The sequence below is a fragment of the Canis lupus genome, chromosome 27 (assembly GCF_003254725.2).
Source record: "Canis lupus dingo isolate Sandy chromosome 27, ASM325472v2, whole genome shotgun sequence".
Classification (NCBI taxonomy): Eukaryota; Metazoa; Chordata; class Mammalia; order Carnivora; family Canidae; genus Canis; species Canis lupus.
Window position 1 is genome coordinate 11,669,202 of NC_064269.1, and position 107,035 is coordinate 11,776,236.

Here is a 107,035-nt window from a genome sequence, read left to right on the forward strand (position 1 = left end):
TAAACAAAATAGATTCAGCCAGTGGGAAGAAGGCGAAAACTTGTTCACAAAGCTTTTTCAGTACTTTCTATGAAATACGAATTTATCCAGGCAAATGAGTGGCAAAAAGTAATAGCTACTAAAGTAGGTAGAAAAGGGGAACTGACCGAAGAAAATATATAAATGTTTTGCAAAGAAGTGCTAGGAGTCCAACTGAGTTTGGAGAGTAGGAATTTGCTGGATGTGTGGCTAAATGATTTCTTCAGTATTGCTCAGCAGCCTACGTCTAGAAGTAGAAAAAGCAGATTAGTAGGGTCAATGCAAAGATGAGGTAGAAGCAAGCTGCATCCTGGAAATAGAATAGCAAATTGAAATAATGCACCAGAGTGTCTTGGCTGGAAGGAAAGGAATGAGTCCAAGCTGAGGAGACAGAGGGAATTTAATGAACTGGTGGCTAGAAGTACATAGGAAGAAACAATAGGCAGTTATTTTCAGAAACCAAAATAAAATATTTCAGAGGTGAAACAGTTGGATTATGAAGACACTTCAGCCTCTCCCTCCACTTTAAATCCCTAGAAATAGCAGAACAGATATGGAAATTGTAATCATATAATTTAACAAACCCAACCTAAGGTTTGTAATTGATGAACTAACTTTTTATGGTTGACTACTGTCCCTCTAAACTTATTAAGTGAGGGAAGCGGTTCTGCTACCCCCTTGAGACCTCCCCCAGGCCCCCATGACTCTTTCGGTGTCTCTTATGTCTCTTAGGAAATAGATACTCTTATGTTCCCTTTAAGTCACAAAACACAGTCTGAATATGGAAATTAGTGTGACCAATTTCTTGTAAGAATCCTAATCCTAAAACTGCTTTAGAATGAAATCCTCTCCTCTCCTCCAGTTAGGGACAGCTTCAGGCAGGATTCCTGACACCTGGAAGAGATGGTATTAGTTTCCTTTCTCTCTCTGTTTCTCTTCCCTCAGTGGGCTCCTCACAGCTTGCAGCCCCTGGCAGGTTGGAGCACAAGGGCAGAAGAAAGAAAAAGGGACACAGAAAGTTCTCATTTGACTGATAACTGTTTTAAGTGATGCCACATGCTTTTTAGGCCTTGGAGGTGTTGAAAGCTGACTCTCTTAAGGGGGGGGTTTCGGTTCTTTGGTTGTGTTTATCCAATTGCACGTGCTGTGGTGAATTCATTTTCCTCAGTGGCCCCTGCAGCTTCCCTTCTAGAGTCTCAGTCCACTCACACAGCTTTCTTCCTTTTGCAGAAGCTCTGGAACACTTTTTAAATGACCCTTGGCCAATTTTCCTCCCCAAAGCTCTACACCTCATCGTTGATGGTCACACACCTTTGGCTTGTGTCAGAGGGGAATGCAGTCACTGCTCAAAGCAAAGCATCACTCAGTATCTCTGCCCTTGACTTCCTGGGCCAGTTGCCAGAGGTTCCCATCCTTTGATGCGTGAGGCTTCAGTCAGATGTCAGAACAATGTGCTTCCCAAGCTCCAGGGAACATAGATCAAGTCCTCCAGTGGTCTCCTGAAGTCTGCTTTGGCTGGGCTTGAGAGGGAGGGAGGAGGAGGAAGGTTGTAGGACAGGAGTGGAATAATTATTACTGCAGTATCTCTCTCTCTCTCCACAAATTTTCTTCCTCCTCCACTTTCTTAACCTTTTTATATCCTCATCATATGTAAGTTTTCTAACTGATTCTCAAACATTTGCTTTGGAAACCTGTATGTGGGTCTATCATATTACTCTGGGATTTGATTGTTGTCTACTGTCTTATGGTCAGAACTTCTAATCTTAGGACAAGTTACACTATAAATAAATTCATAGCATCATTGAAAATAAATAAAGATGCTGTTTGTGGGTCAGAAATTATGAGATATTCCTGAAGGTAAAAAAGTAGATGATCTCAGTTTGAGGGAGAACCCAAACCCAAAAGTGAAGAAGGGGACTATTAAAAATATGGGTGTTGCCTTAGAGGTGTTGAAGGGAGTTGTTTTAGGGGTCCTTCAGAAGGATTGTACAAGGAGAGTGAGAAAAAGCCCAGTGGAACTGTCAGGATTATTGGTTGGAGCATATGTAGCCAGAGTTTAGTTCTCTCCACTTTTTCTGGCTTATGCCAAGCAGTGGATAGCAGTAGCACATACTTCTCTGAAATGATCTAGCCATTCCACTTCTAGATATTTGCCCAAGAGAACTGAAAACATATGTCTATACAAAGACCTTAGGTGAACATTCATAGCAACATTACTCACAAAAACAAATAGAAACAATCTAAATGTCCATCAACTCATTAATAAATGGATTAGCAAAAAATGGCATATCCATGCAATGAATATTACCCAGCAATAAACAGGAATGAATAACTGATACAGGCAACAACATGGATAAACCTCAAATTATTATGCTAAGTGGGCAGCCCTGGTGGCGCAGCGGTTTAGCGCCACCTGCAGCCCAGGGCACGATCCAGGAGACCCTGGATCGAGTCCCACGTCAGGCTCTCTGTATGATGCCTGCTTCTCCCTCTGCCTGTGTCTCTGCCTCTCTCTGTCTCTATGAATAAATAAATAAAATCTTTAAAAAAAATTATTATGCTAAGTGAAAGAAGCCACACATAAGTCTGCATATTTTATGATTGCATTTACTGACATTTTCAGAAAAGGCAAAACTATCAATGTGTGCCTGAAGCTGAGCAGGGGAGGGGATGGACTATAAATGACATCATGAAATTTTAGAGGATGATGAGAGAGTTCTAAAACTGAATTATAGTGATGGTTGCATAACAGTACAAATTTGCTAAATATGATTGAAAAATCCACTTTCAATGGGTTCATTGTATGACATAAATTTTATCCCAACCAAACTGTAAAATAAACGTTACTGGCTATTACTAAAATAGAAATAGAAGGGGATCCGTGGGTGGCTCAGCGGTTTAGCGCCTGCCTTTGGCCCAGGGTGCGATCCTGGAGTCCTGGGATTGAATCCCACGTCAGGCTCCCAGCATGGAGCCTGCTTCTCCCTCTGCCTGTGTCTCCGCCTCTCTCTATCATGAATGAATAATGAATAAATAAATAAAATCTTTAAAAAAAAAGATTAAAAAAATAGAAATAGAATACACAACCCCTAAGCAGTTAAAATAAAATGAAATAAAACTTGATTACCCTAACAAAAAGCAAAATGGGGATAAAATGAAGCAACAGGAAAACATGGTACAGAATAACTACAAAATAAGATAATATTTGTCCAAACTTATAGCCATGAACATTGTAAATGGATGAATTTGCTAATTAAGAGACAGAAGCTGTCTTTTAAAAAAATTACATACACACTGATATCTTTATAAAAAAAAAAAAAAACAACACAGAAGGACGCCTGATTGACTCAGTTGGTTGGGCATCTGCCTTCATTTCAGGCTGTGATCTCGAGGTCCTGGGATTGAGCTCCGTGCAGGGCTTTCTGCTCAGCAGAAAATCTGCTTCTCCTTTTCCCACTGCCCTTCCCCCTGCTAATGCACACTCTCTTTCTCTGTCTCTCAAATAAATAAATAAAATCTTTTAAAAAACACAGAGAGGAGCTCAAAAAGATAACATGTTACAGAATGAGGCTTTGGGTATGGGCTGCTGGAGTGGTTAAGAAAGTCAAGAAACTTCATGATTATGACGTTGCATATCAATATTGAGATTGTTTAGGATGTTTATAGAGTTCTTTACAGACACTAAGATTGAGGGGAATTTCTTTCAGGACATCAGATAATGATAACAGAACTGAACGATGAAATCAATGGTGTAAACCTTAAAGAAGTTTAAGAGTGGAAAAGTAATGGTTAAAATAGATTTTTTTAAAAAGGAGGAGCATGATGACACCTGCTCTCAGGCCTGTGCTTCTTTTGGCATGAGAGAGTGAATAATCTGGGGTTATAGTCAAAGTAGTGAGGTAAGAAGGCAGCTACTGAAGGCATAGGTCAGGGGAGGCCTATTCAAAGGGAGAAACTGAAGTATAGACTTTGAAAGAGTTAGGTTACATTTGATAATATGTAGCAGGATCTCAACCTAGGTTAACTAAATAAGGAATTTACTGATCTTATGAAATTAAAAGTCTAAGAATAAGCATTTCAAGGTTGGTATTGTGGCTTCATGAGACCATCAGGGAAAGATCTTGCTTGCTTCCTGCGACACCTTGCTTAGCATGTGGCTTTTGACCTCATGGTACCAAGATGGCTTCTGTAACACAAGCCATCATGTTCTAGTAATAGACCAGAAGAAGAGAAGGAGGAGGGCAAAGTGTGTGCCAACTTGAGTTTCCCCTCTTAATAGCAAAACAATAGCTATTCTCGAAACTGTGAAGTAGACTTCCATTTACATCTCACTAGCAAACACCATGTCTACAGCTGACCATACCTGGCTTTAAAGGAGCCTAAAAAATCAAAATTGGGATCCCTGGGTGGCGCAGCGGTTTGGCGCCTGCCTTTGGCCCAGGGCACGATCCTGGAGACTCGGGATCGAATCCCACGTCGGGCACCCGGTGCATGGAGCCTGCTTCTCCCTCTGCCTGTGTCTCTGCCTCTCTCTCTCTCTCTCTCTCTGTGTGACTATCATAAATAAATAAAAAAAAAAATTAAAAAAAAAATCAAAATTGTCTGACCTGGGGCATACTGATGTTCCAACTAAAACTGATATTCTGTTAGTAAAGGAGAGGGAATAGATTTTGGATAGGTAATTAGTGAACACTAGAGTACTATTTATTATAACCTCATGAGAGTATTAATTATACTCTCATACTATTCTAAAGGGTACTTAATGAGGGGGTGCCTGGGTGGATCAGCCAGTTAAGTGTCCAGCTCTTGATCTCAGCTCAGGTCTTGATCTCAGAGTTGTGAGTTCAAGTCCTACATGGGGCTCTGCACTAGGTACAGAGCCTACTTAAAAATAAAAAGATAAATAAGTAAATAAAGGGTACTAGGGATCCCTGGGTGGCGCAGCGGTTTGGCGCCTGCCTTTGGCCCAGGGCGCGATCCTGGAGACCCGGGATCGAATCCCACGTCAGGCTCCCGGTGCATGGAGCCTGCTTCTCCCTCTGCCTGTGTCTCTGCCTCTCTCTCTCTCTCTCTCTCTCTCTCTCTCTCTCTGTGACTATCATAAATAAATAAAATTTAAAAAAAATAAAATAAAATAAAGGGTACTTAAGGAGGTTTTACAAAGATGTTAACAACATGAAAAAGTTTTAAAAAGTATTAGAGATAAAGCAAAAAAGAAACAAGAACAAGATGATAAAATGAACTTCACTTCCATTTCCATGGAGTTCATTCACACAATTTGCCTAAGCTTTCTAGCAGCCAATTCAGAGAGGAAAGGATAATCAATGTCCTTGACAAAAGGGTTTGTTTGGTTGGTTGCTGGGGAAGGTACTCCAAAGGCACAATAAAAAGGGTTAAGGTGGACAGGAAACCACCAGTGGGAAAGTGATTTATTGGGGAGAAAGTACAAAGCAGTAACACGACAGCAATACTTTAAAATAGGGTAGAGTATAAATGTTGGTGAAGGAAGGATATTGTGGTTTGCAGTTGTGAGGTGACTGAGGATGATGGAGATAAATACTTTAGGATTAATTGGCTTAAGGTTCAAAATGGCTCCAGGCTAAGACTTCTACTGGAGTCAGGCCAGATAAGGCTACAGTCATCTGTCAATAGTCTTTAGCCTTTGCTTGTATTCTAAATAAAACAGTGCATGATGTATGTCGTGAGCTCCTGAAAATAGATCTGGCTAGATGAGTGACATGGTTTCTAAAGTGTTCTTTTACTGAGTGACTGAGAGGGAAGGAGACAGAAAGAGGTAGAAGTGTCAATTTTAAGGATCTCATCTCTCTATTAGTTTAGGGCCCAAGGTGACTTGAAGGCTGGTTTCCAATTAAGGAAATTTGAAACTCTTCAGTGTGCAAATACTACCCATATCCTTAAAGCAATCTCTGTACAAATAAAATTTTTTGGAAAGTTTACACCACTTCAATATGTGGTAATAATATAAGTACTATTCCATCTAAAACGTAATTATTTTTCTCAAATTACTCAGCTGTGCTTTTTTTTGAAATATCTGTAGCAAATTCTAAATGAATAGGGTCTTGATTTTAAAATTCTTAGCATATAACACAATGAATGTCACATACTAGTGGCTTAATAAATAAATAACTGAATTCTTTGTAGTGTTTGTATTTGCTTCCCATAGAGTTTTAAAAACAGTGTTATGATAACTTCTAGATACAGCCATAAAATGGCTTATTAAAGGGATTATTAGATTTTAAAAACCCTGGTGCAAAGCTGTTTCCAGAGCTAAGGATTATGAAATGTCAGATTTTCCTTTTGCATAGAAATCAAATAAAAAATTAAATCCATATTCTGAATTTATCTCCAATATTAGAATTTGAGGAAGCTGTTAATGATACCATGAACATGATGTACTGCAGTTTTAGCACTAATATAAGTACAAGGAAATATTAGAAATTATTTGTTGAAATATATTTTCTCTCACTGGGTTCTTCCTGACTCTCCCTACTAGCCACACTACTGTCTATTAATATCTATAATCCAATTTGTTTCCTAAATATTTCCCATAAATTTGGCAATAACACATAAAAAGGATATTAAATAAGTAAAACATTCTTTTAAGATTTCAGCTTAATAGTACAGTGGTTCCTCAGAAAAAAAATTAAACATAAAATACAATCCAGCAATTCAATTTCTGAGATATACCCAAAATAATTGAAAAGAGGGACTTCGACAGGTATTTGTACATCCATAGTCATAGCCACATTAATCGCATTGGCCAAAAGGTAGGGGCAATCCATCAATGTGTCCATCAGTGGATGAATGGATAAAAAAATATGGTATATACACACAATGGAATATTATTCAATCTTAAAAGGAAGGAAATTCTGACATATGCCACAATATGGATGAACCTTGAAGACATTATGGTAAGTGAAATAAACCAGTAACAAAAGGTCAAATAATGGGCAGCCCTGGTGGCCCAGCGGTTTAGTGCAGCCTTTAGCCCAGGGCGTGATCCTGGAGACCCGGGATCAAGTCCCATGTCAGGCTCCCTGCGTGTGTCTCTGCCTCTCTCTCTCTCTCTCTCTCTCTGTGCCTCTCATGAATAAATAAATAAAATCTTTTTTAAAAAGTCAAATAATTTATGACTCCACTTGTAGAATGAACCTAGAGTAGTCAAATTCATAGAAAAAGTGGAGTATAGTTGCTAAAGGCTAGGGGACAAAGGGAATGAGGAGTCATTAAATAATAATTTAATTAATAGCTTCCATTTGGGAAGATGAAAAAAGTTCTAGAGATGGATGGTGGTAATGACTATACAACAATGTGAATGTAATTAATGCTACTAAACTATACACTTAAAATGATTAAAATGGTAAATTTTATGTATATTTTACCACAATCAATCAATAAACAAAGATTTTAGCTCATGTAAAGATCTAAATAGTTCCAAAATCAAAGAAAAATCATCAGCCTTTTAATAATAATAATAATATATTTAAATAATAAATAAAAATGACCATAGCTTTGCATTACTAAAATTTCATAGTGGAAAATAATCTACTATAACACAAAATCACCTGGAAACAATTCAATTGATACATGAAGAACTTCATTTTAAATACCTGTATTAGGTTAGCCAAGATAAAACAATACCATGTTATATTTAGTAGAAGACAATATCATGTTAAATGTAGTAGAAGTGAAGGATTTGTTGCAAAAGTTTAGGATCAGATAGTTGCATCCAAAAATAATCACAAATGCTAAGATGTCAATTCTCACCAAGTTGGTCTATAAATTCACCCCAATTCCAATAAATCCCAACAGAATTTCTTATAGATATCAGAGCACCTGGGTGGCTCAGTCAGTTAAGCGTCCGACTTTTGACTTTGGCTCAGGTCATGACCTCAGGATTGTGAGATCAAACCTCATGTGTGGTCCCTCATTGGGCCTGGAACTTACTTAAGATTTTCTCTCCTGTTCCCTCTGAACAACCTCCCTCCCCCATATATGCATGTGCTCTCTCTCTAAAAAAAAATAATTTCTTTCTTGTAGATACTAACAAACTGTTTCTAGAATTTACATGTAAAGACAGAGGGAGGGGCTACGAAAGCCAAAACAAGAAACAGAAGTTGGAAGACTCACTATCTGATTTCAAGACTTACTATAAATGTACAATAATCATGACAGTGTGGTTTTGGCAAAAGGATAGACACATAGATCAACAGAACATAATACAGTCTAGAATTAAACCCTCAAAAATACAGCCCATTGATTTTGACAATGATGCAAAGGCAATACAATGGAGAACGACTAGTCTTTTCAAAAAATTGTCTTGGAACAACTGGATTTATATAAAACATAAACTTGATTTATACCAAGCACTTTATATAAAAATTTGCTCAAAATGGATCACAGACCTTTATATAAGTATTTCTACTTAAAATATTTAAATTTCTTCTAAGAAGCATTTCTTCTAAATATTTCTTAAAAATATCAGAAGAATGCATGGAAGGAAATCTTTATGACACTGGGTTAGGAAATGAGTTCTTAGATACACATCAAAATCATGGTCCTTAAAAGGGATAATTTCCTTCTCCCTCTGCCTATGTCTCCGCCTCCCTCCCTCAATCTGTGTCTCTCATGAATAAATAAATAAATCTAAAAAAAAAAAAAAAAAAAAAGGGAAGCCTGGGTGGCTCAGCAGTTGGGCGCCTGCCTTCGGCTCAGGTCATGATCCCAGGATCCAGGATCAAGTCCTGTGTCAGGCTCCCTCTGCCTATGTCTCTGCCTTTCTGTCTCAGTCTGGGTCTCTCATGAATAAACTAATAAATCTTTAAAAAAAAAAAAAAGGAAAAATTCATACATTGGACTTCATCAAAATTAATTTTTTTCCTCTTTGAAAAACTTAAAAGAAAATGAAAAGAGAAACAAATCAGGAGAAGATATTTGTAAAGTATATAACCAATAAAAGACTTATAAACAGAACACAAATAGAACTCAGTAATTAGATATGATGGAATATTATTCAGCCATAAAGAGGAAAGAAATTTTGATATATGGTACAACATGAATGGACTTTCAAACATAACAAATTTTGTTTATAATTATTTATAAACAAATAAATTATGCTTAGGGAAATAAGCCAGATATGAGATTCCAGTTATATGAGGCACCCAGAATAGAAAAATTGATATAGAAAGTAGAGAAGTTGGGCAGCCCCGGTGGCTCAGTGGTTTAGCGCCACCTTCAGCCCAGGCCTGATTCTGGAGACCAAGGATCAAGTCCCATGTCAGGTTCCCTGCATGGAGCCTGCTTCTCCCTCTGCCTGTGTCTCGACCTCTCTCTCTCTCTTTTTCTCTCTCTCTCTAGGTGTCTCTCATGAATAAATAAATAAAATCTTAAAAAAAAAAGTAGAGAAGTTACTAGGAAATAGGGGATGAAGGAGGAAGAGAGTGTTAGTGTCCAATAGGTACAGAGTTTTGTTGGGAGTGATGAAGTTTTGGGTATAGATAGTAATGATAGTTACATAACATTGTGCATGCATTTAATATCAACAAAGTATATATTTACAAATGGTTGAAAAGTTAAATATGTATGTTTACTATAATTTTAAATATCTTAGCAATAAGAAAATACCAAGTTTATTTTTAAAGATTTATTTACTTGAGAGGGAGAGAGAGAGTGCATGTGAGTGGGAGGAGGGCCAGAGGGAGTGGAAGAATTTTTTTTTTAAGATTTTATTTATTTATTCATGAGAGACACAGAGAGAGAGGCAGAGACACAGGCAGAGGGAGAAGCAGGCTCCTCGCAAGGAGCCCAATATGGGACTCCATCCCAGGACTCCAGGATCACACCCTGAGCCGAAGGCAGATGCTCAACTGCCAAGCCACCCCAGTGTCCAAGGAAGAAAGAATCCTTAAGCAGACTCCCTGCTGAGTGCAGAGCCCAGTGTGGGCCTCCATCCCAGGACCCTGAGATCATGACCTAAGCTGAAATTAAAGGCTGGCCGCTTAAAAGTTTTGAGCAGACTTCACTAAAGAAGATACATGGTCAAGGGATACCTGGATGGCTCAGCAGTTAAACATCTGCCTTCGGCCCAGGGTGTGATCCCGGGATCCAGGATCCCACATCAGGCTCCCTGCATGGAGCCTGTTTCTCCCTCTGTGTCTCTCATGAATAAATAAATAAAATCTTTAAAAAAAAAAAAAAAAAAAAAGAAGGGATCCCTGGGTGGCTCAGCAGTTTAGCACTTACCTTTGGCCCAGGGCTTGATCCTGGAGACCCGGGATCAAATCCCACATCAGACTCCCTGAGTGGAGCCTGCTTCTCCCTCTGCCTGTGTCTCTGCCTCTCTCTCATGAATAAATAAATAAAATCTTAAAAAAATAAAAAATATATATAAAAAAAGAAGATATACGGTCAAAAGGTACAAACTTCCAGTTATAAAATAAGTCATGGGGATATAATGTACAGCATGGTGACAACTGTCAATAATACAGTATTGCATATGTGAAAGTTGTAAGCAAGTAAATCTTATAAATTCTCATCACAAAAGAAAATGTGTAATTTTGTATGAAATGGATGGTAACTAGACTTATTGTGGTGATCATTTTGCAGTGTATATCAAATCATTATGCTGTAAATCTAAAACCAATATAATGTTATATATTAGACTGCAATTTAAAAATGCATTTTCGAAATTAAAAAAAAAGAAGACATACAAATGGGTAATAAACTCATGAAAAAATTGTTTGTCATAAAGGAAACACAAATTGAAACCACAAAGAGGTGCTGCTATATACCCACACGAATGGCTGTGATTAAAAAAAAAAAAAAAGACTGACAATACCAAGTGTGGATGAGTGTTTGGAGCACCTAAAACTCTCATACACAGCTGGTGAAAATGCAAAATGGCACAGCGTCTTTGGAAAGAAGTTTCCAAAGCAATTTCTGACAAATTTAAAGATAAAATACCATTGACCCATCAATCCCAGTCCTAAGTACTTACCCAAGATAAGTTAACACTTATATTCACACAAAACTCTGAATGCAAATGTTGACAGCAGCTTCATCCATAATCATCAAAATTTGGAGACAACTCTTAAGTTCTTATACTGCGGAATGGACAATCAAATTGGGATATGATACATATACGTATGGAATTCTACTCAGCAATAAAAAGAACCAAACTATTTTTTTAAAGATTTTATTTATTTGACAGAGAGACAGAGAGAACACAAGCAGGCAGAGTGGCAGAGGGAGAGGGAGAAGCAGACACTCTGCTGAGCAAAGAGCCCAATGTGGAGCTTGATCCCAGGACCCTGGGATCATGACCTGAGTTGAAGACAGATGCTTAACCAACTGAGCCACCCAGGCACCCAGAAACAAACTATCAACACAAGCAATAGCATTGATGAATCTTGAACACATTATTCTAAGTGAAAGAAGCCAGACCCAAAAGGCTACATACATTGACCTGTATGACACTATATGACATTTTGGAAAAGGTAACTCTATAGGTGGAGAACAGATCAGTAGTTGCCAGAGGTTAGAGATCGGAGGGTTGACTGCAAAGGGGCTGCCAGAGGGAAGTGTTTGGGTTATGGAACTGTTCCACATATTGACCATTGGGGTGATTATGTGGCTCTACGCATTAGTCGAAACCCACAGAACAGTGAATTTTACTGTATTAAATTGAAACATAAAATTAAAAAAATAAGTACATATATTATCATGAAAAGCCTAGCTAATAATAATCCTGGAGTTCTATTGCAGTTGATTAGTAAAACAATGAATATATGATCAAGAAGCACATTAAAAAAAAAAAAAACAAGATGGGTGCTGCAGAGTATGTGGAGAGATGTACTAATGTAGTAAACATTATGCCAGACATGATACTGTAGTTTTGCACTAATTTGCACCAAAACTTGTCCTTCAAATATGTTTTAGCAAATGGATCACTATATTACTGCAAAGATAAACCGAAGCCATATTTTAAAGGATACTATAGAATTAACCACTACATGATATACCAAGGGCCATAATAATGAACAAAATTTTCCAACAGATTAGTTATTCTATCATCCGATAAAAATAAAAAAGCAGTAGGGAAAAAATGCCTTGCTATTAAAAATATCTTAGAAATTTATCTGGAGGCAGAGGGGAATAAAAAAGTATGTGCCTCTGGCAGAGGAGCTGAAAGTAAATATGGAAACTCTAAACCATCAAAGTAAAGCTGCTTATCCTCCTAGCAACTGGCATGACTTCATATACATGAAATCTTACTTGGACATCTTATCATGTAGAAACGCTTTGATGTCAGTTGGAATCAGGGACTTCTATATGCTTGCTAAATAATCAGAGGTTTCCATCTCTAGGACTTGTTATAAAGTTCTTCTATTCAAATAGGGTTAAGACCAGATTGCTTTTATACATGATCACATCTTGCATTTGTAAAATGTACTGTGTGAAGAACTTTTACAAATATATATTTCCTCATTTAAACTTAAAATTTATGCTTGGATTTGTAAGGATTTTAGAACCTTTCAAAAACCTGTATACAGCTCTGTTTTTTCAAAGTAGTTCAGGAGTTATATAGCAGTTTAATCGGAGATATACATATTATCATTATTATTATTTTATATACATATTATTATAAACATTCCAATTTATTTTGGTTATTTTCCTCCATAATAACAAGAAGTTAAAGGATTTATAGAGACCCATAGTTTAAGCAGCTGCTACCAACAGTGAGTGGTATTTCAGCTATGGACTTGATTCAAATAGCAACTAAGATCCTGTCTCTCAGACCACACCACACCCAAATGCCATCCATAATGCCATCTATCTTATGGATAGAATGCTAGAGTTTCAGAATTTTACACCCAGAAGAGACTGGAGAGACTTCTGAATAACAATCCTTTGATTTTACAAGTGAGAAGATTGAGGATCAGAGAAGCTAAGTGAAACTTTGACAAATATTTAGACACAAAAAATACTTAGGTAAAAAACAGTTCCAGAGTAGGAGAACCAGAGCCAACTCCAATACATTACCACCTTCAGCTGATTCTATATCTCTGTCCTTGTTGTTTTCATCTAAAATATAAATAATTAACTGTAAACTTCCAGTTGCCTGGAAAGGCATGGAGAACCTTGACAGGAGGAATCCAGGAGGAGTTACCTAAAAATGGGCTACCTAAAAATTCCACTAAATTCTTAAGGACTTTCAAGCTTCACTGGCATTCAGGGTAAGCAAGGGCTGCTAGTAGAAGCATACATTTGTACAGAACTTACTGTGTATAAGCCACAGTACTTTATGTATATCAACCCACAATAATTCTATGAGGCAAGTGTTATTCTCATTTTAGGAAAATGAAAAATGAAAAGGTTAAATATTGTTACGGAGGTGACAGGCTATAAAGCTGGTATTGGAAACTATGAGTCTGGCTCTAGTCATTCCATTGAGCAACCTCAGAAAAACGGCAAGGTCATTAATATTACTTGTAAGTGCTAAGCATTGTTTCTAAGGGCTCTTCATATATTATTTGACCCTCATAATAATGCCGTAAGTACATAGATTATTATTAGCCTCATTTCATAGATGTGAAAGCTGAGGCATAGGTTAAATAGTTTGTCTAAGATAACACAGCAAGTTTCAGAGCCAGAATTTGAATCCAGGCATTCTGGCTATGGATAATGCACGTAACCACTGGCAAGCAAATAATTTTATCTTGCTTATTGCCAAAATGTATTCGTATTAAAAATTTAAAATATACTTAATCTGAGAAATGTCAAGTAATATATAATATGTAAAATATGTTACTCAAGTGTTACTTAAGTATATCACTAAAATAAGATTATTTGCTTATAGAATATACTAATGAAATGTATTATTTATATAGTAATGTGTTTGCTGCAAGAAATCCCTGTAGGAATTCCTGGAGATATATTTAAATTACTGCAAGAAATGATGCTTGTTCAATCAGTTTTTTATGAAGCTATATATGATAACAGATTGGAATTTCTCCTTAAACATCTGTCTCCAAGATTGTATCTCAGGAAAACAGTATTTTCACCGCTGAGTAATTTGACATTGCAGCTGTGTTTATGCTGTTGGCAGAAAGACTTTGGGTACTTAAAACTTTTTCAGATATGTTATAGATTTTTCTGGGTCAAACATATTAGTATAAAAATGTTTAAAATATACTTGATTTTATTAGGTGTTCTAAGTGTAGCTACAGTATTTATATTTTGTGCTGGAAGCTTGTAAAATTACTTAACATATGATTGAGGATGAAATCTTTACAACTGTGGAGTTTATTAACATGTTCCTCTTTATAATAAATATAACACCATTTACTTACGTGGCTATAGGATATAAACATGGAGTTGCTTTCCCCACACTCTCCTCATATTTATACATACAGATTTGTAAGCGTACTCAAAAGAGCTAGTGATGCAAAATGACTCTAAAGAACACAAATCTCTTCATTTTGGGAACCTCTGATTTCCAGCTGTATCAATCATATAATTTTGACCTTCTTAAATGACTAATCCAACCATACTATATAAATATTCTTATATACTGTGCAAGTTTTTCCATTGGAATCCACTAAACTCTATAAAGATAAATGTAAAAATCTTGTCCCGGGGTATGTGCTAAAAACTTAAAATGGCACCAATAAGAACTAGTAGAAATAAAATAGAATTTAAAGGAAATGGGGAGATAAAAGTGGATATGAGAATGAAGTATACAAAATCTAAGGAGAGGGACGCCTGGGTGGCTTAGAGGTTGAGCGTCTGCTTTTGGCTCAGGGCGTGATCCTGGAGTTCTGGGATGAAGTCCCATATTGGGCTCCCTGCATGGAGCTGCTTCTCCCTCTGCCTATGTCTCTGCCTCTCTCTCTCTCTCTGTGTCTCTCGTTAATAAATAAATAAAATCCTTTAAAAAATCATTAAAAAGAAAAAAAGAAAATCTAAGGAGAAGTGTATCAAATAGAAAACTAAAAGAGGAAAAATTGGAAACGATCTATTCAAAGGGCAGTATCTGTAGAAAACAAAAGAAGAAACATGTAAGAAAAGCACAATAGGAAAGTGATGGAAAAATAAACATAAACAATGAAAACAATAAAAACTAAAATAGAATATTGAGGAAGACCAACAGATCAAAAAACACATTTTTAACAAGATTTTCTAACAAGAAAATGAAATTACCTGTAAGAATATTTAATACTCAATAGCTATTCACTCTATTATATAGTAAATGGATATCCCTTGCACATAAGGGAAATCACAGTGCAGACTCCTAGGGCTTTGGAGCAAACCCATCCCCTCTTCTACAGATAATGATTCTCCTTTTGAGAAATAGTTCCTGCCTTGGTATTTAGCTCTGGATAGAGACTGAATGCCTAACCATGAGACATCAAGTGACAATATTAACTGAGCATCTCTTTATGAAATGAGTGCAATGCGGACCACTAAGTAAGTCATAAGGTTCGGTGTGCATGGCAGCAAGCAACATCAATTGGAAATGGCATATAATATGTTAGATTTGAGCAGAATTGAAAAACACAAGAAAATGAATGCAGATTCCTTTACTTTTTTTTTTTAATTTATTTTTATTTTATGATAGTCACAGAGAGAGAGAGAGAGGCAGAGACACAGGCAGAGGGAGAAGCAGGCTCCATGCACCGGGAGCCCGATGTGGGGATTTGATCCCGGGTCTCCAGGATCGCGCCCTGGGCCAAAGGCAGGCGCCAAACCGCTGCGCCACCCAGGGATCCCACAGATTCCTTTAATAGTGACTCTTCCTCTCTCTTTCAATCCACATCTATGGCCTTATAAGAAGTTTCTTACAATTGTTTGATGGAGGAGGAAAAACTAGGACTGGTTTACGAATAGCTCTACATGATATATTGGCAACGACAAGAAGTGGATGGTTGCATCATTATAGTCCCATTGAGAGGTGGCCCTGAAGGGGCATTAGTATAATTTATATATAATTTAGAGCAACACACATGTTTACCTTGTCTGGACTAAAATATGATCAGAAGTATGGATCTACAGTGGTTGAATGGTCAGGGACTTGGAGAGGACAAGATTGGAAGACTGATACAAGGTCTGGGGAAAGAGGTATGTGGATGGACCTCTCAGAATGGGCCACAGTGTGAAGATGCAAACACCCACTAAAAGGCATCATCTGATGGACAAAACGATGCTCTCTTGATGTCCATCAACTAACTACCCTAGTGCTTTCTTAATGGACCCATGTACAAAATGGCCATGTTGTCTGGAATAGAGGCTTTACATGAGTTCAGTACTATCATCTTTGTAGCCTGCTACACTGTTACTGCTGAGCACCTAACTAGCTGAGAGCACAGACCAACACTGGGTCTCCTATTTGGCACCCTTCCTTGAAGGAACAAGCTAGCCACCTGGTGGTAGGTTGGTCATATTGGACCACTTCCCTCATGGAAATAAAAAAGAGATGTTTTCATTGGGATAGACACATACTTTGCATATGGATTTGCCTTCCCTGTCTATAATGCTTCTTCTTGCACCGTCATCTGTGGGTTCATAAAGTGTCTTATCTATTTTCATTATATTCTGTACAACATTGCTTCTGTTAAGGAACTTCCTTCACAGCAAAAGAAGTACAGCAATGGACTCATGCCCATGAAATTCACTGGTCACATCACATTCTCTGTCTCCCAGAAGTATCTGACCTAACAGAACAGTGGAATGGCTTACTCAAGATTCAGTCGGTTTAGAGATCATATTCTGAAAAAAATGTGGTTCTTATAAGATATAGTATATACTTTGAATCAGAAGACAGTATGTTTTGCTATATTTTCCATAGCCAGAATAAATCTAGGAATCAAGAAATGGAATTAGAAGTGGCTTTTCTCACTATAATGCCTAAAAACATGCCTGCAGAATTTTTTCTTTCCATCTCTGTAACATCAAACTCTGCTGGTCTGGAGCTCTTGACTCCCAGGGTAGGAATGCCTCCATGAAGGTCACAGTAATAGTTCTTCTATTGAGTTAGAAGATAAAGCTGACAGGTGGATGTTTAATGTTCCTCATGCCACTGAACCATCAAATAAATAGGGGAGTTACTTTATCGGATGGGGATACTGATCCTGGTTACAAAGAGAAAACTAAGTTGATTAACTGATTAACTGCTGAGACACAGTACTCAACCCACGATACTCATGAGAGCATCTCTTAGTACTTCAATGTCCAGTAGCAAAAGTTAATGGAAATTTCAGCAACCAAACCAAGGCAGGACCACTGAGCACTCAGGAATGAAGGTTTGGGTCACCCCATCAGGTACAATGTATAGACTGGCTAAATGCCTGACTTAGGAAAAAGGAAACATAAATTACAGAACGGTTAGTGGAAAAAAGTTGTAAATATCAAGTATGCTCCATGACCAGTTACAGAAATGAGGATTGCAGCAACTATATATTTTTCTTTTTCTTTTTATATATTTTTCTTTATTGCTTGTTTCATGTGAGCTTGTAGTATGTATATTTGTCAATATGAACTATTTTCTTCTTTCTCTTTCTCCTTATATTATTTGGTTACAAGTTTTGTTGGAGGCTAACTTTAAAATTTAGTCTTTAATAACAGAAAATCAGATAAGACTGTGACTGAATTTAAGGAGTAACTAAAAAGGCATGGAGATAGATGATGTCATTGACTCCCAGATAATGGCACCATGACTGTTGGGGTACTGTGTCTCTGCCTTTTTAGGGAAGGATGAGAATGTATTTGTACACAGGATGGCTGCATCTAGGGCAAAAGAGAGAAGTCTTGTTATTGTATGGATGTTTAAACATATGTAGAAGCATTTGTGTGGATGCTGAGTCATCAGAGGGTCACTGGCAGTTATTCAGTCATTGTCTGTCACCCCCAAAACCACACTCTATACTTGCTTTGTGTTTTTTTTTTTTTTAAACCCTGGCACCAGATCCTTTAGGAATTGTTTTTTTTTTCTTTCAAAGATTTTATTTATTTATTCATGAGAGACACACACACACACACACAGAGAGGCAGAGACACAGGCAGAGGGAGAAGCAGGCTCCATGTAGGGAGCCCGATGTGGGACTCGATCCCGGGTCTCCAGGATAATGCCTGGGCTGAAGGCGGCGCTAAACCGCTGAGCCACCGGGGCTGCCCTATACTTGCTTTGTGATCCTGGAGCTGGCACTGTGCTGGTGGGACCACCTTTCAGCTTCGTTAGAGGGCCATGCCAGTAGGGGGTGCCAGCAGGAGACTAAAAGGCAGAAGGAAAAAGGGACTTGTGGGACACCTGTGTGGCACAGTGGTTGAGCATCTGCCTTTGGCTCAGGGCATGATCTTGAGGTCCTGTGATAGAGTCCCACATCGAGCTCCCCACAGGAAGTCTGCTTGTCCCTCTGTCTATGTCTCTGCCTCTCTTTCTGTATCTCTCATGAATAAATAAGTAAAATCTTTAAAGAAGAAAAAGGTACTTGTTTCTCACCTTCTTGTTGCCTTTTTGTTGTTTTCCAGTCTGCTCCCTGCCTCTCTGAGGGCTGCTCCCAGCCGAAGCAATTCCTTTCTGTAGTAGAAGCTGAATCCAATTGCCAGTTTTACCAACATCTGCAGAACCGGCTTCACATGACTCCATCAAAGACACTAGCATTAGAGGGTGAGTGGACCTACTTTAGAGCGAATTAAAGCCTGGAAACAACTTCAATTGCATTTCAGTGCAGGATGACTCTTTGTCTACAATCAGCTCCTGGCATTCTGAATCCTCACCATATCTCTCCCTCCTTAGATCCTAAGCCTGTTGTTGTTGTTGTTGTTGTTGTTTGTTTTTTTGATCCTAAGCCTTTTGAATGGTTCCCTATTTAATCCCAAGGTCTGGCCTTAAAAATAGCCCCACCAATCATGACTCTACTCTTCCTGTATTTGTTCTTTACTCCAAACCAGCCCAGCACTGCTTTCAACATAGCCTCTTATTTCTACATGTTGGTTCTCATCTGTCTTCCTCAAATCAAATAGTATGATAGAACACAGAATTCATTAATAGTGGATAACGTTCAACAGGAAATTGTATATGTTGGAAAATGATTGCCAAAATAAGTCTAGTTAACATCTGTCACCATAAAGAATCAAAGAATTCTTTTTTTCTTATGAGAAATTTTAAGATCCTAATCTTCGCAGCTTTCAAAAGTTCAATACAGTGTTATTAACTATAGTCACAATGCTACACATCTCCAGGACTTATTTATTTTATAACTGGAAGTTTAACCTTTTGGTTCCTTTCAACTGTTTGGCTTACCCACCAAACCCCTGCATCTGACAAGAATCACTCTGTTTTCTGTATCTATGAGCTTGGTGTTTGTTTTTATTTTGTAAGACTCCACATATAAGTGAGATCATATAGTATTTTTCTCTCTCTGACTTGTTTCACTTAGCATAATACCCTGAAAGTCCATCCACATTGTTATATATGACAAGATTTCATTCTTCATTACAGCTGAATAATATTCCATTATGGTGTGGTGTATGTGTGTGCATGTGTACGTATAAAATATTGCTGTGTGTGTGTATGTAATTGCATGTGTATGTGTGTGTATATATATCTCACATTTTATTTTTCCATTCACATGTCAATAGATATTTAGGTTGTTTCCCTATCCTGGCTATTGCAAATAATGCTGCAATGAACATAGGAGTACAGTTATCTTTACAAGTTAGTATTTTCATTTTCGTCAGATAAATACCCCGAAGTGGAATTGCTGGATCATGTGGTAGTTCTATTTTTAACTTTTTGAGGAACCTCTATATTGTTTCCCATAGTGGCTACATCAATTTACATTCTTACTGTCAGTTCACAAGGGTTCCGTTTTCTACATATTCTCACCAACACTTACATCATGTCTTTTTGATAATAGCCATTCTAACAGGTGTGGGGTGATCAGAACTGTGGTTCTGATTTGCATTTCCATGATGATTAGTGATGTTAAACATCCTTTTACAAATCTGTTAGCTATCTGCATATCTACTTTGAAAAAAATGTCTATTCATATCCTCAACAGTTTCTTTTTTTTCTTTAAAGATTTTATTTATTCATTCATGAGAGACACACAGAGAGGGAGAGACATAAGCAGAGGGAGAAGTGGGCTCCCCATGGGGAGCCCAATGTGGGACTCAATCCCAGGACCCCAGGATCACAACTTGAGCTGAAGGCATATGCTCAACCACTGAGCCACCCAGGTGCCCTCACATCCTCAACATAGTTTCTAATGACTGCTTAAAATCCAATCCTTTGGTTAGATCATAATTTACTTAACTAGTCCTTTTATTATGGGCATTTAGGCTATTTTCAATGTTTATTAAAATAACTGCAATGGCTGTCTTCGTGTAAAAACTTTTTATGCATTTCAAGTTGTATCTTTAGGATATACTCCCCAAAGTGGAATTGTTGTGTCAAAGAGTGTGAATGTTTTCTGAAAACTATAAAATGCTTAATGAAAGAAATAAGGACAACAAAAAGAAATGGAAAAGCATTCCATATTCATGAGTTGGAAGAATAAATGCTGTTAAAATGTCTATAATACTACCCAAAGCAATCTATAGATTTAATGCAATCTCTATCAAAATGCTAACAGCATTTTCCATAGAATTAGAACAAACAATATTAAAATTTGTATGGAACCACAAGAGACCTCAAATAGTCAAAGCAATCTTGAAGAAGAAAAACAAAACCAGAGGTATCACAATTCCAGATTTAAAGTTACTTTACAAAGTGGCAGTAATTAAAATGGTATGGCACTGGCATAAAAATAGACACATAAATCACTAGAATAGAAGATCCAGAAATAAACCCACCATTATATGGTCAATTAATCTTTGATGAAGTAGGAGTCAGTATACAATGGGAAAAAGACTCTCTTCAACAAATAGTATTGGGAAAACTGGACAGCTACATGAAGAAGAATGAAACTAGACTACTCTCTTTTGCCACACACAAAATTAAACTCAAAATAGATTAAGAACCTCAATGTGAAACCTGAAACCATAAAAACCCCTGAAGATCAAAAAGTTACATATAGAACTACCCTACAATCCAGCAACTGCACTATTAGGTATTTACCCAAGGATACAAAAATACAAATTAGAAGGGGTACATGCACCCCAATGTTTATAGCAGCATCATCAACAGCCAAATTATGGAGAGAGCCCAAATGTCTATCGACTGATGAATGAAGAAGATGTGGCATATATATATATACACACACACACACACACACAACAGAATATTACTCAGCCATCATAAAGAATGAGATCTTGCATTTGCAATGAAGTACATGGAGCTAGAGTGTATTATGCTAAGTGAAATAAGTTAGGGAAAGAAAAGTACCATATGATCTCACTCATGCGTGGAATTTAAGAACTGAAATAGATCAACAGGGGTTCCTGGGTGGCTCAGTCAGTTAAGTATCTGCCTTCAACTCAGGTCATGATCCCAGGGTCCTAGGATTGAGCCCTGCATCAGGCTCCCTGCTCAGTGAGAGAAGTCTGCTTCTACTTCTCCCTCTCTCTCTCTCCTGCTTGTGCTTGTCCACACACACACTCTCTCTCAAATAAATAAAATATTACAAAAAAACCAACAGATGAACAAATGGGAACAAATGGGGGAAGAAAAAAAGGGGATGAGGAAACAAGCCATTAAAGACTCTTTTTTTTTTTAAGATTTTATTTATTTATTCATGAGAGAGAGACACACACACACACACACATACAGAGAAAGAGAGAGAGAGAGAGAGGCAGAGGGAGACGCAGGCTCCATGCAGGAAGCCCGATGTGGGACTTGATCCTTGGTCTCCAGGATCACTCCCTGAGCTGAAAGCGGCGCTAAACCGCTGAGCCACCGAGGCTGCCCCATTAGAGACTTAATGATAGAGAACTGACAGTTGATGGAGGGACATGGGTGGGTGATGGGTTTTAAAGAGGGCACTTGTTATGATGAACACTGGGTGTTGTATGTAAGTGATGAATCACTGAATTCTCCAGAAACCAATATTGCACTGTATGCTAATTACCTAAAATTTAAGTTAAAATAATTATATAAAAATAATCCTTAGAGCACAGGCAGTAATCTGTCTGACATCAACCATAGTAACATTTTTCTAGATAGGATCCCTGAGGCAAGGGAAATAAAAGCAAAAATAAACTATTGGGACTACATCAAAATAAAAACCTTCTGCTCGATGAAGGAAGCAACCAACAAAATTAAAGGCAACGTACCGAATAGGAAATGTTTGCAAATGACATATCTGATAAAGGGTTAGTATCCAAAATATATAAAGAACTGATACAACTTAACACCAAAAACTAATAATCTGATTTAAAAATGAGCATGGGGATCCCTGGGTGGCGCAGCGGTTTGGCGCCTGCCTTTGGCCCAGGGCGCGATCCTGGAGACCCGGGATCGAATCCCACATCGGGCTCCCGGTGCATGGAGCCTGCTTCTCCCTCTGCCTGTGTCTCTGCCTCTCTCTCTCTCTCTCTCTCTGTGACTATCATAAATAAATTAAAAAAAAATGAGCATGAACATTTTCCCAAAGAAGATACACAAATGGTTGACACCTGAAAAGATGCCAATATCCCCAATCATCAGGGAAATGCAAATCAAAACTACAATGAAACATCACCTCACACCTGTCAGAATGGCTAAACTAAAAACACAGGAAACAACAGGTATGGGTGAGGATGTGGAGAAAAAGGGACCTTGTACATGGTTGGTAGGAATCCAAACTGGTGCAGCCACCATGGAAAAGAGAATGGAGGTTCCTCAAAAAGTAAAAAAAGAACTATCCTATAATCCATGAATCACACTACTGGGTATTTACCCCCCAAATTCAAAAACACTGATTTATAGGGATGCATGCACCCCTAGTTTGTTGCAGCATTATTAACCATAGCCAAACTATGGAAGCAGCCCAAGCGTTCATTGATAGATGAATAAAGAAGATGTGGTATAAATACACAATGGAGTATCATTCAGCCATAAAAAAGGAAATCTTGCCATTTGCAATAACATGAATGGAACTACAGTATATTATGCTAAGTAAAATAAGTCAGTCAGAGAAAGACAAGTATCATATAATCTCACTCATACGTGGAACTTAGTAAACAAAACAAATGAACAAAGACAAAAAAAAGAGAGAGACTGAGATAAACCAAGACTCTTAAATACAGAGAACAGATGGATTGTTACACAAGGGGAGGTAAGTGAGGGGAGATGGGGTAGTAGGGGATGGGGATTAAAGAGTATACTTACCAAAAAGGAAAAAAAAAAGCGTGAATGTTTGTTTTTAATCTTAATCTTTTCAATCTTATTTTGTCCTCATGTTCTTTCAAATGCACAGTCCTTTTTCTATAATCCTGTAATCCACAAATCACTGAAAACTGAAAGCATTTTCATATTTTACCTGGTTTGTAATAATTCAGTAGTAAAACCTGAGTAGCACTGAGGTGAGGTGATTTATGGATTTTCCCACATGGGGTGAATATTAAATATTTTACAGAAATATTAATGCATTTGATTATGGGGCACTATTTGAGAACCCACTTGGAGGGTTATGTAATTATGTAGTATTTGTACCATAATGCCTTTTGAAAATCCCAAAATGTCTTACTAATGAAATCTATCCAGCCTGAAGGCTTCAGACGAGGACTGTGAACCGTACTAGTAATGTTATAAGAATACACTGGAAACGTTAATTTAAAAAATCTTTGCTGACCTCTTTATGCTGGTGTTACAAGCTTAATTATGCCAGTCCTCCCTGCAGATTCTTTTTTTTTTTTTTAATGATTTTATTTATTCATGAGACACACTCACAGAGGCAGAGACACAGGCAGAGGAAAAAGTAGGCTCCACGCAGGGAGCCCAACGCGGGACTCGATCCTGGGTTTCCAGGATCACGCCCTGGGCCGAAGGTGGTGCTAAACGGCTGAGCCACCCGGGCTGCCCTCCCTGCAGCTTCATGTTGAAGTTCTAATTCCCCAGTACATCAGAACGTGACTATATTTGGGGATAGGACATTCAAAGAGGTAATTAAGATAAAATGAGGTCATTAGGGGATGCCCTAACCTAATATGACTGGTGTCCTTCTAAGAAGAGATTAGGACACAGACATACACAGAAGACTATGTGGAGACAGAGCGAAAGTGGCTATCTAGAAGTCAGTGAGAGAGGCCTCAGAAGAAACCAACCCTGCCGACACCCTGATTTCACACTATAGCTTCTAGAATTGTGAGAAAATAAATTTCTTTTGTTAAAACCACTCTACCTCTCTGCTTTATTTTGGTACCTAGAAACTAATGGAGTGGTAACATATAAGTTTTATAATGAACAAAATCAGGAAAGGTACCTCTGCTTTACAAAAATAAAACCAACCAACTAAACAAAACCACCAAAAATCAATCTTTTAAAATGTGATTGGTTTTACAATTGCAGTTAATTATTGTTCTCCTTCATTCCAAGTTCCCTCAGGGAAGACTTGTAGCTCATTTTTCCCTCAGTTATACCATTTTCTTCACATTGCAGTTTTACTTCAGGTATTAGCTCCTCTTGCCAAATAACTACATAGAAAAGTTTAACACATAGCTCTTATTTCTGTGTTTGCCTCCTTGCTAGAAACTCACGGCTAATTGGAAGCTCCTGGGGTCTCTGGGATCCCACCATCAGTCTCTTGATCTAAGAGGCTCTCACTCTCTTCATCCATCTCAAGAGGGTAGATTACTGTTCACCTGTATACAGGATCCCATGCAGTTTCAGTAACTTTCTCCGTCTCTGCCATTTTAGGAAGCATATTAGAATGGAAACAAGTATTATTATATCAATGATCTAGGGATTATTTTAATTTGTATAAGACAAATCATTAGAAAATTTCAAGACTTTATTTTTTTAAAGGTTTTATTTATTTATTCATGAGAGATACACAGAGAGAGAGAGAGAGGCAGACACAGGCAGAGAGACAAGCAGGCTCCATGCAGGGAGCCTGATGTGGGACTCGATCCCAGGACTCCAGGATCATGCCCTGGGCTAAAGGCAGGCACCAAACCGCTGAGCCACCCAGGGATCCCCAAGACTTTATTCTTAAAACTATTATTAAAGTGCTTGTGTCGTTTTACAAGAGCCCCTAGTGAATTGCATGTCTAAAGTATTGAATTGTTAGTGTACTGAAGAGAGACACCTGAACAGGAGTAGCTCCCGTATTATTCTCTCTATGGAAACCTGCTACAGGAAGGTTTTTTTTTTTTTTTTAAAGATTTTATTTATTTATTCATAGAGACAGAGAGGCAGAGACACAGGCAGAGGGAGAAGCAGGCTCCATGCAGAGAGCCCGACGCGGGACTTGATCCAGGGTTTCCAGGATCACACCCTGGGCTGCAGGCAGCGCTAAACCGCTGAGCTACGGGGACTGCCCTGAAGGGGTTTTTCTTTTCTTTTTTTTCTTTTTCTTTTTTTCCTGAAGGGGTTTTTCTAAAAGAAGCATCAATAAATGGGAGGCAGCTGGTTTAGTGCAAGGGCATGTACTTTTGTATTCCACAGAAACTGGGTTCCTAGTTCTTCTAAAAGGGTTAGCATACTTTGCAGAATTGTAAAAAGTTCAGTTGGAAGGGATGTTACAAATTTCAGCTTTGATTGACCATCCTCTGCATACAATATGCTCAGGCTGTAAATCCTGTTAGGAAAACCTATCTCATTCAAGAATTGCCACATATTGGGATGCCTGTATGGCTCAGCAGTTGAGCGTCCGCCTTTGGCTCAGGGCGTGGTCCTGGGGACCCAGGATTGAGTCCCACATCCGGCTCCCTGCATAGAGCCTGCTTCTCCCTCTGCCTGTGTCTCTGCCCCTCTCTTTCTGTCTATAATGAATAAATAAATAAAATCTTAAATAATTTATTAAAAAAAAGAATTGGGACATAAATGTAAATGAATGTATTCATTCTCAGAATATTTACTGACTACCAACTAGGTGTCAGACTATTCTAGGATTCTAGGGGCTGGACATGCAGTGATGAAGATGAAAAATAAAAGTTAAAATAACAATAAAAATAAAACCAAGCCCTTTCTGATTAAATAATTCAGAAGTGGAGTTTACTTCCCAGTGGTGGAGATTGCATTCTAGTGAAATGGTGACGTGCAGCATGGGACAGTTTTAGCTCTGATTTGGTTTTCTTTAGACTTAAAAATACATTGTTGCCAATGTATAAGTAGACCAGTTCCTGCCAGTCTCCTTGATGATCCATCTAGTTGAGGAATTTTAAAACATCATAATGCCTTACACTTGGAAGGGACTTTAGTTAAGGTAATAGTTTTAATTCCTAAAAAAACTTAAAAAAATAGTTTTAATTCCCTTATATTACAGAAGAGACTTACCTAAGTTTGCTCATTGTATCACTAAGAGATTGAGGACTAGGTCTTAGATCTCCTCTAGCTTACTCTTCTCAATCATATTCCTCATGGTTTCCAATTTGAGGTCAGAGTCTGGATAACTGACACTTTCAAAAAGTACACATGGTGCAGTGAGTTCAGGGACTGCTGTAAACTGGGTTGATTTGGTTAATCAGAAACCATGGTTTGGTAAAAGATAAAGAAGCTATCTGAGCTCTAATCTCGCCCTTTTCATTAAAAAAAACACCTTTTGATCCTTGTCTTTCAAATGAAGGGATAGGCTACCTGATGAGGATATTTGCATAATACTTTGAGTCCTTTTTTTTTTTTTAATGCATCTGTGTGAAGAGATCTGCAAAGTGCCTGGCATGCAATGCTAAAAAAAAAAAAACAAAAAAAACTGTCAGCTATTTTATTAATTACACAACCTCGTAATAAATACAGGTAACATTTTGCAGATGAAGAGGTTGAGAATCACAGAAATGAAGCCCAATTTCCAAGGTCCATCAGCGGAGGAACCGGGAAAGTCGGCTGAAAACCCGGGACTCCTGACTTCACTAGTCCCTTTATAGTACATTCAGATTCTTTCAGTTATTAGGGTTACTATTGCACAGAATTCGGACTCGCTGTGAACCGAGAGAGATGGGTAGAGACAGTACAAACGGAGAGAAGAGGGAAATATGCAGAAGGAAGCCACACACCTAGGCGAAGGAAGAGTTTTGGGGACTCAATACAAGAGTTTCATCCGCTGTCTTCGCCAGGAGGCAGCTTTTCTGATGGGGGGTGGGTGGGAGGAGGGAGTCGGATAGGGAGAGGGAGGTAGGGAGAAAGTGGAAATTCTTGAATGCCAGGCTCTGGAGTCTGAGAGCCTTTAGCGAACTGCTAGATCGGATGGTGGCCTAACGTCGTCTGCATTTTATTTTCAATCTGGTTGCAGATTACCTAATAGATTGAGGAAGTAGGGCTGGAGCTTCGCGGGGCCAGGTCGACGCATCCGGTATGTGGAGGCAACGAGGCTCGGGAGAGACGTGTTCCTTTCTCAGTCAGCAGCCTCCAGGGAATATGTAAACTCGTTATTTAAAAAAAAAAAAAAAAAGAGAGAGAGAGAGGGAGAGAGAAAGAAAAAGGGTTTATGAGTTTTTTTTTTAAAGCCATTGTAAATAGTGGTGGGGGGGGGGGCAAAAGGATGCATTTGGAATTAAAACCAAGGTTAAAGTCCTGCCTTTGTCATCTTCTCATTATATAATAATACGGGGGAGGTCACCTCACCTCTCTCGGGCCTCGGTTTCGTTTCCTCTAATTTAAGGGCGACGATACCTTCTGGGCAGAGATTCGCGTGCAGAGAAATTGGGATCTCAAGTCCCCGCCCTCCCCCCCCTTAAGGCCCGCGCTCGGGCTGGTTCCCGCCTTCCCCCAGGTGAGCCCCCGGGCGGGGCCGGGCGCGCGGCCCTACCTGAGGAGGCGGCCGGGCTGTCCTCCCGAGCGGGGCGGCCGTCGTCCCGCGGGCTGGCGGGGCGGCGGCGGCAGCACAGCAGCACAGCAGCAGCAGCAGCGGCGGCGGCTCCACCTCCTCCTCCTCTTCCTCTTCCTCCGGGAGCCGCCGCCAGCTCGGGCCGTGAGGGGTCACGCGGCGGCCCCGGCGGGGAGGCTGCGGCGGCGGCCGCCCCCGCCGACCGGCCGCGGGCGCTGGGCCGCGCTGGCCGCGTTTGAAGTCTCCGGCGCCGCCGCTGATTGGCCGGCGCGGGTCACGTGCGCCCAGGCAGGAGTTTCCCCGACAGCTGGAGGCTGCGTGGGCTCCGGCGGCGGCGGCGGCGGCGGCGGCGGCGGCGGCTCCCGAGCTCGGCGCTGCGGCCTTCCCCGCCCCCTCCTCCCTCCCTCCTCCTCCTCCTCCTCCTCCTCCTCCTCCTCCTCCCCCGCCCGCTTCCGCCCCGGCTTATTATCCTCCTTATTGACAAACAGAGCGGCGGCGGCGGCGGCGGCGAGCTCGGCGTGCGTCGGTAGCCAAGCCATGGGAGACAAGAAGAGCCCCACCAGGTAACGGGGCCCGGGCGGTGCGCAGGCGGCGGGGCCCGAGCGCCGGGCTTCCCCGGCTCGCTCGCCGCCCGGGCTGCGGGGCCACACCGGGGGCGGCGCCGCTGCCGCTGCCGCTGCCGCTGCCGCTGCCGCGTGTGAGGGGCCGGCGCCGGCCGCCCCACAATGGAGCCGCGATGGCGGCGGCCGCGGGTGTCAGAGCGGCGGCGACTGCGGCCGCGCCCTCCCCCTCGCTGGCTTCCCTCGGGCTCGGGGAGGCGCGGGGCGCGGGGGGGCGCGGGGGCCGCGGGGGGCCGCGGGGTCGCGGGCCTGGGGCGGGCGGGGGCGGGGCGGGGCGGGGGCGGCCGCGGGGCGCGAGCGCCGGGCGCGGCCTGCCGGTGACCCCGCGCCGCGTCGTGTCCGGGTTGTGTCCTGCAGGCCGAAGCGGCAGCCGAAGCCGTCCTCGGATGAGGGCTACTGGGACTGTAGCGTCTGCACCTTCCGGAACAGCGCCGAGGCCTTCAAGTGCATGATGTGCGATGTGCGGAAGGGCACCTCCACCCGGTGAGTCGCGGGCCTGCCCGGCGCGCCGTCGCCGCCCCCGCCCCTGCGGAGGCCGCCCCTCCCGTGACACCGCAGCCCCGGCGGGAGCGAGGTGGCGGCCGCGACAGGAACTGGGTCACGTTGATCGCGCCCCGAGCCGCGGTTTGCGGCGAGCGGTAATTGAAGAGGCCGGAACGTTACTTTGCTGCCAAGAGAGAATAAATTATTTAAGGCGAGGCATTAGCTCCTGCGATGTAATTCGTATCGCTGGGTGTGATGCCCCCCCCCCCCCCCCGCCGGCCTCCCATTCCGGGTATAATAATGTTGGCTGCATTGTTGTGTTAGTGTGTAGGAATCAAAGAGAGAGAGAGAAAAAAAAAAAACAAATACCATGAAACACTCTGGAGAAAGCAAAAGGTAGAATTTAATTTCGTTCTTCCAAAAAAAAAAAAAAAAAGAAAGAAAAGAAAGAAAAAGTATTTGATTCTAGGAATCAAAGGGGGAAAAAAAAAAAAAACCAACCATGAAACACTGGAGAAAGCAAAAGGTAGAATTTAATTTCGTTCTTCAAAAAAAAAAAAAAAAAAGAAAAAGTATTTGATTCTAGGAATCAAAGGGGGGAAAAAAAAAAACCAACCATGAGACACTCTGGAGAAAGCAAAAGGTAGAATTTAATTTCGTTCTTCCAAAAAAAAGAAAAGAAAGAAAAAGTATTTGATTCTAGGAATCAAAGGGGGGAAAAAAAAAAAAAACCAACCATGAGACACTCTGGAGAAAGCAAAAGGTAGAATTTAATTTCGTTCTTCCAAAAGCAAAGAAAGAAAAAGTATTTGATTCTAGAATACACAATAGGTTGAACTTCCTGTATTTTATATATAGATGTCTGGAACGGTTAGATCAACGTTTCGGTTAGTATTTTTAACCTTATTCTCTAAGATTTTATAAATAGTTGGAGGTGAGCCCGGTCACAGGGACACATTTTTTTTGTTTTTTTACTGAAAGTATCTTGAGTATTTTTAGTTTGATGAAATGGCAATCTATTAGGCTATACAAATGAGATGAAATGATCTCTGCCTATTTTCAGTTTTTATTTTATTGTAGGCCTACAGTATAATAGCTCAGTCTTTAAAAAAACAAACCACTTAGTGGATTAAGTGGATAAAGAAAATCATACAGGAAATTCAAAGTCTGACGTTCTTGATCTGCCAACGCTTCGTTACAGAGTTCCTTCCACTTTATAGGAAAGTAGCCTTGGAATTTATTGTAAGCATGGGATTTATAGCTAATATTTAGATATCATGTGCCTTGATATTAAAAAATAGTCTGTTAGAAACTCAAGGGTATAGGTATACTGATGTGATAGACTGTTGCTTTAAAAAAGGCCTATTTGGTATTGACATTAGATTTATATATTCGGTAGAAGTTAGAATCCTAAAAACGAGATAACCAGGTTTTAAAACACCATTTACAACAATTTATGACTTTTTTTTTTAAAGATAGAGGCAGAATGGTTGGAAATAAATTTTAAGATTTGCTTAGTTAGAAGCTAGCTGCATTTCACATACTTGTCTTTTCATGGATCCTAATATGCTTTTTACATATTAAATCTCATTTACATTGGATAAAATATGTAGAGCATTTTTCATGATATCCTTTAAGAAGCAAACTTTAAAATGTCTAAATTCAAGAAATAGAATAGACCATTAAAAAAAAAAAAGCACCTATTTGCTAAAGTGAACATGGCAACAATTTTTGGACCCGTGCTTTAAGTATTTTGAAAAGTAGAATATCTTTATTTTTTATATAAGGTTGGATTTGGTTTAGAATATATTTGTATATCTATGTTAGTACGTTGTGCTTCTTAAAACACTCAAGCAATTTTCAGAAAATGTGGTTTTTCCAGGCAGGGACTTTTAAAGTGGAGACAATTATTTTATAATCTTAATCTCTGGTACGATGTTGTTGCTTTTTGTTGTTCCCTCTCTATTTTCTTGTAGCCATTAGAAAAAATACTGAAACTAGAAGAGCCTATATGTTTATTTGCAGGGACAGCAAGGAAGGGGGGAAGCTGTTGTCCTACTCCACAGCCAGTCTTGGGGTTAGAGGAACCCTGAGAAAATAGAGTAGGTGGTGGCAGCTCAGAAGAGAAGAAACAGGCTGAATACCTGGCACCTGGAAGAAGAAGGAATATAGTGCACAGGGGAGTTGGCCCCGGACAGAGAAGTGGGCCTAGTGTAAAAGAGGCTTCAGGCCCATATGGGGGCCCCTGATATTTTTTTACCAGTACATCTGAGCTCTTGTAGATCCAGTTTTTTTAGTGGTGGAAACATTACTTGAGGAGGACTCAGAGAAGCATTGTCATTTGGATTGAAACTGAAGAGGCTCTGGGCAACTCACCAGAAGTCTAAGGGACACTCTGTTCCTAAAAGTAAGTGTTCTACACTACGACCCTCTCAGCTTCTTCCTTCCTCTCTCTGAATTGTCTCTTCTCTTTTGATTTTGGCCCTAAGTTAAACCTCAGAGCTCTAATTTCTGTGTTATCTGTTTTTTTTTTTTTTTTTTTTTTTTTTTTTTTTTCCTGCCACTGTTTCTGAAATTCAGAGTGGAATCCATGTTTGGATAGAATAACGGAACAGGGCATTGTTAAGAGGGCAGATACTGACTGTACCACAAAATGTTTCCCTCTCTGGTAATGTTAGAAAAACAGGATTAAAGGACGCTAGTGAGAAGCAAAAGTTTCAGGAGCTGGAAGAAATAATTCTGTACAACTGACACGTTAATTAGCAGTTAGGGTAATTTCATGGGTAAGGTTGGTAATTATCAAAGCAGGGACTCCCTGGATGGTGGCAGAGCAGAAGATGCAGTTTGCTAATGACTCGTTTGTGTGACTGACCTACGGGACTTGAATTGGGTGGGTCAGAATGACCTTTGAACTGATTCTGTCTGGAAGTTGCCCAATGTGAGGCCAAGTCTAAGCCATCCCAGACATTCGAAAAGTCTTTTCCTTTTTAAACCTCCAGAGAAGATGGAGCCCATGGTCTCCTCCCAAAGTCTTTACTGACATCCCACTTTAAGGAATATCGAGTTCAAATCCTTTATATTTCAACAGAAGGCCATTTTCTTTGGCTGTATTCTTGGTAGGTCACGTTTTTCTGCAGAATGACTATATGCAATGAAATGAGGTCATATTCATAATGGTATTTTAAAATGAAACGTGATTTGAGGTAGCTTGAGTTCCTAAATTGATCACTTCTATTCTTTACATTTATGCCAGTTCTATGATTGAATTTCAGTTTTGTGCTTGCTGGCCTTAATTAGTTTAAATTTGATTAATCTCTTTTTTTAATCCAGAATCTAAATAACTAGATAGTTCAAGTACTTGAAGTTTTCTACATTGTGCTCTTGTGAGAGAATCAATGATAAAAGTCATACTGACAGGAAACATTTAAAAAAGAAAAAGCTATGGTGATAAATTAATATCAAAGGTACTATATACAGTCTTCTTGGTCTTTATATCTCAAGTTTTTATAAGGCAGTAAGTGTCTCAACTACGAGACACTTAGGAACTAGGAAATAAAGAACCATTCTGAATCATCAGAGAAAATTTAGTATAGTGTGTATAAGAGTAGCACAGTCAGTGTATGATGATTGAGTTAAAGTGGTTATTGCCAATTCTTCAAAGTAGGAATAGAAGTTACTGCTTGGCTCAGATGGCACATATTTAAAAATGAGCATGATGAAGCTCTCTGTTTTGGTTTTGAAATGTGATCCAAATGAGAACATATGAAACACTGAGTCTGTAGTGGCCTTTCAGATGTAAAGTATAACAGGTAATGTTGTATTTTCTCAGGATAAGTTGTAATAGTTCCCTTGGGTTTATTTGAGATGTTGTTCTAGAGAACAGTGAAATAGATTTCATAAAGTACGAGTTGTACTAGTTGTCCGGAGACCTGTGTTCTTACCCATTTCAACTATTGCAATGTTAATGGTGTTTACTGAACATCTTATTTTATGCAAGAGCTGAGCTAGATATTGGACATAAAATGGCAAGCAAATAGATGTTTCTTTGTTTCTTTTGTAAGATTTTATGATTTTGTTGTCAAATCAGAAACACTTGGAATTGTATCAAATTCTGTACATGAAGTATTAGTAAATTATGTGTACTCAAAGAGATGGAAATTTTCTCATTTAAAACAAGTAGTGTTTATAACAACAGTAATGTGGTCAGGATCTGACTGTTCATAAAAAAGATAAATTATTTCAGCTTTTATAAAATGGAAGTAGATTAAGATTTACATTTTGAAGAACTTTTCTTTAAAAAATCCCAATTTTCTGATAAAAATCTTTTCAGTAGCATTGTTATATTTGTTTTCCATCTTCTGACTTGAGGTTTGTCATAGATTCCCCTACTCTTGGTGTAGGAATGGGAGAAAAAAATTATTGACCATCTAAGTCAGTTGTTTTTCAGAAAGCAGAGATCTCCAGTCTCCCCTTACCTGTCTATGAGAAGCCTTTCCAGCTACCACATAGTTGTTGTCATTCAGAGACTCCTTATTCTAGGAGGTTGATTGGTTCGTTTTTCCTCTCGGTATCTTGAGTTAGAGTAGTCACAGGGGTTCATTGTTTACAGAGAAATTCCTCAAGAGATTAGTGGTTGGATTAGTGGTTTTCAAAGTGTGATCTGAGGAACCCTGGGGGGTGGCTGAGACCCTTTTAGGGAGTCTAAGGTCTAAAATATTTTCATAATCATATTAAGACGTTATTTGCCCTTTCTGCTGTGTTGACACTTGCAGTGGTGGTGTAAAGGCAAGGATGGGTAAAACTGCTGGCCGCTTAGTATGAACCAAAGCAGTGGCACCAAATTGCTATCTATATTCATCATAATCTTCACTACTATGTTTGTGAAGTTTAAGTGATGCCAGTTTCACTTAAGGATGTATTCCCTTGATGAAGCAGTAAAAGTTACTAATTTTAGGGAGTCTCGTGTATTTTTTAATACTGTCTGATGAACTGGGAAGTACAAGTAAAGCACTTCTGCTGCATACCAGAATACAGTGGTTGATTCAAGGGAAAGCGTTTGTGTAGTTGTTTGAGTTGCAAGCAGAACTAGCTACTTTTTTTCATAGAACATCATTTTTACTTGAAAGAATGTCTGGCAAAGTATGGCTATTCAGACTTGGATATGTAACATATTTTTTCGAAAATGAACACAGTGAGTCCGTCACTTCAAGGAAAAAACAATTGATAGTAATTATTGCCAGTGATAAAAATTGAGCTTTCAAGTGAAAACTAGAATTTTTGAAAACATGTAACCACTATAGTTCCCAGTACCTGAAAGATGAAATCAGGTGGTGTATCAGTGAACATAATTTCTGGTATTTTATCTGAAATTTGTTTACATTTGGAAGATCTGCATAACTTAGTGAACCAGTATTTTCTAATAAACAATGTTTGGTGTTACAAAACCATGCATAGATAATCCTTTTAAAGTACAAAATAAACCAATGGATTTTAAGGTACTACTATGAAAATTTTGTTTATGTGGTTTCAGATTTCACATTTCAACTAACCTTTGAGAAATAACTACTTGTGTGTTTTTATCAAAGAAAAATATCCATAATTATCCGAAAAGGCTATTAAAATACTCCTCCCTTTTCAACTACATATTTGTGGGAGTCCAGATTTTCTTCATATTCTTGAACTGAACCAGCATATTGCAACAAATTGAATGCAGAAGTTGATATGACATCCATATGTCTTCTGTTAAGCCAGATATTAGAGGTTTTCAAAAATATGTAAGTGCTACTCTTGACACGAAATTACTTTTGTTTTGGAAAATACAGGGTTTTTTAAAATAAAAAATCATATTAAAATGTGACTTATTTTTTAATGAATTAATGTATATTTAAATTTTAACTTTTTATTTCTGATATAGTAATTTATTTCTTGCTAGATAAGATATACATAAACAAAAACTCTTTTAACTTTGAGCATGTACAGAGAGCCTGAGACCAAAAAGTTATGAACTGCTGGTGTAGGGTTTTACTAGCTTGGGTTTCTACATCCAACAGATTTACTTCAGGAGGCATTCTTTTCCTTTCATTTATCCTTTGTTGAGTAAGATCTCCCTGATAACCTAGTGACCTACTTGTTAAACTCAGTGGCCTAATCTCAGTCTTGTTTCCCTGTCACCTCCATAGTATTTGATGTTGGTAGCCTTTTTTTAAAAATTGAAATTCTCCCCTTTTGATGTCTTTAACATGATTTGTTTCTAGTTTTTCTTGTACATCTCTGAAATCAATTTCTGCATACGGTATCCTGGCTTCTCTATATACTTCACTTTGTATGTGGCACAAACTTTCTGGAATCCAAGCCAGAAACTATCATTGTCTTAACTTTGATTTCTAACTCATCATCATTCCTCATGTCCTGTCTTTAGATTGTCTCTCACATCTGTCCTTTTTTTCCAATTTATGTTGCTGTAGTTTAGAAGCCCATGTCATTTCTTTCATGAATTACGACAAATTGGCCTCTTCACAATGCTATTTGCATTATCTTCAGTATGTTTTTTGAAACTGTGTGATTTTGTCCTTTTATTTAAAAGAGAGAGAGAGAGAGAGATCGCCAGTGATTAAAGATCTCTTTATTGAAAAAGGTTAATAAACTCCTGAATGTGATATTCATTCTCCGAACTGCCTTGCTAGCCTCGTTTCCTGCTGCATATTCCAACTCATCTAATGTTGCATCAGCACTCAAGTATTTTCATTAGATGGCCCTTCTTAAATCCTTCTGGGATTATAACCTCCTCACCTCACCTATTTTATTGATTCAATCTATGTAAATGTATATGTAATTATTCCTAGAGAACCACCATGTTGTGGTAATATTGTCTGGATGTTTAATCTCCAGAAGTTAGTAAAATACTTGGAACATTATAGTCATTTAAACTTTTTCAGCTAACATTCCTTTAAATTTTACTATTGCTGTTTGACACCTAGTATTGCTTTTCCAATACCTTTTTAAAGAAGCTTAATTATTTAAGCAACCTCTGCACCCAACATGGGGCTCAAACTCATGAACCCAAGATCAAGAGTCACATGCTCCTTGAACTGAGCCAGGCAGTCACCACCCAATAACTTTTAAGACTGTGAAAATGTTATGTTACCAGACTTCTTTGTCAATAATGTGTAGTATATATTTTAGAATTACTTTTTAAAAATTTTTCACAATTTTGTTTTGTATTTTGATGCTGCCGTTTTATTTAAACCAAGTGTTTACAGTTAGACTAGTAACTAAGATGAGTGACCCTGATTCTTCCGTTCTTTATCTTTAAACATGGAAATAGCATTTTTATAACACAATAATGTTTTAACACAATATGTGATTATTTTGAAGATTGAGATGTAAACATAAAGAACTCAGTGCCATCTCTTAAATGTATTTTTTCTATTACTATGTTCTTGTCAAATACTTAAACATGTATGTATACAAGTAAATACAATTTGCCTCTCAATTTTGAAACATTTTTAGCTTTATCATTTTTAATCTAACATACAGCAGCAATATATTAGTTTTATATTTTAAGGATAGTATTGTGCATTTTTATGGTATAACTTTAGAAAGTTGTTATGTTTATTATCTCACAACCACTTATGTAGGTCTTGTTAATTCAGATTATTGAAATTTGCATAGTATAGCTAAAATGAAAAGTATTTCTTTGAACGAAACTACTGAAGTCGTCAGAGTACAGCATATTATGAAATATATTTTATTTCAACTGAATTGTGAGTTCTCCTTTGAGTGATTTTTAAAGTTATATAGTTGACATTGAGGGCCTATTAAAAACTAGAATATACTAAACATAGATTTGTTGTATTTGAGATTGTTTGATTGAAAAATAGTTTAGAATTCAGATTTTTGCACTTGTTTGAATTTGTTGCATTTAAAGTTAATGGAACTAATTTTTACCTTATGATTGAGATAATCTTTTACATATGAACTTGTTACTTTTAAAGATAAACCAATTATATAAATTAGCAGACACCTGTCCAACTATAGAGATTAGACATACATTAAAGAAATAATGGATTTTCCCTCATCTTGTGCATCATTATCTCCAGTTGTCCAGAGTCAGACTAACAGGATGAGTTGATATTTTTCTACAATTCTGTTATCATTTTGCCTACATAGTTAACTGCTTATTCTTTAAAACCGAGTTCACGTATCTATTCTCCTTGACCCATCTGAAATGCCTTCCTTTCTGTGTCTTTTGTGCATACCTCTGATTGTGATCTTCATTAAGCTTCAGCATTTCCTCATAAATTGAGGCTTAATTTGTACCTTTCTCATGAAGAGGACAAATTATCCAGAAAGAGGACGGTTGGTTAAAGTTGTGAGAGTAGTTATATTCTTGTTTTAGAATCTGAATAGTCACTTAGTTTGTGATGCTTATTTTCATTATATCATTTAATGTACTATAGTTGCGCTCCATGTATGCATTTGCTCTTTTGTTATGCTATGAGTGTAAGGGAAATGTGAGCTTGTCATTACTTTTTTCAAAGATGCTTGACAGAGTGCCTGAGAAATAATAGGTATTCAGGAAAAGTTTATTGAGAGAGGAATATATGTATTAGAAAGGAAAAGTTATTGATTTTTTTTTTTAAATATATATGTAAGCTTTGAAGAAGTTGGAATTCTGATGCAAGTTGTGTAAGTCATTACTTGGAAAAGAACCTTCATATATACATGTGTGAATTATCAGAAGTGAATGGTAGTGAACAAAATTCTAGAATTCTGCATATGCTTGATAAGCATGTACCATATGCTAGGACTGTAGAATTGTGGGATGAGACCCCATTGCAACTTCTGAGAGTTTGAATTCTAGCAAAGACAGATAAATAGTATTTGCCGGTGGGTAAAAAGAAGAAGGAATTTAGAATTAATTTTCCAGCATAGTCCTAGTTTTTGGAGAAGTCCTGTGCTCAAGTTAAGAATGAAATCAGTTGTTGGTATAATCATGAGTCAGGTACTTTTGGTAAAGTGTTATTCTAACATCATGGCAAATTTCCAATTTGAATGATTACCTTTCTCTTAAAAAATTTAAGCCAAATGAAACTGCCATGTCACTGCTAAATAAAACCCTCTTTTTCTCCTTGTATAGGTCTGTGTGTATGTGTATCTAAATATGTATATTAATATATTTTTTAAATATTTTAAAATGAACTGCTGTTTTTAAGATAATTGTTATATAATTAAAGATTTCAGAGGGCTAAAATTATTTGTGACAATTTACATAGGATGGTATAGGTTGAATTTTTCCATATATATTTAATAATCCCAGAAACCATCTTTTTTGGGAATAATATAATTTTATAATGGGACTACATTATTGAATTTAACATCTATTTCTCAGCTGTCTTATTATGTTGGCAGTGATTTTCATTGTGCTACTTGGGTTTTTTTTTTTTTTTTTTTTTAAGAATTGTTGAGAAAATTAAATGAGTTAATTTCTGTAAAGCCTTATCATCATGGCTCACACATAGCATAAATGGTAGCCATTACTATTAAGGTATATGTTTTAAAGAATATAATGTATTGCTAAAAAATTAATTTTGTTCTTATTGGTGGTTTCTTGGGGGTAGGAATTCAGTAAAAGCAGTATCTTTAAATTCTTTATCATTCATTTAGTGATTTTCTGTGTTCAGAAATGCTTTCCTATATAGCCTTCCATTTGCTTTTCAGACCACCCGATATGGAAGAGAGGAAGATGGTCATCGAATCACAGATTTAGTGTTAGAGCCTAGATTGAAATGCAGGTTGACTACCGGTTGATCTTTTCATCCTTTTGTCTCTGATAAAGAGGGTTATGAAACTATCCTATTTGAGTGAAAGGTTTTCTTTGCTTATTCCTCTTTTCTTTAAGGCATTAAAGGGCTAGCATATTTTGGTAGAAAGATTAGCATTTTGTGGGGTATCAAGTTTTCATTCAAGGATTTAATGAAACAGGTGATGGTTTTTTTTTTAAGACACATTTTCCTTAAATCATTGTTTGAAGCTTGTAATTTTAGTGATATTGCACGTTTGTAAAATATGTCATTGTGATCTTGAAAATAAAATACTTATTTAACGAATATTTATTGAATACTAACAGTGTTTTGTTTATTAGCTTTTATGGTTAAAATCTCTACCTTTTGTTACATGATCTATGCTAATCTGTTTTAGAAGATTCAGTAGGCACTCCATTTTGTAGTATTGTTAATTATGGGAAATTACAGAATTACTGAGAATTTTAGAGTTGGAAAGAACCTTTCAAGAGCTTCCATGGTGTTTAGTCATTTCCTGAGACAGACTGGTTTTTATTACTTGAAACCTTAATAGTAGAGGGATAAAATTGTCTTCAGAGGAAAGATCTTGAGAGGTTTGGGGTAAACATGTTGGTATTAAAACTTTTGAAATAGGTTGAGGCCACTATTGTTTGCAAATCCTTCTTGATTGAAATTTTCAGCTTAGTTTAGAGGATTCTTGTTGCAGCTATACTGAGAACTGCCAGGTAAAGCATGGCAATTTGCTGGGTGAGGTCTTTTCTATTTGTTGAAACTCAAGGCTCTAACCTAGTATCCTCCTAGCATGTAAGAAAACAGGCCTGGAAAGATTGTAACTTTGTGTAAGTCAATAGGTGGTTAATATTACATTCAGCTATTTGGACTTCCAGTTCTTTTTATCACTTTGCTATGGTAACATTTAAATTTGCTAGGAAATAACTTCTTAAAGATTTCTTCTTGTAAATTTCGTATACCTAGATCTAGTGCTGTACACCTTGATAATTTCTAACACTAAACCACTTCTTATAACTAATATAAGAATTTATGTTAAAACTGGGCTAGCAGTATAAGTGAAGAACAAAATGGCAGTCCTTATATTAACTAATGTTTTTGGAGAACAAATGTTAACAAACTTCATTTTGATGTCTTTTATAGTAACATTTGTTGTACTGTATATACTGACTTTTTTGATATAATAGTATTTCTTAAAAAAAAAATCCCTGTAAATATCATTTCCCTCTTTTATTGGTGACACAATAAGTCATTAATAGTATAATTAATAACCAATTTGACTATAAGTGTGTATATGATTGTGAATGAAAAAAAGTTTGTGCAGCCCACTGGCAATTTTTAGACATAAATTAAACCACTTTTTTCATGTTTTATAGTCTGATGAGGGTTCTTGTGCACACTCTCATACATGGTAGGATATACTAGGGAAGATCAACCTTTAAGAGTAGCAAGTAGCAAATATTTGATGCCAGCAAGGTGGTTGCTCAAGAAGAGTTCTAGGTACATTTGCAGAGAAGGCAAAGTTATTTTGGCCTTCTTTCATCTTTTTCCATCCTTTTTTTTTTTTTTTTTTTTTATTGCTGTTTATCTTTGGTCTCCCCAGGGCCCAAAGTCTCCTCACTAATACTCATTTCTAGGTTGCCAGCAGTTCTTCCTTTACTAGAAAATCTTTTTGGTTTTATCTGTTCAGTAAATCTGAATAAAGTAATTGTTTCAAGTGAATATAAATAACTTGAACATGGGGGATAGAATTATTTTTTTTCTTGAGGTAGTAACTTTCATTCTTTTTTTTTTTTTTTTTTAAGATTTTATTTATTCATCAGAGAGACAGAGAGAGAGAGAGAGAGGGAGAAGCAGGCTCCATGCAGGGAGCCCTACATGGGACTTGATCCGGGGTCTCCAGGATCACATCCTGGGCTGAAGGTGGCGCTAAACTGCTGAGGCACCCAGGCTGCCCAGTAACTTTCATTCTGATGATAAAAGTATTACATGTTCATTAAAGATCCTAAAGAGAAGGAAAATAGAAATGTTCTTTATAACATCTCTCCAACCAGAGATCACTACTTATAAAGTGTGTTTACTTTGTCTTTTACAGGTGGATATTAGTGTTTATCTATTTATTTAAATTGAATTTAGTGAACATGTGTGGATTCGGGGTAGAGATAAGTGATCATCGGTTGCATATAACACGCAGTGCTCATTACATCAAAGTGCCCCTCCTTAATGCCCATCTTCCCACCCCCACCTCCAGCAACCCAGTTTTTTCCCTAGGGTTAAGAGTTTCTTATGGTTTGTCTCCTCTGTTTTTATCTTAATTTATTTTTCCTTCCCTTCCCCTATGTTCATCTGTTTTGTTTCTTAAATTCCATGGATATTAGGATTTAAAAGTGGAAGTTGAGGTGTCTCTTTGGAAGAATGGGGAAAAGGAGGAGACTTCTACATCGGGAGTTCTCTGACCCAAGACAGCTCTCACTTTGCCTTGGTTCTTTCTGTGCTCCATGCTTCACAAATGCCAGTCCTAGGGAATGCTCTTTGAAAACAAGCTAAAAAAGTTTGGAAAATACTGTGAATCCTATCTTCTTGGAGTTTAATAAAGTCAAAGTTCTGAGAAGTCTACAGTAGAACTTGTTTTAGCTTATTTAGTTTAGCAGTTCTTAATCTTACTTGACTGGGTTTTGTTTTGTTTTGTTTTTTTCTGGATAATACAGAACTCTTTGGGGGCATACTGTTTTGTAGACCCTTGCTATTGAAGTGTGGTCCAAAGACCACAGGCATAGGCATCACCTGGGAACTTTTGGAAACATAGAATCTGGAGGTGCCTGGCTGGCTTATTTGGAGGAGCTCACAACTGTTGATCTCAAGGTTGTGAGTTCAAGTCCCATGATAGATGTAGAGATTACTTAAATAAAACCTTTAAAAAAAAAAAAAAGGGAAATGCAGAATCTTAGGTCCCAGCAAGGATTTACCACTCAGAACCTACATTTTAATAGGATCCCTAGATTATTCATATGCACATTAAAATTTGAGAAGCACTACTCTAGTTTTTTTTTTTTTTTAGCATAAGGTAGTGAGACAGGCAAGGTTCTGAGGTATTCATTCCACTTGCACTGCTTTTTCCAAAGGGCTTTCTTCTTTTGGGGGTGCGTGTGTTTTTGTAGGCAAGGTTGCATGTATGTGGGTATGTGGGTGTGCATTTGTATACAAGGCATGTGAGTGTGGATGTTTCTGTTTATGGTGCTTCCATTCTGGCCAACACTTCCCTCATGAATTCTTATGTCCAAAAGTGCTTCCTTTGTTAACACTTCTTCCCTCTTATGCCTGTTTCTGCTGTCCATACACAGCGATACATTCCTTCATCCACATATCTAATTTGGGGTTAAGTTTGGAAACCTGTGAGAGAGCAAGTTGTAGGAGTAAGGAGAAGATGTGCTTGCCAGTTAGAATCAAATATCAGTTTTCTTGGGGGTAGAAATGAGCTAGCCTTCCCTCAGAAGAACCCACAAGTTTTTCATTGTATTGATTGTAGCCCTGAAGTCTTATGAAATTGCCCCATCATTGCCAATAGGAGCAACTGGGGTTCCATTGTCCCACAACTCCACTCTAGCCACATCATCTGTGCCCTTATGCACTTTATTGATTAGGATTTCTTTTAATTTTTTTAACTCTTTAATTCTTTATTTTTGAAAGGTGTTTTTGCTATCAACTTTTTTTTGTTGTTGAAAACCACTGCCCTGTTCCATCCATTTAGCCTTCTAGCACTTACAGTCTTCTGTTCAGCACAGGCTAAGCTAATTGTTAATTGAACTTCTTAGCTTCACATTTCAAAGGCAAGAGTTTATAATAAGTTTAGTGTAGTGATGGGTAGATTTGAAACTTTCTTGAAAACCATTTTCTTCCTCCCTCCTTCCCTAGATCTTTCCTTTCTTCTCACCCATCTTGTCAGACACTTTGCTCTTTTTTTTAAAGACCAAGGCTGGTAAAACCTAGAACTGCATAATACATTCATTAGATGAGTAATGAGAAATATAATTTATAGATGAAAAATGTTAAATTCCTAATGTCATCAAATTATACTTTTTGGTAAAATTAATAAGGCTATTCCGTTATCTGTATCAATGTGGTTATCACATTTGGTTAGTGTTCCTTCTTTGCCAATTTTCCATAAGCTTAATGTCTCTGATCACATAGCATTTTTCTGGATTATTCCTTGGTAATTGACATTTTAATTGTAATCTTGCCATCTTCTACTTGTGAAGGGCTTCATTGTGTATTCATGTTCTTAATGCAGGAAAATTTATCTAGTTTTATTTTTTTCACCTGCATGTTTGTTTTAAATTTTTATGTGTATTCAGTATAATGAAAGCAAAAAAATATTTGAATATTTCAGAGTTCTATGCAGTTATATACTATAGTAGTAAAGAATGTGGACTCTCGAGCTTGATTGTTTAGGTATGTATGTATGTATGTATGTATGTATTATTATTTATTTATTATTATTTATTTATTTATTTAATGAGAGACACAGGCAGAGACACAGGCAGAGGGAGAAGCAGGCTCCCTGCAGGGAGCCCAATGCGGGACTCAATCCCCGGTCTCCAGGATCACGCCTTAGGCCAAAGGGGGTGCCAAACTGCTGAAATACTCAAGCTGCCCCATTGTTTAGGTTTAAATATTGGTCTCACCCAGCACTTCCTGGCTGTGTGACATTGTGAAAGTTAATCAACTTTTAGAGCCTCAGTTTTAATGTTTATAAAATGGACCTGATAATAGCACCTACCTAATCTATAAGGTTGTAAGGATTAAATGAAATGATTCTTATACTTGACACAGTGCCTGGCATATAGTAAGTCCTCAAAAAATGTTAGTTAAAACAATCAAGTACACAAGTGGTGATATAATACAAGATATCCATTAGGGGTATAACAGTCTCTTTTGTCAAGCGTGTGGGTTCAGGTATGCTCTAACAAAACCAGAGCATAAGAATAAGTCTCCTGCTAAAAGATTTCCAGAAATTGTTTCAGGAATAATTTTACCTACCCACTACTGTCCCCCTATCTCCCTCTTCTCTTTCCTACCCTACTTTTTGCCTGCAAGGGTGTGTGTGTGTGTGTGTGTGTGTGTGTGTGTGCGTGTGTGCGTGCGTGTGTATGTATGTGTTTCCTAGTAACCTGATACGGCTTGTCACATAAACATTTGGGGGCTTGCCAGTAGAAGTTTTACCATCCATAAAGCACTTTGGTAGTGTAATACTGGTAAGCAGTGTAAATAGACTTAAGAGTTGAACAGTTAAAAACAGCATTTTTTTACTGTTTGCCATAGGTAAAGACTAAATCTGTTTCCAGGATTGAGTTGTCAGAAAGCATGGTCATAGTCTTTTTTAGGCCTCTTTTGTCATCTGGTAAGTTACGCTGTTTCTTCTAACTCACACTCTCCTGTCCTCCACAGTTTCTTTCTTAGTTTTTATGAGTGCTCAGATACCATCTCAAAAACATTTCTTTATCTCTTGGCCAAAATGAATGTCCTTTCAATTACTCTTGAAGCGTTCTATGCAGAAATGTGATGATTATAATTCCATAGTGTGTTGAAATCATTTTGTGTCTGTTTCTTTCTCCTTCCCAGGACTATAATCTCCTGGAGAGCAGTACCATTTGTCATGGAATCATATTTCAACTTAAATCCCCACCCTCCCATTTATAGCCATATAACTATATGATTTTATGGTGATGATTCAATGTGATAAATGATGCAAGGAACTTAGCATAGTTTTTATTTAATAATGATGATAACTGTAAGTAATATTAATAAACATTCGCAGTGCTTGTCACTGTGTCTTGCATAGGTACTGATAATGCTTAACTGCAAAGGCTCTTTATCTTTTATCTGATTGCTGCTTTAAGCTGTTTTCCACTTCTTGTTTTCTAAGGAACATTTGTATAGTATTTTATATCATGAACCTGTGTGTTAGATGGAGTATGTTTTATCATGCCCATTTTACTTGAACAAAAGAACTTGTATTAACCAAAGTTACCTTCACATTCAACTTTTTCAGCAGTTTAAAAAATGTTTCCTTTTGCCATCAGTATAATGTGTCGTTTAAGCCACAACCAATACCATTTTGTCTTATGTCATGCTTACTTGTTTGTTGACTCTGAACTAGAGGCAGAGAAACCATTTAGTAGAACCCATGACAATAGTCTCTGGAAGAGAGAGTAGGGCCTGAACAAGGATAATCCCAATGGGAGACAGAAATGACTGGGTTCTAGATATATTTAGGAGAAAATTTATAGGACTTGGATGGATGGATGGATGGAATAATGGATGGATATGGTTTGGGGAGGTAGGAATTTGGGAAGAATCCCAGATAAATCCCAGGATTCTGGCTAAAGTAAGCAGCTGATAAATGTGCTTTTCACTGAGGTAGGAAATAAGGAGGACAGTTTTGGAGAAAGATAGTATTTCACTTTTAGGTACGTTGAATTTCAGGTATCTGAGGGAAATCTAAGAGATAAGATCTGTGAGACAGTTGGATATGTGGGACTTATTATGAAGGAGAACAGGACTATAAATATATACTTGGTGTAGTCATCAGCATATATGATTGAGTTGAGGCTATGGGAGTAGGTAAGACAGATCATCAGGGAGAGAATAGACTGCAGAGCATGAGAAAAGAGAACCCAGGACAGAAACCTGAGAAACAACCAACTACTTTTTTTGCGTCCCACCAAGACTAAGAAAGAAATGGAGGAGAAAGAGAAATAGGGAGAAGGAAACCCAGGAGAGTGTAATGTTACAGAAACAGGAAAGATTTTTCAGAAGGAGAGGATGTGGTGAGCCATGTTGAATGGCCTTTGACCAGATAGAACCTTAATTTTTCCCTTGCGTTCTGTGTAAATGTTTAACAGTGTGAAAATTTATATTTTAAGTTATAACAAGATAATGATCCTGCGTAGTGCTTGTACTAAACTTTGCATGAAAGCAACAGTAGTCCTATATATTGGTTAAATAAAGAAAGTAATATTGGTAGGTTAGGAGATGAGTAAAATTTCTCAAAGAAGAATGCTCTAATTCAGTAAAATCTGTCATTAAGCCTGCACTTTTACAGGTAGCTCTTGATTGTAGCTACAGAAATTAATAGACTTAATTTAAAAAATTGGGTCTGTCTTGGTATCATGGATTTTTCAAGTGGTAAGTAAATGTAATGGCATAATTGGGGGCAGGGGAGCATGTATGGTTTGAAGAGGCTCTTCTGTTTTTAGAAGGAATGAATCATAGCACTCTGATTAACCAAGCAAATCACAGCACTTTTTATAAAACTGTGTCTGGTTTGTAAAGTAATAGTCATCTGTGGATATATTGGATTTGATGTGATTCATGATTCAGATTTTATGAGTGCTAAATAACAAAGTTATTGGCAGTAGTTTGAAAACTATCACTGTTGACCTCAGACGGTATTGGAATTTATGTTAAAAAATTTGCCATTGTTTTGTAAAAATCCGTTTCACATAGAAAATACACTTACACATTTTAGAGATTAATTAATAAGAATTGATTTGAAAACTAATGCAGCCCTTAGAAGCTAGTCAGATTAATTTTAGTATCAAAAGTTGAGAAAAAAAATAATTACAGAGTAAAGAAAGGTTAGTCTTCATTTTCAGGATGACATAATTGTTGGCATTGAGAGTACCATTGGCTGTTATTTTTGTGTGTTAACTTGGATGCTAACTATAATTGGTGTATAAAGTATTACATATAATGCTCCTGACATTTTGGACTAGGATCAGGAAAATGTTTTCTTGGACTAGAACCTATAAAGAATAGATGATTTTAACTGTCAGTGGAAGTATACCTTTTTAAGATCTGGTTTATAGAATGTGCTTAATTAAGGGACCTACAGTATCTGTTAAATTAGAAAGAGCAAAATATTATTGAAGCTCAATTAATGTGGAACGCCTAGGTGGCTCAGAGTTTGAGCATCTGCCTTCGGCTCAGGGTGTGATCCCAGAATCCAGGATCAAGTCCCACATCGGGCTCCCTGCAAGGAGCCTACTTCTCCCTCTGCCTGTGTCTCTGCCTCTGTCTCTCTATGTTTCTCATGAATGAGTAAATAAATAAATCTTTTTAAAAAAGATTAATTAATGTGATTAGGAAGGTATCCTTAGGAAGAATGAGTAGAACATAAAATGATGTAAAAAAACACACAGCATTATAGCCCTGGGCAATTGGTCAATATTCAGCGTAGTACAAGAGGTGGTAGGAAGTGAGAGATGCTCCTTGATGGTCACTGGAGTGGTACTTTATTCTGGGGTTGTGGTAACATAGTTTTCTTTATATTAATTAGATCTTAACATCATTCAAGTAGAAAAAGTAGCCTGTAGACACAGCAACCAGTTCCAGGGCTGCTGCACACTTAGACTGTGCATTATTATGCAAGTCTTTGTTAATGCTTTGGCCCTGCCTGGATATGTTGATAACGGGGAAAGAAATGCTCTGATTTATTAATCAGTTTGGTGAAATTGGGTGATAGAATTCTGTCACTGAATTACATCTGCTTTAGCTTTAGGTTGAATTTTTGGATCTAAAAACCAAGAACCAAATCAAAATTGGAACCCCATCCATCAACTTATAGGTATTATTTTTCTATAAGCTCCCATTGAGACAGCTAATTGGCATTTGATTTATCACTTTTAGCTTAATACTAATTACTTTGTAAAATTTTCTGTATTAGTTACCTATTTGTGTAACTAATTACCCCAAAATAAAATGGCTGAATAAACATTTATTATCTTATCCTTTTTCTTTCCTTTCTTTTCTTTTCTTTTCTTTCTTTCTTTTTTTTTTTTTTTTTTTTTTTGAGTAGAAAATTTGGAAGCAGCTTATCTCTGGCTCAGGGTCTCAGGCTCAACTGAGAGAGGGTCCGTTTCTAAGCTCACTCATGTGATTGTCAGCAAGCCTTAGAACACCTGTTTCCAAGTTACTCCCATGGCTGTCAGCAGGCCTCAGGACTCTGGCTGTTGGCCATAGACATCAATTTCTTGGTGACATTAGCTTCTTCTCCATGGGGCTGCTCGCAGTATAGCAGCTTGTTTATTCCAAAGCAAGGCATCTGAGTGAGAGGCCCCAAAACAGAAGCCAATCTTTTTATAACATAGTTTTGGGAGCGGTACCCTGTTACATCTGCTAAATTCTGTTCCTTAGAATTGAGTCGCTAAATCCAGCTCATACTCAGGTGGAAGAGATTACAGAAGGGTTTGCATACCTGGAGGAGATGACATCATTGTGGGCCATCTTAGAGGTTGTCCACTGCACCATCCTTTTAAGTTGCAAACTTTTTATTGTTTTGTTGCAGAATCCTTTCTCAGAAGGAAAGCTTATGGAGGAGACTCAAAATATAAAATAAATAAGAAATTTTTTCTGTCCAAAACAGATTCTAGGGAGGTAGATCTTACCTGCTATCATCCTTCCTCTTTAGCTTCCAATCAATTTGAGTATTAGTATCTTTACCATCAAATGTCAGTCAAGAACATGAATAAATACTGGTTTTCTCATACTTTCATTTTAAAATTTGTCAATAGTTGTATAATTCTAGCTTATAAAAATCAGGTATTGAAACATGGAAAACAATTTGTATAAATGTTTCTGGCAACTTTTAAAGTTGAGCAACCTTTTTAGTAGAGTAAATCTAATATAATGCCTTATTTTGTAGTATTAGCATATATAATTTGTATATTGGTGTGATAAAGATAGTGATTTACTTACTAATTGCTGCCTGGGGTGTTAACTATTTCTAAGTTATATGTATTTCTAAAAATTAATCACAAGTGTATAGTAGTACTTGAAATTCAAATTTAATATCAACATGTTCTTTAAGATTTTACTTATTTGGGAGAGAGAACACAAGCAGGAGGGAGAGGCAGAGGGAAAGGGAGAAGCAGAAGCAGATTCCCCACTGAGGAGGGAACTCGACTTGGGACTTGATTCTAGGACCCTGGGGTCATGACCTTGAGCTGTAGGCAGACGCTTAACCAGAGGAGCCACCCAGGCACCTATTAACATGTTTTTATAGCTGTTATGCTGTAAATTGTGATTCCTAATCAGTAACATAACTTATTTTATCTTGTAGTATAAAGAATATGGTTTCAAAATAATAGTACCAAAATTAATAACAAACAATAGATCTGTAAGTTTAGAGTTTCTTTATGTAGTCCTTATAGTCCTTAGACTATATCCCCTGTAAAGCTGTGTAAAATCATTTGAAAATCATTTCTGGGTGGTTATGTCAACAGTTTGATGTATAGTTAGGTTCTTGGCATTGTTTCTAAATCTTTATTCACATTAACTTAACTCCTATTACTGCCCCGCGAACTAGATTCTGTTGTTATCCTTATTTTACTGGTGAATACAGTTTTTGCCATCTTGATTTTAAGTTAATTTATGTTAACGAGAAAATAGTACTGGTTTTGTTTTTTTCTCTATGGATTGCTGTAGTGGGAAGTAGTGGATAAAATGAGGGAAAGGAATATTTTAATTAGGAAATGAGATGGTATTTATAATTTGGGGACTTTAAGGGTAGTATATCATGGGACTATAAGGATAATAAGTTGTAATGGACTCAATTCAAATATAAACACACATCCCCCATATTTGTTTACATATGAACAATCAATGATGTCACTTAAATATGTGTGATTATGTGTATAATACTGCATTTTATTGTGCTGTTATAGGATTCTAAGCCCAGGATTTACCCTGAGCAACCTGCTACAACCATAATACCTTACATTAGAATTTTAAATCTTAAATGAAGATTTAGACAGTGAAGTTCCTGGAATCATGAAAATCAGTTGTGATTTAAATTGCTTTTAGCCAAAATATAATGTCTGAACCAGTGGGTAGTATTGGAAGTGAAAGTTAACTACCACAGTTTTTTCTGAGCAGTTTTTTCACAGGTTCAGGTTCGTTTTATGGAGTAGATTTTTGTTACTAAAAAGCTTGATTTTGGTACTTAATTACTAAGGAGTAGCTTTTTGTGGATGAGTGTTGAATTTTTAGAACTTAGACAAATTTTTTTTTAATTTTTTTTTTTTAATATTTATCTGACAGAGAGAGAGAGGGTATGCACACACACAAGCAGGGGGAGCAGCAGAGGGATAGGGAGAAGCAGGCTCTCTGCTAAGCAGGACCCTGGGATCATGACCTGAGCTGAAGGCAGATGTTTAACCAACTGAGCCAACCAGGCGCTCCCACAAGATAGTTTTGAATAGAGCATTCTAATTTCTGGACTTTCTTTTCTAAGCTTTTCTGATAAAAATCCATTTTAGTTGAGCTTATGGCATGATTACAAACAGCTTTGTGTGCTGGTCTCTAGGTGACCCTTTTGGTTACTTTAAAATATTTTCAAGAGATTTTAATTTTCTTAAATATGTTGGTTCTATTTTAAATCAGAGTCTAAATGGAAACTGCATTTACTATAAATAAAAATCAGAAATTATTCAGTTCCTAGTGACATTTTTTATTCTAGCTTAATACCAAAAGGATAGAATATTTGAGTTATTGCACCCGTATCTATTTTATCAATCCAAACATGTAGGACCTTTGTGCCAGCTACTTGCTCATTCTTCAGGTAATAGAAGTTAATCAGGAATCTAGAAAAGTTAACTAAGAGATCCTTTTGGTATTAATCTCTGTATTATAGTTAGAAATGGAGGTCTGTATAGTGCCCCTGTTTGTATGACTGGGTCATTTGAAAACAAAGGCAATAATTACTATTTTTTTAAAACTCCGATTTAGTTTGAAAAGCATATACTTTTTCCAAGACAATTTATATCTTCAAATTAAGTAGGAATCTAGCAAAAATCTTGGACGTTTGCTGTCAACCTTTACTAAACAGAAATGTGGCAAGAATGAAATGTAAGATTTTCATTAGAATTACATTTTTAATTTGTTTTTGTTGAGTGAGGAGTTTATTTTTTTAAAAGATTTTATTTATTCATGAGAGACACAGAAGAAAGGCAGAGACACAGGCAGAGGAAGAAGCAGGTTCCATGCAGAGATCCGATGCGGGACTCGATCCCAGGACTCCGGGATCATGCTCTGAGCCGAAGGCAGACGCTCAACCGCTGAACCACCCAGGTGTCCCAAGTAATGAGTTTATACGCCATTTTCTCCTATTTACTTTTAAAACAAAGGAAGAGCTGGGGTGCCTGGGTGTCTATTAAGTCTATTAAGTCTATTAAGCGTCGGAATCTTGGTTTTGGCTGAGATCCTGAATTTAGGGTTGTGAGATCGAGCCCTGTGGTAGGTTCTGCACTCAGTGCAGAGTCTGCCTAAGACTTTCTCTCTCTCCTCCTCTGACCATCCATGCTGTGCACTCTCTCAAGTAAATAAATCTTTAGAACAAAGGGAAAGCTATACATTATCTTTGATTTTTTCCATGGAATTAAGAACCATAAAAACCTTGTTTCTTAAAAGTGGTAGTTGATTATTTGCCAGCATAATGGTAAGAGAGAGGAGTATTACTGAAACATACCTGTATCTTCAACAGGAACTAGAGTTTGAAGTCATCATTGCTGTAGTACATTAAAAGTGAACATGTACCTGATTAATATGTGTGGAGCTAAGGGTAATAGGATATTTCTTTTGAGGAGACCTTTTTTTTCCTTTTGTTAGAAGTCAGGGTTTTTTTTTTGTTTTGTTTTTAATGACAGGACCATTTTTTAGACAATTATTTAAAAAGCATAACAGTTAAAACTGTGACTGTACTACTTTGTACAAGTATTTAAATTAAAATCATTATTCTTTATTAGTGGCCTGGCATACTTTTATATGTGTGTGTGCTTGGTTTCTTATAGGTGACAAATGGCTATTTTAAAGACTAATTGGGGCACCTGGGTGGCTCAGTCAGTAAAAAGTCTGCCTTTAGCTCAGTTCATGATCCCAGGGCCCTGGGATGGAGCCCCACATCTGGCTTCCTGGTCAGCAGGGAGTCTCCTTGTCCCTTTCTCTCTCCCTCTGCCCCTCTCCCTGTTTGTGCTCTCTTTGTCTCTCTCAACTAAAATCTTTTTTAAAAAAGAGTTATTGAGTGATAAAAGGGAATTGTATTCATGCTTTTTATCTGAATTCTTATAGATTGTTAGTTTACTGTGATTTCTACACCAGATTTGGTGAATATTAATGACACTGGCTAGTTAAGAAATGGCATATTTTGATCAACTAATTATCCTTGTATAATATTAAAAAGTGATGGTGTTGTTTCAGCAAAATGAAATAGTCTGATAGCTGATATTTTTGTATATTAAAATGTACTTGCCATTATAGTGGGAATTTAGAAATGAAGCCATTCAAATCATTATTTTCTTTTCCTTCTCTTTTTGATAGTGCCAGAAGTTTCTGCTGACATTTTAGTTAGCAAATTGTTTCTGTGTATACTTTGGGGCATGCATATACAGTTATCTGGTGAATTTACACCCCTTTCCCCTGTAGTTCTACATGTATTAATAATCTCAAATAAAATTAATCTTCTTATTCTGATAGAGAAGAAAAGGCTGGATCACTTACCAGTAACTGGAGTTCTCCTATTGGGTAATCTCCACAGATCCACATTCTTTGAAGTTATTGTGAATGCCTCGAGGACCAAGGAACCGTTGAAATTTCCAATTTCAGGAAGGTAAGCAAGTGTACTGAAGCATGTCTCTAGCATCTCCCAAATCCCCTCCCCCCAACTTTCTTACATATACGTCTGTACTGCATGCCCCCTCAGTTCCAGTGGATGTCCATCAGGAAGATTCTCATGCTGGACAGAAGGGCAAGAGAGGTGGATCTGTGAGGGAAAAGACCCAATAGGATAACTCAAGTTACTGGTGAGTAATCTAGTTTTCACAAACTTTAGATTTTTTTTTTCTCACATTTCTTCTCTCTAGAAAGAATTTAATTACAAAGAAGAAAGTTGAGATAACTTCAGTTTGTAAATTTGGTGTAAATTATGGAATTTATTGTATGGATGATAAATACCTAGTTCTTAATGGGTATATGAATGAGTATAATATAATAGCTGTTTATAAAATAATTATGTCTGTTACCTTTTGGTAAATAGTATAGTACTTCTAAAGTAATTTAAGGAAGCTGTGTGTTGGATTATTTTGAAAATTCCTTTATTTGTGATGTTGTTTTTATATGAAGTAAATACTTAACACTGTAAAACTTATGCTTATGCTAAATTTTGCCAAATTCTTTTGGTGTAGTATCAAACAGCAAAATAATAATTTAAATTAGTTGACTAGGACTTCTTACTGATACAGTTTTCAGTGTACCTTTTAACTTCATTGTAGGTATATTTAGAAAATAATTGAGGGTGTGTTACAGTTTTATTTACCACTTCCTTGTTCATAATATATGGACTTATTAAAGTGATATAGGTGGCACAGTTAGTCCATTGTGAGTGTCTGCTTCCACAAGTACCAGTTTATTAAACTGGCATAGTAGAATTGGACAGAATTATTTGCTTCTTGTTTCTCTCATTTATTCTGTATTGTTATCAGGTTATCCCTCTAAAAGGGCACTTTTAACATGTAAAGAGCCTGTAGTGGTGCTCCATTCAAACTGTTCTACAGAATTTTCATCCATTTGCTGGGTACTTAAGGCCTTTCCTACTCCAATCCTATCCTATTTATCCAGCCTTAATTTCTTCTCTTTTGGTCTTACTTCTGTACTTGTTATATTTATGCTTTGGTGCTTATGCTTTGCCATTTTTTTTAAAGTGGCTTTTTTTCTTTCTTTTGTTATTAATATTTTTTTAAATTCTACTTTTCTGTAAGGTTGAGATCAAGTCCTGTCCCTTACATAATTCCTTTTATGCTAGCATCTCTCTGTGACCTCTGTTTACTCAATGGAAAAATGAGATTGCTCTGAGGATTGAATTAACTTCTGGAATTTACTTAGAACAATGCCCTGGTAAACACTCTTATTAACTATTACTTGATTGTAGATGGAACATTTCTGTGATTACGGATCTAATTTTCATCTGTGTGACACAGTTTAGCCTTTTAGCCTTTAAATATTAGCTGTAGGTGGCATCACTATTTCTTTGTTTTGAAACTCTTAAGCTAATTTGTATGATCATGGAGAACAAGAATAGGATTTATTGTTTTTAGTATTTTTTAGTTCTAACATCAGTCACTGAGATTAAATTATATCCATTAAAAATAGTTTTTCATGTAGTTGATAGAAAAATTAGTTGTTCATGAATATAGTATAAATATATTTACTTAAGAACAACAGTTTTTTTCCCTTTAAAACTGGGATAGTGAAATTATAATTGTATAGTGCAATATAAATTTCTTCTTGGAAAAAAAAATAAAAAAAAATAAATTTCTTCATGGGACATTAAAATAGAAGGTATAGTTTTGAGAAAGTTAACTAGTTGGCTTCACTTTAAGACTGTGTAGTGTTAGAAAACTGGAAATTCAGTGTACTTGATTTTTGAGGTTTAAATATCTTAGAAGAAAAAAATATATCTTAGAAGACTATTGCTTTGGGATCCCTGGGTGGCGCAGCGGTTTGGCGCCTGCCTTTGGCACAGGGCGCGATCCTGGAGACCCGGGATCGAATCCCACGTCAGGCTCCTGGTGCATGGAGCCTGCTTCTCCCTCTGCCTATGTCTCTGCCTCTCTCTCTCTCTGTGACTATCATAAATAATAAATAAAAAAAAAAAAGGAGACTATTGCTTTATTTTTAGAAATGTTTGGATTTAAGAATACCTGTCTGAGGAAATAGTAAATGAAATCTAATTTTATAATTACTGGAAGGAAGAAAATAACAGAATAAGTGTCACTTTTAAATAGTCACCAGAGAAACCAGTTCAGGTCCAATTAGACAAGCCAAACTAAAGAACATTTAGATGACTTATTTTGAATTTACTTCTGCACATCCATGTAAGAGACTGTTCAGTTTCATTGTTTCTTTTCTGTGATAGTGATATGGTATATTAAGGATATCCTTATTTTTTATTCTTTCAGAGATAAATGCTGAAAAAATTTTAAGTGAAATATGATGGGTTCAGGAAAAAAGTGTGGGTATTTGGGTGTGGTGTATATATGTGTATGTAGAGAGAAACTAAATGTGGTAAATGTTAACAATTTTGAATCTAGGTGAAGGGTATACAGGGTATACATTACACTTTCAACTTTTCTGTGGTTTTGATATTTTTCAAAAAAAAAGTTGAGAAAGTATTTTAAAAAGAACTGTATTGTGTTTCAATTTCTCTAATTCTAAAATGGGAATAATAGAACTTGTTCTTTCTATGCCTTGTTACAAGTAGGCACAGCAGGGGTACATTTGGTAGAATAGCAGTCAAAAGAACTTTTAAGAAGTGGGTTTTTTTTTATACATTAAAGAAGAGTTTTATAGTGGAGAATATTCAAAGAACATTTCACGTAAAAGTGTATTAGCTTAAAATATATCCCTTTTTCTTATTCAGAGTTTATTGCATTAGAATTGAACAAGAACAGTCAAGAAGCAATAAATATGTAGAGATATATGAAGTAACTAATTGAAATGGAAAAACATAGCTAGTTATAAAATAACAATGGGCAAAAAAGATTAGACATAGCTGAAGAGAGAAGTTGTTAATTTCAAGATAAAACTTTTAACTCTTCCAGAACACTGCACAGGAAGAAAAAGGGATGAAAAGTATAAAAGAAAAACTAAGCTAGCAGTAGATTGAAAGCTCCAGTGTAGATCTGATTTGGAGTTCCAGAATGGAGAATACAGAGAATGGTGGAGAAGCATTATTGAAGAAAAAAATGACTAAACATTTTCAAGAATTTTTTTAAATGGAAATTGTAGAATAATTAGAACTGAATCATAACAAAAGCATTGTATCAGAACTTAAAGGATACAGGAAAAGTGGTGCCTAGGGGTGAATGTATAATCTTAAATGCATGTATTAGGTTGAAAGAAAGTAAATGAGCCAAATACTCAACTCAAAAACTACAAAAGGAGAATGTAAAAGCTGAGAAAGAAGGGAACAAATAAAAAAAATAGAATTTGGTGAAATAGAAAATAATCAACAATAAAAACAACAGTAATGTTTATTTAAATCAGAGCTGGCTCTTTTTAGTTAAGTTCTGGACATACTTATCAAAAAACAGATGATGCAAATAATAAAATTTTAAATGAGATATAACTACAAACACAATTATAATTTTATTTATTTTTAAAATATTTTGTTTATTTGAGAGAGAGAGAGACAGCATGAGCATGAGCAGTGGAGAGGAGGCAGAGGGAAAGGGAAAAGCAGACACCACTGCCGGCTGAGCAGGGAGTTGGATGCTGCTAGATCCAGGACCCTGAGATCATACCCTTTGATCATGACCTGAGAGGAGGCAGATGCATAATCAACTGAGCCACCCAGGTGCCCCCAAACACAATTATAATTTTAAAAATCACAAGAAATCATTATTAATTGATATGTATATATTATACATACATAATATACATATATATAAGTTTTCTAGGAAAAACCATTCCAGAATTGTAAAGAGAAAGAAAATCTAAAGAAATTTAAATACCATTAAGGAAATTGAAGTAGTAAATTTCTACAAGTTTCTACTAAAAAACAGGTTTTTAAAAATAACCTTAGGGGCACCTGGGTAGCTCAGTCAGTTAACCATTCAACTCTCTTGATCTCAGCTCAAGCCTTGGTCTTAGGGTCATGAGTGTAGGCCCTACTTGGGCTCTACACAGGGAGCCTGTTTAAAAATAATAATAATAATAAAAATAATAAAGTTACTATTTTATTTTTATTTTATTATGTTACAATTCACAAATCCTATCATGTATCCATTTAAAATGTACAGTACAGTTGTTTTTAGTATTTGGAGAGCTGTGCAGGCAGTTATTTAGAATACTTTCACACCCCAAAAAGAAACTGCTGTACCTGTTAGCAGTAGATCTCAGTTCTTTTCAAACTCTCCAGCCATAGGCAGCCACTGATTTATTCTGTTTCTGTCACTTTGCCTATTTTAGACATTTCATGTAAATGGAATCATTCAGTATGTGGCCTTTTGCAACTCACTTTTTTCACTTATAATATTTTTAAGGTTTAACCATATTCTAGCATATATCAGTGCACTTTATCCCTTCTATGGCCAAATAATATTTCATTTATCCATATAATATATTTTGGTTATCCTTTCATCAGCTGATGGATGTTCGGATTGTTCTGCATTTTTTGCCTATTAAGAATAGCTGCTGGGATGCCTGGGTGGCTCAGCGGTTGAATGTCTGCCTTTGGCTCAGGGCCTGATCCCAGGGTCCCAGGATCGACTTCCTCATTGGGCTCCTGGCAGGGAGCCTGCTTCTCCCTGTGCCTGTGTCTCTGCCTCTCTTTCTGTGTCTGTCATGAATAAATAAATAAAATCTTTTAAAAAAGGAATAGCTGCTATCAGCATTTATGTACCAATTTTTTATATGGGCATACATTTTCATTTTCTTGAATATATATCTAGGAGTGAAATTGCTAGGTCATATGATAACTGTGTTCAACCTTTTGAGGAACTGCCATACTGTTTTCCAAAGTGGCTGTGCCATTTTACTTTCCCACCAGCAGTATAAAAGGTTTCTGATTTTCTATACCCTCACCAATACTTTCATTATTTGCTTTTTTATTTTACCCATCCTCACTGTGTGAAGTGGTATCAGAGGAATAGTTTTAATTGTGATATTTATAATCCTATTTCAGATATACTTTTGGGGAACAGATAATTCTATTTTTATACAAAATGATTCAGATAATGAAAAAAAGAGGGAAAGCTACCTTGCTACTTATCAGACAAGTGTAGTCTGGCTACCTAAACTGGAAAGAATATAGAAGAGAAAATATATTCTATCTTATGTATGAACAGAGACATAAAAATTTTACTTAATATGAGAATATAAGGATAACTCAATATTTGAAAATTATATCAATGTAACTTATAATTTAAGGGAATAATCTTAAAAGATTTAGTAAAAGTTTATGATAAAACTCAATGCCTATTAATGTTTTGAAAAAATACCCTTCAAACCATGACAAGTGAACTTTTTTCTTTCAGTAAAGGCTATCTTTCAAATTGTCTTTCAAACAACAAGATTATGCTTAATGGTGAAACTTTAGAAACATTCCAATTAAAGTCAAGAATCAGACAAACATGTCTTTACTAATAAGAAAAAAGAAAAAACTAAAATCTGAAAGGATTGGAAAAGAGGAAAAATGAGATGAACATATCCCTACAAAAGTTTTCTAAAAATCAAGACTGGGGATCCCTGGGTGGCGCAGCGGTTTGGCGCCTGCCTTTGGCCCAGGGCGCGATCCTGGAGACCCGGGATCGAATCCCACGTCGGGCTCCCGGTGCATGGAGCCTGCTTCTCCCTCTGCCTATGTCTCTGCCTCTCTCTCTCTCTCTGTGTGACTATCATAAATAAATAATTAAAAAAAAAAATTAAAAAAAAAAATAAAAATCAAGACTGTATTAATAGAATTCAGTGTCATTGAATATACGGTCCAATAGATTCAAACTGACAATAGCCAATTAGAAAATAAAAAATTTCTCCTGTACTACAAAGTACCCAAAGTATTATCAAAGGACATAAAATTAGACATAAAAGGCAGTATCTACTATATTTATGGTAAGTATAACTATTGCTAAGATATTACTTCTCTGATTTATTATATCTAGTTTTAGATAAAAATCCCAATAGGATTTTTTTTCGTAGAAAATGACCTTCGTATGCAAAAGTAAAGCCACAAGAATAACCAAGACAGTCCTGAAAGAACAAGAACAGTGAGGAGGGGCTTGTGCCATTGTTTAGCAAGACTAATTTTAAACTTAAAATACTTAGAATGGAGTACTACATCGCATTACAAAAGAATAAACTGCTATACACAACATGGCATTAATCTCCCAGGCTTAATGTTGAGCAAAAGAAATGAGAAGATATTACATATATGATTTCATCTATGGGAAGTTCAAAGACAACTAGAATTAATCTCTGGTGTTAGAGATCAGAATAGTAGTTATTTTGGAATCATGGTCTGATTGGGAGGGAGCATTCTGGAGCATGAGAAATGATAGTATCTTGATCTGTATACTTATTCTATATTTAAATAATCAGACTGTACACTTCATGTAAATTGTATCTCAATAAAAAAGTAAAATATAAATTTATAGTGTTTAAAGTAGTATAGTTCTAATGCAGGAAAAGACAGATTAATATAACAGAATAGAGAGTTCAGAAATGGATCCATATATATTTGAGAAGTTGCCAAGACCTAGAGATGACATTTTCTACAGCAGAGAAAGTAAGAAACTGTTGAATTGGTTTTCTGTATGGGGATCTCTACTTCATACTATAAACAGAAAGCAGTTCCATTTGAACTTTACACTAAGCATGAACAACTGTTTAATAAAGAGGAAATTATAGAAGAATTATGTGTTTTTAGGATGTTTGAGGCATTCTTTAACAAGTCAAGAATGGACCATCTAAGATAAAGACATCAAGGATAAAAGACTGGACTACCTTAGAAAAACTTAGGTTTAATCAAATAAATCATAAACCAAACTAAAATGTGAGTGGCACAACTGGGAGACAGGTGTAATGTCTGTAATATCCAGTGGATTCATGTCCAGAATACATAAAGAGGAAAATAATAAGACAGATGATACAAATGCAAATAAAATGAACAATGGATATTAAGGCAATTCACAACAGAGGAAAGGAAATTGGAATGGCTAATGAACTGAAAAGATGCTTAGTCTCATTTGCAGGGAAATGCAATTAAAAACTTATGAGCCATCAATTTTCGCCCATTAGCTCAGGATCGGGTAAGTGTTATACAGTTGAAAAGGTACATATCCTAGTATCCTGAAATTACTATTCAAAGTATTATTAAGTCTAGAGAAATTTGCACATTTGCCCAGGGATATTTGTACAGGGATATTCGTTTGGAAAAAAAAAAAATCTAAATGTCTGTCCATAGGAATCATAGATAAATAAGATAAAAAATTGTTATATAACAGAGAATTACCAAATCTATGTTTAGATTATTATTATTGGTGACTTTTTTTATACTTCAAGGGAAAAAATACATTGTCTATGCTTAGGAATTGTTTTAAGCATTTATAAACATTATTTTAGTCCTCATAAGAATTCAGAAATAGGTACAGTTATTATCTCCATTTTATATATGGGAATACTGAAGCACTGAGGCAAAAGGCCTACTCTCTTTCAAAGGTGGTAAATGGCAGAGTGGAGATTGAAAGCTAGGATTTGAATCTCAGTTGCCTGGCTTCAGAGTCCCTTATGCCCGTGCTGCCTTTTGATGTGTTTAATAGGGAGAGAGCTCAGAAATACAAAGTCAAAGCAGAATGATGTGTACAGTGTGAACTCATTTACACCAAATTCATGCTGGTGGTTACCTCTGGATGATTATTTAAATATAGAATAAGTCTGATTATTTAAATATAGAATAAGTATACAGATCAAGATGAAGGAGGGAGATTTAGTGATAGTGATGAAAGGAAGCTTTATGGAACTACATGTTTTTCCTTAAAGAACATGTATATTACTTTACAGCTTTTTAAACGCCTACAATTAATGTATATATAAGCTTATTTTTACGATAAGAAAAACTGGAAGGATTGATCTAATTGTTTTAATCTACATTTATTCTTGATATTGGCTTATAGTAGAAAAAGAAAGCAGTGGCCCTAGCACAGTGATTATGATTTAGTTTTTTTTTTTTTTTTAAGATTTTATTTATTTATTCATGAGAGACACAGGGAGGGAGAGAGAGGCAGAGACACAGGCAGAGGGAGAAGCAGGCTCCATGCAGGGAGTGGACGTGGGATTCGATCCCAGGACTCCAGCATCACACCCTAGGCTGAAGGTGGTGCTAAACTGCTGAGCCACCTGGGCTGCCCTATGATTTAGTTTAGTTCTAAGATAGCAAATCTGGATTTAGGTGCTAGGAACAGGGAGATGGTGAATATGTTTCATCTTCTCTTTTTAAGGAGTTTAAAGTTTTATAGGGAAAGAGATAAATAATTGTAATTCGATATGTTTTATATAAAGATCTGTGTTCTTCTTTGTTTCTTCATCTTCTCCACCTCCTTCGCCGCCCTTTCCTCCAAATACAAGTAGGAGAAAGGGGGAAACATCCTCATTTGGGACATGGGAAACAGGCAGTGAAATATCAGTGGCAGTCCTACTTCCTGTTCTTTTACAAAACTACCAGAGAGTGAACTAATGGTCAGAGATTGTAGCTTGTTCACCATTATATCTCTAAAACTTAGTATAATCCTTGCACTTAACTGAATGACTGGTGAGTAACTGGTGAACTTCAGTCTCAAATTAACTAGCACTTCAACCCAAATTTATCCTGAGTCACCTGGAATGTCTTTCATTGGTTCTATTTCTTCCATTGGTTACCAAAGTCTATGGTGGTTTGACTAAGAATAAGCCTTAAATTGTTGTGTGCCAAAGAACTTTGACTTGAGAAATACTTTAATCTGTAGGAGATTTTGGATCTCTAAAATCCAATTTTATTTTCATTACGCTGAGTCCAATACATTTTTTTAAAACTAGTAGTCTTCTAATATGGGGATGGTACAATCATTTCTCTGTGTTCTGTCTTTGAGTCAGTGCTGTCTTGTGTAAGTGTTTATGTTCTGTTTCTTATTTGTGAAATTCTTAATTTCCTAAAACCACATTCTCATCAAGTTTCCAGATGGACTGTGGACTGTTTGCAGATGGTATTAGTGTTTATGGTATGAGAATCCCAGGGTCTTTTAAAAATCTGTCATGATACCTCATAAAAAATAGTTAGTTGTTTCCTTTCACCCTAATGAGAGAGGTATTTTTCCTTTTAGCAAACTAGAGCCAGTGTTAGGTGAGAATCTTTCCCAAAAGGCAACTGTGAATACCTCAAAATTGCTGAAAATGGGTAAATTTGAATAAATCATAGTGAAAGATATTTATTTTACTTTGTGAATTCAACACTTGCGTTATAATTGTTATATATAACAACATATAATGTTGTTATGCTGGATGGATTTAGTTAAACTATTGGTCAAATCCTGTTCCATGTATACATAGTGCTGCTTTCTTACTATATAACCCTTTTGCCAGAGATAACATGAAGAGAGCCTGGTTACCATTTGGTGGAAAAATCCTGCTGGCTCAAGCCTCTGCCCAGAAATTTGATTCAATCTCTTTTCTGGACAGTCTGGTAAGCTGTCATTGTTCTTCACGTTAAAATCATCTTATTCAGGATGTACCCAAGAGGAATTTAATACTAAAGGAGGAAACCATATTAAATTCAATGAAAATCTTAAAATGGTTATATTAACTTAAGGCTTCACATTAAACATGACTGATTTTTAATAGCATTGTCCAATAGAAATTAAATGCAAGCCACAAAAGAGAGCCATATGTGTAATTTAAAAATTTCTCATGGCCAAATTAAAAGAGTGAAAAAAACAGGTGAAATTACCTTTAAAACTGTAATTTAACTCAATATATCTAAAAAAATATCCTTTCAGATCATTAGTGAGATAGTTTGTGGTCTTTTTCATATGGAGTCTTTGAACTCTGGTCTATATTTTATATTGATAGCACATCACAGTTTGGGCTAGCGCATTTCAAGTGCTTAGTACACACATTTGGCTTCTGTATTATGTAGCACAGACTTAGAGCATCTGAAAAAACATTTGGTTTTATATAATTCTCCTTTTGTTATTTCTTATTAAAAGTGCTTTGAGTTTCTTTTTTTCTTTTATTACTTCACTGTTTGTGGGTACTCACCTTTACTGTTGATCATTGGTAACCTGAAACCTACTATCTTTTCCTACATTTGACAGAATATTTCGGTCTTTCTGTAGTGTTTTCTGATATCTAGGTCTGCCTTATTTCATTCATTCATTCATTCATTCGAGACAGAGAGTGAGGGGGAGGGCAGAGACACAGGCAGAGGAGGAAGCAGGCTCCATGCAGGGAGCCCGATGCAGGACTCGATCCTGGATCTCCAGGATCAAACCCTGGGCTGAAGGCAGCGCTAAACCGCTGAGCCACCCGGGCTGCCCTGCCTAATTTATACACACACACATATTCTTTAAAAATAGATAGATTAAAAAAAATAGATAGATAGATGATAGATAGATAGAGATAGATAGATTTATTTATTTACTTATTTATTTGAGAGAAAGGGGGAAAGAGGAAGAGAGGGAGCAAGAACCTGCAGAAGGTGGGGCAGAAGGGGATGGAGAAGAAGGGGGAAAGAATCTCAAACAGACTCGGTGCTGAGCACGTAGCCTGATGTGGGGCTTGATCCCACAACTCTGAGATCATGACCTGACTGGAAACCAAGACTTGGACACTTAATCAGTTCAGCCATCCAGGTGCCCCATCCTTCCGATAAGCTTTTATTCAGAATTTTAGCCCTGCTTTTTATCAGAATATCAGACTCAGACCTTCTACATGGGCTACTCTAGATAGGATTATACACTATTGTCATTGTCATCACCTCCACCCCAGTAGGTAACAGACCTCTCCTTTCTTGGTTTAAAATCCTTGCTCTGAACCAGAAGTATTTCTTATATGATGATTTTTTTTATATATATATAAGGGGAAGTCCAATGTCCTACTTTATGAGGATTGTATGTCCATTCTCTAAGATACTAATTGCTGAAGGGTTTCCAAATCAACAAAAAAACCCAAACCAACAAAAAGATTTCCAAATCAATTTTTCTCTACTTCTTCCCTAGTAGATACTATGAGAATGAACATTGCAAAATAAAGGAAGGCATATCTAAGGTACAACACATATGACTTGACATTTTGATGTCCTGTTAGTTTTCACCTTTTCTAGATGAGGGACTCCATGAAGATTATTCTCAGTAAGTAAATTTATGACCTCTAATATTAGTTGTCTCTGTGCCCCAGTACTAGCAGAAGAATCTTTTCTATTTTATTTCAAACAGTGCTCTTGTTATGAGATTTCTTGAACTCTTTGAGTATATAAATGCCCAGATTCTGGGGCTTCTTGGGCTATTTAACTTTCATACGTGTTTTCAATTTCCAGTCTTTCTTAGCCTACCTGTGTTACTCTGTCTCCCTTCTAGCAGAATCTTGATCACATTCTGTTTCTTTCCCAACCCTACTATCCAGATATACCCATTATTGTTGGTAGACAGTAATGCCTAGCACAGTGAACACAGCATTTATTAAGTAGAGTTTTAACAACAGAGTGGTAGGGTATGCTGTGGAATTAGCATTGGAGAGCCTTGTCTGGTGTTGAACTGAAGCAAAAAATATTGTCACTCTCCCATCTACTATGACCATTCATCCTATTTAATGTCATTACCTCTACCCAGGTGAAAGCTGATAGTTGCTAATTGTGGTCACTGGTTGTGTTTGCCAGATTTCTGAGTTAGAGTTTGCTACAACCAATGAACAGTAGGCAGCATGTGGTAGCAGCTGACTGAACAAAACTAAAAATTGGCAGAAGAGTCTTAAAGGATTAGAGCAAAGGAGTGCTGGATTTATTTTCTTCTATTTTCTTTTCTATAATTGGATAGTTTATTCCATCTACTACCATGGCTCTGATGTTCAGAAGATGCCAGTTTAATTTCATCTCTAAGTACTTACTGTGACGAGTGAAGTGCCAGGTACTTTCTTAGCAGTGACCAAGACGGACATTGTGGCTTCTCATGCAGTGGTTACTTATCATTCCTCTCTAAATGTCCAGGAGCACTCCACTGCCTTCAGGTCGAAGGTAGAGGCCTCAGCATAGTTTTTGAGTTTCTGTAGGAAATACTGGAAACTGATGACCAGTGGTACCAGTTTGACTTTTAGTTTTATTTGATCCCCTCAGTATTGATCTACATCATGTTTCAAAGAAATGGAATTGCCACTATTAAGAATTCAGGGGATTTTCTTGAAATTTTACATTTCCAGCTTTTTTATTTTTATTTTTAAAGGAAGGTCTAGCAACCCTGAGCCGCATTGTTCATTTCAACAGTTGACCCATTTAGAGGGGACTTTTGCTCTCCACAGTTCTCATTACCCCCTCTTCTTTCTTGGGTGTTTGTTCTACCTGGCCCTCCTCACTTATTTTTATTGATTATCTAGTCTCTGTAAATAATTGAGTTTGTATCTCCTGTTTTAGGTAATCTGGTATCTCACTACTATAAACTTTATATCTTTGCTTTAATATGAACTTTTTAGTATGGCCAAGAGACATCCTAAGGTAAAGTCTATACTCCTTAACATGGCTTGCGAATCTTTTTCATGGCTTGGTTCTCATTTCTTTCTTTAGCCGTAGTTCTTGCCATTCACTCTAGTACTGTTATGCTTCAGCCATATCCACCATCCCCCTACCAGTGATATATGCTCTATTGTTTCTGGCATTTGCACACACTGTAATCTCAGGTGCTATTTTGCCATTCCTCTGTCCCCACTGCTTCCCACCTCCCACCCCAAGTTTGATTAATTCCTGTTAATTTCATGTCTTAGTGTAGATGTCACATCCTTGAGAAAGCCTTCCCTTTTCCTATAGGATCTGCCTAAGTATGTTTCCATAACTGCCTGAATTTAACCCAGTCTTTGCACTTGTCAACTGTTTTTGGTGGTCTGCTTTCCAAACCCGCTCTAGACATTTTAAGAGAATATCTTCATCACTTTCGATTCCCAAGGCCTGTCATAAAATAGGCATACAGTAAATATTTCCTGAACGATGGCTTCTTTCTCTAAGTCCTTTTAATAATTTCTAATTTTGAGCCTTTGTTTATGGGATTTCTATTGTATGGAATATTCTTTTTACTCTTCTAACTCTTGTTCATCTTCTAAGCTTCCATTAGGGCAGGGAGATTTTTTTTATTTTTGTTTTTTGGCTTATTTCAGTATCTACTTACCTTTCACTTCTTTAGGTTCTGGGAACACTTTCAAGAAATGTCTCATTTTAGCACTTCGCATGGTTTCATGTCATTACTTTAAATTACATTTAAGGTATACAATATCATTTTTAAGGTGTTATTTGCCAGTAATTTGTGCTTATAGTAGATTACTAGCTAAAATAATTGTGATTATATTCATTTATGAGTCAAGCCTCTATTATCCTAAATATTTTCCGTTATTTATTGAGAATTCAGACATCTAGCCAGAAGTTTATCTCTACCTAAATTTCTTCTTCCATTTTGGACTTTTTCCATAATAACAGTACATATATTTTAATTGCTTGGTTATTTTTTCTGTTTCTTACCCTAAACTGTAAACTGAGGGTTGAAACCATGTCTACCTTGTTATAATCACCTGTTGGTATGTCTTAACTAATATTGATGTTTAAAAGATCTTGATATTTACCATGTGCATGTTTAAGAGTGACTGTAACAGGTTTTAATAAGTTAGGCATGAAAGTCTCATTTCTTTACATGATAATTATTAGGCAATTATTTAGGTGACTCCACTTTATAGGAGTCTTCTAGGAATTTCAGACTTCATATGTGCAAAATTGAATTTACAGTTCTCTCCCCAAATTTGCCCTCTCCTGATGACATGCACATTCTCTCTCTCCTCACTCTCCCTCTTACCTTTTACTTCCTGCTGTTCATCTATAAATCCTATATACTGTACCTCCAAAATATATTGAGAATTCCACCTCTTTCACCTTCTACTGTTGCCATCCTGTACAGGCCACTGTCATCTCCTGCTTGCCTATGATGGTAAGTTCCTATTTGGTTGCTGTGATTAGTCTGTTTTCCTACCATCTGTTCTCTAAATAGCAGCCAGGTAGTTTTTTATTATTTATTTTTTAAAATTTCCAAAGCTCATTTAAATTTGATCCTTGCAAATCCCGGTATAGAATGACTATTATTATTGTAATTATTTTACCAAGAAAGCAGAGTCCACGCAGGTTAAGTGACTTACATGAGAACCGAAGCCATTCAGTAGTAGATCCAAAATTTAATTATAGATCTTCATGTCTCAAAGCTTTGCCTAGTGGACCACAAATTCTAAATGTGATGACTTGGGAACCCATAAGAAGGACATTACCTTATAGTCTCCCCTAGGCAGTTTTCCAAAGGGATATGTCATTCATACTATTTATAGCCACTCAAAAAAAAAGGATTTATTTATTTATTTATTTATTTATTTATTTATTTATTTGAGAGAGAGAGAGAGAATGCACGTGCACAGAAACGGGTTTTGGGGGCAAGGGACAGAGGGAGATGGAGAAGCAGACTCCTCACTGAGCAGGACTCAATCCCAATGTGGGACTCAATCCCAGGACCCTGAGATTATGACCTGAACCAAAGGTAGACACTTAACCAAGTGAGCCACCCACACTTCCCTATAGTCACTTCTTAAGAACAGTTTAAATTAGTAGGTAAGTTGAGCAGAAGGTACAGAGAATTTCCATACACATCTTGCCCCCACACTTGCAAAGCACCACCTCCCCCTGCATTATCCTCATTCACCACCAGAATGGTACATTTGTTATAACTGATAAACCTATATTGACTGCATCATTATCCCCCAAAGTCTACTCTGTATATTTGGGTTCACTCTTGGTGTTGTATATTCTAGACAAATTATATATTCATCTAAACTCACAGACATGTATCCAGACATCTTGGTTGCTTCCAAGTTTTGACAATTATGAATAAAGGTGCTATAAACATCCTTAGGTTTTTATGTGGACAGAAGTTTTTATCTCTTTAGGGTGAATACCAAGGAGTGTGATTGCTGGATTATATGATAAAAGTATGTTTCATTTTGCAAGAAGCTGGCAAACGGTCTTCCATAGTGGCTATTCCCTTTTGCATTCCTACCAGCAGTGAATGAGAGTTCTTATTGCTCTACATCCTCTCCAGCATTTGGTATTGATGGTTTTCTGGAATTTGACTATTCTAAAAGAGCAACCAGGTAATTTTTATTTTTAACTTTAGTCAAATCCTGTTACTCTCTTTTTCAGAACCTTCTCATTCTACGTAGTTTCCCATTCTACTCAGAATAATATTCTAAGTTCTTTCCATTGGAGAAAGGGAAGGCCTTACATGATCTGGTTTTTGGGACCTCTTCAAACTGATTTTACCATTTCCTCTCTCCTTCATTACATTTTGGTCATCTTAGTGTTCTTCAAACATGCCAGCCTTCTGCCCCAGGGCCTTTGCAGTTGGTCTTGCCTTTCCTGGAACATTTCATATCTTAATACCTTCATGACTTACTCCTTCACTTCATTTTGGACCCTGCTTCAAGTAACCCTATTAGAGGTACTACTCTAATTTCCCTGTAGAAAAATAGCATTTCTGTGTAGCTCTCTTTTCCCAAACCCTGCTTAATTTTTTTTTCTGCTACCTGATAATATTTTATGTGTGTATGTGTGTGTATATGCATATATTTGCATATGAGTATGTGTGTATGATGTATATGTTTGCCCATTTTTAGTAGAATGTGTATATGCTCCCTGAGGGGATATTTCTGTACATTTGTAGAATAGGACCTGGTGTATTGATGGTGTTTAGTAAATGTTGAGTGAATGAATGACTGTATTACACCAAAAAATGTTTTAGTGTTACTGATTTAGAATATCATGGTAGGACATAATCATATACATAAGGAAGACTTAGTTTTATTTTATTTTACAACTTGTAAGCTTTGTGAGGCTAAGGATTTTCTTCTTTGCTATATTCCCATGGGAGAATGCTGCCTGTTGGCAATATATATTTAATAAATATATACCAAATGAATTTTATGTAAAGGAACAAGGATGTCTTTATTATGAAAACAACCAAATTATACTATATGTTAAAGTAATCTTGAATAGAACTAAAAGGAGACTGTATAACTCCAAAGTTTGGGAAGAGGGGAGGGAGGAAGAGTGATAGTACTAACTTGATTAAAATCTTGGATCCATATATCTCCACCAGCTACTCCAAGCCACCGTCATCTCTCGTCTGGGCTACTCTGATAGTGTACGTACCACTTGATCTCTCCAATTCCAAATATGTCCTGCTTTAGTTCATTCTCTACACAACAATTGTAAAATGGAAATATGATAGAAATCACTTCTCTCCTGAAAGGTATTTTAGGATACCTACTGTTTGTGGAATAAAATTCAGATTCCTTAACTTGGCCCATTTGTAGATCTGGTGTGGCCTGCCTGGCTCTTAATATCACTGCAGTTCTTCCCCCTCAGTATTCTCCAGTGTTAAAACTTTCAGTTTTTGTAACTCATCAAGTTCTTTGCTGCCTTTGTACACTCAGTGCTTACCTTCTGCCAGATATAATCTTTCTCTCAGTGTTTCTTTGGAGTAACTCCTTTATATTACTTAAATTTGAGCATCTCAGATCTTGTAAGCAGTCTTCTTGAAAGTCTTATCTGCACTCACTCCTGTTACAGTTGCTCATGGTGTTGGAGTGGGGCAGGGAAGAACAAAACCACAGTTTGTGATTATATGTGTGGCTAACTTTTTTGTTTGCCATTGTATTCCTAACGCTAAACATGGTGTTCAGCACATGGTAGGTGCTCAGCAAACATCTATTTGAATATGTGAAATAACTGCTTAACAAAAGATGGAAAACAAAAAATGAGCATGGAAAGAAAAAAAAAAACAGAAAATGTAAAAAGAAAAACACGTGCTTATTAAAGCAGTAAATGCCCATGACATAAGCCCAGCTATTAAGCAAGACTCAGATTAGGTGAAATATAAAGCCCAACTATACAGTGGATATTAGAAACAAGTCTAGAACAAAATTACTAAGAAGGTTGGAAGTAAAAAAAAAAAAAAAAAAAAAGAAGGTTGGAAGTGAATGGATAATCAAAACAAGATAGTAGGCAAATATAAACAGAAAATTAATCAGGTGCTGGTATTGCCAGAGTTGAATTAAAGCAGTAAACATTAGGGGTGCCTGGGTGGTGGCTCAGTCAGTTGAGCAACTGCTCAGCTCACGATCTTAGGATCCTATGACTGAGCCCCAAGTGGGGTTCCCTGCTCAGCAGGGAGTCAGTTTCCCTCACCCCCACACTTCATACTGTCTCTCAAATAAATAAATAAAAATCTTTAAAAAAAAAAAAAAGCAGTATGAGAAAGAGGAGAGGCACTTCGTAGTAGTCAAAGATGTAGTTACTAATACAAAAAGAATTACAAGTCTTTTTTTTTTTAAGATTTTATTTATTTATTCATGAGAGACACAGAGAGGCAGAGGGAGAAGCAGGTTCCTCACATGGAGCTTGATGAGGGACTTGATCCCAGGACCCCAGGATGACAACCTGAGCCAAAGGCAGATGCTCAGCCACTGAGCCAGCGAGGCTCCCTGCAAATCTTTTTAAAGATGAAGCATCTAAGTACGTAAAGTGAAAACAGTCTGAGGAGGAAGAGAAAGAAATAGGGCAGTAATGGAAGACTCAATCCTTACCACATCGAAGAGATAAAAAAAATAGCTTGTAGACAGTCTGAATCATATAATCAATAAATCTGATACAATAAACTCTAAAATAAAAGAACACCTTTTGAATTTCCCATGGAACATTTAAAAAATTAAGTACTAGAAAGAAAACTGGAAAAAAATGTAAAAATATTATCAACCACATACTCTACAATGAAATTTGAAGTTGATAATGAAAGCAAGATCCAGAAACCAAACCACAAAACCTTCCCAAATTTGGTCAAGGGTCTAAAAGATACTGCAAATCTGGCAAATGTAATCTGTCTAGAAAATAATTATAATGAAAAATACATAAATAATATGTGAGACAAAGGAAAAAATTATTTCTAAAAAATTCATTACCGAAGCATTGAGTTAAAAAATGAGTTAACAGGGCAGCCCCGGTGGCGCAGCGGTTTGGCACCACCTGCAGCCTGGGGTATGATCCTGGGGACCCGGGATCGAGTCCCACATCAGGCTCCCTGCATGGAGCCTGCTTCTCCCTCTGCCTCTCTCTCTGTCTCTATGAATAAATAAATAAAATCTTTAAAAAAAAATGAGTTAACATTCAACTAAATGTAATAAAAGAACAATAAAATAAAGCTAAGGAAAGCTGAGAAAAAATAATCTAAAAAGATAAAGATAGCAATTAATAAATTAGAAGACAGTTAAGACAAAACCAGAAGCTGGCTTTTTGATTAAAAGAAAAATAAGACTAGCTAACAGGGATCCCTGGGTGGCTCAGCGGTTTGGTGCCTGCCTTCAGCCCAGGGCATGATCCTGGAGACCCGGGATCGATTCCCCACATCGGGTTCTTTGCACGGAGCCTGCTTCTCCCTCTGCCTGTGTCTCTGCCTCTCTCTCTCTCTCTCTGTCTCTCTCTCTCTCTCTGTCTCTCTCATGAATAAATGAATAAAATCTTAAAAAAAAAAAAAAAAGACTAGCTATCAACTTTCTTTTTCACAAAGGGATAACCAAGTTAGGATTACGAAAAATAAAGCAACTGTAGATATAAATAACATAAAGACAGTGGTTGGCAAAATTAATAAGTTAGAACATACTAGAATAATAAATTGTTTTCTAGGAAAATGCAGATTATCAAAATTGGTCCAAGAAGTGACTGAAAACTAAACCTACCAGGTTCAGATAGTTTTACAAATGACTTCTTTCAAATTTTTATGGAACATGTGATTTCACTTATATTAAACTGACCTCGAGGAATAGAATTGAGGCTTCCTGTTATTTTTAAAATAAGAGAATCTACCACAAAGTAAAATTGTTATAAAGATTTAACAGGTTAATGCAAATATAATTCCTTATAATGCCTGACATATGGAAAGCACTCAATAAATGTTAGTGTCACAAAACTAGAGCAGATATGAAATTGATAACACCTGATAGAGATGATCATAATAAAATAAAACTACAAATCAGTTTTATCTAAGAATATTGATGTAGGAATCCAATAGTACATACAAAATATACTATATGATGATCAAGTAGAATTTATTCCAGGACTACAAAGATATTAGAATGCTCTTAATATAATTCAACATAAAGTTGATAAAGGAGGAAAAACTATATGATCATCTCAGCAGACTTTGAAATGCAGTTAATAAAAATGTAAATTTATTCCTGAAAAATCTTTAATAAAACCTTTGCAATTAAAATATGCCCCTCAGAACCATAGTCAGGAAAGTAGTTCATGGAGATATTTAGAAATAAAGTGAAACTAATAGAAACAAGGAAAAGATATTCTTTTTTTTTAAAGATATTCTTTTGTCACTATTACTTAACTTTATTCTAGATGTGCTGAAAGTTCTAGGAATTAGAGAAACACAATATAAAGGTAATCCCCTAGCCCTCTGGATAACATCCAGTGCTTTGTTCTGGGCATTTAGTTACTGTGTGTTCACAATCTGCCTTATTGGATTTTCACCCATTTTCCAGTAACTTCTATCCACACAGTCTTTTTGGTTTTTTTTTTATGATTTTATTTATTTAGTCATGAGAGAGAGAGAGGCAAAGACACAGGCAGAGGGAGAAGCAGGCGCCATGCAGGAAGCCCGATGCGGGACTCGATCCTGGGACCCCAGGGTCATGCCCTGAGCCAAAGGGAGATGCTTAACTGCTGAGCCACCCAGGCGTGCCTATCCAACACAGTCTTAAAGTGTTTTTGGTTAGCTTAATGATTTTCACATTAAAAAAAAAAAACTCAAAAAAAAAATCTCAAATAATTATGTTTGGAACTCCTAATTAGTAAAGCAAAAACAGCTGCTTTGGTTGCAGAGGGGTTAGGGAACTCTTCCCAATGGATTTTGGGAGTACTGTATGGAGCTTTAAAAATGAGGGGCTCCTGGCTGGCTCAGTCAATAGATCATATGATTCTTGATCTAAGGGCATGCTGGGCATGGAGCCTACTTTTTAAAAAAGCTAAAAAATAAGTAAAAATTACAACTCTTTTCTCTTTTATGTAGTTTTCTATATTGTAGTTTATTATAGTGATATAAAACAATCATTTTATAAAATATTAATTTGATAAGATCTTATTCTTGGCAACTTTCAATTCTTCTTTGGTTATGGTAGATATTAAGTTAGAAGGAGCTTGGGATTGAGAGCTGTGAATGTGATCACTTAAGGTTACCAAAAGCAGATATATCTACAAGTGGTAGCAGATGAGACAAGAGACCAAAGAAGTACCAACTAGAATGACAGAACATTCTGGAACTGGTCTTCCAGTTAAGGGGAGTTGGCCAAAACATCTTAATGGCTCTATGTTGATGAGACATGTTGTGTGAAGTTCTGAATGGTGTCTCCTGAATTATGACCGCGCAGCATTGTGACATAGAAAGCACGAGCTGTTGAAAGTCAAATACTGCATGATCTCATGTATATGTGGAATCTAAAAAAGTTGCACTCCTAGAAGCAGAATAGAATGGTGGCTACTGAGGAGTAGGAGAAACTAGGAAATGTTGGTCAGAAGGCACAGAGTTTCACTTATGGGGGAATCAAATGTGTATATAGCAAGGTGACTGTAGTTAATATTGTATATTGAAATTCGCTAAAAGAATAAATCTTTATTCTCACCACCACAGAAAAAAAGTTGATGGATGTGTTAATTAGCTTGATTATGGTAACCATCTTACAATGTATTCATATATCAAAACACAATGTTTTACTCCTTATTTATGCACAATTTTTATCAAATGCACCTTAATAAGATTGGGGGAAAAATAAGGTATGAATTTTAAAATCAGGCAGATCAGGAATCGTATATGACTTAGAATGTGAACGTGGCAGGTTTTTTAAAACATTTTGAGCCTTAGTTTCCACATCATGTAAAAAGGAATTGGAAATTAAATGGGTTAGTGGACATAGAGCTTACTTTGACCTTTGGCACATATAATACACCCTTCATGGCCTTTATATGTTGTACTATTTACTAAAACAATAAAGCATGTTAACAAATTTTAGGAATAAAATTTAAAGATTTGGATTTTTTTTTTAATATTTTTTTATTCATGAGAGAGACAGAGAAGCAAAAACACAGGCAGAGGGGGAAGCAGACTTCCTGTGGGGAGCCCGATGCAAGGACCAGATCTGGAACCCCAGGATTATACCCTGAGCCGAAGGCAGATGCTCAACCACTGAGCCACCCAGGTGCCCCAAAGATTTGGAATTTTTAAATGTATACTTTAGTTAGAAAATCAATTTTATTTAAACATTTCATTCTCAGATCCTTATAACTAAAATCTTGCTACATTTCATTTTTTAATTGAAGTATAATTGGCATGCAATAAAATGCACAGGTTGTACATTTCCAGTTTGACTGCATTTAACTTTGAATATTAATATGATAGTATCTTTCATTTGCATTGAACTACCTACTAGTAAGTTGCTAAATATAGTGATTGTGAAAACTGTGATAACTTAGTAAATTCTATGTTAAGAAAGCTCTTTTATGGGAATTTCAAGTTATTTCAAAGAACTGAATTAATTTGTAGTCATTGTTGGTCTATATTAACCCAGTCGTAGTGTTTTTTTATAAATTGCTTATTTATGGCCTAACAAAAATTTATGCACATAGCTTCCATTTGTTAGTACATAATCCATGTGAGATTATAAAAGGTAGTTTTCTCATATTTTTAATTTATCTCATTTGGGGAGCTTGGGTTTGGGGCACCTAGGTGGCACAGTCGAACTCTTGTTTATATTTTTTAAAAATATTTTATTTATTCATGAGAGACACAGAGAGAGAGGCAGAGACACAGGCAGAGAGAGAAGCAGGCTCCTCACAGGGAGGCCGATGCGGACTCCATCCCCGGATCGGGATCACACCCTAAGCCAAAGGCAGACAGACACTCTACCACTGAGCCACCCAGGAATCCCCAACTCTTGGTTTTGACCTAGGTTGTGATCTCAGGGCCCTGATCCCAGTGTTGTTAGATTAAGCCCAGCTTGCCCCTCACCCCTGCATGCATGTGCTCTCTCTCAAGTAAGTAAAAAAAGTCTAAAAAAAAAAAAATTAAATGGAGCTGCTTTTATTATTTAGAAAGAATGTGCTGTTGTGATATGTGATATATAAATTATTGATTCTGTTGTTGGTCTTGAATTGATTATTTGTATATGAATTATCAACCAAAGGTGCTTATACTAGGTTACTTTTCCTCTGATACATAATGCAGGTTTGCTTACCTTCCTTGTCTGTCTATAGCATATATCATCAATTAGTCTTTATGAAATTCCATTTAATATTAATAATTAAAAAAATATTAATAATTAGCCCAAGAAACATAATAGGGAAAGTATTTCTAAGAATCTTATATCTGCTACAAATATATTGTGTGTTATATATAATTTTTTTTTAATTTTTTTTTTTTTATTTATTTATGATAGTCACAGAGAGAGAGAGAGAGAGGGGCAGAGACACAGGCAGAGGGAGAAGCAGGCTCCATGCACCGGGAGCCTGATGTGGGATTCAATCCCGGGTCTCCAGGATCACGCCCTGGGCCAAAGGCAGGCGCCAAACCGCTGCGCCACCCAGGGATCCCTGTTATATATAATTTTTATATAATTTTTATAATATATAATGTGTATAACATTTAAATATCAGGTTATGTATAGATAACGTATATATATGTGTATATATATGCACACATATACATATTCTCATATATACATACACAGGCCACATAGCAAACTTTAAATATGCTTCTTCTGTTGTTGCATCATCATGCTTTTAGGCATTCAGCCTAAGCCTTGAAGTAATTGTTTACTCTCCTCCCCTCTGTCCACAGTTCCAAATCCAATTTGTATTTTTCTTTACATTCTCTCACATAGCCCATTTAACCCCTAAAGCCCTACTTTAGACCCTTACTGCTTCTCTCTCAACTATTGTAATAATTTCTTAATGGTTGTCCTTGCTTCAGGTCTGACCCTGATGCCTTTTCATTTTCAGCAGTGAGGATTCAAAAATGGATTCCATTTTTAAATTTTTTCATTAAATCACATTTCAAACATAGGCAAAAAAAAAAAAAAAAAAGCCTATGGATTGAACTTGTGATAGCTTCTTATTCCTTAAAGATGAAATCCAGACTTTAGGCCACTTAATAGAGAACTTTCCATAGCCTGGTTCCAACTTTTCTAGCTTCATTTCCCATTATAATCTCAGTATTCCAGCTATACTGGATTACTTACTAAGGGTTTTCTGAAAATTCTTTGGAAATACCCATCCATCCTTTGGACATTGTCATTGCTCATAGTGCTCCCTCTGCCTTAATTGCCCTTCTTTTCGGGACACCTGGGTGGCTCTGCAATTGAGTGCCTGCCTTCGGCCCAGGGCGTGATCTTGGACTGCCAGCATCAAGTCCCACATCGGGCTCCCTGCATGGAGCCTGCTTCTCTTTCTGCCTGTGTCTCTGCCCCTCCCTCCCTCCCTCTCTCTCTCTCTCTCTCTCTCTCATGAATAAATAAAATCTTTTTTAAAAAATTGCCCTTCTTTCAATCCCATCTGTCGAAATTCTGAAACCTAAGGGTCAGTTTAAGTACGAGCTCTTCAGGACCTCTTTCTTTTCCACTCTGACTCTCTCAGTTGGAATGTGCTCTTTTAGTGTTTCCTACCTCTTGTATTTATTCAATAAATATTTACTGAGAATATACTATGTTCTAGGCCACTATTGGATTTCTCATGTCTGTTTCTCCTTCTAAATTGAGGCTCTGTGATGTTAGGAACCATGTTATCTTCATTTTTTATTGCTTTCTTGCATTTAGCACAGTGTTTTGCACATAGGTAAGGCTTTGAAGTGAAAAGTGATCTCAGCAGTTGTCCTTCAGTTATTTTCAAGTAGATTATTATATAATAAAGCCATACATATGAATACTTTGAAAGTTTTTAAAATTAAAAAGTGTATTTCTGTTTTTTTATTTTAAAAAGTGAAACATTTTTGTTAAAAGTGTAGAAAATATAGATAAGGACAAAGAAAACTAAATCATCTTAGAAACCTAGAAATAATAATAGCCTAGAACATTGTTGAACATTTCACATTGATGTGTTCTATTCACTTTTTAATTTAGCTCTATTCCCATTCTGTTCCCTCTTTGTCTCATCAGTGTTCTCTTCTTTCCCATACCAGGAACAACTCTCTTTAGATGGATTTTGGGCAAACAGATTTATTATGTATTTCTGTTTAACAAACTATCCCAAAACATTTCTCACAGTTTCTATGAGTCAAGAATTTGGGAACAGCTTAGCTTGATAGTTCTGGCTCAGGGTTTATCATAAGGTTGCAATTAAGATGTCAGCTGAGGCTGCAGTCCTCTATCTGAAGGCTTGACTCAGCTACAGCATCTGCTTCCAAGATGGTGTAGTCACACTGGCTGTTGTTGGCAGGTTCCCTTCATTCCTTGCTATGTGTACTTCCTCATAGGTCTGCTTCAGTGTCCTGATGACATAGCGATTGGCTTCCTCTAGATTGAGTGATCCAAGAGATGGAAATCTCTGTAAATTTTATAACCTGGCCTTGAAAGCCCCACTTAGTCATTTCTGCAGTATCCTCTGGTTACACATGTCAGCACTATTCGGTGTGGAAGGAGACTCTACAAGGGTATGAATGCCAAGAGAAGTGAAGCTCATCAGGACCACCTTTGAGGCTACTGCCAGTTGTCTCTGTTCTGGAAATGAGCAACACAGAGGTGAAGTAAGCCCAGATAGCTTTTAGTTTTTTCCATATTGGTTTTTTAGAGTATAGCATTGCCATTTTGTTTGAAAATGACAAAGTATGAAAGAGTTATAAGTACGCATTCCTGGGATACCTGGGTAGATCAGCAGTTGTGCAGCTGCCTTTGGCTTAGGGCATGATCCCGGGTCTGGGTCCAGGGATCAAGTCCCACATCAGGCTCCCTGTGAGGAGCCTGCTTCTCCCTCTGTCTATGTCTCTGCCTCTCTCTATGTTGCTCATGAATAAATAAAATCTTTTTAAAAAAGGATGCATTCCTAATGAAATTTTAGTGCTATTTTCACACATTAGCTTTCAGACTTTTCATACTCAATTATCTGAATAACCTCAAGAGTAAATAGTAGTTCATTATTAATCTTCAATAATACTGCATATAAGACAGTATGTTAAGGTGTTTTCATCTTTACAACTTTTACTTCTCACAGTATTGCTTCTCACAATTACTGGCTTATAAATGATGAATGAGATTTTAAGTGTCAGAGTAGGATTAGACTCCAGGCAATCTTATTTCAGAACCAAGCTCTTAAAACATGCCATTGAATTTTACTCTTTCAGTGTCCTTGGAACACAGAAGATACATAAGCATACCACAAATTTTTGTAAATTAATAAATCCTAAAGTAATAAAAAATAGTATTTTAAAAATGTTATTTATAGAAGTCACATCTGTGAAAGAGATGTTGTTTATTGGGTTTTCTCTAGTGCTCATGACCTTGAATTATGGATTACGTTCTACATTATGTGTGTTTTTTTTCCTTGTCCTTAATTGCTGCAAACTTAAAATTATAAATTGCTGAAATGGTAACAGACTTGCTCAGATAATTCTGGATATTCAGATTAAATATGACCCCCAAATTATGAATAATTTCTTAAGCTGTTTCTTGTGCTCTCAGACTCTTGATGAACCTCATCTCACTAAATGCTAAGAGTTTGAATATTTCAGATTGAGGCAATGACAAATGTATTATTAACTTCCTGCTTATTCTTAGTGGGAAAGTCAATCTCTTGGTGATTAACCCTACACTATTTGGCTTTTTCTTCAACTAAAAATTAAATTAATTGCACCCTGAATCAATATATTCATGCTATTCAAGATTCTAAATATACTGCTCAGATATGCATACTGCTTAAGCAAGTCTTAGAAATCACAAAAACATTCATTTCAGATATTATCAGTAATTTTTTAAATTTTTTTTAGGATTTTATTTATTCATGACAGGCAGAGAGAGAGAGATAGAGACAGGCAGAGAGAGAAGCAGGCTCCATGCAGGGAGCCTGATGTGGGAATTGATCCCAGGTCTCCAGGATCATGCCCTGAGCCGAAGGCAGACGCTCAACTGCTGAGCCACCCAGGCATCCCTTGTTAACAGTATCTTGAAGAAATGTAAATACTTTTTCCTTCAACAGTTTATATTAAGGTAGGAAACTCGATACATTCAGTAATAATTTTCTTTGTATAGAAAAGACCTTATGACCATTCTAATAACATTGAATCAGAATTGGGAGGTGTATTTTTGATTGCCAGCTATGCATTGAAGGCTAAAGCAACATATAGATTAGGCAATCAGTTATAACCTCTTTTATAAAAGCTTCATACACAAATAGCTGGCATTCTGTCATTGCTGATCCTAACCCGTCTTTTGCAGCTGACCCTGAAGTTCATAGTTTTTAATATAGTATCACTCTACTGGCAGTAACTTTTCTGTAGCTTGCAGTGTCATGATAGTCATTGGTCACTTCTGTCCAAAAAGGTTGTCTCTAATGATATAACAAGAACTGGTTGATATTTTTTCACATTTGTGGTTCTAACTGTAAAGCAAAAAATCTGCTAGCATGAACATGTAATAGTTAACTCTTCTACGTGGTATGCTATTAAAATTATACCATTGCCCGGCTATACCATATATTAAAAGAATTTTGTACCTTCTGCTTTCTCTTCAAACATGTCATCAGGGCAGCCTCGGTGGCTCAGCGGTTTAGCGCCGCCTTCAGCCCAGGGTGTGATCCTGGAGACCCAGGATTGAGTCCTGCATCAGGCTCCCTGCATGGAGCCTGCTTCTCCCTCTGCCTGTGTCTGTGCCTCTCTCCCTCTCACTCTCCCTCTCCCTCTACCCCCCATCTCTCATGAATAAATAAGTAAATAAAATATTTAAAAAAACATGTCATCAACTTTGAGGTTTTTTTTTTTAAAGCTTCTCTTTATAATGTTTTTGCTGTTATGAGTACAACTATGAATGATGTCTTTGTGGTTTTTGATTTCTCTCTTGGTATGTCTTCACCAAGCAAAGGACAGCTTGTCCCATACTGAAGGTGCTATAATCTGATGGTTGATTTGTTGTAGTCCGGTGGTGAGCTAAGTCAGTACTGTAACTTCTATGTAATACATAAAGTTTCAGTGGTGTATCAAAAAGCCATCCTCCAATATGGGTACTAGATTTTCTGTAACAAAGAATGGCATCTTGTTACCTGGAAAGTTAGCAGATGTCAGTACATATACTAGTATATCATAACATAACAAAACAGATTACCTCAAAATTTAGCTGCTTAAAACAACAAGCATTAATTACCTCACAAGTTCTGGCGGATGGGAATCTGGGTGCAACTCAGGTGATTTCAGGGTCTCTGACGGACTGCAGTCATTTCAAGGCATCAGTGGGAGGAATTACTTCCAGTCTTACTAAGGTGGCTGTTGACCAGTCTCGGTTCTTCCTGGCTGTTGGACAGAGGACCTCAGTTCTTCACTGATCTGTGGACCAAAGGCTTCCCTGCAGTTCTTTGTCATGTGACCCACTTTATGGAGTTCACAACAAGGCAAGAGAATGTGGGCAAGATGGAAGCTAGAGTCTTTTAGTGACGTAATTTTGGAAGTAGCATCAATTAATTTTGCTGTATTGTTTGTTAGGAGTATTTTACTAGGTATGGCCCACTCCTAGGGAGGGGATTAGACAAGAGCAGGAATATCAGGAGGCAGGGATTATTGGGGACCAATTTAGAAGACTACCTGATACAATAATTGCCTGCCATTTTCATGAATGAGTAAATGAATGAAGGGAAGGAGAGAAACTTAGGAAAAATAGCTATTACTAATAAGTCCTCCATAAATAAAGGTATGGAAAGGAATGAAAAGTAAACCATAAAATAGAAAATTAATCTCCAGATAAGAGTTTTTTTAGCTAAAAATAGGTATCTTAATTAGTAAGTATGCTATCCACATCATATGATGTAGACCTGTAAGTACATCCATATCATAAAATATGGAAAATATGAGTGCTGTTTACTTCAGACTCTAATACTAATACTAATATAATTTTTTAATACTACCAGTCTCTATATTTAGAAAAAATAGAGCCTCCAAATTTGATGTTTTTCAATGACTGGTTCTCAGCTTTCCCTGCACTTGAAATCACCTTGGAAACTGAAAAAACAAGCCAAAAAGGAATACTTGGGCTCTAACTCAAGATAAGTCAAAGCCCCTAAAGGTGGGACCCAGACAAGGGTATATTGCTTTAAAAGTTCTTCAGGAGATTGCAATGTGTGGTCAGGGTTAGGAACCCTGCTGATTTTCTTTTTTAAGAAATTTAACTGAAATATGATTGACATTAGTTTCAGGTAATTGACATAGTGATTCAACAATTATATATACTAGGAAAGGCTTGCTACCATAAATGTAGTTAACATCTCTCACAAAAAGTTATTACAGTATTATTGACTATGTTGTCTGTGCCATACTTTTCATCCCTGTGACTTGCTTGTTTTATAACTGATGATTTACATGATTCTTACTGGAAGCATTTGAGTATGTACCCTTTCTCTGGTTTCATACAAATGGAAAAGATTTTATTTTATTTTATTTCATTTATTTATTTAAGATTTTATTTATTTATTCATGAGAGACACAGAGAGAGAGGCAGAGACACAGGCAGAGGGAGAAGCAGGTTCCATGCAGAGAGCCTGATGTGGGACTCGATTCTGGGTCTCCAGGATCATACCCTGGGCCAAAGACAGGTGCTAAACTGCTGAGCCACCCAGGGATCCCCAAGGAGATAATTTTATGAAGAAGCGTTCTTCATTCAGCATGTATTTATTTATTCAGTGTCCAGTATGTGAATAGCACTTGGGGATTAAAAAAAGTAGTTTAAAAATGGAAGTAATCTATATTTCATTATGCTGTTATATATATATTTATTACGATTATCTGACACAGTCTACATGAGCTATAGGGGGTTCAGGGAGAAGAGAGGAATGTAGATGAGAGTGGATAAAGAAGGCTGTTTGGAAAAGATGGGATCCAGAGTGCATTTGAAAAGTATAAGGCGAAATACGGTAACTTGCCTCACTTGCAGATCCAGATCCTGGAGTCCCATTTGGAGAGATCTATTTAGCCATCACTTTGATCTTCTGTAGGCTAGTGACTGTGTACAAGAGGAGCAACTGAGAAGCTTTGAAAAATACCAGGTTTCACTTCTAAGGATGTTTATTCAGTTGGTCTGGGTGGGGCCCAAGTATTGTAATTTTTGTAAGATTCTCTGTGATGCTAATATGTAGCCAAGGTTGGAAAAACTACTATAGGATCACTTAAGGTTCCTGGAAATTTTTGAGTAGGTGAGTTTAACATTCACCTACCCATTAAAAACACATTAGGTTTTTTGTTTTGTTTTGTTTTGTTTGTTTGTTTGTTTTTTATTCCATAGGCGTAGGGCAAATAGCAATGAACCAGATAAAAGAAAATGTTCTTGTTTACAATTATGGGGATGGTAGTGAGCTTATATTCTTTCTGGTAGGGGAAGACAGGCAATAAACTAGTAATCTATATTGTGGTAAGTAGAAACAAGTGCTTTGAAGAAAAATCATAGTGAGAGGAACAGAGTAACAGAGTGGGCAGTGGAGTTGGAGAGAAGAGTGAGGGTGTGTGTCCTTGAGGAAAACTTATGCCCAGAAAAGGTTATTCAGGGACTACTATCATTATTGAAATTAATGTTCAATTTAGTAGTTTCATTTAAAAACTACTACAGGTTAAGAAAGACTTAATTGACAACTGGCATTTGAGCAGAGACCCAGAATAAATGAGGGAGTGAGTAGACCGGGGAGAGCCAGGGATATCCCCAGGCAGGAGTAGAAGGCCAATGAAGTTGGATATTATGGACTAAATTGTACCCCATCCACTAAATTTGTTGAATTATGTTAAAGCCCTAATCCCCAGTGTGACTATGTTTAGAGATAGGGCTTCTAGGAGGTAATTTAGGTTAAATGAGGTCTTAAGAAGAATTTGGTGAAAGATAGGATTGGTAGCAGGCCTTATAAGAAGAGGAAAGGAACGATCTCTCTCTCTCTCTCTCTCATTCTGTTTCTCTACCCTGTGAGGACACAGTAAGAAAGAGGCTCTCTGCAAGCCAGGAGGAGAGTACTCGCGAGAAGCCATACTCTGCTGGACCTTGATCTTGGATTTTCTAGCTTCCAGAACTGTGAGAAATTAAATTTCTGTTGTTTAAGCCACCCAGTCTACAGCATTTGTTGTGGCAGCTCAGTCCAACTGAGAGAGACAGGAACAGAGGGTTCCAGAGGGAAGAGTATAAAAGATGAGGTGGGGAGAGAGACTACATCATGTAGGGTTGCAGACTAGAACAAGAATTTTGGATTTTATTCTCAATTACCATATACTCTGGTTGCCAGAGTGTAACAAGTGAAGGGGTTTGGGTAGAGGAGGAACCCATTGAATGGTTTTAAGCAGAAGAGTGATATAATTTGATTTATATCTAGAAGGATCACCTGGCTGCTTTGTGGGAGAATAGTCAATAGCCAAGCAGTTGAGGAATCAGGGGCAGGATGTTAAAAGGTAGCATTGGTGGGGTTGGTGAGAAATCCGTTTCTCGATTTATTTTGAAAGTAGAGTGGAAAGGATTTGCTGGTAAATTAGATGTGTGTGTGAGAGAGAGAGAAGGTGGAGAATGAATACTGCTTCCATGTGTTTAGTCTGAGCAACTGGAAAAATAGAGTGTATTTACTCAGGAAAACTGTCAGACTGGAAGAGGGGGAAAATGGGAGGAATCAAATATTGTTGGACATGCTAAGTTACTCTGAATTGTTACTAGACATTGAAATGAAGATGTAAATAGGCAGTTGGTAATGTGCATCTAGAGTGTAGGGGAGATATTGGGGCTGGTGATACAATTTTAATATTATTATATAGATCAGTTGTTCTTAACATTGGATGCATTGATTTATCTCAGGAGTGGGACTCGGGCATTTTAATTTGATTAGTGGTTAAGCTAAACATTTTTTAGAACAGCTTTTATTGAGGTATCACTGATATACTACACACAAAGTATACAATTTGATGTTTTGACGTATGAATATACCTGTGAAACCATTACCACAATTAAGATAATGAACATAGCCATCATCACCAGTAATTCCTTTTCAGTATTTTCTTTTCAATATTTCCCTCCCATGTTTACCTCTTTCCCATCCTCAGTTGCTTGGCAACTACATATCTGCTTTCTCTATAGATTAGTTTGCATTTTCTAGAATTTTATAAATGGAATCATAAAGTATATATCTTCTGTGGCTTCTTTAAGCATAATTTGATAGTCATCTGTGTTGTTGCATGTATCAGTAATTCATTTCTTTCTGTTGCTGAGCAGTATTCCATTATATGAGCATACTAGAATTTCTTTATTCATCTATTGGTGGACATTTAGTTTTCAGTTTTTGGTCATTACATATAAAGCTGCTATGAACATTTGTGTAGAAGTCTGTGTATGGTTATATATTTCTGTCTCTGGGTAAGTATCTTAGAGTGGAATGGATCACATTTTTTTCATGTTTCAATATGAGGGGTTTTGTGTGTGTGTGTGTGTGTGTGTGTCCTTGAGGAAAATTTATGCCCAGAAAAGATTACTCAGGGACTACTCTCATTATTAACATTAATGTTCAATTTAGTAGTTTCATTTAAAAAAAAACAACTTAGTTTTGGGGGTACCTGAGTGGCCCAGTGATTGAGCATCTGTCTTTGGCTCAGGTTGTGATCCCAGGGTCCTGGGATTAAGTCTTGCATCAGGCTGCCCGTGGGAAGCCTGCTTCTCCTTCTGCCTCTATCTCTGCCTCTCTCTGTGTGTCTGTCATGAATAAATAAATAAAATCTTAAAATAAATAAATAATCTAGGTTTTTTTCCCCCTGTTCAATGGGGAGCCTGCTTCTCCTTGTCCTCCCCCTGCTTGTATGTGCATTCTCCCTCTCTCTGTCAAATAAATAAGTACAAAATAAAAATAAATTTAAAAATCTAGCTTTTTCTTAAGTGGCTGTTCATTTTTACAAATCTTATTCTATTTATAAAATTTAACAAAATTTAAATTTCCCCCTAGGCATAGATACTTCTATTTTAATTTTTTTTATATTTTTGGAATTTGATTTATTTATTTTAGAGCAAGGGCCACCTCTGTGTGTGAAGGTAGGGAGGAGCAGTGGGGGAGGGGGAGGAGAGAATCTCCTGCTGAGCGTGGAGCCTGACGTGGGGATTGGTCTCATGACCTTGAAACCATGACCTGATCCAAAAGCAAGAGTCAGACACTTGGCTGTTTTTTTTGTTTTTGTTTTTGTTTTTATGATAGTCACACAGAGAGAGAGAGAGAGGCAGAGACATAGGCAGAGGGAGAAGCAGGCTCCATGCACCGGGAGCCCGACGTGGGATTCGATCCCCGGTCTCCAGGATCGTGCCCTAGGCCAAAGGCAGGCGCTAAACCGCTGCGCCACCCAGGGTTCCCTTGGCTGTTTTTTTTTAAAGTGTATTGCTGGTTCATTCTCGTGTGGAGTCTGGACTGAGAACTATTGTACAAATGGTATTTAAAGCAAGGACTGAATAAGGTCACCTTAAATAACATTTCTCAAGTTCTGTGTGCATAAAAAAATACCTGTAGTTCTTGGGTTAGGTCTGAGAATCTGTGTTTGTACTAGTTTCCCAGGTGCTGATGTCTCATTTTGGTTAGTGGACCCACTTTGACTAGTAATATCCTCAAGAGTTAGTGCAGATAGAAAAGATATCTAAGACTTAGTCCTGATGCACTCCAAAATTTAGAAATTTTGAAAGAAGGAAAAGAACCAATAATTGAGACTGGGAAAGAGTAGCTGGTGAGGCAGGAGAAAAATTAAGTACTGTTTTAGAGGCCTATGAAGAAGGTTTTGCCGAAAGTGAACGAGTGATAAACTCAGTTAAATGCTACCTGAAAAGACTGTGTAAGATGAGAGGTATGTATGGTAAAGGGATTGTTGGTGACCTTGAAAGTAATAGTGTTAGTAGAATGGTAGGGACAAGAGCCTGAGAGAATGGAGCCTGTGAAAGAATGGAGGAAGGAGGTGTGGAAAGTAAGTATAGAGAAATCATTTGATGCTTGTAGTACAAAAGAGAACAGAGAAATAGGGCAGTGGCTAGAAAAGGATGTGGACTTAGGGAAGAGTTTTTTCTGTTCCTTTTTTAAGTTAAGAGCTATTGGTATGTGTTTGTATGTTGACAGGAATTACCTATTCACAAAAGAAAGTATTGCTGAAGCAGGAGAGGAGGGAAGTCAGTAGCAGGAATGGTGTCCTGGAGAAGGAATCCACTAGGCAAATAGGGACATGGCTATAATTGGGAATATGGATAGGGAAGTTAAAGGAGATGGGCACAGATGGAAGCTTGTGGAAATTTTCACCAAATCGCTTCTGTTTTCTCTGTGAAATAAGAATCAAGGTCACCCCATGATGACTTTTACAGCACACAGTAAAAGAAGGCGTTTTATCCCCAGTGCTTGGAACAGTGATTTGAATGAACCCTGAGTGTTTAATAATATTTGTTAAATAAATTAAGGAAAAATAATCTTGGATTGGAGCAGAGAAGATAAGCCAGTCAAGTAGAGAATTTAGAAGGCGAGAGTTGGGTTGGATGAGAGTGATAGTTGTGGGAATGGTAAGGGGGAATTATTCCAATAATGTGAAAGAAAAATTGAAAGGACTTGATACTTGTTTGGCTAAGGGTCAGGAAAAGTTGAGGAGGACCTGTTGGTAGCTCTGGAGAGTGTCCTTAGTCTTTCAAATGAAGTGAGCTGTTATGTTTAATGATTTGAGGGATTTGTCAGAGACTTAATTGCTGCACGCTCTAACCTAGTTTTTCTTAAATTGATGTAGTCATCTACTTTGTGCTTACCAAAGACTTTCTTAGTAGCTGCCAAAGAATCAAGTCTCCCCTGCTGCCACTTCCCAGGAGTTTAGGGAAAAATGTGTTCTAGGCTTTTGCAGAAGTGTTTGATGTTGAAAATTAGACCTCAGAATAAAAATTCTTCAAAACACTCGGATTCTTGAAATGATGAAGGGTATTGTTCCTTGCATTCTATAAGTGCACTTAGCCTCAAATAGCAAGAAGAAAGAGTACATTGACCTTGAGGTGTAAATTTCATCAGTAAAATGTGAATACTTGGGCCAATGGTTCCAAATTATATCTTTCACAGCCACACCTCAGGGGTAATTGGGAGGGTCAGGGATGAGCATTCAGGAGAGTCACCATGTCAACTTCATATAGAAGTTAGGTTTTTTTAGTTTAATGTATTGAGATTCTTTGTAAAATTTTGTTAGCACAGTGATTCTGCTGCAAAAACAGTAACAAAATTTGCATATCATTAATATTTGAATTTTGCTGATAAGTCAAATAGTGCCAATATTAACAGAAGATATTAACTTTTGGAGAGAAAACCACTTTGTAAGAACTCTTCTTTTTATTTAGTAATAATTTTTTTATGGAAAGCCAAGATATAGATTAAACCCTACATTCCATTTTCATGAAAAAGAGGCAAATGGCTCAAAAGAAGATGATACCAGGAATTTTCCAAAGAAAGTGAATTCTTGAAAGTTGGCACCTAGTCAAATCGATGTTCCCACGATTGTTTAATAGTTGTATTTATGCATCATATTTAACTGGTATTTTTAATGATCATTAATACCAAGAGATGTTTATTGAGCATCTAGACACATAAGATGTACTATAGTAGGTGCTGAGATACACAAATAAGTGAGATACTGATCTCTTCTCATGTAGGGATTAGAGTACAGTTTGTAGAGAGAGAATACAGCCATGAAAGGATTAACAGCATTACAGAGGAATTGGAAGACCACGTTTCCCCAGAGGTGCTGCAGGGGCTCCATAAATATTTGATGCATGTTTCTTTTAAAAATATGTTAATCATTAAAATATGAAATAACACGTTATACAAATCTATTCTATGCACCAAATAAAACCTGCACAGAAGGAAGACCTCTAAAGCTAATCAATTTATTTTGCAGATTAGCTCATTCTTTTTTTTTCCTTTTTAAATTTCAAAATAAAGTAGCGAATCCTTTATTTATATTTTTAGAACACTCTGAAAAAAAGAGAGCCCTAACAACATATTTTTAGTCACCACCTTCCCTTTTACCTCTGTTCTCACATAATGGTTTTGCTCCCAGGCTGCAGTTCTCAAAACCTCTCTCATCAGTGTCTTTCTAATTTCCTTCTTCATCACAAAATCTCAAAAACTGATTTGTTAAAAAGAAAATTTTACCTCACAAAGCCTAGGAGGGGAAGAGTCTTTGAACTGGCTGCAGAGTGCCTCCCCAGACCTTAGGACTGGAAGAGAAATCAGGGAATTCACACTGAGTAATTTACATCCCTTCTTGCTTTGTTAACACTCTGTAGGTGGCATGGTACTAGAGTTCTTTGATGTGTCTTCAATTGATAATATCTTAGATGAGTTTTTCCACAAACTCAAGAATCTTTTTTTTTTTTTTTAAGGTTTTATTTATTTACTCATGAGAGACACACAGAGAGAGAAACAAACAGGCAGAGACACAGGCAGAGGGAGAAGCAGGCTCCATGCAGGGAGCCCGACGTGGGACTCGATCCCCGGTCCCCAGGGTCATGCCCTGGGCTGAAGGCGGTGCTAAACCGCTGAGCCACCCGGGCTGCCCAAAACTCGAATCATTACATGAACATTATATTTTTAAGGACAGAGAGGAAATGTGGTTTCTCATGTGAGTAGTCATTCAACAGAAAGGATTTTATTATGCAGTATTTTGCAACAATGAACCTGAGCCATCTTATTTTCCCATAAGAACGTATATTCTTTGATCTTCTGTGACATTTGGCATCACAATTTATATGTCATTATTCATAAGTAGTTGCTGAAGGGATAGGTACATATATACTTAGTCTAAAAATGAAAATGTTTGGTAATTTTGGAAGAAAGAAAATGGTAGTCCTCTCTTCAAATATGAGCATTAAGATTTTCGAAGTAAAATGTTTTGATAATGCTAGTGCAAGAAGTGGAAGTGAAGATAAGCCAAAATCTGCTAGAGGTGTGTTTTAGATCCTGAAATCAGTATTACAAGGTAGATATGTTCCTAAGATTAGGCACAGTAGCAGATGAGTTAGTCAAATTAAAAATTTCAGGTCTGTATACCTTCAAAGCCAAATTATTACAGAATATAAAAGTTTGAGTTAAGTATGTTTTAAGTGTTTAATAAATTTTTTTAAATTTTATTCATAGAGACAGAGAGAGGGGGGCAGAGGCACAGGCAGAGGGAGAAGCAGGCTCCATGCTAGGAGCCTGAGGTGGGACTTCATCCAGGGTCCCCAGGATCACACCCCGGGCTGCAGGCGGTGCTAAACCGCTGCACCACCAGGGCTGCCCTAGTAAAATTTTTAATGTTGATTGAATTTTATTACTCTCTTTCTTATATAAATTATCATAAAATGACTAAAAGTTTTTTTTTTTTTTAAAGGGCCCATGGTGATGGCTTTCTTTCCTGGTGTACTGATGATTTAAACATGAACTAAAGTTCTTTCCACCTTGTCTATAATAAGTTCTCATTCTGTTTTCTCTATAATAGTACACAGGGTTTTTTCCTCCTTAGTGCTTTTGACAAAACTTACTTTTTTAGTTTACTTTTGCATGGTTTCTTTCTCATCTGCTAAGTAAATTCTGTGAGGGCACAGACTTGTTTGTCTTACCCGTGGTGAATCTCCAGCATCTTACCTATACCTCACTCATGTAAATGTGCAGTAAATTTGTTGAGCAAAACAAGGTTGCTGCTTATAAAACCTACCTTGGTTAGATTTCTGGGGTTTTGTTAGCTGTGTATTACAAGTCTCATAATTTAGGTTTAGTTATTTTTACTCATTGAAACTTATTACATTGCTTCACCTTACCATGTACTTTAGTGTTACGAAGAAGATTATTTCTTTCTGAGCTATGAATAATGCTACCTCTTTTAGAAAAGAACCAGTAAATATTTTATATCTTGTTTGTTTTGTTTGTCCAGCTTGACAAAGCTAAATTGTGATCAAGCTTGAAACCTTTTCTTAAAATACTTAGCATACGGAATTTCTGTTATGGTTGGTGGGGATAGAAGGCAGAGACACATAGTTAGAAATGGCATATACCAGGGCACCTGGGTGGCTCAGTGGTTGAGCATCTGCCTTGGGCTCAGGGCATGATCCCAGAGTCCTGGAATGGAGTTCTGCATCGGGCTCCCCACAGGGAGCCTGCTTCTCCCTCTGCCTATATCTCTAACTCTTTTTGTGTCTCTCATGAATAAATAAATAAAATCTTTTTTTAAAAAAAAGGCATATACCAATTCAACATGTACCACGAGCCTTCCACCCACATAGAAAGTTAAGCAGCTCCTAAAAATATTTTGTTCTGATGAATAGTAGATCTCCATTACATTATTGTTGACATTTCACTTTCTCCTTAAATTACAGAGTAAATCAGTAGACCTGCAAAATTTTATACATCTTTCTGGGCTGTTTATTTATTTTTAGAAAAAATTTTTGATTTCTTTATTCATGAGACAGAGAGAGGCAGAGACATAGGGAGAGGGAGAAGTAGGATTCCCACGGGGAGCCTGATGTGGGACTTGATCCCAGGATCCTGGGCTCATGATCTGAGCCAAAGGCAGATAGATGCTCAACCACTGAGTCACCCAGGTGCCCCTGTCTGAGCTGTTTATGAAGGATACATAGAGACATATGAAGCCACCCCAATTTTTGAATACCATATTTCACAAGTAACAGTTTAGGTATGACTTAGGTACATGGAAGAGGACAATAGAATGCAGTTGGGATATGGTAATTCACTAACCAGATGACCTTTTGTCCTTCTTACTAGAGAACCTTCGGCATTACAGGTGTATTGTCAAAACCATGAATGAGAAATCCAGGAACATAAAAAGGCATATCTTGAAAATAACACCCTACCCGTTACTGAGTTAACAATCTCTCACCTCTAAAATTTCCTACTATCCTCCAGATTTTTCTCATTAAGTAGGAAAAGGATCATAGTTTAAATCTTCTTAAGAGCCCCTGGAGATATGAGGGCTTTCTCTTCAGTAGGGCTTGGTATTGAGTCACTTTATGATATGTTAAAAGGTAAGCTGTGTTCCGCCTGCCTTCAATGAAGGATCTTTAAGCACATTCAGCCTCTAGAGAGCAACAGAGAACTTCATTTCAGTAACTAGTCTATGTATATACTTGCGTATTTATATTTCGTGCTGCTTTTTTCCCCAAAGTTGAATCAAATCGAATAATCCTAGAACAGTGTGGAGCACACTTAATCTTCAAGTGAGAATCAGCCATCATTAAAATGAGAATAAAGAAATGGAATATTACACATTTAGGGAAGTCTAGGATAAAAAGAAACACGTATCCGCTACTCAAGAACAGAAGTAAATAATATTTTTCTTAAGGGAAAAGAGAACCTCTACAGAAAATTTGTTGGTGACTGAAAAATAGCAAAATCAATAATAACACTAGGTACTCTAAGAACACAAGGTTGCTTATTAGACCACTAGTTTTGAGGTGCCTGGGAGGTTCAGTAAGTTAAGCATCTACCTTTGGCTTAGGTCATGATCCCAGCGTCCTGGGATGGAACCTGGCATCAGGCTCCCTGCTCAGTAGGGAGCTTACCTTTCCCTCTCCTTCTGCCCCGGCTTGTGCTCATCTCTCTCTCTGTCAAATAAATAAAATCATTTAAAAAAAATCACTAGTCTCATATTTATGCTTGCTTGAAGGATAGCTTTGCTTATATTTTATTAACTATGAATGCAATGTAATTGACACCCACGTTTATCAGTTCCTCCTATTTAGAGTAGACCTGTTCTTGGCTTTCCTATAACTGCCTTAGTCCTTTTGAGCTGCTATAACAAAAATACCATAAATGGGGTTGCTTATGAACAGCAAACATTTCTCACAGTCTGAGATCATAGCACTGGCGGATTAGCTGTCTGATAAGGATCCACTTCCACATTGACAGCTATTTTCTCACTTGGCAGAAAGGCCAAGGGATCTCTCTGGGGCCTTTTTTATAAGGAAGGGCACTACTCACTAGGGCTATACCCACATGACCTAATCACCTCTGAAACCCCCCACCTCCTACTACCATTTATTACCTTGGAGGGGTAGAATTTCAACAAATGAATTTTGCAGGAAATGCAAACATTCGGTTCACAGCACTACCCTTCTAAATTCCATTTCTTTCCGTTTCTCCTCCTTCTCCAGGAGGAGAGTTCTTTACCCCTTTTATTCAGATACTCTTCTGATTATATGGTCCTTCTGAAATGTCATCACATTCAGTGCTTCAATGCCATTCTCCAGATTAGAATAGACCCTTACTACTATTACTTCATTTCCAGTTTGAGGTGGTAGTCATCTAACTTGTCTTCAGAGTCCAGCCTCACACATGACTAGTTTAACTAATAATTTGTTCTGTGTTGGTTTTGGATGGTGTGCATTTATTGAGTAGTTTGTTCTTACCCCCCTGAGAGAATAACACTTAGAAGAATTTTAGATTCATAACTCATTTAAAAACAAATTATAAATATATGTAACTCAGCCTAATGGCTTTATGAAGTTTTATGTTCTACTGATATTTTCAGAAGATTGATGGGCCATATAAAAAGGGAAAATGATTCTAGGAAGATTCTGGACAGATAATGTTTGTTAGATATGAAAAAAGACTCCACAACAGTTCTAAGAGACCTGAAGTTGGGAATTGAAATTATCCTTTTCTCGCATAAAAGTTGGGGGGAGATGTTGAGGAACAATGTCACATAGTAGATGGGTACTACTTGGAGACAAGTGCTGGAGGGGTGAGGGAGTTGATTGATCATGTTATAAAAATATTCTGTACCTAACCACAGCACAAGGGTTATATTCCTGCAAATCTTGATCAGAGAACTCATGATTGAGATAGTCAGATCTTACAGGAAAAAAAAGTATTGGGGTACTGAGATTATTAATACAGAAAAACATAGAAAAATATGCAATTTTACTTAAAAGCACTATATAAAGATAATATAAATCAATTCTATATCTTTAGTAATAATGGTTACTCAATAACATTGATTTTTTGATTGCTAGAAACAGAATTCCTTTAGGTTCAAAAGCATGTAAGTTTATTTTAATGTTTGTAATTTTATTTTAATTCAGTTCAATCATTAACAATTTATTTTGCATTAAATTTTAGGATGGAGGGAGTGACACAGTACAAAATATAATAAAGGAAGTTGTCAAACCTTCATTTGTTATGGAAGGAAGAGATTCAGAGATCCATATTACCTGGGGAGACCAAAGATGACTACACCTCAATTGCATTTTATATCTTGGAGTGACTCTCAATTTTAGGTGATTCACTGTTCACTAGGCATTAGTTTAAACAACTCTTAATTAACCCTGCTACAGCTTTGAGTTTTCTTTTCTCTTTCCATTTTCCAACATAATTAAAAGTTATTTCTTCTTGCTCTTACTACTACTTGTTTACTTTTGTATAGTAAGTGGTTGATCCTGGCCAGTGAGTAACCTTAGAGACAGTATTCTTTTTCTTAAAAAACATCTTTCTTTGTTAAACCTGATATAATCATTCAACAACAAACACTAAGTAGCTAGTATTTTTTTTTAGTACTGCGCTAGGTGCTGATTATACTGTGGTGCATAAAGCGGTAACCATCCTTTCCTTGTGGAGTTTTATATCCTAGAAGAGGAAACAGACAATAAAATGAAAATTGTAACTCCTCCATTACTCCCTATGTTCCTTATTTTTTTTCCCATAGCATTTATCAACATTTAAGACCCTGTGTTGATTTTTTTTGGCTTCATGAGGGCTAGGATTTCTGTTTTTGTAGAGGAATATTCATTGGTTAAGAAATGGGAAAGGTGTATATAATTAGTTACTTGTTTCTTTGATTTTACTACTTTAGCCTGTCTTAAATAAGTGCTGCTTCCTTAGTTCAAGCCTTTTATCCCCTAATCTCTTAGTAGCTTTCCTAACAATTTCTCTGCCACTGTAGTACCTTTCCCCTTCAGACTGCTGCCGGTGCCAGTAATCTTTGTAAAATTCAATTCTTTTGTGATCTCCCGTCCTTTTTTTTTTTTCTCAATCTCCCATCTTTTAAGAGTAAGTCAGACTCCTTAGCTCTTCATTATTGGATTCCTTCCCATCCATTTAGCCTTGCTTTTTTTTTCCTTCCATTCCCTTGTCACTCCCCACTCTCCATCTCAAACTTTATACAACCGTAATACCTATATATTGTACTTCTTCAAGCTTCTTTGTGAAGTATGGACTAGATCAGAGGCATCAGCTAACTGAGAAACCACTTAGAAATGCAAATTAGGCTCCACCTTAGGGCCCACTGAATTAGAAACCTTGGGAGTAGGGCTAAGCAAGCTATTAACAGGCCCTCCAGGGGATCCTGATGTACCTTAAATTTAGGAACCATTGTTTTAATCTATTCTTTAGAAAATTTATTTCCTTACCAAGCTCAGCCATTAATTACCATGCTAAATATCACTTTTATTTGTGTGACTCTTAGTCTACATCATTAACTCTGATACTTTTATCAACCCTATTTCTTAAATTATGCTGAACATCTTTCTTGGATATTCCTTCTGTACTTTAGGCTCTGTGGGCTTTAAACAAAATTCATTATCCATCTACTGAAACCTGTTTTTTATATGCTGTGTTTCCTACTTACTCCTTCAAAAGATTCCTCCTTACAGCTTTGAATTGTAGACAGTGCAGTATTTTCTCATTGGTTTCTATTTTGTCTTGTTTTAGAGGAACAGCAATATCAGAAAGATCCTTTAATAATTCTGATTGAAATAGGGTCAGGATTTTCCAGGCAATAAAATTACTGTGTTTTTTGTAGACTGTCTGTAAAAATGTATGTTTATCTTCCTCTCCCTTACTTTTTTACTTCTCTTCCTTCTCCTCCTCAGTCTTCTTTCTGTCTCTCAGTTTAAGAATTTAGAGATTGTTTACTTTGAATCTTGACCTCACTTCCCATGTTCTACCATAAAGCTGGAGGGATCCTTGACCCTGGGTCAGTGGAGTCACAGCTTTGTACTGGCACCAAAGGGTGAAGCCAAACAACATTTCAGATATCTTGGCGCAATATCTACAATAGGTTTTCAGTATTTTTTAAATGAATAAGTGAGTAAGTAGGCAAGTCTCAAAGGACTGGGCAGATTGTCAGGGTCACAAAAAGCATGGCAAGATTGTGGCTAGAGATATAAGGAACCTCAAGAAATTTTAGCAATAAAGAGTGAGAAAATTTAATACTCAAATATTTATTAAATGAATAAATGAAAGATTTTAGAGGAAAGAATAAATAGCCATTGTCACAGATGGTTAAATATTTCCTTCTATGAGAGAGAAGGGATAATGTAAACATTATTTCAGTATAAATTTTTAAGTTTAATTTTAGGATTCATGTTTGTTTATATGTGTGCTGCCCTATAAGCATTCAGTTTGATATACTTTTTTAATAATTTTCACATTGATTTATGTAATGGTTATATTTTAATGGTGTGACCATATATTTTGGGCTATAACTTTTGCTGTTATTATAGTTCTTTTTTGTTAGATAGGAAAGACAATAATTTGTGTGTGTATGTGTGTAAAATCTGTTAAATTGCATATTATCTCACATGAAGAATTTTTTTATTTGAAAATCATGTCATATATCTAAAATTTGAGCTATTTTCATAAAGAATATATATTCTTAGTTATAATAAAAAAAAAAACCTTTCTTTTTAACATGCGCACAGGAAGCCTCGACCTGTCTCCCAGTTGGTTGCCCAGCAGGTTACTCAGCAGTTTGTGCCCCCTACACAGTCAAAGAAAGAGAAAAAAGATAAAGTAGAAAAAGAAAAAAGTGAAAAGGAAACAACTAGCAAAAAGAACAGTCATAAGAAAACCAGGTAAATTTGAAGAGTGTTTTATGGCACTTGTGAAATAATAAAATGAACCATTTAACATTCTTTTTTTTACATTGATATATTCTTATACAAAGTGGAAATAAAAGATTTCAGCTCCTTTATTATAAAATATCATGTTTTTCTGAGTTTGAGAGATAGATTAGAAATTAAACACAGAGGCCACCATTATAAGCTTAAATGTAAGGATGCTTTTTTTCTTTTTCTTTTTCTTTTTCTTTTACTTTTACTTTTACTTTTGCTTTTGCTTTTGCTTTTGTTTTTTGTTTTGTTTACTAGATTCAAAGACATTTGTGTTTGAGCTTATTCTTTTCCAACCATGAAGCCAAGAGTGATATTCACAGTACCGAACAGATATTTGCATGGGCTTTAAGCAGTTAAAATCTTCATGGATACAAGCAGAACAGATAATCATGATGCCTTTAACAGTGCACATCTCTGGAATAACAGCCTTACGTATAACACAGCCTTAACTGTTACCAACTTACTCTGTGATCCAACTATGTCATTGCTTTCCTAAAACATTTATCTTAGTAAAATTGATTAGCTATCTGAAAAATTATGATAAAGCTATAAAAGCACAATTAAGAGACCATTGCTTCCAGGGTATCAGTTTGTCATGTTGAAGAAGATTCATCATTGATTGGTTCGATTAACGTTAATGATTTGAAACATTTAATTATATTTTTGTGGCTAGTTATTTATGAATCTGGAGCTTTAAATATAGATGTATTCATTTTGTTATTCTTACACAATTTATGCATTATATGTTTGAAAGTTGGTAGAGAGAAGAGAGTTTAAAATTTTACCATCTTTTGTATTTAGGCCAAGATTGAAAAATGTGGATCGGAGTAGTGCTCAGCATTTGGAAGTTACCGTTGGAGATCTGACAGTCATTATTACAGACTTTAAGGAGAAAACGAAGTCACCGCCTGCATCTAGTGCTGCTTCTGCAGATCAACACAGTCAGAGTGGCTCTAGCTCTGATAATACAGAGAGGGGAATGTCCAGGTCATCTTCACCCAGAGGAGAAGCCTCATCATTGAATGGAGAATCTCATTAAAGTTTATTTTCTCCAATTTCTTAGTCACTTCTGTCATAACATGCAAATACACAGATTATGCCAAGAAGTACCACATTTTCATGACAAACATTCACGCACAATCCATAATTTGCGTTTTACACAGAATAGAAATTTGTTAGAATTTGTTAGACTTTATTGCAATCTATGCTTACCAAACATTTTCAGACTTGACATTTTGGTCTCCACAGTTCAAGGTGCCATGAAAATGTGGTTGAATTATTCATTATGCAGTGTTATTGGTAAGTCTATTTTCACTTTTAGTTTAGTGAATTCTAACACATAATTCTTGAATTCTCTACTATTGGCATGTAACGAATTTAAATTTTTATAACATAGTGCAAGCTGCCTAAATATGTATTATTTGAGAATTGTGAAACAAATAGTTATATGTATACAAGTCAAAGATCAACTTAATCAACTATTGCTGCAACAGGATTTTCTTAATGGTTATCCTCTTAAATACACCTGCTGGTACTTGGTGTGGTTAAATAGGAAAAATTGTTATTAAATAAAGAATTTGTATGAACCGTTGCCAATGTTTTTGACACATTTTACTAAATTATTGTTCCTGAATTATGTTTCTGGTTTTATCTTTGTTTTTGTTTATCTTTTAAAACGTTCATTATTGTAATGTTTACTAGCAGAGTAGTAAACAATAAAACATTGATTATTTAGCTTTATAATTCAGGTTTAGTGCTCTTGTCATTGAACACTGGTATTTTCTGTATAATATAAAACATTAAAGTTCAAATCAGTATAAGCATTTGGCAAAAACAGAAAAGAAACCTGATGTATTTTAAAGGCTGCAATTTTGGAAAAGCTTTAACTTTAAATAATAGTTTTATCACTGTTGTCTTGCCCCAAACTTGTGCAGGGTCATAGAAGTATGAATCTAATTAATACAGAAATGGGAACTGTTGCACAGAACTGGGAAATGACTAATCTTAAATCAGTTTAATAATTGGCCTCTTATTAAACATAATGATTCTTATGAAAATCATACTGCCCTATTTTGAGACACAACTGCCAGTTTATGCATTTATCAATATCCTGAAATAGAAAAAGTATTTACAGCCCCACTTACTATTATGTAAAATTACCAATAAAATATTTTTATGACTACAGATTTTGCATTTTTGTTCAAAACTAATAATGTGTTTCATGTTGTATTTAAAAATCCAACCTAGAAACCACACAGTACTTCTTAAATTTTTCTAGGGTCTCCTGCTTCTTTTACCATTTGCTTAATATATATCCACCTCTAGGAGACTTCTGAAATGTAAATTAAAAACCTAACTTGGAATCAGAATATCACTTAAAGACACTGATCACATTTGAAGAGCAGAAAAAAGTACCCCTAAAAATCGTAGACCCTGACAGTTGTGATATTTGGTGGTTTCTCGTGGTAATGTAATTTTCTGTTAAATTGCAGTACTTTTTCCAGGCACAATGAGACTGTCTTTTTTGTAAGATGCTAGTTGTGAAATACAGTTAATTGCATACAGTAAAAGTCTGTGATTAAAACATTTATATACCTCATTCTTTAGTGTTGTTAAATGAAAAAGTTTGTTTTTAATTATAAGATACTTTGAATGGAACCCCAGCTAACTGGTTTTGTTCTTTTAAAACATGAGAAATTTTTGCCATATTTTACTGTTTTTCACATGTTTCAAATGTTTTAAATTTTAGACATAGTAAAAATTATAAGTAATAATTGTAGTAGGGAAAATCTTTAATTTTTAAGTCAAAACTATCCTTTGGAGGCACTGGGTCTTCTGATGATGATCAAATTCTTTCAGGATGTATTTTAAATGGACTGTGGGAGATAAAAAACTGACAGAAGATGGGATTTTACCTGAATGGAGAGTAGTCATCTTTTTGTATAGGTGGGGAGACAGTATAGCATGGAAATTTAGAGTGCTAACTAGTGTCTGATGCTTTGAATCCCTGTTATAGAACCTAACTAAGTGAGCTTGAGTAAATTACTCAAGGTCATGTGCCGTCTATTAAACAGGGATAATGGTAATCAAATCTAACTGATGGGGTTGTTGGGAGGATTAAATGTCAATCCACATAAAATAATTAACATGAGGCACACTGGCTGCTCAGTTAAATGAACCTTTAGTATCTTTATAGGTAAAATCCCATTACAAAAATATTCTTTGTAACAAAAATCGTTTCCACGCCCTCTCGGATGACCAAAAAGAATTATGTTCTGTAGGTTACACTGAATTTTCTACATCAGATGTTTGCTCTGATCCCAGACCAGCCAACTTTCTGTAATTCAAGAACCTGATGGTATGCGCTATGAGACAGGACAAATGAACCGAATTGGCTGGTTTGAAATTTTGTTCTCCTGTCATTAATCACAATTCACTTGCTTTCATTTCACCCTACCTCAAATACACTTCCAAACCAGGAAACAGACCCAAATTCCATAAATACACCTAATGTTAAAATATGCAAAAGATTCAGAGCCTTGGCTTAGGGTACATTTGTAGCTCTGTTGCATCAACTTACACTGTGGTTTTAGCAGTGGGTTCTTTTAACCAAATTTCATACAAAACTTCAGAGTTTATTACCTTATTTTGATACAATTAAGAGTGAAGATATAATTTGAGGCATATCAGAATACATAATCTTAAAACCTTTTGTATTACACAGTAGAAATAGTTGATTAAAGGTTTTATTTTTGTTAAATGCCTTCCTAAAATTATAGTGATAGAGAAAGTGAAAACATTAAAAAAGGAAGAGAATCTCAGCTTTTCTAGGTTGATAGCATATTTATTACCTTTCTTTTAGACAAAAATCCTAGTTGCCTAAAAAGAATGTAGTTTCTGCATGTTCATGCATTAATGCAAAATGGACTAAAAGTTTTAGTTTACACTAAGGCCCTTATCTATTTTCTTGATCTGCAAATTACCTCTTCAGGAATCTTTTTAAAGGCCTGATACAGAAATTGGACCATTGATAGGAATTTCTACACTGTACTTTAAAAATTAAGTAAAAACAGGAAAGAGTGTAAAAAGGATAAACAAAATATTTTGACTTACTGGCACTGCTTTCCCCCCACCTTTTAATCATAGGTACCTTCAGTGGTCTGGAATAATGAATGTAGAAAAACAGAAGTGCAGAGAAGTCAATGACAAAAATAGCTAAGCAGAATCAAGAGACACTGAAGGATACTGAATATAGGATGTGACCATTTTGTGAAAGCAGAGGGAAAGAAAGCCCTCCCTGGCTACTGAGGGCAATAGAAAATAAGCCCCAGTAATAGCAAAGACAAGGAGGGAAGGGGGTAGGAGAAAAACCAAAAGGCAGAAATTAGTAAATGGGGTTTTGAAACACAATCTGGATGATCATAGAGAAGAATTGCTAGGAAGGCAGAGAACAAATTGTAGCATGTCTGTCTCTGAGAATGTTTAAAAAATATTCTGTGATTCCTCCTCATAATGACTCAGTCATTTAAGTTTCAGCTACGTTTACCAGGGCAGCAATATGTGTAATAGCTTCAGAACAATTTCCTTCAAAACCAGTTCATTTTAAAAAGCTGTCATAGAGAATTTTTACCTTGAATTGTATGAACACTACTTTCCTGAATGCATATCCTTGCTATCGCAGATTATTTAAATGTTGCTTTAAATGTGAACTTTGCATTTAGCCAGTGCAGATATTTCTGTCTTTGTGGAATGGTCCAGTTTTGGAGCATATGAAATACCATAATAAGACCAGGTACTTCTGTGGAAAAATCAGGTAGAGCTCTGAAAAGTTTCAGTGCTCTGGGACATGTTTCATGTTCTGAGTCATTTCTTAGTGTGTGCTCTCCACATCAGTAGGAGTTGTACACTGTAGTAGCTATTTTACTATTTTAACACTCTAAACTCTGATATAGTTTGTCTTTACATCAGTACTCAATTTAGTGAACATTTATTGAGTATATTTTGTGTGCTTGGCACTGAGCTAGCAGTTGGAGCTCACATCTGAAGAAGAGAGATCTGGGGGCTCCTGGGTGGCTCAGTCAGTTAAGCGTCTGCCTTCAGTTTAGGTCGTGATCCCAGGGTCCTGGGATTGAGCCCTGCCTTGGGTTCCCTGCCCAGCGGAGAGCCTGCTTCTCTTTCTCCTGCTGCTCCCCCTGCTTGTGCTCTCTCAAACTCATTCTCTCCCTGTCAAATAAAATCTTAAAAAAAAAAGAGCTCTGTAATAAGTAATTACAGTGGCATCACTGCAACAATAAAAACACGTACATAAGATACAGAAGTAGCAGAGGGAGTGCTTGCTACCTCCACCCCGTCCCCCACTTTTTTTATTCTAGGAAACTCAACTTGGCCTAAGTATCCACTCCAAGTCCACACTGAAAATGTTAGGATTTCATCTTGGTAGTTGGAGCTGATACTTGTTTGGTGTCAGTAGTAGTTCTGCTAGCTCCCATTTCATTACACCAGCTTGAATTTTCAAAGTTTAAGACTGAGCCATGGGAGAATATCATTTTTATATACTCGTTTTTAAAAATCAGTAATTGGCTGAATAAGGTCTGCTATTCCTTTTTGTGAAGATAATGAGGAAACATTACCCAGAATCCAAATGAGAAATTTTATTCAGATCTATTTCAGTAAAGGCTTTAATTCACACGAGCAAATTTGCCTTTTTCTTATGGACAGTGCAGATAATTGATTGCTGTCTGTTTCTGAGAGAAATCTCAGGTTAAAATTAGGCTTACTCTTGTGCCATGTCTATCTTCTTGATCCATATTTTTCTAGATTTTGATCTTAATATTTTTCCTTGTGTTCTTATAAAGTTCCTCAGATCTCTTCTGTAAGTAAAGCTAAATAGTAATACTTTTTTTAAAGTTAGGAAATTTTTTTGTTTCAATGTGTGAGGCTAAACTCCAATGAGAACTTTTTGGGGTAAGGTTCTAGTGAAATGGGTGCCTCCCCAACTCGAATTCCTGAGTGGCAGGTCTTGAGCTTATGTCTAGGTTTAGACCTGCTGGCTTACTTAGAAGTAGGGAGTTTAGTTGAAAGTTACCATCTCATCTTCATATTTCCATGAACTCTTTTAGCAAGGGAATTCAGAAACTAAGCTGGGTACCAAGATTCATTATTAGAGTTTTTCATCTGTTTTATTTTCACTATCCTCTTAATTTATAATAATAGCAACAATGAAATGTGCCTGTTTACTTTTAGGGTCAACAAGATTGAGAAGAGTTGGGATACTGTGTAAAACCAGTTTGAGAGAAGATTCCTAAGGGACAAAATGGCAGTGAAAGCATTTTTTTTTTTTTTTTTAAGGAAAATAGACTGAGTTCTCAGAAGAGCAAAATAATTTTGGTCCAAGAGGTAGTTCTTTAATAATAGAAGATTTAAAATAAAAGTCTATGTTTCCAGGACAGGATAAGATAAATAAGAGCTTAACAGAGAAGAAAAAATAATTTTTTACCTTATTAAAAATATAGAAAAGAAGAAACCAAACATAACATAATGTTGTGTAGTGATGTAATTTCCTTATAGAAAGGAATATGGGTAACAACAAGTGCTCTGACTTTCTTTTTCTTTTTTTTTTTAAATTTATGATAGTCACAGAGAGAGAGAGAGAGGCAGAGACACAGGCAGAGGGAGGGAGAAGCAGGCTCCATGCACTGGGAGCCCGCCGTGGGATTCGATCCCGGGTCTCCAGGATCGCGCCCTGGGCCAAAGGCAGGCACCAAACCGCTGCGCCCCCCAGGGATCCCTGATTTTATTTTTCAACTAAGGACTGGACTTCTGATGTGTGATAGTATCAGAATTCTTAATTATTTTCAGTCTTCAACTTTTGGGGACCTGGATTAGGAAAAATATTACTTACACTTGTAATCATGACCTTGATTGATGGCAGGTTTTAGAGAACTTGTGCATGTGTGTTTTAATTCTAATTTTCCTCATGACTAAATTTCCCTGCAAACCTAGCTTTTTACTGGCAGTATTTAAGAAATAAAAAAATAATAAACTATTGTATTAATGGGAATGGAGGGTTCCTGAAGACAAATGGGGAGAAGTATGGGGATGGTCCCTAGGATATTCCTTACTCCTCTCCCTACTCCACCTCCTCCATTCTCTCTCTTTCTTGTGCATGAAAATACCCACTAAATTTGGGGTCATATAGGAGCTAAGGTAACCCCATTCATTGGTCTTCCACTGCCATTTTTTTTGACTCATGAGGCCTATATTTGAGTTATTTGAGAATGAAGAGAATTGCTTTACTCTTTCACCCTCTCCCTGACTCTACTTCTTACCCCCATTTATTGGTCTGAGTGAACACCCAACTGAAATACTTTTTGTTCATATTGAGAATACTATTTTCCAACTTCTTCCTCCAGTCCAACAAGGTTTCTAGGAAATGGACTGTGGGAAATGAAGAGATTTCACTAGAAGCCAATTGGAAGAGAGAATGATTTTCACTTTTAGTCTGAGTTTCTGATTCTTTGTGCTCTGCAACTACTCTGACTTGTATTTCTCTGTAAATGTTGTTGTAATCCCAAAACCACTCTAAGAATTTTCACATAACATAGATTTTTTGTTTCCTTTTTGCTTTTACTGCTGATTTGCATCACTCTGTAGCATTTATTTGTTCATAGTGAGATAGGTAAAATGGGGAAAAATGTGTGTTGGATCCTCAAAAATTTCTGTTTGAATTATGGATCTTCATTATTTGTGATGGGATTAACAAACTTCTGAATTTTAGGTTTCTTATTTTCTAAAAGAAAATAACATCTACTTCATATAAGTGTTACAAGGATTGAATCAGATTATGCATATACCTTTATAAAGTGAAGATATGTAAAAAAAGTTTGAACTTCACTCTGGAAAGATAAAGACTTATCTTTTCCCCCAGAGGATATCTTTTTCTTCTCCTTTTTTTTAAAGAAGTACTAAAAGGTAGACAAATAGGAAGGAAATGTTGAGCAGAACCCTAAATTTGCTATAGAGTAAGAGAAGATTTATGAAAATAATAAAAACATTAATGAAATGTCTGCTACATATTCAAAATGTACTAGGAACTATAAAAATAATCAAGATTAATCTTTTGAACGTAAGATTCTTGAAATCTGGGTTACTCTGAATCTGAGTTTTCTAGATCATGGAGGAAAATTCTATCTCTATAATTTAAACAACGAATATTGCTACTTTTAAATTTCTTTTTGTCCCCCTAAATTAAGCTTTTTGACAGAAAGACGGTAAGATCAGCATTGATTAAAATTTGTATATGGCCAGCCTGTCACCAGAGAATTATGAGGGTGGTCTAGAGATGAAAAATAGACTTAGGAGTACATATATATACACAATAAATGAAAGAAATACCTGTTACTATATCAAAAATATTCAAATCATTTTCAATAATTTGAGATTAATTTTAAGAATATCACAATGTTCAAGGGCACCCCTGCCTGGCTCAGTCAGAAGAGCATCTGACTCCTAATCTAGGGGTCATGAGTTTGAGCCCCATGTTGGGTATAGAGATTACTTAAATATATAAAACCTAAAGACATACAAACAAAAATACAAAAACGTGTGAATCCTGGAAGTGATCATAAGGGCATGCGCCTGGCTCATTATACTCCAAGATAACCAGTTAACACTGTGTGGGCAATATAAAAATCATTTCTATTTTGGAATGCCTTATATACTTTTTCAACAGAATTTTCTTTTTAATTACAGGATTAAAAGGAACCTAAAGGGACGTGATATGGTCCAGAACCCTGATGTCAAGTATATGGATGATTTTTCTTCTGGATATGCTCGTCCCATAAATTGTTGCAGAATGAAAACTGCCATTCCAGTATGTTTACATGCTGTGGGGCATTAAATTATTCTTTATTTTTACTACATTTAGTTTCTTTGTTGAACAAAGTTGAAATAGGGAACAATTGTGATAGACATCTCTTTAAATATCTTTGATCTATTTGAATACTTGCTCTTATTTTAGTTTCTTGGCACCATATCCTTTGGTTTTCTCTCTCCAAGTCTATTTTCCATTCTTATATATGCTTTTGCAGATCCATCTTTGTACCTCGTTAAGTTTATCTTTATTTCTCTAAGAATTGTAAGGTGTAGTAGAAGGATTAATTTAATATTGTTGTTATTTTTATTTGCCTGTCTTCCCTTTGAGGGCAGTACATTCTAGCCCCTTGTCTGGCATGTAGAATATATTCAATAAATGCTTATTGAATGAATAAGTGTATGTTTTCATTCTACTTACACATCTTGATAGCACCCTAGTTTTCTTTCTTTTTTTTTTTTTTTGGTCTGGTGAGTCAAGAAATTTAATCCTTATAGAAGAAACTGAGGCTTAAGTTTATTTAACTTTATTTATTTATTTAACTTTCCCATGGTCACAGAGCCAGCAGTTTTTGGTATAGGGATCCCAAATGGAGAACTACTGCTAAAATACAGAGCATTTCCCCGCTTTGTTTCTCATGTCCAAACTCTTCAAAGCTCCAAATGCAATTTGAACAGTTTGACAGCATGATTTTTCTTCATGAAGTCTGTGTGGGATGTGTGTGTTTGTGTGTGTGTGTGTGTGTGTGTGTGTGTGTGTGTATTTAAAGCCTTCTTTCCCTGACTTTGTGGCACTGTGATTGCTTTCTGGTTCCAATCTCAATCTTTGTCTCAGCCTCCAACAGTGGCTCCAACAGGAGCCAGAACCTGTTCTCTAAAAGGCAAATGTGATCATGTTACTTCCTAACTTAAAAACGCTTCAATGGTCACCGCTGTCTGCTAGATTAAGTTCAGACTCCTTGGTATACTAAACAAGGCACTCAAATATCTGTCCCCTTCAACTTCTAAGTCTTATCATTCATCACACCCTCCCTTGCATTCACTTAGCTGGTGGTATCAAACTTCTCACAGTTCCCCAAACACAAGAATCCATTTCATTGATCCCTCAGCCTGCAATTCCTTACCCTACCCACCCCCCAAGACTCTGGTGCCTCTTTTACCACGAAGTGTCTCTTGACCATGCCCTCCATAGAACTGATCACTCTTTTTTGTTTGCCCACACCTTTACAGGCTTATACGCTAAAGTCTGTATCGTGGTATTGCACTTATATATTGTCCCTCATTTACTTATTTACACTTATTTATAAGTCCCATTTATTCAGGTCCTTATTTACTGTCCCACCCCATGCCCAACTAGGTGTCTTTTTTTTTTTAAGATTTTATTTATTTGCGAGAGAGAGAGAGAGAGAGAGAGACAGAGAGGGACAGAGAGAGAGAGAGAGAGAGAGAGAGAGGCAGAGAAAGAGAAGCAGGCTCCAAGCAGGGAGCCCGACGTGGGACTCGATCCGGCGTCTCCAGGATCACGCCTTGGGCGGAAAGCAGGAGCTAAAGCTGAGCCACCCAGGAATCTCCCAACTAGGTGTCTTTATACCCCAAAGTACTTGGCACATAGTGGTGCTTCGTGAGTGTTCAATAAATGGAGGGAGTGTTAATACAGTTGATGAAGAGAGGGAAGAAATGGAAAGCTAAAGAGAAAGCCCTTTAGGGAGAACATCACTGTTAGGGACATGCAAATGTGAGTTGTAAAGAAGGTCAAAAAGATGCAATAAGGAGGACCTCAGCCGAACATGCTTTTAACAAGCTCGCTGGGGGCTTGATAGGCATACTCAACAGCATTACGTGGTCATTAAATATCTGGATGAAAATGGCTCGCACAGTATTACGCAAACTTAGAGGCTGGGGAAGTCCCTGCTGAGGAGGATGGAAATGAAAAATGCTTAATCAAATGCCTTCCAGGTGCAAGGCGTTTTTCGTGCGTTAAGCAATTTAATGTTTGCAACCAGCCTAGGCTGAGGATACTGTCTGCCTTTTATTTTTTAAAAAAGATTTTTATTTATTTATGAGAGATACAGAGAGAGGCAGAGACACAGGCAGAGGGAGAAGCAGGCTCCACGCAGGGAGCCCGACGCGGGACTCGATCCTGAGACTCCAGGCTCACACCCTGGGCGGGAGGCAGGTGCTAAGCCGCTGAGCCCCCCAGGGATCCCCGTTTTAGAGACGAAAACACATGTTCGGAGAATTTAGGTTGCAGGTGGGAGAACCGGAGTGTGAACTGGGGTCGGCGGTCTCCAACGCCCGGGTCGTTTCGCCCGCCCCTGCC

At 36.8% G+C, this 107,035-nt stretch overlaps 1 protein-coding gene and 1 long non-coding RNA gene across 7 annotated transcripts; one reads left to right on the forward strand and one right to left on the reverse strand.

Moving 5' to 3' along the window:
- Positions 1-400: 400 nt before the first annotated feature.
- On the reverse strand, positions 401-28,227 carry LOC125753787 (uncharacterized). 4 transcript variants are annotated; one of them, XR_007406309.1, is made up of 5 exons: positions 27,924-28,227; positions 27,413-27,539; positions 24,715-24,862; positions 18,536-18,690; positions 15,748-17,823 (listed from the first exon to the last, which is right to left on the reverse strand). It is a non-coding gene; the product is annotated as an uncharacterized LOC125753787 (long non-coding RNA). The 4 variants fall into 4 exon arrangements; XR_007406312.1 differs by lacking the exon at positions 15,748-17,823 and adding an exon at positions 17,844-18,307; XR_007406311.1 differs by lacking the exons at positions 15,748-17,823; positions 18,536-18,690 and adding an exon at positions 401-1,538.
- Positions 28,228-28,232: 5 nt separating this feature from the next.
- On the forward strand, positions 28,233-98,443 carry YAF2 (YY1 associated factor 2). 3 transcript variants are annotated; one of them, XM_025477282.3, is made up of 5 exons: positions 28,277-28,504; positions 28,919-29,044; positions 52,448-52,519; positions 95,653-95,805; positions 96,646-98,443. In XM_025477282.3, exons 1-5 carry the CDS (start codon positions 28,479-28,481, stop codon positions 96,881-96,883), a joined length of 615 nt encoding a protein of 204 aa, XP_025333067.1. In that variant the 5' UTR covers positions 28,277-28,478; the 3' UTR covers positions 96,884-98,443. The 3 variants fall into 3 exon arrangements, with proteins under 3 accessions (XP_025333069.1, XP_025333067.1, XP_025333068.1); XM_025477283.3 differs by having other exon boundaries at positions 28,481-28,504; positions 52,387-52,519; XM_025477284.3 differs by lacking the exon at positions 52,448-52,519 and having other exon boundaries at positions 28,233-28,504.
- The last annotated feature ends 8,592 nt before the right edge of the window (positions 98,444-107,035 follow it).

What these genes read in the sequence shown, in the direction of transcription:
- YAF2 (XM_025477282.3), top strand. Translation starts at nt 28,479, where the DNA reads ATGGGAGACAAGAAGAGCCCCACCAG. An exon ending in GACAAGAAGAGCCCCACCAG is followed by an intron (nt 28,505 to 28,918) that starts GTAACGGGGCCC and finishes TGTGTCCTGCAG; the next exon opens with GCCGAAGCGGCAGCCGAAGC. An exon ending in CGGAAGGGCACCTCCACCCG is followed by an intron (nt 29,045 to 52,447) that starts GTGAGTCGCGGG and finishes TAATCTCCACAG; the next exon opens with ATCCACATTCTTTGAAGTTA.